We start from the raw sequence: 141,630 nt of genomic DNA on the forward strand, positions 1-141,630 counted from the left end.
GTTCAGAATGTGTGATTTTACTGGCCTCTGCCAAGGGCTCATTTTTTGGGGGTTATTTTTGTTTGTATAAAGGAATATGTTTTACAGTCAATATTATAGCTGAAGAGAAAATCTTTTGGAAGAGACAAATGATTTCAGTTGCTAGGGTTTATATCCTCTTCTTTTTCTAGCTTTCTATTTCTCAGCAACCTCTATGCTCTCTCTCTACAGGAAGCCACAACAGCTCTCACATCAACAACTGCCTTTCTTTTTCTCCTTCCCAAGGTGCTTTCAACTTTTCTCACTGTCTTCAGCATCTCATTGCCATCAGAGGTGAAAAAGGCCTTTAACTGCTTCCTCTGCTGCAGCAGCATGATTGAAGGACTCTCCATTCCAAGCGGCATTGCCAATCACACCTCTTGGGGAGACAATTGACATCGGCATTGTCATCTCCCAGCTGGCCCCAGATGGACAAGCACCTGAATTCACCTGTGATTGAGGAACATTCATTACTGCTTGACAGCCTAAGCCCATTAGCGGAGTTAGGGTCATTAAAGAAGCGAACTGCTGGCTTGTTCTTGCCATGACCATGTTTTATATGGTCCAACTAAAACAAATGTCCGAATAAACATTCCAAGCATAATAAAGAGGTTTCCATATCCGTTGCACTTTCATTGACAACACCCTTCAATAGAAGTGTTCAGCTAATGGAAACCCAAAATCGCTCAGCACAGAAAAAAAAAAAAAGAGGGGGGGGGGGGAGGGAAGGAAAGAAAAAAAGGGAAAAAATTGCCCCCTTTTTCAACATCCTCTTTGCTTTCGGATGAGAAAGGAAAAGGGGATGTTGAGAAGAATGCAAAGAGCAAACATCTTAAAATGCCAGCAAGAGCCTTTTGGAAGCTGATTAGAACCATTTGTGTGTGGTCAACAAAAAAATTGGAGCTTGCAGAAAATGGAAGGGAGACAACCTCTGCTCTGTTCTGAGCCACAGAACAGATGCCAGCATTTCTTCTGACTTTACAACTTTTTCTTGGCCTATCTGGGTGAAAGACTGATTAAAAATGGGGGCTGAGAATGCCTGTTGAAAAACCTCCCAGATTGTAACCCTAGCGCAAGGGCAAAGGCAGACTCACAGTAAATCATTTCTCGCTGTCTGGACCACTTATCGAATGCAGAGAGCAAAGACACCCAGCCACAGCCATAGGAAATCGCATGTCCAATGGTCTTCTCCTTTGCCTTTATTCTACGGGAAACAGAGGGCAGAAAACAGACTACCCAACATTAAAGCCAAAGGCCGAAATAGAGAGAGAGAAAGAAAGAACAAGATTTTCTGTAAGAAAGCCATAGACATGGATGGAAAGAGATTTATCTCCTCCAAAACCATTTTTTCCTTCAATGGTGTCCTAGGTAAAACAAAATAAACCAAGAGGATTGAATTTCACTGGGAGAATGACTGTGAGGTCTGCTGTGCAAGCCAGATTTTCCAACCATACATTTAAAAGCGGTTACTCAAGTTTGGGTAAAAAAACACTTACCCAATTTCCGAGCAGTCTGTGAATTGTGAGGTTCAGTCTGAGATACGGAGAAACAGAATGCTTGTTTACCACATACACAGAGATCTTTCCAAAGGACGATAGCATCGGGGCTTTTTCACTGCCCTCCTGACCCTTCTAGGGGGGTTGTGTCATGCTGTGTTTTATTTTTCACCATCAGGGGCCTTAGAGAACATAAAATTCCTTTCCCCATGAACGCTCCCAAGAAAAATGGGCAGCCAACATGAGCTGCCAAAGATCTGCTAGGTGCAACAGCCACGAGCGTCTTGAATTACCGGAGTGCCAGTTAATCAAAGGCGGCTCAAACTGGAAATATCATGCTCATGGTAAATTTAGCATCTATTATATCCACTAGGAAAACCAGCAGCAGCTGAAAACACTGGAAAGGGAAACTTAAACATGAGAAACCGAGGAATCCCATGCAAGAAGCGTGTTCGCTATCAAAACAATAGGGCTGAAATATGGAAAGGGTAAAACCAAGAGCTCAAGGAGCACTGATTTATCAGTTGAGATCCATCCAGAAGTGGTGAAGGAAGAGGCTTTTCTTTTGGTTGATTTTTATAGGAGGCAATTAATTTGCTACAATTTCCACCAAAAAAAAAAAAAAGAGAGAGAGAGAGAGTTATTTTCCAGAACTTGAGATAACAAAGCATCTGGAAATTAGTATCAATTCAAAATTGAGAACTTAAAATTCTTTTAAAAGGTTTTCCATTAGCATTTGTAGTACTTCAGGCACATTGCCACTGTAGTGAACCAAAATGCAGCAGTTTTTGTTTTTTTTCCCCCAGTTTTGTATGTTTGTTTTGTTTTGTTTTGTTTTGCAAAACACAACAGTATTGCAATAAATGGTGGTTTCAGTCTTTGAGGCCTTCTTAACCCCTATAAACTGGCTTCTGCTTTGATGTAGCATGCCAGTTTTCCTTGTAGCACCTGTGTCTCCATACGAACCAGACAACTGATTGCATTCATTTTTCTGGTCCAACATTTCTCTTCCTTGTTTCTATATTTAACCTGACTTTCAACAGCATCATCATAGATTTTGTTTTTGTACTGAACATTTATAACTTTTTTTGGCATATCATGTTCTCTTGGCACGCCCCAATGCTTCTAAATGGTGCTCGTATAAATCACTCCTTAGCCTTTTTCATCTGATGTGTTTTATGACTTGATCTGAAACAACACAGTTGCTCAAACTATCCAGAGGTGTTGTAATGGCACAAAGCAGAGGAAGAATCCAAAACCTGAGAAGAGGACAGAACTCTTCCGCTCTTCTTCTTAGCTTTGCAAATAATAGACATGGATTCTGTGGCAGTGAGAAACCAGCAAAACCAGAATGCTCTGTAACAAAGTGGGCCACATTTCAGCTTTTACAGAAGGATAAAAGTAAAGGTGTTATGTTCCAGACTCCTGAGCTTGCAAATACATCTGCTGTCAGAGAGGTTTTATCAAAATATGGAATGAATTACATCAGCTATTCACCTACCTTGTAAGATCCATCATCTGCCTAAACTTATCTGAAATTTTAATTGGCAGGGGGACTTGGTTTTTCCTTTCAAGTGAACTACTCTATTCTGCACTTCAGAAGTGATCATAAAATTTGAAGTTCACATGCTATGAGCAGGAATCCAACAATAGCAAGGTCTCAGCTTAGTGAAATCTACTCCTAATATCTTGCTGCTCATACCAGATGCTGAAGAATTGAAGTGCTGGATCTGCTCGTTAGTCCTTCTCATTTAACTATGGTTTCACAGGTTTATTCATATTTTCTCCTTTTTTTTTCAACCCCACTGCTGCCATTGGAAGACAAGAATGCACAACAATTTTATTTCCAACCAGATGCACGGACATAACCTTTTATTTATGTAAGGGCCCGCTCGCTCCTGGCAATGCATTAGGTGAGAAGAAAGAAAGGGGAGGACTGTCCATCACCCCCAGCATGCCCCACCTGTAGGACCACACAGCTGCTCCCATGGCACACCCACACAAACCACAGATACTGATTTATTTCCCGTAAGAGCCAGAGCTTGGCATCAGTATGTGTTACTGATAGAGCAGGTAGGGCAGATTTGCAAATAATTGCTCCTTGCTGATAGCTGTGTTAAAGGGGGGTGGGGGGTTGTGGCCGTCTTAATTGGTGTTGCTCCAAGGTTGGTGTTAGATATGCTCTCTAGGCTTTGCTGAGAACCAGCTCTCAGGAATCAGGTAGTATACCTTATCTTTTTTTCCTGCATTCCAATAGAAAATATCACCTGGTTTTTTTTCTGGTTTCTGAGAAAACAGCTTCACTTTTTACAAGGCTAATAGAAAAAAAAACTGAAATGTTGTGAATTTGATTTCTCAAGTTTTATTTTTACGGGGATCTACTTCTTGGTACTGCTAACTTTGAGCAGGCTGTTTTGGCATCCTAACAAATACCTCATTTAAAAAGATACCCACATATATATTTTTCTGTTTCAGAGAGGAACTAATTAATTTCTTTATCTTCATGGGAAGGAAAGAAACTAGACAGATATATTGCATTCCCTATCACATCTTCTGAGTCTTGCACACATGCTGTTGGAGGAAAACTGGTCCAGAGAACATGCTAGAAGTTAAAGGAGAAGCATTCTGAGATAAAATTGGACACTCTCTGTAAGGAGCAAACCCAAAGGTGCAGCAGGGATCATCTCAAGTTCTCGCTTTCCTTCTGTGCAAAGAAAGAACTCTGGTTCCATGCTTTCCTCTTTACTACTTAAAGTGGATTTTGCTATCTTGCTTCCCAATTCACCAAGAGTGCAAAGCGCTGTCTCTCAGAAAATAAAACTAGTGAAAACATCAACTTCCTTAGAAATACTGCTGATGGGTTCACCTTTTGTAGTGAACCCTGGAGCAACATCCTGTTCTCTTTTTTTTTTTATTTTTTTATTTTTTTTTATTTTTCACTGTTTGGCTACAAAATTTGGCTTGTATCAAATGGATACGTAGGAAGCTTACAGCAATATATGCAAGAATTTTTTATTTTTCCTTATCTGTCTTAATTCCACAATGTAAAAAGCCCTCTACACTTAAATCCTGAGTAGCCTTGATATTTAGAAGGCATGCATTAAGGTTGCAGCATTTATTCTGCTGGTTGGTTCAGAAACACCCTAATTTACTGCAATACACCACTAGACAGCAGAATGCACCCTATATGCCAACAACTTGTTCTCCTGAGGATAAATATCTTTGATGCTGTCCTCTCTTAAATAGAAAAAAATATTTTGTTAGGAAGTGTTAAGCCAGGGCTCTGCTTTTTACTCATTTGCTGAGAATGCAAGAAACCTTGCTACTGAGGGAGGAATCACTGATATAAACTGCAGAGCTATGCAAGTAGTTGAGTAATTATGGGTTGAGGTTTCCAAATGTGCCTCCTGCTGAGGGCTCTGCAGAATACTTCTCATTCTTCACATCAGACGTTTTGTAGGTGTTATTCTGGTAATGAGTGGAAAGGTGGGCAAAGATATGAAAGGGAAGGTAGAATCCTTTTTAGAAATGAAATATATTTGTGGCTAAAGAATGGTGCCTAAATTCATTAGGTAAAGAACCTAATGAATGGTAATTCATTTTTAGAAATGAAATATATTTGTGCCTATGGAAGGTAAATGCATTTCACATAAGCTCTCCTTTTTTACTGAATCCCATACCATACTGTAGGGATAGAGAACTTTGAAATGTTGTAATGGATGTTTTTTCAGTGAGGAGTTGTGTTGGTGCTCAGAACCTGACCCTACATCTCATCTGAAGTTCTGGAGGCTCGCTTGCTACCAGTCAAAACATCCACAGTAGTAATTGAGGACATTGGGGGGAAAAAAAAGTCTTCTCCCCAAGAGTGGTCAGCCATTGGAACTGCCCAAGCAGGTGTTGGAGTCATCATCCCTGGAGGTGTTATGAAAAGGACAGGTGTTGCATTGAGAGGTATGGTGTTGATGGTTGGACTTGATGATCATTAGTGGTTTTCACCATCTTAATGACTCTGTGATTAAGAAGTGTGGAGGTCTGCCCTCTGTGCCATGCCAGGGTACTGTTCTGTGACACCATTATCTTGTGAGCAATGGAGCCACATTTCCCCCCACCTTCACTGACTCCTCGGGTCTCAGTTTTCCATCTCTGCCAGCAACTGGTATCAGCATCATTTTCTTGCATTGGGGACTATTTGAGTTGACACCAGCGGTGTGATGCTTTGTCAATAAATTTGTCACTAGATGTGCGTGCCATGAGGCAAAACCCACCTCTGCTCTGTGAACACAGATGGAGCTCTTAAAACTGAGTCAGCTTCCACCTCACTGCAGTTTCTCTAGCAGTGACCATGCTTTCCTAGAAGGAGAAGTTCAGCAAATGAGGTCTGATTTTGGTGTTCTCTCAGCTTGTAATGGCAGTGAGGGGAGTGTGCCAGCACTTCTGTGTTTATAAGCCACCTGATGTAATGGTAATAAGATGCTAACATGAGAGTCCACGTCTGATTTGCCAGCTGCTGGCTGCTCCAGCCCTTCTTGGTTCAGGAGTTTTAACAAGATGTTTCTGGTCTGTAATCAATGTAAACTTCCTATGCAAAACCTTATGGAACATCCTGAGTCGGGGATAAAACACTCAGTGCCTCACTTTGATTGTAATTTTGCCTTGTGTTAGCTGAGGCTCTGGAGCTAGAAGCAGCTTCTAATCATTTTGTCATCTAACACTTTAGGAAAGGATGAAGCTGGTAGGTGGGATATCGAATGGAGTCTAGCCAATATGCTTGAATCATAATGCACTTCAGCCTTACCAACACTGGCAGCATCTCAGACTGTGTCTTATGGATGTGTAGCAGCTTTAGAAGTGTATTTTCTATCTGTTTCACTCCATCACGAGCACACTAGCAATGTGATAACTGCTATATTTAATGAAATAGCCTAACCTGTCCACTTTTTGCTTGCAGGATTTCAAAGGTGAGACACAAAGAAGGCATTCTGGAAAATAAAGATCACCATTTCAGTAGTGCTATGGAAAGGAAACTGGGGGTGTTGGGAATGCCAGGTTGATTTGAAACACAAATCTATGTTTTGCATCTGATTATTGTAGGCTTTGTTCTGAGGAGGGGTTATAATAACCAAAGGAGCTGGATGCCCATACTGGCCTCTCCTGGTACTCTGTGTTAGTTACAAATCCTATGAAACCTCCAAAAATGAGCAAGTTAATGTCATGCCTTGTGTTTCTGTTGTCTCATTGCCGTGGACAAAGTAATTTCCCGTCAGGCAGGTTCTGCTTTTGTTCTGTCTCTGACGGCTTGGAGCTGTAACTGCTTTCAAGGCTGGGGAAGAAATAGGGACATCCGAGGGTCCCGCACCACAATGCTGTCCCAGGATGCAGTATCATAACACAAACCAACTATTTTCTCCTGAATCTCGAGCAAAGCAACTTGCCTTTGAGATACTGTCCCCTCTCTTGAATTGAACACGAGCCCTCCAGCTGCAAATTCAATACCAAGCGCCTGCTTTCTATTGAAAGCTGCTTAATTGGCTGCTATTCTTGCTCCTCCAGCTGAATTTGCATTAAAGAAAGACCTGCGATCTTTGGCATTCCCCATGCGGAGCTCCGTATTTAGCGTATGGAGCTGGCAGTTCTCTTAACGCCCACATCTGTCTCTGCTTGCCACAGCTGATTTATGTTTAATATCTTGAAGGCATGTGGTGCCAGTCCCATGTTGAGCTCTGGATTGTGGTGGTCTGTCTGTATTTGTTGAAATTGGGCCCAAAGAAGCTGGCTTGGAGCAGAGACTGCAAGGAATGCGAGCCAGTGGCCGTCCAGACAGCTCTGTCAGCAAGCTCAGGAAACTGGCTGAAAAATACTGGGAAGAGGCCCAGGTTTTAAACAACCTGTGGAGCTCTCATGAGAACACTGTTTTAGAACAGAAAGTTGAGTGATACTCTTAATTACAGATTTTAAAAAATGAAGGTTAATGATGTCCTTGCCCTTGCAGAATGCAAGGCATGTTCCTCAAACCGTGGTCATCAAGCGAGCAGTTTCGTCCTCTTGCATGAATAGCACGTTTTCGTGTGCTGCTCTAATCCATTTTCTTCCCAGGCAGAGATAAAGATCAGGAGGCTCTTGGGATCCCACAGCCAGGGGTTGACCTGTAACTCTGCAGCAGCACTGGCCATATAAAGAAATCTTTGGTGTAAGGTTGATACTTGTGTGCCTCGGCAGGCGATGGGGAGTTTTGCTTATTAAAGCTGTAATCCCACAAAATAAAAATCTATCGGCACCAGGTTGGCTTCATCTCCAGAATTAATGAGCTCTGGGGTCTTATATCAGGGATGCAATACCTTGAACACAGATGTGATTTGACAAGGCACGTGCTTTAGGGCTTAACATTGGAGGGATGGGAAAATGCAAGAGCCTGGGTTCTTTGCTAGATGGTCCAATGGTCCCTTTTGGTCTTCAGTGTAATGAATTTAGGCTGTGATGGAGTCTGTCATACTGTGTCGTTAAGAGCATGGGAGAATGAACTATGGATTTTAATCACAGAAAGGCGCCTTGTATCCTGTCTGCCCTCTTAAAGCACTGCTTAGATGCTTTTTTGGGGGGGAAATTTGTGTTGGATTTTCTTTATTTATTGGTCCTGTGATTGGATCTGTGTGTCTGAAGCTTGGGAAATTGCACAGATTTAATATTGGGCTGCCGTTCATTTTACCTGAGTACTGAAGTCCCTCTATGTTGGGACAATGTTTCCAATGCCTTTTCAAGTCAGGAAGTGACTATCCAGGATCTTGACTTGAATGGAGCTTACAAATATCAGTTAAACCTGTATTCCTGAAAGACTGTTCAGAGTTCACTCGATTCTTAGTTCTTATCTCAATTAAAAAGCACACAGAGAGCAAATTTTAAGGCATTGAAATGGGCTGCTCGCAGAACAAGAACTTGGAAAAACCAAGAGCAAGCTTAAGAGTAAACCATTTTATTTAATTAGAAAATATTTCTTGTTAAGGAAAGAGGTTTCCTCCACTTGAAAACCGATCTTCCTATTATTCCACGCTATGTCAGTGCTCTACAAACTTCTTTGAATGTTAGTGAAGATGCTGGGAAGGAGAGAAAACAGAAAAACACATTAAAAAATAAACTTCTGATAGTGACTCAGGGTTAATCAGGGTAAAGCTTTCCTCGCCAATATTTGTTAGAGGCTGAAATTATGTGGCTCTTTAAAACTGACTATTGCTGTGTTTCACAAAGATTATCTGTTAAATACACGCTTCTTCTGGTCAGCAGCTTGGACGCAATGATTTATGCCAACTGGCTTAGAAACCGTGAACATTAATTTATGGCTCATTCCCAGTTCCCTGTTAATATGTCTGTTTGAAAATGTAGGGCTGGGAGGGAAGGAGGAGACTTCAGAATTTAAGTGAAATGGAAAGCCAGAGTTACTGACTCCTTAATGGCTATATTTAGTACCTTCTGATCCCTGATGGCTGTTATACAGGCAAATATTAAATGCTGGGCTTAATGGAGAGCGATGGAAGAAAATCTGCACAATTTAATAAGCTCTGGACAGAGCCTCCAAATACCGGTCCAGAAATAAGGATCTGTAAAGAATTTCTGTGGTCCATTTCCTCCTTTTAATTACTTTACTCCACTATTTCTGCAGGAAGTTTGTTCCAGAGCCCCTAGCTGCCAATGGTAGTGATTTGATCTCAAAAGACCACCGCATTCAGAAAACTAGATGCTCTCTGATTGTTTCTGTTCATTCTCTACCCATGAATACTTTCCTGGTCAGCAAGTGCCAGTATGCCAATGGTTTGGGTTGTTGTTTTTTCTATCAGGAATATCCTCCCTTCTCACCTCTATGTTTCCCTGGATGTAGTCTCAGGGCACAGTTGTCTTTGCTCCATCTCTTCTTTGCCGAGCTGAAGAGGATGAGATCCCTATTCCTTATTCTGTCATATTGCATTCATTTAGATTCAGATCAATGACCTGAAGGTGTGCTGAACCCTAGGAAAGGACCAGCATCTCTTCTGCAGTCAGGAGGTCTCCATGCTTAAACTTGTTTTTTGTCTGATTTTGTCAGAACATTGATATTACAGCTGTTGGAACAACACATGAAATTGATCTTTGTGATTGGTCTTTTGGGAACTACCTGAAACCTCCCATCATCCAACTATCTCAGATAGTGTGATCAGTTCCCATTTAGTGGATCTCTTACTGAGTTGATCAATTGGTGCCATCTCCTCAGCTAACCAAGGACTTCCTCTGCTTAGAGAATGGAAAAAGTATCAGGGAAAGATGCCATGTTAGAGCTGCTTCAGGTAAACTCACATTTTTTTCCTTTTCTGTTTAGCTTGATGTCTGTAATCACAGATTTTTTTTTCCTAAAGCTTTCCAGATTTCTGAGGACAGCCACAAGCATCTGTAATTACTCAGGTCATGCCAGTTGAATACATTTATTTCTGTGCTGACTACTGGATCATGCAAGCTTTTCCACTCTTCTGGGTGATATTTTTCCCTCTGTACACTGATTTCAGCATATTGAGTCCTCTGAGTTTTCTTCCCACCTCAGATGTGGTCGTTTCCAGTCGTTCCTATGAACCATGCAGCCTTTACCCCATATTCTATACGCTCTTCCTTACTGAAAGCACATGCCATATATTCATTTAATTTGGGGAGTTATTCTTGGTTTCTTTTAATCTCAGTGCCATGCTTACTGCGCAGCAAACCCGTGTCTTTCCTTGCTCTCCTTTGTTCTTCTGGTTAAAGAACTTTGTTTATTTAAATATGCTTTGCAAGGTCTAACTCAGCTTGACTTTTGGCAATTCTCATTTTACCCCTATGCTTGCTGACCTCTGAAATACAGCTTCCTTTGCAGATTTTTTTTTTTTTCCCTCACTCTCTATTCTTTTCCCTAACAAACACTCTGAAGTGATCCAGTCTGCTCAGGAACTTTCAAGTTTTTCTTCTACTATTTGCAATGCAAATTCCACATCAGTTTTCCGCTTCTGATGCACAGAATTTCCAAATGTTCTGCAAATACAAGTCAGCAGAATCTCTGTTGGAGCTGATTGCCCTAATCAGAGCCTTTTTATATTCAAAGATCGTGCTTGGAAATAAGTGTGCAAGCAGATCCAATAACTACAGACTTTGTGTTTTATTCCACCTCTATCTCAGAGTGGCTGAAGTTTTATTTGAAGTCTCTTCTGCCAGAAAATTCTCTCTCAGTGCCAAAAAAGGTGGAAATGTATTTCACTGTTGCTGTTATCTGGTGAAGGTATCTGTTGGCAGTGATATCTAGAGCCTCCATGTCTTGCCCTCACCAATAGTTTGTCCTTGTGTATCTGGCAGTTGTAGGTTCACATGTTGAAACAATTCCACGTGGCAATATGTTTTCAAACATCTCAAAATATTTCTTTTGGTATTATATTTCTAGTAACGCTCTGGATCTTTGTTCAACTCCTGAAATGTGAATGTTTTATCTGACAGTTGGAAGATAGCTCACTGATTTGAGCTTGGCACATGATAGATAACATGGCAGACCTTACTCAGCAGAACAAGGTATCATAAAATGAATAAAATAAAGACATCTCCAGCTTGAGAGATTAAAAATTCTAACAGTACCAGCATAGAACCTGGGAAGATTCTTCATATGATACAGTTGTTTACATGCACAAGTAATTTGTGCTTGAGTTGCCTGAAAATATTCGTCCAAATGGTTATTTAACTAAAACTAAGCCTTTAATTCAATGAGTTTCTTCAAGATCTGTCTGCTTTGGTTGCCTTCGTTTTTATTTAAAACCTTGCTAACTTTCAGCATTTATTTCCAATGAAAACTGAGAGATGTGGGTTTTCTGAGTAATTTTTCAATTTTTTGTGTTTACAGTAGTATTTTGATTTTGTGGCAGAAACTTGTGAATGCATGAGTAATTTTCAGGAAAACAAACTTTTTCCTTTTCTTTTCTTTTCTTTTTATTTTTTTTTTTGAACAAACATGTCCTTAGGATAACAATGTGCCAGTGCCCAAGTTCAGTACTGAAAAGAGCTCCGTTTTTCCTTCCTGGTGAAGCTAGCTCAGTGTTTCATAAGCCTTTGAGGAACACACAGCCCCCGTCCTACAGAAATACCAAACTGCAAATGAAGCAGAACTGCTGTATCTTCCATTGAGATGCATGGGAGCAAGTTGCACAATCATGACTTACTCTTGGGTTACTATTTGTTTTAGGCTTGCAAAATCTGAGCGAATATCCAAGTGAACATATTTATTCAGCATCTCTGCCACAGCATCGTGGGGTCCAAAAGAATGCATTTGGGAAGGGATTGGACGAATTAATGGTGGGTAAGTTCCCTGGTGGTTACTGAACATGGGAGTTTGGATGCAATGTTTGGCTTGGTTTGTTCCTAAACTGTTGGGAACTGGAAAGACAAACCAGGGAGATGATCATTTTGTTCTTGGCCTTGTTTTTAATCTTTTTTTTCCCTTAATGAGTAATTCTTTGCTGCTAATAGAGCCAGGATATTGGGATAAGGCCACTTTTTTTAAAATTCATATTTAAATAGATATTATTCAGATTTAAATAGTCACTTGATACTCAGAGTTTTTGAGACACCCCTTGCCCAGGCTGTATCCTTGTATGACAATCTCCCTTAGCACCTACTGCCCAGCTGCCTGAACTGTAACATGAATGCAGGATCAAATATCTGCACAATACGTTTCTATGATGTAGAGATCTCTATTTACCTTATGCTAAAACTAAAGGAATTCTCCCCATAGGTGTGCCACTAATAGTTATCCTGGGTTCCTTTCAAAGACAAAAAGTTTCATTTGAAGCTCATAGGCACCACGTCTCTGGTATGTGAATTTTTATTTTCTTAAATCCTGAGTGTGCCTTGTCTTCTATTATTATTCCAAACGGTCCTTGTTTAATTTGTAACTAAAAGGAACAGTATCCTGCTGCATCTTCAGAGTTATCTGTGTTTTCTCATGTCTTCTGAAGTTCTGGTCTTCAGATCAAGAAATGTTTGACTTCTTCAGTCAAACATAACTTTATCAGGAAAAAAATTCACCACAGCACACTAAAAGTCTTAATAATCCAATCTGACTTTTGACTGTCTCTTGCTGTATCTTCATTGGAATTAATTAACACTTATCATTACTCAAGTAGGGATCTGTTTAGACAGCGGCCCTTCCTGATTTTGATATTATCCAAACACTCTTGAAAGATATTGATGCAGGAATCAATTCTGCAGCTGTTATGCACCAATCTCTGCTCTCTTGCTGTTCTTCATTAATGTCTGCCTTTGGATGAGTTTTTCACTGTCCAACTGGGACAGTCCCTGGAGTCATTACTTCAGTTTCTACCTCATTTGGTTTGGTCTCAATATTATCACGTGGTAGAATTTGTTATGATTTTGAAAAGTCCTCTATTTGAAATGGTAATCACTGAAAGAAATTTTTACAGATGATTTGGATGACATTTTTGGAGCATAAAACAGTATTTTGAGACTTGAAAGCATTTCTCTACTGCAACTCTGTCTACTATGGAGACAAGATCCAACCCCAGTGCAGCTGAGCAACATCAGTGCAAAAATAATGGTAGGTATCCACTCACCTGGTGGTTTGACTCTTCAAACTGGATTAGATAAGAGAAGGAACAACAAAAAAAAAGGCTATTTTCATCCAGTCCATGAGATCTTGTATCTTACTGTACACAACCCACTTCTATACTCACTCCTAGAAAATATATGAACTTTTGCAGTGCTTTACAGAGATTAGGACAACTGCTTTCAGAATGTATAATGAGTACGTTGGTTTCTGGTTTACCAAATAAAAACAGAGAAGGAAAAACTCCTTTTATGTTTTTTAAATCTAGCCAGATAAAGCTGGATTGGCAGCCACAAAATGACATTACAATCAAATCTGATGTAAACAAAGATTTTCTTTTTATTTGCTAAATATCACTGATAATTGTATGTCCACCACCAGATAAAAATTAATATTAGATACGTAATATTTCTTGAGATGTGCTTTTGTACAGGCTTGTGGAGTATCTGTGAGCAGTTTTCAAGGCCCTTGAATCTGTTCTCCTGTTTTGTTCCATAGTAATCCATGTGGGTATTTTATTCCAGTGGACCCTCAATGTGTTTAGAAATATTGAAATTAGAGCTTTATAGCTCACTTCAGACAGACCACATATATACTTTTTCAGTGAAAAATACTGAAGCTTATTTGAACATGTAAATTCAAGGTTTGGCTTCTATAATAACTTGCCAATTGCTTTCCACAAATGTTTTCCTAGTACATTTCAATTCTTATAGTCCCTTATTAAGCAAAGTGCCTACAGATTTATTTAGATGCCGAAGTGTTTCGGTGAAAAAGAGGCGGAGGTAAGAACATCCATAAAGTTAAGTACATAAGTAAACACTTTGCTGAATAAGACCAAATATTACAAAGTGGGATTTTTTTTCCCTTAAATTCAAATGAATACTCAGGGAAATATTTTGCATTAATTTCTCGCACAGTATTTGGACAAGCAAGGAGGGAGGTAGCACAGACTGCTGTAGTCACAAGTAAATTCTGCAAAGGTTTCGTGCTCTGGATCCATGCTTTGCATGGATGTGTTGCATGGGTGATAGGAAGCCCATGTTCTGGCACTAGGGAGCAGCAGAAGGCCCAAGGAAGCAAAATTACGTGGCAAACAGTGGTAAAGGAAAATTAGCATGATCCAGAACATCACATTTGAATAATTCCATAGTCATGGTTTAATGTAAGAAAACTCTTTGAAAATCACATTTTGTGCATCTGATTTATAGTTGTTTAATTTAGATATCTTGCTTATCTAACTAATTGTGTAGCTAATTATCATCTTTCACTGTGGTATGGTTTCTTGTACAATTACACAGGAGATGTAAAGTTGTATCTTTGGAAGGAATCTGTTAGTCAGCAAATTTTATTCAGGATGCAACTCGATGGCCACAGGCCAATTTAGAATCATAGAATCGTTAAGGTTGGGAAAGACCACTAAGATCATCATATCCAACCAACAAGCCATCACCACCATGTCCACTAAACCATGCCTCTAAGTGCCACATCAAGATGTTTCTTGAACGCTTCCAGGGCTGATGACTCCACCACTCCCTGGGCAGCCTGTGCCAATGTCCAACTGTTCTTCTGGAGAAGTTGTTTTTCCAACCTGATATGCCATTGAGCTTTCTGCTGGTGCCTATGATCCTTAGTAAAATAACATTTAGGAATTAGGGTTGTTTCCTGTGCACACAGCAAGTCATTTTGGAAGAGTCTGTCATCTTGATTTGCAGCTTCTTGGTGGAAAGAGAACAGGAGGAAGGATTTCTTTCCAGAAAATGAAGTATTCCTCTAATCCTTTACAGTCTGTGCCTGAAGCTCGGCAGCTCTTGCTCCTACTGCTGGGCAATGGGCATTCATTGCTTTCCTTTATTAAACAGCAGACCTTGGTGGGCTGCTGGAAAAAAGCTTGGGAAGGGGGTGCTGGAGAGGGAGGTGAGCGCGTGAGAGAACCACATGTTAAAGCTGCCTGTGTATGAACAGCAAGCTTTCTGGCTTGACGTTTATTGAAAAAATAGATCTTATGCTGTATCCACCCAACACCTGTTGAGAAACACTGACCCCATTACAGAGGTTGGATTTACACTGGCTCTGTATAACACTCTATAAAGGAGGCCACTGGTGCAAAAGATTAAAGAATGCTGTTAAGTAAGTTGTTTTATTTCTTTTGAGACTGAAAGAAAGCTGCAAAGTGAGAGAAAGCTTTCCTCGGTTATTTACTCTTCATTACTGGGGATCTTGAAGGGCCTTGTATAAACTGCTCTAGTCGGGTCACGACAACACTTTATAAGGTGTAAATGTTGAGGTGGAGCCAGTGCTGTACTGTAGGGGAAGCAAATGGAACAATCCCTCCCGACCAAATGGAAAGTTAGTGCTAATAAAAGCTCATGGCTTTGGCATGGCTTCCCAGGCACAAGGGGCCCATGAACACGGGTTTGCACCAGCCCTGCTGTGCCTAAAGCAAGTGCCCCCGGCCGGCACACGGCTGAAAGCAGCAAACACTGCAGTTGGTGAAATTGCTCCACGTGAACTTCGTAAAGTCCGTGTTGGAGCTCAGAAACGTGTGCTTAAGGGCTGGGGGGGGGGGGGAAGGGGAATCTTTTCTTTTTTACTAGCTGCTGTATAATGAATAGCCCATTTCAAGGAATGTGCGAGTTCCTATTAGGGCCGAGTGAAAGTTGCAAAACACTTTCAGGCAATGTGTGTCCCAGTTTTTAAACAAATGGCTTTCTGTGCACTCGTTCCTTTCTGCTTCTGCCTTCCTGTCATCTGGAGGATTTGGTTCTACCTAGGCAGGAGCTGGTGGGGTCAGCCTGCATCCTTCCACCAGCTGTGGGCTAGGGTTGTGCTCCTCACCTCATTTCTTTCAGTGAAATAGTGCTCATGATGAAAACCTCTGGTGTTTGGGGGTTGAATGGACTGTCTGGGAGGTGAAGCAAGCATTGAAAAGGGTAGTGGACACAGAGCTGTGTCCAAGCAAGGCAGTGGGGGATTGAGCTTGACCCACCTGTAGGAAACCAGAGCTTGAAAGCGTTGCCCTGGGACATTCTTATCTGAGAGACCTATAGGGGCCTGACAGGTCTGATACAGAACTTGTGGAATATCATGTCCTTTGTGAGTAACTGTTGGAGTCAGAGACCTCTGCAGGCATCTCAAACAACATTAAGCACCTGCTCGTGGGTTGCTAACTGGAGCCCTTCTTCACCGGCTGTCTGAAGGCTGGGAGTGTGGAGGCTAAGAAAATGCTCAGCCAAGAAAGATAGAAGAGATGTGCCCACTATTCAGACCAGGAAATCACAAAACTGGGAAATATTTTGGAGGGGTGATGATCCCTGGTAGGAGACTGCTTCATTCAGTGCTCAGCACAAACCTCCATCTCTTCTGCATTGCCTTAGAATAAACCTCTTCCTCTGTTTTGGTACAAAACCTGCATTCTTTCTTTTATTTATCCCATGTGTCTGAAAAAAATAAAATAAAATAAAATGAACACAGTTCCAACAAGCTCTGAAATGGGCAAAGCAGCTCAGAGTCGCAGGAGGTTCCCTGCTGACTTTGGGACATCTGATATTCAAGCTGCAGCACGTTTCATCAAAAGGGCCGTTTCAGACAATGAGTTCCAGTCCCCTCAGGTGCTCCCATCACCATGTGCTCTCTGGCTGTGGCCAGAGGTGGACAGACTGGGCAGCAGATGTTAGGCTGTGAGAAAGTCTGCCTTTATTCAGCCGGCCTCTGAGGCAAGCTTCTTTCTCACCACACCCTTCCCATTGCTCTGCTTGGATGCAAACACAATTTGTGTAGGAAGAATTCCTTCATATCCTGGAAACATACACTCAATGAGACCTCCTTTAATTAAAACAAAATATATACTTTTTTCTTTTTCTACCTATTTTAATCCCTCAGGACTGGGACTTAGTCCCTTATTTCCCACATGGAGATATAATGTTGGCACGTGCACATTTGTGATGGTCAGAGCAGCTCTGTGAAGCTCCCAGAGTCAGGCTGCTTGTGTGTTAGAACCAAACCCTGCAGGTTCAATTAATAGGCTTTGGAAATGAACCAACAGATGATGATCCCCAGGCTTGTTTTAAATAGAAGAAGGTGGCTGTCAAGGAAGAATTTGACCTGCTAAGGTCTGGATGCAGCTGGGACACACAGAGAGGCTGAAAAGCTGTAAGTCTGGGACCTACACTGTGATGGCTGCAGAGACAAAATGTCCCATTGCTGGGGTCATAAGCAAACAGGGACTATCTGAGCGAGTGGATGCTTCAGATTTTGGTTTGCGTGGATGGTAAAATCTATTTGCTTTCCAAGTCACAAGCCTGGAATTTTGTTCTGATGTCTATAAGGAGAAAGATGAACAGAAAATATGTTTGCAAAGTGGGGGGAAAGGTGGGATTTATATATTTTTTAAAAATCCAACAGTTTTCTTCAAACACGTAAGGGCCCATTAAGTTAAAAAATCTTTCCATTACTAATTTCAGTTAATTACAGGCTTAAATAAATACAAATCTTGGTTACCACGATCAAAGGCTGGGCCTTCAAACTAAGGCAAATTCTCTTGAAGTCACAGATTTGGAAAAAGGCCTAAACACACAGCGTGGAGCTGGTGACGCTAAAGGGCTGGGAAGGTGAGCATCACGAGAGCTGACACAGGAGGCAGACCTGGCCCCACACCTTCACCTGGAACATGGGCACGCTCCTGTGTTGTTTCCACCATCCAGATCCAGAAGAAATCACGGAGTTACTTGCCGGCTTCTGTTCATTTGGGTGCTTATGTTCCCATCTGGACAGCTAATTCTCTTCATTTTGGCTCCTGCAAAGCCCGAGGTCAGAGTAAAATGCATGTGGCTGCTGCTGATGGACGACTAATTTGGGGTGAAAAGTCCTGCATCAGGAGTTTTCCACACAAGAACCTAAATTGTGCACTCTGGCTATAATTCTATTTGAAGAAAGCCATTCAAAAAACAGATTTCAGGGAGAATTGGTTGAGCAAAGGGAAACTAGAAAGCTGGCTGAATTTTTATTTGTTGTATCTGTAGCAAGCAGTAAAAGAGGAGGAGGGGGGAGGAGGAGAGGAGGGAGGAACAGGAATGCTCTGGGATGACTGGGAAATGCACAAGCCTTTATTTATCGACTTTGTTTACTTTAAAATGCATCCAACTGGAAGGCTAGGTGCAGACATAAAAACTAAAATAGAAAACATCCTGGGCCAGGCTCTTGGAGAATGCAAATTGGCATGGGAGCTCCCATGGCTTCCAGCAAAAATCTGCCACATTTACACCACCTGCATTCAGTTTCTCTCAATTTAAAATAAAAAATAAAAAAAAAAAAAAGCCAGCTCCACCTCTGCAGTCGGTTTTACAAGGAGATTGAGGAAGGGACAAACAGAAGAGGTCTCTGAGGTACCTGTGAGAACAACCATTTGGGTCACGGTGAGTCTGAACGAGAGCAGAAATGAAAGGAAAGCCAGCATGGGTCAAGGAGCGCAGGTGGGCTCCAGATATGAGCAGTGCTGTGAGGCACTGAGCTGTGCTCAGCTTGCTGCTGTTCCTGGGTGGTCCAAAGGTGTAGTCCCACCGAGGGCTCGTTGCTATAAACCAAGCCTTTGCCTCATGGACCTGCCATGGAGTTGAGGGAAGCGAGTTCAAGTGGGGTCACCAGGAAGAATACGATCATTGAGTGGTAACAATGCATAAAAATCAGCAACAGACCATGAAATTCAGCCTCAGTCTGCTTAAAATGCTGGAAATGTGGGAAAAGAAAGAAAGGATAAAAAAAAGAACAGTTTAACATCATGTACCCAAAATATGGTAGTGAATACTTTTTTGAATGCTATTTATATCTTATTAGTAGAGTTAATCCCATGTTTCCTTAATTAATGAATCCCATGCCTAAGCGTCAGGACATCTGGACCAGACAGCAATTTGGAGTTTGGAGGGGGAGCAAAAATGCTCCCAAATCCCTGGCAGCAAGATTGGAGTGACCTAAAATATGCAGCTCTGCAGTGGCAAATATGATTTCCCTTGTCACAAATGGACAGGATTCTCTGGAGAGATGGGAGGTGCAGAAAAGCTGCTTTCTGCTGGAGCCTGGATTGCAAATCGTGATTGGGTCACATCTGAGCATCTCCATCATTTATAAACATTTTGCTTTTCTCCTACCGAGGATTTTACAGTTGCTCTGGGTTCCTGCAGAGATTTTCACAGAGGACATGTTGTTCTTTTTGGATTAAGCCATCTTCCATGTATGTTACTGGCTGTGGAGTACTTTGATTTAGACACCCAAATAGCCCTTTCCCAAATGAAGCTCCTCTAGTTTATCAGTAGGGAAATCAAAGCTGAAGCATTTCAAACTGAACAGAAGATGCAAGAAATAGAATATTTATTTTGCAGAAAAAGCTCAGACAGAATTAAGCTCAGTGCACATTTGATCAATTTTGCCTGCTTAATGCACCTTTATGAGCTGAAGATAAGAGCCAGCCAGCCGCACTTGCAATAATACGGTCACAAAAAAATACCCCAGTGAACTCTCTCTGAGATAACATCTTCAATAATCTTTCCGGTGTAAAATAAACAGCCAGAAAGGAAAACAGGAATGGATCCAAATATTCATGTCTCTCTGGCAGTTGTGTTTCTGGGAGTGGAATGGTTCTGGATGGAGGATCCTACATATGGCTTAGTTAATGGGTCGTGATAGGAGTGAAAATCTTCCTAAAGAGGAATGTAAAAACGAGGGCTCAAAGAAGAGCCTTTCTTGTCATAATTTATGGGCTGAATGCTTGCTTAAGGAGTGCAAATAATCCTTCGCAGGCACGACTGCCACTGACATCTATGAGAGCAGGCACTGCAACAAGAACTGGGTTTGATCTGCCAAAAGATATGAGAGGAAGGTGGCTGCATGCGGTACTGCCTCTAAGGAAACTATTAGCTGAGAAAGCAAAGTCACATTTCTCTAATTGTATTAGTATTGGCCAAATCTGGGAGTTCTCACCTAGACTTTATTTGGCCAGAATTTTTCTTGAAGTCAGTTGGAATTTGCTCGAGGTAGGGTTTCTCTAACGGCTGAAAGTGTCTTCAGGACCAAAATCCACTGTCCATTCTGTCAGATGTTCTGATTAAGTGTCAAGAAGCCTCTGCCAGGGAATTTATGGACGTGTGTAGTACATGGGCTTGGGAAGATGCACAACCACTGTAGCTGACAGTGAACAGTATTTCCTCTTGTATCTGAGCACTATTAGATGAAGAAAAGAAGACAGAACCTTACTTGGAAATGTGAAACAGAAGCAAAAATGAGATGGAGGCATTTCTGGGTGTGAAGACACCATTAAAAACAACAATAAGGATTTAAATTTTGCTGTTTCATCTGCATTTCTTCTGTTTTCCATAAGACAACATGTTACATTATTCTGGTCCCCAATGGTATAACAACTTCCACATGGAGAAGGATGAAAATGAAAATTATGAAAATAAGCCATTGAGAAGTGATGACATTAATATATATTTTTTTAATGGGATTTCAGATTGTTAATCTGAGCACATGAGGTCTGTGCTGCACTTAGCACCTTCAATAATTCCCTGTAAGCCGGATCTGAGATAAGACTGTATTCATTTCTGGTGGAGCAAAATGGATGAAGCACAGTTTCAACTCCTTTGAGCCATGCTACTTATACAGCTTCTATGCTCGACATCAACAGCTGCTTGATATCTTATATTTAATATTTATACTGTTTTATATTTACACTATACTATTTTTCTTCTATTTTTCATTTTCCCACTGATTTTTGTTATAAGACCAAAAGTGCATGTGTATTTTGGTATAGAAAGCTAAAATGCTGTTTTATAGAGGCCTGTTCAAGTATACCGAATTTTTCCTTTCTTTGTCTATGGAAAACAATAAGAAATTAAGAAAATACCTTTACCCTTAAGCTTACACACATTAAGATTTGGTTGTTGGTTGTGTGAGAGTGTTGTATGGGAACTGTTGAGTCCCAGCCTGAACCACTGATTGAGCACCTGGGGACAGAACCCACTCAGCACAGGTGAAGGCAATTCATGTGTGGGACCAGGAGGGGTGGATCCTGGCTGCACCTCTCTTAGACCTCATTTAAGGGCTGACTGGCCCTGGGGGAGAGTCTTTTCCTGGAGATCCTTGTTTGGTGAAGCTTTCCTCTGTGAACTTGGAATCTTCTGGTACAGGTGAGCAATCTTCTTCTCTTCTTTTGTAGAACCTCTCTAGTGTGCCAGTCCTTTTGTCATTGCACCTTTGTTGTAATGCCTTTCCCACTGTATTGATCTGTCCAATTGCTACTAGTATGTAGAAACGTGTGTACAATGCATAAGTGTTTGAGAGTGGAGAATAGTCTTTAACAGACTAACAGAATTTCCCAGCAGTAGGAGAGATAGATCATTTATCTTAAGATTTTTATAGGGATCCTTTTTGGAGCTAAGGTGTGAAAATTGGCAGCTCCTTTGTGTTTTCTGACAGACTGTTGAGGATTGGGTAATTAGAAATCAGCTCTGATTCCAAGTCAAACAAGCTGAGGCCACAAAGTCTTCATAGGATGTTTGTCTGAAACATTTTGGTGAGCACTAATATGTTCAGAAAGAACAATATTGTTAATCCATGTTCACAAGTCCAATAGAGAGCTTGTTATAAAGCAAAACTGGTATAAAACTTGTTTTATGTGAGTGCTCAGTCTTCACGATCCTTCCAGCCAGGAAATCGAGACCAAATCTTATGGTCTGTTTGTTATTTATGTAAGTGCTCACACCGATTTAAGTGCAAGAGTTAGCTTTTTAGCTACCTTCTGATGGTTTATTCAGCTTCCCAGCTGGGGTGTTGAAGGTCAAAGGATTTCCCAGAGGTTGCAACATTCAGTGAGGCATCAGTCCCTATAGTAGCCCCCCCCCCCCCCCCCCCCCCCCACTCTCCCTCCCTTGTCACTCAGCTGGCTCCTCTGTTCTCTAACAAGCTCCACACTGGTGAGGCTGAGGACAGAATTTTGGCCCCATTTCCTCAGCCTTATTAATTTCAAAGCACTCTTCTGCTAAATACACTCTACAGGCTTCACGAGTCCATGTTCTGGCCTGAGAGATGTGGTAGACACTGAAATAAGTTTCCCTGAAGTCGCAGTGAAAGCTTCATAACTCAAATTGCTCAGAATTGGATCTGACAAAGCATAGATGAATATGTTGGTGTGAACAGAGTTCCTCTGGCAGAAGATGTCAGAGGAAAGGACTTAATGTGCAACGTGCTCTCACATTATGGGTACTCAACACGCAAACTGCTGGTGGTCTGTGAGACATCAGAACATGAGCTGCGAGATGATGGCAATGTCTTTGGTGTGTTTTTCTGTTGTTGTCTTTTTTTAAGAATGTTTGGAAAATATAAGGGGAGAAAAGTAAGCACAAAGCACTTAAGTTTTAGACTGATTCTTCTCAGCACCACACAAAGTGGTCCTTGGATTGTATGTTATTCAAAGGTCGGATTGACTGTGGATTGAGAGATACTGAAAAGCACTGTGGCAGTAGATAGAAATGAAAGCTGGGTTGAGAGAAGCCTTTTGCTTGTGTTCTGCACTAGGAGTAATATTTCAATGTTTGACTGGTGGTGCTAGTGTCATTTCTAATTTCAGCATTATACTGAGATGCTGAGTATAATACTAGATCAGCTTTGGGATCCAAGAGTTGTGCTTTGTTCCCACCAGATCTGCTTTGACTTCTTTGTCACTTACATAGCTTCTTGTGTCTATGCCACTGTAAAACCAGGAACATTTTAACGAGGTTCTCATTGTTCTTCTGTTTTGAAGGCTGTCCAAGATGTGTAAATTGTTGGCAAATGCCTGCTATTACCATACTGCTGGAAGGCTTCTTCCTATCACATTGTCTAAATAGCTGCTGCATCACAGTCCTTACATATTACATATTGGGTATTGGTTGTAAAGTTTGAAATTGAAGTCTGAGTTTGGTGCACAATGTTTACTATCGAAAATAGGATTACTGTGTAAAAGAGCATTGACAGCTCTGTACCATCACGAAGACAGAATAATAATTTCATGGATTGTAGGGTCTATCTGGATTCATAGTGGTGAGATAGAGGGGATTATTCTAAATTGTTTGGAGGATGAGATTTTTGGGAAAAAGCAAGAAGGGCAATTCCTTGTCTCTGAAATCAGTTGTTTTTATTCACTCCATGGGGAGACTTAACCCACAGAAAAAGAAATACCCGTTTTTTCCAATGTGAACAGTTCACAAGAGTAATGCCAAAAGAATGGGATCATTCCCCATCTTCTCACACCAGAGGTGTTGGATTCCTTAGGTTTTGTACATCTAATGATATTGAAGTGTTTGTGACTTCATGGCCACTGTGGAGTCAAGCTGAGGTGGCCTTGGAGGTGCTCTGTGTTCTTGAGATGTGTGGTCCATACCATGCAGGCTTAATAATGCTTTCCATGCTGCAAATGTTAGCCTTTAAGCCTGTTTTATTTATTCTGACTGTTTAAACCACTATCTGTTTTTGAACACGGCCATTTTTTATAGATTGAGGAGATCATTATTTGCACAGTTATCTGTTCTCTCGTTCATTTTCAACTGTTTTTGTTATATACATATGAAGTACTTTGGATCCAGCAGAGTTCATAGAGTACAAAGGCTTGTGCTGGAAAAAAATATTTGCATTTCGCTAGCATTCAGGAGAAAGGTCAATAAAATAAAGCAAGATGAGAAATCATGGGGTGAAATGCTGGCCCCACCATAGTTAATGGGAGTTCTGCCATTGTCTTTAGCGGGGGCCAGAATTTCAGTTGTTGCCTCAGATATGGAGAATGACTCCTTACAGTCCACGTTTCAAGCCTTAGGAGGCAAACGGAATAGAAATAAATCAATGTCCCATCAGAAATGCAGATTTCACCTTATCCTCTATGTTTCTGAATCCATAAAGCATAAATTCCGGATGGAATTTGAACTGTGTTTGACTTAGGTTTTTGTTATTCCTTTGGATTTCCAGAGGACTGACTGTTACAGAGGTTGCCAGGACAGGCTCTATAGGTGGAATAACCTGAACGACAGACATTCTTATAAGATGAAAGCGTTCCTCTTATAGATCCAGGACCGGACAGGCTGTCTGCTCCACACAGTAACAAAGACTGAAGCCATATTGGCATAGTGCCTGTTACAACACTAAATGCTTCCCTGTGGCTTTCTACTCCCAGGGAGAAAGAGCAAGGAAATCAGCAGGGAAACCAGTGGAAGTCATGGTTTGACAACATCAAAGAACAGCTTGGACCCTATCCTTATAGAGAGGAAAAAGGTTGCCAGGATCCCATGAGTTGGCTGACTAATAAGTGAAATTCTGCCAATGCTCCGATTCAGGATGGCTTGGGGTGACCCAGTGACTGCTGGCCATCGCTGGTGGAAGAAGTTAACAGGAAAAAAAGCAGGGAGATAAAGAAAAATAACCAAGCAAATACAGGAATTGGGAACTCATAGGAGCACAGAGGGAGTCGCCTCTTGAATCAGAAACGTCTGTGTTAGTAGTAAGGTCAACAGTGACTTCTGAGAAGCATTTGCAACATTTGTTACCGCTTCCGTCCTCTGACATAGACACATCAGCGTGTGGTGTTATTTGTCTTGTCCACACGGATCAGAATAATGGACAACGTGGCAGGGAAAGGCAGAAAATACATCATTTAAGAAGCAGGACGGCCAGATGTACATGAGTGCTGGGATTTCACATAAAGCGCATGGGTCAGCCCCTTCCAGTTATTATAAACAGCCTTGTGCTCTTTTATGAAGACCAGATCCTCAGTGAGGTCTGAGTGACTTAATTTGCTCATCTATGAAAGTGGTTAGAGCAAACCACGGTGCTGCAGGGCAAGGGACAGGCAACTGCCTTTGGGTAAGAAGGGCTGATGATTGATGGTGGGACTAGATGATCTTAGTGGTCCTTTCCAACCTTGATGACTCCGTGACTCTAAGAAGGAGCTTTGTGAACATACAGTGGGTGAAGGGCTGCTTAGGCTGTGCAAAAAATGCTTCCTAGTCCTCCTGAAGTGGAAAAGTCTACTAAATCAGCCTAAATGAATTGGATGAAAGCTACTGCAGCCTTAAGATTTGCTGACGAGAGATGTTAAGGTGAGCAGGGTGGCTTTTAGTTTGCTGTAAGTCCTTCTTCAGCGCACCAATATGCTCTGTCCCTGCACCTCCTGGATTTCAGCTCATACTGAAGAGCACTGCAGGACCTGGATTCCCCTGGAGAGGATACCAGTGCAGCACTAAAGCCAACATTTAAGTGAGAAGAATGATTCTACTGGAGAATCTCTGACCACAGACATGCATGCTGCTGGCTCATGGGTCTTGTTATCCCTAGATCATGGGATGACCAATGCAATAGGGCTGCAGATCTGTTCACAGCCTCTTTGTTTTAGAAAAATCACTTCTCTTATTTCCGTACTTCTGATTTCTTGCCTCTTTCTGGTTAAATTCTCAGCTCCTCAGAGAGGTTTGCAACAGAATCGCGATCTCTTCTGAGGCCTCTGAACACCGTGGTAATATAAATAATAAGAAAGCATTTATCAAAGCATACAAAGGAAACTCTTTGTGCTTTGATTTAAAGAATGTAAAATGAGTCTTGGAAAACATTCCTCCAAAGGAGTAGAGGATTAATTAACACTTGCCCAGCCCGCTGTGACCACAAGCAGTGCTAGGAACCCTGTGCACAACTGCATTACCTGCAGGAGCATGGGCAGGCACCAGATCCTGCAGAACATCTCCTTGCTTTAGCTTGGCTTGCTTTTCTACACCAAGAACACCCAATGGAAACCAAAGGGGCACACATGAAACTACACCTTCCCAATTTTTTTAAATAGGACATAGTTTAGCTTCCATGAGTATTAGCATACTTATTGCTAAGCTTTGATATATTGCTGCATATTTGATTACCAACGTCTTTCAAAGACTTCAACCCAGAAATTCCCTCCAGGATGGCATCTGAGTGACATGGGGACACCTCACAGCTGCAAAGAGCAATGTTCCCATGTGCCATCTGGTCAGAGCTCATCAGTCTTCTTTGCTGAAAGATTTCAGAGTTAAAGTTTATCGTCTCAGCTGGTTCAAATTGCAGAGCATGAGAAGGAGGGATGGTTTACCAGCTTTTAAGCCAGGATAATTTGTTTGCTTTTTTTTTTTTTAATTGCAAAAATGGTTTAAATCCATCAAGTCACTCTTCACAGTTACAGAGGTGCTATAAATCCTAATCTGTTTGGAACTTAATTTCTGATTAATTTTTTTGCCAAGCACCCTAGTAAAAATGGATTCATTTAAAGCTATATGGAGAAAATATATATAGACTTTTACAGCAGCCATTATTTTTTTTTTTAGCTACATTAATTTTTTTGTATGCATGTTTGAATCATTATAATAGCAATAAAAAGAACAGGCAATTACATTTCCTGTAAAGAGTCATTAGGAATGGAAATTTATAAAACCCTGCATTTAACGTTACTACATGAGTACATATATGTGCACATATACAAATGTACTTGGAAAAAATATGAATACAGTGGATAATTATGGCATATGGGAAGAGAAGGAGGCTATTCTGGTGTCTAAAAGAGCTGTCTTCTAGCTTTATTGGATTGGAGGTAGATGATCCTTGAGGTCTCTTTCAGCTCAAGCCTTTCTATTTATGAAATCCCAGCAGTGTTGAGGAGCATCTACTATGTGTAGATGTGGTACTTAGGAATGTGGTTTAGCAGGTGTTATAGGTGGTAGGTAATCCTAGAGATCTTTTCCAACCTTCATGATTCTATGATTTTTGTGATTATGGTTCCCAAAGAAGAAATTCATGCTATGCATGAAGCACAACCGTGCAGCAGACCCTCAGGCAGGGATCAATGTGGGATGTTCGGGTGAATGAAGAGTGTGTCACTGGAATGCAAGGAGGGAACACCCACATGCCCAGACCCTGAGAGCTGGACGTAGGGGTTAAAACAAGGAGAGATCAGTCACATGTGCAACCTGCCCTCATTTCTCAACTGATCTTTGTATAACACTATGAATGCCAGAGCTCAACAGTTATTGTCTGCAGTCCTGGCCACTGTCTCAAATCAGGGACAGCAAATAAACAGTGTTGGCCTTAAAAGACTCTGTTTGTAGAGAGCTGAGTGTTTCTACGTGGTAGTATTTGTGAATGCACTGTGATGAGGAGACAGTGATCGACACAAGGTTAGAAGGCAGAAAAACATCTCTTGGCAACCCAGGAGCAAACCCAGCCTGATACAGGGTTTTTTAGCATGGTGTGCTGATGATGGGAAAGCAGAATCAGTGTCATCTCTGCTCACCCCACTTCCACCTCTCCAGGGAAACTTGCTCAGGAAAAATGGGGTACGTATTACAAGAAGAGAAACTGTGGAGAGCAGTGGGCTCCTGTCACCTGAGAACAAACAGGAGACCTCCAGATTTCTCTGCATGTAGGTGGTCTGGGCTAGTTTAAATGAATGCATTGGAAATGCAAAGAAAAAGGCCAGGGGAGGAAAGCATCACTCTCTCACTCAGCCATTGCAGCACAAGAGGATTATTTATGAACTTCTACTTTAAAAGCATTGTCAGACCTTGAGGCCAGTTGTTGTGTTATAAAAGGAGAAGCTCAAAAGCTGAAAGTGTGGCTTTACTTAAATGCTCAAACTGAAGAAATCTCCCCCCCCCCCCCCCCCCCCCCCCCCCCCAAAAAAAAAAAGTCAAACTTCAAGGAAAATAATTTCAAGTAAGATACTCTTGCCAAATTCATTCAAAGGACTTTTTTGCCTCCTATCAGCCGCTCTTGTATCCAAGGACAACGTTATTTTCCCATTTTTGGAAAAGCTTTGGGTGGATGTTTGTTTATAAAAACTTATTAGAATTTGCTAAAATATTTTCAGCATAAGACCCATGGCGTCAACTCATCTTTCCTCGCTAAACCAATAAGCATGTACTAAGGCACAATGCGTTGGGCTTCCTGTTTACATCCGCAGATGGCAAATTAATGCTTGCTCACTCCTCCTCTTCATTAATCTCTCCTTTTCTCACATAATCCATAAATGAAGCCCAGATGGAAAGAATTAGCTCAAAATCTCTCCTGCCCCCCCACTAAAAAAAAAATGTGCTGGAAGAGGAGTTTTGGTAGCGCTGATTACACTGCAGAGTTGTTCTGTAATCCTGAGTCCTGAAGTATATTGCTGTCTCCCAGTCTCCATGTGGGATGTACTGCTGTGTTATAGATTGTGTTATAGGTCATGTATTATGGTTTGCATGGTCTGCTTACAAGACCAGGGATGTTAAATAGAAAGCCTTGAAAGTACGAGAAGCAAGCAGCTAGAAACTAATTGGAACTAATCTGAAACCAGCAAACTCAGAGAAGAGACTCCGAAACAACAGATGTGGAGTTGAACTTCTCAAAGTCCTACAGAAATTGAATCAATGTAGGCTGTAGGCACTTATGTTGTTTATGTGCTTCTAACAGCAGTCTTATTTATGAAAATACATTCTGTGTTTGGTGTTCAAGGCAAAAACTTGTCATGAGGTGCTTGTGATTCCTTCTGCTGACTGCTTCTTGGGAAGCTTTGGGTGACATGAGCATGTTCTGAGGCACATGGGCTGGGAAGAGCCATGTGCATTGCCCTTCCAGACTCGCTCAGAGAAGATCAATGCCACCAGTGATTTCTTCTATCTAGCCTTGGTATCAAATCTAACCTTGATACCAACTCTCTTGGCTGTTAGGATACTCTGTCAAATTAACAGAGTTCACTTTACTGAACTCCACTTCTTGCTCCACTCAACCCTCTTCAGCTCCAGAGATGTTCATGGATAGGAACATCACGTAGCATTCATTTCTAGCTTTAATGGTTGGTTGGACTAGATGATCTCAGCAGTCTTTTCCAACCTTAATGATTCTGTGATGGTGTTCTATTTTACGCAACTGCAATGATGTCATGGCCAATTCCTAATCATTCTGAGTCAGTGCTTACCTAAAGGCATTCCAAACACAAATTTATCAAAGGGAATTAAAGAAATCACTCAGCCACGCGTTCACCTCCTTCTAGTAAAAACAAAACCACAGATGAAGTATTTTAATCTGTAATTATTAAACCACTTTAAGGAGTGACATGATGCCAGCATGCGTGCTGCTGCCTGCCCTGAGCCGCCCATGAACCTGGGGAACATGGCAGCACTGAGCCTGAGTGCAGGAGCCGGAGTTCCACAAGGCAAAAATTGCTTTGGAGAGGGGACAGAGGGGACAGCTTTGAAACTGTGAGCCAGGGGATGAGCTGATGGGAATATGAGGCAAGAAGTTCACCTCCTTTGAGCCCTAGGCGACCATGCGCACCTTGAGGTAGGGCATCTTCCTGCACTGTTTATACATGAGTTAGTGGCTCTAGTGAGAAATGACATTTTCTTTAACAGCTGATGAATATGAAAAGCTGAAAGACTGGAATTGACATGAAAATTGCAACACTTGCAACAGCTGCTTAAAAAACAGGAGTGGTTTAGGGGCCCTTTGGATTTTATTTTATTTCACGAGCGTTGTAATAGTCAAAAATGTGATTGTGGTGTTTGTTTGAATGTGAGGGTTTTATTTCTAAGCTTTTTTTTTTTTTTCTTTTTAACTTGTGTGACACCCTCCTTGGTAAGAAATCTGCGTGGGCAATGAGGGAAACAGATCCAGACTGAACCCAAGAATCCAAGGGAGCAAACGAAAATGATCAAAAGTGCAGAAGTAAACTCAGTTTAATGGCAAACTGTGATCTTTGCCATAACCATAAAAAAAAAAAAAGGGGGGGAGGAAGGGGGGAGATGGAACCTCGAAAATAAAGAATTTTGGGGGGGAAAAAGTGCAAAGAAAATACTCAAATTGTGTTCACTAAGCATTGAGGATTTAAGGATCAAGGTGGGATCCGTTGGAAGGCTTTCTTTATTTTTCATTAGTTCTCATCTGCGAATGTTCTGAAGGAAAAAAAAAAAAAGGGGGGGGGGGGGAGGAGCGAAGAGAAAGAGGAAAAAGAGGGGAAAAAATGGAAGGAAAAAAAACAGCTATTCAACTTAAGGCTGAGTTGTTAATTGTTGAAGGAAACTGTTTCCTCCAAGACTGATAAATACCATAGGGTATTTCAAACAACTGAGTACTAAATCAAAGAGAAGTGCTGTTACATTATACAATGAAATCAAAGTGATTTGCAGAACCCTAAATGTTTCTTCGTTATCCTTAATCCTATACCATTAAAGTAATGAGGAACTCTGATAAGGTTTTCAGACAGTGACAAGGGAACATGAAAATTATGGGCATTTTTATTTAAAGCATTTCTCTCCGTGCTTTAGCTTTTAAATACAATGAAATATTGTAAATACTTCTATGAGGCTCTAATACAAGAGGCTGTAAATGAACTTTAAGCTGAAAGCTTTGTCAGAAGTCAAGACCAGGATACAGTCGTGCTGCTATCCTTCTATCCTGGATTAAAAAATATATAGTGGAATGTTTTGTGGTATAGAAGGCTTTTTACATGGCAAGAAATGAACAGTATTTTAAAAACTAGAAGTTATTTTTCAGCAGCACAAAATGTATTATTCAAGGAGGTGAGAATGATTTTTTCTAAGCAGTGTAGAGAAGACAAGTGTATATTAATATAAGTGTATAATATTGAGTTTCTTCCAAATACAAATGTCGAGTGCTTTCAGTACAATGCATAACAGGCACATTACACCAGATCTCTGCCATACATGACATGCACACTGCCACTTGTAATGAAGCATTAGAGCTGACAGACTCAGTGCATGTGCTTGGGTGGAGGATCGCACCTACTTTTGTACAGCATGGTTGTGTGGTGCGGAGCGTGCGTTATGCTTTGTGTTACAGCCACACTGACAGTGTCTATCTGATTTTTTTCATCAATATGACCACATGTATCTGCAAAAAGACATGGAAAGCTACTTCTCTCTGCATTTCAGCATAAGGAATTCCTTTTTTTCCCATTCAGTGCTGCCCTTACAGCTCTGTGTGAGTCCAAGCAGCGGCGATTGGGGGGGGGGGGGGTGCTTATTTCCAACCATGCTCTAAGATGAGATCGTGGACGAATCCCAGTCACTGTTACCCAAACCTGGATCATTTAATCAACTCTGTGCTCCCAAATGAGGAGAACACTGCTTTAATTCTTCTGAGCTGGATTAAAGGGAACGCATGCCAATGGCCCCATGTGGCAGTGACAGAGCGGCCATAACTCACTGCTACCAGTGAGCTCCGACTATTTATTTATCGAGTTCAGCCAACAGACTTCTAAGTGATTTAGATGTTCCCCAAGATAAAAACAGTGGAGTAGTCAGGGGCTTTGCAAATCTAGCGTTGCATCAGCAGCTGAAAGGGAACAAGAGGGAGGGCAGGGTGGGGGAAGCAGCTTGTGCGTAAATGAGCACGTTTTGGTTTTCTTGCTGACTGATATTAGCAAAGACAGTGAGTTGTGCTGTTCTTTAGGCACGTCCCTTGTTTGTTTTCAGTACAGAAAATGAGACAGTAGAGGGAGGATGGGACGGAGCAGCACATGAGATGCCAAATCAAAAGGCAAGTTAAAAATGGCAAGGATTAAAACAAGGGAGGCCTGAGGGAAAGGGAAAAGAATAATCAGTTCCTATAGGGAATAAAAGTGTCACCTTCTGAGGATGAGAGGAATTCCTTGTGTAGGGGATTTAGCAGTGAAGGACAGATTTTCCCCCCTCCCTTTTTTTTTTTTTTTTATTACTTAAAGGCAAAATATATGTTAAGCCTGACAAGCATTTTTGAACTTTGAACTCTCTGACCTTTGAAGCCTCCAAAATGAACCTGGGCTGACTCCAAAGGAATAGCAACAAATGGCAGAGTAGGTCCTTCTTCACCTCTCCTATATGATCCATACAAGAAAGGCCGTGGTTTGCCCCAATTTTCACCTTTCCTCCTTCTTCCCTCCTTCCCTCTGCTGCTGCTGCCTGGGGCACATGAGACAATCCTCTGTAGTTTATGGATATTTTCTGAGTTTAGAGATACGAATTAAAAAAATATATGTATCTCGCAGGAATGGGAACTTATCACCCTGTTGTGAGAGCAGTAAATGACAGACACTGCCCTTAAACCTGGAAGTCTGCATCAGATGCAGTGCAGAAAGAGTGAGGGGAAAGTACATGGAGCAAAACCTCTCGCCTTTTCTGTGCTGGAGTTGCTGGCGCACTTCTGTGTCGAGGAGAAAGGAGAACGATGTTTGCATCCCCTCCTGAGTTTTGCTGCTGCCTCTCTACCTGTTCTGTGCCCTCATAAAGTGTAAAATAGTGCCATCTACTGACACTGCATTTCACTGCTCTCTCCAGATGGCTCCGACAAGCGCAGGGCACTCAGCAGACCTCAAGAGCTGATTTTGTATCCTTTGGTTACTGCGTTAACTCTCTAACATGCTGCTTGGATGGCACTAAGGCAGCCATAGATCAACAGTTGAGATGAATGTTAGTTTCTGATGACACCAAAGTCATGGGGAAAAAATGAGCTTAGCCCCAAAGTTAAAAATCTACCATGTTATCACCTTGTTTGTAACTGCTATCACCCAAAACCCAACCACAAGAGCAACCCAATGTTGCACATGCTCACCCAACGCCAATGAGGGGGGAGTTGTTTTTGAATACATGCATAACTCAAGCTTTTAAAGTATATAAACTGTATGGAAGGTGTGCATTCATCTCAGGACAGCCTCAGTTTTGGATTAGCTTGCACAACCTAGAGTGTTACTCCCCAGAAGGCGTTTTCCCATTTCCCAGCAGGTTTACCCAAAAGCATCCTTTGCTGTAATTCCTATGTGGGTGAGGAGCACGCAGCCCTCCCAGGCTGGCTTCTGCAAGCTGCTCGGCTATCCAATCCCTCCTCCATCCTCCTAGCCATCATACTGCAGCACGCTTTGGCTCCTTGGCCAGAAGTCCTGACGTGACAAATGAATCTGTGTAACTTTCCATTTACCAGCCTGCTCAAAAAGGATATGCAAGCGAGTGATTACAGCCCGTTATCAGATACCAGCACTGGGATTTTTCCCTCTCCTGTTGTTTTTATGATGACGATGAGTTGTTGCAGTCTTTATTTTACAAGACAGTACTCATTGGCTGGGCCGTTGGAGCAGGGTCACTGATTACTGTGACATCCCTGCAGGTATAAAAGCCAGTGATTTATGGCAGGGGAAATTCATATTAACCATAAATATCTTAATAACTAGCTGTGAGGGGGAGAGAGCAGGCTGTGCATCCAGCTCAGACTAATTGCTGTTTAATGGGCAGCGTCTAAAACTCTCTGAAACAATGCTCCTGGCAGAGGGTGTTGCTGAGGTTATAGAAAGGGCTTTTAATCTGCAAGAGGAAACAAGGCACTGTGGTGCGGCTGCTGCCCTGGGCTCAGCCCTGCAAGCCTGTGTCCCATGGGAGTTGGTTATCTCATGGCACACAGATGCTGTCTCCTGTCCCTGGCCAATGACTGGACCCATAACACCCGACTCTGTGTGTCCTCCCAGTTGTTGTGTGCCAAAAAGGTGCCTCAAAGCTCCTACACGTCAGTCTGGAAACTCAGGCTCTGGCTAATTTTGTAATGTTGCAGTGCTTTTCATCCAGGAAGACTTACAAGTAGCTCGAGGCTGAGTTGGAAGAGAAAGGTGGATGTTGAGATGCTGTGGTTTGACATAATGGCTTCCTTCACAGTAAAGTGGGAGGTCTGGAGACAACTCTGGTCTTTATGACCACCCTGGGGCCCCTTGTCCAAAAAGAACTCCTGCTCACCAGCTCACCCCTTTGGTTTTGTGTTCTTATTGCAGGAAAGACAGCTCTTTGGAGCAGTGCCTTCCCCCAGATCTCTGCCTCCTTGCTCCTCTCTTAGCTCAGACTTCAAAGGAACCCACCCCCTGTGGCACTTTCACTGAAGGGGAGATAAATGAGTTTGAGGATTGTTCTCATTTTTCTGACTTAAATCCCATGGCTTTTGCTTCCCAGGATCTCTTTCAACCTATAGGGAGGTATCACGTCTAAGCCAAAGGACCTCCTCAGGGTTTACCCCCTTATTAAGGTATTAATGAAAATAGAAGGACTGTGATGTGACCCATGGTTCTGCCTAGATGTAGGATCATTTGCACTTTCTTTGAGATCAGCTGGCAGGAAACACTGCTCGTATATTAAATGTCTCCTGCCTTTCCATGCAGGATCATGGCTGGGGTTCTGCACAGAAGTGAGTGATGAGGAGCTGCAGAAATAGTTCAAAGGTCTGCCTGTTCCCCTGGTCAGCCATGCTATGTGATGGAGCATTGCTGAAAATGTTATTAATGTACTTGCTGTTTCAGCAATGCTCTTCAAAGTTCCCTGCTCTAAGAGTAGAGCTGCTTACCACCGATGTTAGAATCAGAATCATTTCAGTTGGAAGGTGTCTTTAAAGCTCCTCTAGTCCAACCCCACTGCAATGAACGGGGGTGCCTATAGCTCCATCGGGATGTCCCTGTTCATTCCCATTTCTCTCTTTTAATGAAAATGAGCTATGAAATAAATGTGATCAGTATATTTGGACTTTGAAGTTAGTCTAAAGTTCTAGAAATACTCCACAAAAAGCATTTCTTGGATCAGAACAAGATGTCACCAAAGAGCAGAGGGGTCGATAAAACACTTGTCAAAGGAGACAAATGCTCCATCGTGTTGTGTTTATTTCCCAGCCTGCAGTTAGGCTGTGTGAACTGCTCACAGCTCTCCTGAGGTCAGGCAGGCTCCCATAGAACCCATCCTTAAGCAAGCCATAAATGTGGGCTGCAGATGCTGGTTTATGGGACAATTGCACACACCCCATAGATCCTCTCTGGTAAGTAAAGAAAGCATGCAGATGTTGCTTCTCCTTCTCTGTGTCTTTTTTTTTTTGGCTGCTTGTCACTCTGTTTTCACTCATCACTTCCCGTTTAAGCATCAGTATCGACACACAAGTTGTGCTGGCTGCAGATAACTGTAATTGTTTAGGTGTTCCACTCCTCTTGTAGTCTACTCAGTATCACCCAGAAGAGTTTAACAAATCAGAGCCTGATAGGTAAATTGCATCCTTCATCACCATGATTTGCAAAATCAACCTCTTCCATAACCACCTGGAAAGAAAACCCAACCCCAATTTGCATAGCAAAGTGAACATTTCCTCCAGATATCAATGCCTCTGCAGCTCCAGCAAAAGTGATGGCAGATGCCGTCATCCCTTAGGATCTGTTTTCATGGACTAAAAATCAGCTTTCTCAGCTCTTCTGAAATCAGGCTGCAATGCAAAACCTCCCCAAGTTCTTCTCAAACTGAAGTCACTTGTTTGTGTTGACAGCCAATTACCTGCATGAGCAATCTTCCCTGTCAAGTCATTTATTGGAAAGGAGCACATCACTTCTCTGCCCCTATTTGAGCACTCAAAACAGAGACAGTTCCAATGCAGATGCACATTTGCATTTTGGAAGCAAAGCCAATGTGAAAGCACCAAGAGAATTAAAGTTGCCTGATGCACGTAGCTTCAACATGCTCCCACCCCATGGCATACAAAACTTTTTGACAGGAAACAGAAGGGTGGAGGACACATTGCTGCATCCTAGGTCCACCCTCCACCTCTTCATCACAGAGATGCATCCCCACAGGGACCCCAACATCCTCTTGTTCTGATCTGTGTTTGAACACTGAGATAACAAATGCGTGATCGCTCTGTAAAATGGAAGATGGAGGTGGAAGTAGAATTTGTAGAAAGAGGAAATGGGTTTTATAGGACTGACTGAGGACAGATGAGCTCCAGGCATGCAGACTCCGTCTAGAGATAGACTAAGCTTTGCCAGTGTTGAGCTTGCCCAGCTTACTCCAGATAAGCACTGACTTTTCTCATCTCCAATCTGGTTTTGCAGTGTGAGAGCTGATGTTTAACCCAGGCTATCAGGAAGTGGACCCATCATTTTTACCAACCAAGATGAAGGCTGAGGGGTGAAGGTACACCAAACTGCTGTCACTGGATGCTCTCTCAGATCCAGAGGTCTGGATGCTTCCCTTAAACACATTGCCAGCAAACCCCAGCCATCTTCACCAGCTTTTCCTCTACTCTGTGATATACCACAGCAACCCCACAAAGCATTGCCATGCCTACATAAGGTGAGTTAACCTCCTCTGGAAACCCATTCCACATTGCAAGTGAGCAGCTCCGCAGCCCACACCTTATTTTTGTTCTTGGTAATAAATCTGACTTGAAAAATTGCTCCGATAAATGAACAAGCAGATTCATGGCATGGAGGGTAATCCTCAAGGGGAATGGAAAGAATACAGTTTGGCAGTAAAACACTGGGTAGTTGGTACATAAATTTCTCACAAGCATGAAGACAACTGGCAGGCAATGTCAAAGGCATTAACACCTACCATTGAGTGTAATTATTTCAGTCTGTTACCAGTCTCAGGGTTAATATGCATTTCAAAAACTCTGCAAGAAATCAAAGTCTGGGAGGTCTGTGCAAGCCATTTCAGGAGGCTGTAAATTTTATTTTAAAAGGAAGAATTTAGGATTGCATAAACAGTGAACATTTTTCTACTGAAGAGTGTTTTACAGCATTGGCCTTAGCCAACAATCAGGTTGTCTTTTGCATTAAAAATCTTTAAATTCAAAATTACATGCATGCTTCAGGGGAAAATAGCTATAGAAAGACTAAAAGGCTAAGGGGAAAAGCCTCAACAAAACGTCTCCTCCCACATACATGCTTTTCCCATTAAACACAGTGTGTGGATTGTGATAAGACGCATTTGTAGATGATTTACTCATGCTGATTGCTCCTATTTCCCCCAAAATGTTATCCTCAGATACAGCCATCTCAGCTACCTATGACCACCAGGGACCTTAAGAGAAGCCAGCTCATGAAAATGTCTTCATCCAAACAACAGTAAGTATAATACTTCCACATCAGATGCAACAGGAAAAGCACAATTGATGGCTGCATGGAGGATTATCTGCACTGGATTTGCATCCTGCATGGAAAAGATATTTCGCTGTCTGTGTCTTATATGGGGTACATATTCTGGTGTTTAGATAGCAACTAGTTCAAAGCTGACACAGTTACTACAACATGGTCATATCCAAGGGACTTCTGTTACTCAAGAGGACTTGAGCATCAGCCTCTCGGAAGGCTGAGAAATGCCCCATGGGATTCCCATTCCCTGCAATATCTTTCTTCTCCTTGCACTGGTTTTATTGATATCTTGATTTTTTTAAATTACTTTAGGAATATTTTCTACCAGATTACAAGTAATCTTTTGAATGCAAGCATTCTGCCATTGTAATATGTTGCTTTTCAAGAGATGGTGCCATTTCATTTTAGCACCGCATGTTCAGTGGAAGATTTGGATGGACTGTTTACCAGGACTTTAAGCCACTTTGTCACAGTAAGGTAATGTGGCACTGTATACTGAAAGCCTTTCCAGCCATGGCATCAGGAGCAAGAAGAAATTAATCTCCTTGTACGTTATTCATCATTCATTGTCAGCAGATCCAGTGGGCAGCTTAGCCTTCAGGTATTGGTCACCTGTGAAATAGGTTCAATCTCTGAAGAGTGAAGCTGAGAAAGGTAATAAAGCCCTCTGAAAATTATCTTCCTCCACTGCCTGCAGCTCCCACCAGCATCTGTTTGTGCACAGGAGGACGTAATTCCTTGTTTTCCTGTGTATGAATTCACCTAGATTGAACACCATCAGCTAAATCCTCATCTGAAGGAAGCCAAATTCTGTGGGATAATGTTGATTTACACCAGCTATGGAGATAATCCTTTGAATCTGGACAGATCCTTGAGTAAAATAAAACTAACAGCAGCAACTCATTGGGGAAAAAAAAAAAATAAAACCCTATAAATAGATAGATTAAATGATGCCCAGAAGGAGAAAGAACTCCCCTACTCAATATCAAAGCTTGGAGCAATAACCAAAAAGCAATGGTATCGCTCAGGGGCAGATGAAAGAACATGTAAGTTCAGCATGATGTCATGGCTGTTTATGCAGTTAAATCGCTCTTTATCATACACCAGACACATAATGACTTTCTAAGTCTCCCACTGGACGGATGGTCCGTCTCTGTAATAAATGTTGACAAGTTTTATATAAAACTGTATATCATTTTCAATTCCCAGCGTAGCCATTTGAACCTGTGATTAATAACCTCACAAATCTTATCTGTTTGAAAATAAGAGGAGCTGGGTTTGTTTCCTTCAGATTAGGGTTCAGGGCTTAACAACAGGAAAATAGCCTGCTGAGATCACTCTGGTTTTCATGGCACATAAAAAGTAAAAATTAAGAAAATAGAATTTAAAAATACGTTAAACAGTCGTATCGCAAAGCAAATAAGATACTTCATGAGTCGTGATAACATTGATTCATGGAGTCTGTGACCAAACAATTGTTTAATATCAGGCAGAATAACTGTGAACGGAGAGATAGGCACTTGTACATTTAAATTAAAACACTAATTGGCTGATAAGATGCAGTGCAAAAAAATAATCTCCAGACTCAAATGTGTTGGTGGTTTGTCAAAGTGAAATCTTTGGGCAAAGATACAGGGCAAAATGGGGAAAGAATTTGGGATCTCAGATCCAAGTCTGGCTGGTTATGGTTGGTATCCAGAAATGGGACAAAAGAGAGGATGTTTGTGGATCGGAGTCTGTTGGATGCCACTGTATCAAAGACAACATTCAGGCAGTGGTAAAGCTGGTGGAAGATGGGTAATTGCTTTGGCTTACTCCAAGTGGGAGGACTTCCCATCCTCACCTAGCTCAACCAAGTGCAGCAGTAAATGTGTTTTGTTTCCTGCTTAAAACTCAGCATTTAAAGCATTCCTACCATGCCCTCCAAAAAGAACTGTCTCTGAACCTCAACAATTCTATCCTCTTCTCCAAACTGCCCCACTACCATTTCGCAGCAACAACCAAAGCCACCAGTCACCGGTGGCTGATGAAAAATGCTGATACTCCATTTTCCTGCAGAAAACCAACAGAAAAGGATGAAAAGGAATGCATCCAATCTGTGTTTTTCCCCTGCTGTGTATCAAAATACATTCATCTGAAATATGTCTTCTAGTTTGATTTTACATAGCAATATTTTCCTGAGAAATCAGGCACTCCGTGCCAAGATTTTAATTTATTTGGAAATGCAGCTTTCCGCCCAAAATTGTCAGCAGATTTTCTCTTAAAAGTGCTTAGAGTTATTGCAATATTAAAAAGAAAAATTACCTTGCCTTTGACTTCCACACAGTGAGCTGCTCACGGAGGCTGGAGATAAGCATTGAGAACTGAGTGCACTCCTTAATTACATCTCCTTGATATAAAACTTCTTGTCTGCCTTTGGTTTTATGGCACTTCCATGGAAAGTCAGGGCAAGGATGAAAAGAACCACTTTTCTTTTTTCTTCTCTTTCGGTGAAAACTTTGAGTGTTACCAACAGTTCACATACAGAGAGGGAAGCATGGAACCAAAAAAATGAGGTTGGTTGTGGAAAATTTGGAAAAGATTTGGAAAAGAAGCACAACTTATTCCTGCATTATCAGATGGACGTAGACATAAGGATTTGGGGACAAGAGTTGTCCCTTCCAGGGCCCAGATCTGATCGGGTTAACACATTTTGTGGGATAAAAATCACTGATTTATTTATTTTTTAGTGTTGTTTTTCAACCATTGAACACCTGTCAGCCTGACATATGCTCAATAGGCCTCAGGTTTCCATTAACCAGATGGAAATTTTCTGCTTTGTGACAATGGAAAGATAATTTCACTGAAAAATGAGGTCAATATTGACTGGTTTTTAGAATGAGAAAAGCACATTCCAACTAATTTCTGGTTAATAATGAATGTGTGGGAATGCAACCTAGTCCTACTGTTTTTTTCTGTCCTCCTATAGCATCCATACTGTCTAAAATCGTTAAAAAATATGAAGAAAAAGTACAGAGAAACTCTTAAGCCCAGTTTGGTCAAATGCAATAACGCGGCTACATAAACCTGAATGATTTCACTGCTCAGCAGCTTCAGAATATAAACGTAATTACACACAAACAGAAAAATTGCCAGAGATGGTAACATGAAAAAGTGTGGAAGTTGTCGTTTGCTTGGTCAGCAACACAGAACCAGGACCAGCCTTCATGCCACCATAGACCACCAATAACACAGAAGTGGGTGAAAGTCTGGGAAATTAATGCGTCCTCACACTAATGCAAACATGTAGCATGGAGGAAACAAGTGTGTTTGTCCACGAGAGGTCTCCAGAGCCCTGTATAATCACAGGGTATTCCCATGAATTCCTCTTCAGCATTGAAATCAGAGGGGTGTTTGAGATGAGTTCAGCTCTGTTCACCAATGCACCTTTGGAGGGGGAAGAGCAAGAGGCATTAGACATCCCCATGGCTATGGACATGTGGTGATGGGTTAACCATGAATCCTTCTCTGTTAACGTGTCCATAGTATAGCACTGAGGCAGGAATGGGCTGAAACCATCACATTCAGATCCCCTCAGTCTGATGCAGAGGGAGCAGCAAGTTTGAGGACCTCTGCCCACTGCTTTTCCAGGGGGCTCTGGATGCTCATCTCCCCACATCAGCTCATAAGAACCCCCAAGTGAGCCCCTACGGAGCCAGCCTGTTTGTCCTTCCTTAGGTGGGAGAAAGAGGATGGATAGGAGATGTGAAGAAGGCAGGCAAATGTCCCCAAAGGGGAGAACCAACACTCATCCATGCTCTCCCAGCAAAACACACATTAGCCCACAGTTCAAGAAAGCAGTAGAGAATACATACTGCTCAGTATTCCCAGGTTCTGGCAGTGATTTTAGGGGATCTGCATTGCTTGATTACACATTCTACAAGTTTTAGGGCAGTTTCCTTAGAGCCAACATTAGCATTAAGATTTGTCTTGACACTCTCTAGGATCAGAACAGCAGCACATCACAAAGCCCAACAAGAAGGAGCAAGACTCTGAAGGCTGTCATGGCATTCACAGATAACCAAGAGAAAAGATATTTTTGCTTGCGAAAGTGTCTTAGCTGGTAACAAATCACTGGTCATGGGTGAAGAAAGGGAGAGGAGTCAAGCCTTTTTTGAAATAGTTTTACCTGGAAACCACTAATATGCTAGAGGATATTTGCCAAAGATGCTGTCTTTGCAGATGAGTGGCTACTTTAGCAATTTCTCTGCTGAAATAGTGGGAACTCCCTAAAAGCTGTAGACCTTTCAAGTTTGTCAGCAATTTGAATAGTTTGAACAACTGTATTACTGGAACATTAATATTGGCTTCCCTACAAACATTTGTCCTTCATGCACCTTGCAGGGCAGTCACACAAAGTACATTAGGATTCAGAACACCCAGAAATCAAATTAAGCTTTGTTTGTATAACTGATAATCATGTCTGCTCTCATCAATTACTGACCAGGAAGCAGAAGAATTACTAAACATTAATACATGTAAATCTCCATCCAAGAAGACTTTTCTGAAAGCATTTACTCGTGATATTGCACTGAGTGACATGGGTTAGTGGGCATGGTGGGGATGGGTTGGGGTAGGATTGAATGATCTTAATGGTCTTTTCCAGGTTTAATGATTCTATGGGTACATTCTGAGAATTCATTCTCACAGCATCACAAGAAAAGATTGCTTGGGTTATTTTTTCCTGTTTGTTTAAACTGCAAGTTGCATGCTGTTTGCCACTTCCATCCTTCACTTCCAGAAGGATATTGTTTCTTCAGCCTCTTCTCAGCAAAGGGAAGGACAAAGTCCAGTCTGTAAAAATGATACCCCACCATACAAAACTCCATGCTGCAAAACTTCATTCTTTCCATCAATCTTTCAACCATCCTGAGAAGAAAGAGGAAATCAGAAGAAATGAATTAAACAGCTCATTTAAAAGGCAGCAGAAGATTGTATTTCTGCTTTCCACTTTTTTCTCAGCTAGTAACTGTGATTGGGATTCACAGAGTGGATAGCTGGAGGAGCAAAGAAGCTGTAATGGGCTGAATTAGCAGTGCTTATACCAAGCACAGATGCTCTCTTAAAAGCCATGTAAGCATAGATGGAGTATGGATAATGATAATCACTGTGAGTTGGAGCTACGGTGTGAAACATGAACTGCCTGCAAAGGGTGGAAAGGGGCTCAGCTTTCTCTCACCACAGGCCATAGCCCAAGACAAAGCACTTTGAAAGTTCCAGTGGACACTTATGCCCTTTTTAATTTTTGAGATTCATCTGGTATTGCCATGAGGACAGTAGAATTCAGCGCTGCAACTTTTAAACAGGAACGAAATAAACCTTTACCTCCTCCAACGTGTATTCCTCCAAATCCCCGTTGGCTGTCATAAGTAGGGCATAAATCTCCATAGCTAATACCTTTGCATATTCTTCCTTGAACTCTTTTCTCTTGCTTCCTTTACCAAAAATGGAAGCAAATGCCTGCAAGACAAACACTGTGCACTGAGAACAGGGGCTCGGCACACCCGCTCAGCACCAGCTTCCTCCCATCAGTGCAGCCTTCACAAAGGCAGAGGCCCCCAGAAGATCTGGGCTTTGAACAATGAATGCCTTAAGTGTGGTTTTCAACTTTTCTTTTCTTTTTTTTTTTTTCTGATTTGTGGACCATTAAAAATGATCCAGCAGGGATACAGGATACCCTTTAAAATATGGAGATTTCTGCATAGCATATGTGAACTCTTCTTTCTTTCTCCCCTTTCATGGAGCCCCAGGGAGCTGCTGAAAACGCCAGCCCTGGGAGATCAAACAAGACCAGGCTCTGTGAATCAGACGGGAAACAAATTCAAGAGACAAGACCCCAGCGGAAATACCCTCCAGAGTGGTTCAAAAAGACAAATTGGAAGTGCAAGTCCCAGCAGACAGCAAAACCATCCCGAGCTCATGAAAGGAGAAGGCAGCAACTGAGGTGATGCTTTTCTGTGGGACTGCATTGTTGACGGGAGCAGAGCTTCCCTCCAGTGTCTGTGCTGTGGCAACATGAAAGGCAGCGAGCACATATGGGTACTCTCCTGCTCCTGCACAAATTCGTCCATCCATGCACAAAAATTGTCAAAGATCTTTGCTCCTGAGTTGGTATGAGGTCTAGGATATAATATCCTAAATTTATATTGCTAACTCTTGTGTATTTATGAGAGCAAAAAGAGTTCAGCCCAGACTGGTCCTTGGGAAGGACACTCAGCACAATGAAGAGCCTGATGTTTCAATCTGAGGAAGTCTTTGACACTAATTAGCATCCACTTGCCCTGTCACAGCAGAAACCCTTGCTGTTCTGGTTATGTCATGGCTGGTTTCTATAAGGTTTGAAAGAAGAGATGATGAATGTGAATGCAGACCCAAGGTCTGTCTGTGTACATCACCACATGCCATCTTGTAGAGTTGGACCTCTTTTACACCCTTTGCCACTATATCCTGATAGTGACGATGAATAAATGTTTGAAATGATGTTACTGCCAAGTTGCAGTCCTTTAAAAAATACTTTAATAATTACTGGTGCTGCTTTGTACGTCACCTTTGTAGAGTAGCATATAGCATTTTCATTATCCTATGGGATATGTGATGAATATTTTCTCTCTGAGACAAATGAAACGACATGGAAACAGTGTGTAAGGAACATTTTATCCACAGTTCATTAAGATGAGAGATAATTGATCTAATCATCACTTGTTTTATTGCTGCCATATTCTTTCCAGAATAACAGAATTTCCAGGAACAAAGTGCTGCACTCAATATCCAGATAAGGCTAGCTGCAGCTTGAACTAATCCAACCACCACTACAAAACCCAAAGACAGCAGTGTTGTGAAAGAAAAACCTCGGTAATACCCTCACAGTGTATTCAAAATGTACATTCCAAACAGAGGACTCTTCATAGCCATTGGGCTCTCCACAGAGCAAGGGGACAACTTCCCACCCACGACATGCAACACAACCTCTGCAAAAATATTTGATCGTGACACACGTCCCACCCCGAAACGTGTGAAGGCTGCTGTAGGTCTGTGAGTGCCCACAGGGAAGCTGAGACAAATGGGAAGTAAACTCTGGGGTTAACTTGTAAAGAATGCCGCTATAGAATTGGCTAGACAGCTCCTTCTCTAGGGTTTTCCCATGGGTAAAACGCAGACCATAGCTCTTCCTTCCCATGAAAGGCACTTTGATCTCCCTTGATGAAATGCTTTATGTATTTTGGGAGTTAGCGTAATTGGTTGTGATGGCTCAAGGCTCTTCCTCATCCCCAAAACTCCTTTGTGTTGGTATTTGTTCTGAAAGCCTCACACAACACATGGCTGCTCTAAGTGCACGCCAGATCAAGAGGAGTGTATTTATGGCTTTGGGAAAGTCTCATTACAGATCATTTAAAATATTCCATCTTCATTATGAAACAGGCTTTGTGTGGCTGTTTTGTCTTCATGCGAGCCAAACCCCATGTAGTCACAAGGCTGCCTGACACATACAATTAGCCCACCTCTGCATGAATGCTGGAGTAATTTGTCATGCAAATGGATTTTGTCTGTAGTTATTAGGCATTTTTCCCCTAAGGAGCACACCATCAGGAAAGCCAAACGTTTCTCATCAGGACTGGGATGCACACATGTATCTCACATCTACCCTTGTGCCAGGCAACTCTGATTTCCTCACCTCTCCGTGAGTTAACACCATCTATTTACAGCTGTTGTTTTGGTGAGGAGAGCGTGGTAAACATGGCTGTATCTGAAAAGTCACTCTTTCTTTTAATCTAATAGAGGAAGGAAAACATTCCTGGCATTATGGTTTTATCAGCTTATAAACATGTGGTAGAAGCCTACATGCCTTAGAATAACAGCAGAAACAAGACTGGGAAAGGAAACATTAAGATCTGGATGCTTTGGTAAAGACAGCCAGCAGCACAGCACACCATGTAACTTCAGGGCTTTTCCTACTCCTCATCACTGCAGAACATAATTAAACATTCCTACAATTTCAGGGCCCCTAATTAGTTTTTATTTTAATTCCTTATCAACATATTATCCACTTGGAGGAATTTCTCATGCTTCATCCCAAAGGAAGGTTTAGGAAATTAATCACAGCATGTCAAGTGCTCATAACTGGGGCCATTTTGCAGAAGGAAAAATTACGTTTCCCAAGGAAAATGTTTCACAGAACTAGCAGCAAAGACCTAATGGCTAATTCTTTGAATGCAGCAGATCTTAAATGAAGAGAACTGTCTGTGCACTTCAAGTCATCCATGCTAAACAAACAAAACCAGCAACGACAAATCTGAAGTGTGTTAATATGCACCGAGTGCAGAAAATATGAATACATTATCTCCTTGCTTCAGCAACAGTAGAGTCCTATTTAGATGTGCCTTTCCTTTCAAGGTGCAAGCAGAAGGAGATCAAAGGCTTCCATCCTTTGTGCATAATTAAACGTTATAATTTTGTTAATTTACTAACATTTCTTAGGTTATGGCTTGGATGGCTGAGTTTACATCAGCCTTTAAAAAAGGCTAAAAAAAGACAGTGTGAAGACTTTGAGAAATAATAAAGAATTTGACTTTTAAGTTGAGTGGCACAGCCTTAAAATGAATTGAAATATCCAATGCCAATGTTTTCTCCTTGTGTGGGCGCTTTTTCACTAGTGCTTTGGCAGAGGTTGACAAAGATCCCTTTTCAGCCGTGTTTTGAGGAGCCAAACTCTACAGGGATACGGGCAGATATTGCATTTGAAATATGCATTTGAAAATTTCCAATTTGCATTTAAAAGCCAGTTTTATGGAGTGAGATCTCTACGTGCTACAGAAAGTTCCTCCATAGTCATGAAAACACAAAAGCTATAAACTTATGATGTATTTTACAAAATGAAAAGACAATCAGATGACAATAAAGGAAAACGGAAAGAAGAAAATGAAGCTTTCAGGCCAAAGGGCCTAAGGGTAAAACCGAGGTCAGCTCTCAAGCAGGAGGGAAAATGAGGACATAGAGTTAGGCAAGGCGATAGAGCATGGACATGCCAGATATGCCCTGGAATGCAGGAACTTAAGTCACTTGGTCACATGCAGAAGAAATCTTCACCTTGCTGGGGTCAGCACTGCTGTCCCACAGGCAATGCAAGAGGAGGCTCCAGATGAGCATGGCACTCCTACTGTCCACTCCATATCTTTCCTGGAAAACATTATAAATATGTGAGGGAAGCTGCTGGGACGTGTCAGATAAGCATCTCCACCCCTCACTGCAGTTTAAGGGAAAAAAAAAAGCCCTTCACTGCTCAGCATATTTGGAAAGTCTGGTACACAGAGCAGACACCTCCAGACGTCTCCATCGATGACGTTATTTATAAGTGGACCAAACAGCTTGTTAGGCTAATTGCTCCTGGAGGGATTTAACTCTATTGAGGAGGCTTGAACAGGGCTCAACTGTTCCAGAGCATTAGCTGCCACTCCTCTCTTTGATTTACATCTCTCGTAAAATTTTATGGCCAGATTAGAATGAACTTCACTTGCACTGTGTTTTTGGTAAGGTTTTTGTGCTGAATAAAAGCAAAAATCAATGCTGCAACTAATTACAACCTCAACCAGGAAAGGAAAACAGCTCCAAATGCTGGTGGAGACCCCAAAACCCCTTAGGAGGGATCCCTTCATGGGCCCTGCTTCAGACACCTGAGCTCTTAGTATAAGAATGTTAGGAGAGCAACAGCAGTATAAAATGACACAGTTTAGGGAAGAGCAATTTTGGATGGAATAAGACTAATGTGGCTCTTTATGGTAAACAAGAGGGAGTAAGAGGCAGTTGGGTTCCAGTAAATACGAGAAGGGAGTGGGTGGTTATCAGCCACTACGTCTGGTATGTCTTTGAGTCACTTGGCTTGTTTTCATGGAGGGAAAAGTCTACTTTTGAAATAATTGGTTGCTTTGCAGAGATAATGCAGCCATAGCAGGCTTTTTTTTTTTTTTTTTTTTTTTTTGATAGATTGTGGAACTCCCTGGGCTTTAGTTAATCAGTCACTTTGCTTCAATAACTATAAAGCTAAGCCATAAATCCAAACAGAAAAAGGGCTTTTTTTTCTTTCTTTCTTTTTTTTTCCCTTCTTTTTGTCATTGAAATACAGCGTCACAGCAAAGGACCTTTATACATAAGCATACATGAAAGACTGCAAAAAGGATGGGAAATAAATAAGCCTAGTAAAATATTTGCTGTGGTAGACATCAGTAGCCAAGGCCAGATTGATGGGAAATGCTTAGTTTGGAGGCTGACAGCCTCTAAATGACCTCGTTACCACTGCTTGAATCTTGAAATTTAACATGCACGTGAGCTCCACTGGGACGTGCAAGCATTCTGTGCAAGCATTTTGCCATATCAGGCACTGGCCCATTGACAGCAGCAGGAATTACAGGTGCTTGGTTCCTCCCAGATGTGTAAAGCAGGGATGCTGGAGAGCAACTCATCCTGCCCAAGCTCCAGCTGCCCCAGTTTGTGCCGGATGAGAGCAGATTGTATGCTACATTTCACTTCTGGCCAGGATTTTCCTCCATTTACTGCTTTTTTTTTGCTCAAAATTAATGCTTCTGGGCTGCAGAAGCATTTCCCAAGGTGGATTTTTCCACTGAGAAAGGAGCCGCAAGAGAAGGACCACTTCATATGGTCAAAGCGTGGGGCTTGGTAGATTTATTTTAAATTAAATAAGTTCTTCCATGTGTCCTGGACACAAGCTCACTATAAACTAATTTAAAATCCATGGAGAAAACCCCCAAGAGCCATTTTTTCAGTCCTTCAAGCTGAAATACCTTACCAGTAGTTCATCACCTGGCAAATAAACCTGCCAGCTCCAAACTTTATTAATCATTTTCTGTACCCTACTTGAACTTTTCTAAACTGAACTCAGGAGTACTCTAATTCTCCATCCACTGGAACCAAAAGAAACAAGTAAAACATGTGGAAAGGGAGGAATGAAGGCTGCATCAACCTCTTCTACCTCCTCACTGTAGGAACACAGAACTTCAGATATTATGTTCTGGGGGACATAGCTGCCATTTGCCCCTCAGCGTTCATAGCTATAGCTGTAGCTCTGTTACAGCAAGCTAGAAACAGCCAGACAGATTCCTTGCTCGATGGGAAGGATTTTTAGGTCTCGACTTGGGCAGGGAATATTTGTATAGAAAGGTCTTCAAATATCAATCTGGAGTAATAATTAACAGCTTTTCTCATTATCTACATTCTCCGGCTGAAGTGCATGCCTCAGAAGTCTTTGCTTGCTTACATACCTATATTTCTTCTTCTAAATTTTTATATTTAAATCTTAAGAAAAAGAAAAGTGAGAGGTGACAAAAACTCCACAGAAAGAAGTAGCAGATGTTCCTGAGATCATAGCAAAAACAATCCACATACTTAGTAGGAACAGATTGTGATGTACAACATTGATGTTTTTTCTAACCTTCCTAAAATTACCCATTTGACTGATTTCTTATGTGTAAAAAGAGGCATAGAGCCTTTGCTTCTGTCAAAGTACCACTGTCTCGAATAATTTAGAAGCTCCCTGTTTCAGTGCACTAAGACTTTCCGAGCACAGGCAGATTTAAGACACCTTTAAATTTGTGCATGACTCCCAAGAATGTGTTTCTTAATACCACTGTAACTAGAGATGTATTTATAAAAGAGCAGCCAGAATCCAAAGCTCTGAATCAATGGCAGTCCCAGAAGAGATGCAGTCACAGTGCTGCCTTGTGCACACAGCCAATGGCCGGGGGTGCAAGGAGGGGCTCCACAGCCAAATTTGTGGAGTCCAGTTCACAAACACCAGTTCCACCAGTATGGAACCACAGCCCTGAGAAACTGCTGACTGGGAGGGCCGAATAATTGACAACAGCCATATGTGCCTCAACTCCAATTAGGCAAATTTGAATAAGATATCATTGCCACAGCTTGACAATTTTATATTTAAGCACTGGATTTCTCTTCTGCAGATAACATCGCTGTAGTAATAAGTGCAAGAACTTCCTCAAAAAGGAGAACATCTTCTTTAAAGTCTCTTTCCTTATTGAAGTAAGCAGGAATTATGAATATGCATGGAACATGTGTATACATATATACGATTTTTATACATAATCTTCCACATGACTTTTTTCTGTTTTGACATATTGTAAGTATGCTTAATTTGCAGTACATAATGGCAAGATATAACTAGGCAGAGAATGGACTGTAGGTTACACGGACCAGCAACTATCAGTGAGTATCCTGCATTCTGTGATGAATATGGCATCTGAGTTCAAGTGAATGATGAGATATTCAGATTATCATTGAAACTGAACTACCAGACTCTGCATTCCCTACACACAATCAAAAGATGTGTTTGTGTCACATATTTAATTAGCCTATAAATAAATGCTATTACTAGAGGACAGCCCATTCAGATGTGTTTCTTCCTATTTCTTCCAGTTTGACTTCTCATACAGTTAAAGACTATCAAACAGTGTAGTTTCCTGTAGTAGCTTATGCCCATGCTTTAATGACTACACCAACCAGAGTTCAGACAGACAGAGCTTTTATTTGAAAAACAAAGCTGAAAGAGCAGAGGAATTGCTATGTGGGTCAGAGATCCATGCTGCCCTGTGCCCTGCTGTTCACACTGGAGAGCAAATGACAAGTCAGGAAAAATACCAAAAGCCTGAGCTTTTCAATCAGCCATGCAGAGATTTCTTCTCCATCACCTCCAGGCACCAAGGTTAGCAACACTGAAAATGTTCCTCATTTCTCTGCAAATCCCTTTATATCACTGACCTCCAGAACATCCTGTGACAACGTGTCTCAGAATTGTGTATTTTGCTGGAAATAACATTTCTGGAAAGCTGCTGCCTGCTAACACCATTAGGACAAGCCTGCAGGTGCTCACAGAAGAGAGCCATTGCTCACAAGGTGCAGGGAGGAAAGGTCTGGGCCTTCAGTGTTGGAACCAAGCTGCAAATTGGGAACCCTCTGGGCGGCTTCATCCCTGCAAGAAAAGCAAGGATGCTGAATGCTGAGAGGGAAGAACCAGATTGCCATCTTTTAATTTCTGACATGATTTTCACTTGGAAGTAGACACGAAAGAGGAGCCTATATGGATTTTGTCAGCGCTGCCATATGTAGACTGCCTAAAAATCTCCCAGGTGGCTCATGGATGGAGTGGAGCAGCTACCTGGCAGCAGCTACAAGCCACAGCTTACAAGTTCAAGCAGTGTGCCTCTTGGGGGTGTAGTGCCCTGTTTTATGTGCTTTAGAAGTGTCTGGTTATCAGATGAAGCTGAGCACTCAATTTTCTGAGTGTCATCTACAGCATCTCCTCTGACAGCCAAGAATCAGTGTTTATTTTAAAAAGCAATCTAAATGAAAACAAGCAAACTTGCCTTTTTTTTATGAGAGAAAAGATTCAAAAGGGAAAAGGCTGCAGTAAAAAATTGCTGTAATCATGTGGCAGGAGAAACAGCAATTCACCAAGAAACACAGATTTTGTTGATATAATCCTTTCCCCTATAAAAAGCATTGCTATATTGATTTTCTAAACATTTATCTGCTCTGTGCTGACAGATTTTTGTGTCAACGCATTTTGCCTTGTAAATGGTCAGCCTGCTCTTTGAGATAGAGGATTCATTCTATTTGGGATGTGCCTAAAGTTGCTCTTCATAAAACATCCAAGGACTCGTTAACCTATATGGAGACCTATATAAAAACCTATATAAAGCTATAAAGCAAGCAGTTGAACAAGTGTCTATGGTTTGTTTGCATGCACAAAGTGCTTGTGCAATCATTCTTTTTCAAATAACACGTAATTGTAAAATTAATAAACACATCAAGCATTAAACAAAGAACACTTCCTTGTGCCAAACAGAAAATCCATTATCTGCGGAGCTGTAGCTACGTGGGACAATATGGGAAAATAGGAATTCTTTACCTCTTCCTGCTTGCAAAAAAAAAGTTCTGTAATTATTTTACCTGTAATAAAATTCAGCCAAGCCCCAGCCTTGTGTTAACCCATCCAGTTGGAAATCTGCAATGCACTCATGGAAAACACCTCTTCCAGTCAGGCCGTTGTACACCACAGGGCAAGCTTGCTTGTCCAGCCTTGCAGAAACATCAAAGTGCTTGCCACCTTTCATAAATGCAAGAAAGGAAGAATGTTTCCAGACTCCAATTGTGTTTAATCTCAAAAATTCACAAGATCTACTATTTTTGCATATAGATTTTTTCTTATGCTTTTCCAAAGAGCGGTAGTTTTCCTCTTTGCTTTGTAAATTGAGAAGGAACTTTGATCAAGGCATATTTTCAAATATATGTGTCACTTACCAGCAGTAAAACTGACTCTGTACTCATCCTTGATTACACCATCATCAGCCATTTCAGCCAGCGAGGCATTGGACCACTCAATCCCAGCCTTCTTCCCATCAGGGAAAAAGACATAACCTACAGTGAGGCTGAAGAGGAAAGAAATGGAGCAGAACAAAAGTTCAGCTAAAGCTCAAATGAATCAACATGCTGACCTTCCAGGGGAGCTCAGCTTTGAGTATAGCCTCCATTCCTGGCCAGCAGCATAAAAATGGCTGTATTGTGGGATCTTGCAAATGTTGAACAGGGGAGGCCATGGAAGTAGGAAAGAAGATGAGGATTGCAAGAAGGAAAAGCAGGTCATTTGGTCACACTTGGTCACAGAGCTGGAGTCAGAAATGAGAGGATCGAAGCTCCCCACCATTCAGAAACATAACATTAGGCTCAACAGTAGTGAGCAAGTGCTCAATTTCTACGTCTAAGTCCTCTAGACAGTAAGAAAGACAGCTGCAGCAGCCCAAAAGTAATTGAAAGGAAAGGAAGTAATTGGAGGTAAAAGCTGTCCTTATAACTAATTGCAGCTGGAAAATTGGGCTGAGGGAGTGGAGAGCATGAAAAAGAGGGTGTGGATGGAAATCTGGCTAGGTGGGTTCAAAGCAAGAATGTGCACACAGCTGTCTTGCTGAGCAACTTCTGTCACTTTAGAGATGTGTGTTTTCATCAGGGCAAACTTCCTGGTTTACTTACTTCGTTGTGGTAGCAGGCATGTTTATAACTGTTAAATGTGCTGCAGTCCCATCCTGAAAGAAAGGAATAAAAGAAAAGCAGTCTGATTGACATGAATCGTATGCTGATTTGACCAAGAAGACCTAGAAGACATTGGATTCAAGTCAGGTTATGCAGCACACTATTACTTATTACTTCTAATTCTTCTCAGTCAATTTTCTCTGTAAGTGTAGCTGCAAATGAAAATCCAGGAATATAAACTGAGGGCAAATTAAGGACATTAAGGACAACTGAAAGTCCACAGAAAGCAGACATAAGAGAAGAAGGGAAACAATAACTGCAGAAACCTCAGCTTGCTGTGTTCAGAACTGCAGAGCCACCTCTCACAGTTGGCCCTTCTTTGATATCTCTTTTAACCTATATTATTCCACACTTTAAAGCAGTGTACAGGAAAAATGTTAAATAAGGAGGAACTAGATTCTCATGTTTTTATTCATTTCTATTCCATTCTTGAGTCTGAATCTCTTCATGCTCCACTTGGGCTGCTTGGAGGTAAATGAAAGCCCATGCTGCAGTTTTTTCAATGTACAGACATCGAGGTGTGAGGACTCCAAATTTCAATCAGTGATTAACTTTAATTGTTTCTTAATAAACAGTTAGATGGCTTTTAATTAGGAGGGGTAGAGCAGCAGTTATTTTGAGTCCTGAATAACTATGAAGAAAAGGGAGAGGTTACTGACCGATTATGCACATCACAGTGCAAAACCACAATCTTATTAAAAGGTACACAGGCATAAGTTAGATCCCAGCAGCAACTGGATCTGCACATATGTGGGAATTTCCAAGGTGTGTTTTTCTGCTGGCCTGCATGTGTCTGGGCAAGAATTTTTATTCTGCTTTCAGTCTCAACTCATGTAATGCTGAATTTAACAGACATCTTTATGCCTTTTCAGAAGCAATCTGCTCAGGTTGCATGCCAGCCTGGAATGCCAGGGTTCAGAATTTCCCCAGGCTGTGCTCTCAGCAGCCACTCCTCCAGCACAACCACCATAGCAAAGCAGGGAATTAGAGCTAAGCATGGACAGAAATATTTGCTGACTGCTGTCATGAAGGCTTAAGATGCCTTCAAATATCTCAGGCTCTGAATCAGCATTGCATCACCTCCTCCGAGCTCTTGGGTATCTGCAGCAGGAGAAAATCTGTCCAGTAAAGCTGTCTAATTTTATCTTAAAAAGCCAAAACAAACAGTTTCAAGTTATCAAAACAATTTTTAGTTAAGCCAGTGTAGAAAAAAATATATATTAATTTTCAAACACATGGCTCAGCTTTTTGAGATCTGCACCCAATGATGACATGTGCTAACGATGGCAACATTTAGCACTTCTGACAGCACACTGTGAATGCTCCCAACATGTTATGTCTGGATATTTAAGTGTAACTGATAAATTCAGAAACATCAGTAGTGCCATGGTTAAAGAGCATACTGGCATGCTCATATCTACCTCAAAACGTGCCAAAATCATGACATAACGGTAGATCTCAGACCAGTTCCGGACACCTGCAAAACAGAACAAAATCATCCAGTGTAAAGTACACCATGACTGGAAAACATGAAGGAACAGTATCTGACTTGACATTGACTTCAGATACAGTAGTCCTGCAGTAATTGATACATGATGAGTACGTGCTGGGCTCCAGAACAGCCATGGAGTATCATAGAATCATAGAATGGCCCAGGTTGAAAAGGGCCATAATGATCATCTAGTTTCAACCCCTCTGGTATGTGCAGGGTCAAGGCCATCATAATTGAAAGAGAAGCAGAGTAACATGTCGAGTCAAACTGAGGAAAGGTTCATCTTGACCAAAACCAGGAAAATGTCTCAAAAGATAAAATTAAATTAACAGTTCTAAGCGTGTCAGCTCAGGAGGCTGAATGGGCCTCATCCTCTCCATCACAAGTCTCTACAGTGAAATTACATCCCATGCCTCTCTTAAAGAGGCATGCTGTCACCTGGAGGAGCACCAGGCTTCAAGGAGGTGAGGAGATGGGATGAGTGGTTCAGAGTGACTTAACCCCTACTGGAGTCTACTGGAGGTGAACAAGGGGAAAATTTCTGCTGTTGTTACCGTAAGAGTGGCTCCGAACACCTTTGAGGGAAAGTTTGGTTTTCTCATGATTTTTTATTTCAATTTCTCCAACAGACTGGCCCCACTGTTCAAGTCGGAAATGTTGTTCCCTTTGTCTGGAAGAAAGAAAAGCTCGAATCAACATCGTCAAAATCAACATGACTTCTATTAGGAAAACCACAGTGCCAATCTGATGGATGCACATCCAAAAAATGAAGGTTTCAGAGCATCTAGATCACAGCTGTGTCAGATCCTACACATCAGCAAACACTTTCAGATTTCCCAGCTATTGCTAAATGCGTGTTAGAACACACAGGCATACCCTTGCAGCAGTCTGTAGAGTAATTATAACTAATCACAGAAGACATTATTCTTGCCTCTCACTTTTTGACCCTTTGGAAGAACTCCATGGTCCATGGTTCCTGGGCAAAAGCATGGGCAAATGTGCTGGGATGACTGTCATCACGGAAGCTGAACACTTCTGTAGAGTTCTCCCAACTAGGAAAAGAAGGGAAAAAGCAAAAGCTGTTATCAGCTTGCGGGTCGCATTAGGCCAAGTTGTGCACTTGCTACTCCAGGGATGATCTTTGCATGTTATGGTGTTTGAAAATTTCTGATCTTTTCCATTTTTAATATGCTATTACTTTCTAAGAAAACAAACAAAAGGAAACAGAGAGTGGGTACCATACCCTGCAGAATGGCTTAACAACGGTCAGCAGATTACCTAGGAAGGGAAGCTGGAAGGGCAGAGCCTCAAGTAAAAGGATGATGCTTTCTCTCATTCAGTCTATTCAGAGGTACAAATGTGGAATGATGCCAGAAATGCTGTGCTACTCCGACAGCAAATCATTTTTAATCAGGCAAACAGTCCATAAACCATTTGCACTGCTGGAAAGCAATGGCAGAATAAGAAAGCAGAGACAAGGATGACATGAATTAATTTGGACACATGACCCTGTGAAAACAATAGCTATGGGAATAAGAGAAATAAAGCCACGAATATATATTTTCAAATAGAGATTGTGGGTTTGGGGTGGTTATCCTGTATACTATTTCCTAGTTGTATGAGCAGAGCTTTTATCCAAATACATGCTAGAATCATTCTATAACTGTTGCTTGGGTCTAGTTCCAACCCCCTGCTATGTGCAGAGTCACCAACCAGCAGCCCAGGCTGCCCAGAGCCACATCCAGCCTGGCCTCGAATGCCTCCAGGGCTGGGGCATCCACAGCCTCCTTGGGCAACCTGTTCCAGTGCCTCACCACCCTCTGGGGGAAAAACTTCCTCCTAATATCCAACCTAAACCTCCCCTGTCTCAGTTTAAGACCATTCCTCCTTGTCCTATCACTATCTACCCTCATAAACAGCCATTCCCTCTCCAAGAAACAATGCCAGACAGAAGGACCAGTGTAGAACTAAATTCCTTTTAAAGCAGTTTCTCCAAAGACAAAAACACCAGACATAGAAGTCTTTGGTATGATGACTGCCTAAATAACAAATACTGAAATTCTCACTATGCAGTCAGTTTGCTTTCATTTCCTCAAGGATATACTGAAGAACCAAATCTTTAACCACAAACCCACAATACAAAGCAAAGCAAACTGAAATGCTCTTACTGAAAAGAGAATTTAACTGGTACAAGTTCTCCCTCTTCTTCACTCCACTGCTGTCGGTAGGGTCCTTTTCTATAAGAGAAAGCACCATAATTCTGTATAACTCCTAAACAGGTGACATTTTTTATGTATTTGAAAATGGAATCAACAGAAGACACTGCAGAAGAATGGTGTCATTGTGTGCTAAAGAAGGACAGTAATGCTCCATTGCAGTTAAGAAGCAGAGAATAGAACTGAATGTGGATCCTACCAGCTGTATTTTCATTGCATAGAAGGCAATGCATGCTATTGGTACCAAGTAGCTTTTGGTTCAAGCCTGTTAATTAGTTTTCCAGGTAGTGTTCAAGAAGCCTTGGCCTCACGTGTATGAGCCCACAGTGCTGTAATACCTGAGGAATCCATTGAAGCTTATTTTCCAGCGTGCTTGGAGCTCTAAGTATTCAATAGTGAGCCCTCCTCCACTCCAAATCTCTTCAGATTCATCACTCACCATCATGTTTGGGTGCTGTGGGTGCTAAAGAGACATTTCAGGAAAACATTTGTTTAACCCAATTCTGGAGGTGCAACACAGGTGAATTCCCACAGTGACAGCCCTCTGCAGGAGTAACATCTGATTGAATTGGCTTTTCAGCTCTGTTTGCTTTTTGGTAGCCACATACTGGAAAAGAAAAATTGCATCTAAAATATTGGAGTTTCAGACAGTTTGTTATTGCTTCAGATAATACAACTGAATTACTTGTGTGTAGGAAAACCACTGTAACAGCCCAGCTCATGCTTAGACCCAAGGCAATGTGAAGCTTTGGGGGGTAAAAGTTATTTTTAGGCTGACCATGATGAAACAAATGATTTTGTTTTAAACATGCTTTAGATTTTTAGTGCGTGCAAGTTCTCAAAGCTCGTCAGCTGCTCTTTGAAAAATATGTCTTATTTCCTAAGGTTGTCAGCTTCCTGAAGGAGCTCTTATCCCTGCTGCTATAAGAAAGGGTATAGGGTATATAGCTTGGCTGCAGTTGCAAATAATAAAGCCACAGCTACACAGTACTAGGAAACCTAATAATGCGCATCAATCTTCACTTCTGTGGTTTACTGTGAATAGGATGCCCCCTGGTCATGGCTACTTAGCAAAGCTAATTTGTGAATGTAAAAGTATTGGTAAGGTGCAAAGGGATTTAGGCCAGATCTTTTCTTTTTCTTCACCACAGAGTCAGCTACTGACAAAAAGAAAATCCACAAGTAAAATATTTGATTAATACTGTTTTCCTGTTAGGATGAATGAAGCAGATGTACATCTAACTCCTTAAAAGCCCTCCTTTCTCGTTGAAAGAGGCACTTCCACAACAGTTTTATAGCATTCACTCATTACAGAAAGGGGAAAAAACAACCATAGCTGTACAGCACTGCTTATTAACCACATGCAGCACATTATCACAAAGACTGAATGCTCAAATACTTCCAAGAAGATTTACCAAGATATTTTTTTAGACAACATGTTATATTTAATGCACTTACTGGGGGAAAAAAAAAAACAAACAGTGAATATCAGATACCTGCCCTGAAAATTACACACAAGAAGTAATCCACTGAATTCAGTGAAGTGAAATGCAATTTATCTACTGGAGCACCATTCTATTCCCCGTGCATGGATTGACTGCATTCAGTTCTGGAGCCTGATGGGGTTCATGAACAGCTTTCTTTCCTTAATGTCTGTTGCCACTTATCTTACTGAGACATTTGAGAAGACAACAGGTCTCAAGGTGTGTTTTTCTGCCAGTGATTGTTGTGTTCACTGGAAGTGAATTCTAATGGGGTGTTTCAAGAAGACAAGATCATGCAACACATGTAACTGCCTTGTAGCAGCACTGATGGTTTAGAATGTTAATCATAGAATCATAGAGCCACCAAGGTTGGAAAAGACCTCCAGGACCATCCAGCCCAACTGCCCACCTATCACCAACAGTTTCCATTTGTTTCTCAGCACAGCATCAGTGAAGACACATGCATGGTGGTGATGGGTTGACTGTTAGACTAGATGATCATTATGATCTTTTCCAATCTTAATGGTTCTGTGATTAATTTTCACTTGGGTTCCTAGCATAGCAATAGGATTTAAGCACTGAATGTCCACCACTTACTTCAAACTCTCCTATTCCATCCACCCTCAGGAAGAGCCACATCTCACAGATGCCATTGGGACGCTTGGCAAGACGAGCAATCACAAAGCTCTTGTTGGTCTCTGCAAAGCCCGTGAAGTAAACTGAATCGAGTGCCTAGGCAAAAGGAAACAGATCTCGGCTCAGGCTGGAGGGGGAGAAAGAGAGCCATGCTTGTTTTCCGTGTTTTTTTCTCAGGAACGGGACTTTACTTTCACTTTCTGTATCTAATACCACATTTTTCATTAGCTTAAAAGCATTGTTCCTTTCTCCTTTGCCCATTTACTTGTCAGGAAGAAGAGATGGAGCAGGTGATAAGCAAGTTTAACCAGGGACTGTAATTATTTTATGATACTCGTGCAAAGTGAGCTTCTTGCTCACTTTGCTCACTTGAAACCCAGCACTTTACTGCCACGATTACCAAGTAATGGCACTGTTAACGTCTCAAGTCTCAAGAACGTTTAGGCACAGAAATCCACAACTCCACTTCTACCTGCGAGGTACATGCCCATGTTGCCATCCCAGAGATGTGCATACAGGAGAAAAAGGGTGCAGGTCCAAGGTTGGGTAGTGAGTGAAGCCCAGCATTGGGATGCAGGGAAAGGAAGCTTCTGATGCAGGGGGATGCAAGGTGCTGGTGTGCAGGGGATGCAGAGGAGTGTGTGCCCTTGAGGGATGAGAGTCCCACACACAGAAGTCCTGGGGAGTGTGAATAGAGGTTATGCTAGATTAATGAGCAACCCAGAGGATGGAGGTCCTGGAGATGGCATGCACTGGGACACAGTGGGAATCCGAGGAGATGGGGGTCCTGGGGATGGCACTGCATTGGGATGCAGTGGGTCTCTCAGGAGATGGGGGTCCTGGGGTTGGAATGCATTTGGACAGAGTGCTGGGGAGATGGGGCTCCAGCCAAAAGAGTGCCATAGAGATGGGATGCCAAGGAGATGAGGATGCTAGGGAAAGGAGCGCCAGGGAGATAGGTGCCAGGCGAAGGAGTACCAGAGAAAAAGGTGCCAGGGAAACAGGACACCAGAGAGATAGACGAGGTGCCGGGGAAGCGAGTCGTTCTGGGGCACATCAGGCCACTCACGTGGGGGTCGGGACTGAGCAGACGCGGCCTCCGGGGTTCCGCTGCTCCTCCGCAGGCAGCCCGCTGCTTCCAGGCGCCGTAGAGAAGCAAAAGACCTCCCAAGGCCCAGCGCTTCAGCGGGACCCAGGCACCGGGAGCAGCCGCTCGCCGCGCCCCGAGCAGCGCCAGCAGCGCGGCCGCCAGCAGCGCCAGCAGCGCCAGCATCGCGCAGCGGAGCGGAGCGCAGCGCGGGGCGCGGAACGGAGCTGCAGCCGCTTCGTAGCTGGGCCGATCGTTCCGGCGGTCGCCAAACTCCGCCTCGAGGCTGCTTAAGGGCTCGTCCTGTCTGCCGGCGCTCTGAGGTCACGCATAGAAGTTGCATTTGTTTATTGATGTATTTGTGAAGTGGTTACTGTTAGTATTACCGTTACTAACGTTATCGAAAGTTGCATTTGCTCGGTTTATTTACTTGTTCATTTATTATTGCCGTTACTATCCTTGTCATTCTCCTTATTTTCCCAATAAACATGATCTCAGCTCCCATTTTGCACAGCTGGATGGAACCAAAGAGAAGTTCAGGCACACCGCTGGTGTGGTGCAGGGGATGTGGCTTCTGTGGTTTCCTCCTTCCCAAGGCAATCTGAGGCTCCAAGCCTTAAACCCGAGGCTGCTCCCAGCTCCTTGGTTGGGATCTCAGTTCCTATTTCGATTTTTGGCTCTGTTTCATTCAGCTTCCAGCTTAAGTGGGTCCTTTGCTTCATCCCACTGCCAGCTGCAGCCAAAGGGGAGAGAAATGACTCGGCTGCACTCTTCATCCAAGCCATGAAGCAGAATCTCAGCAGGCGTCCTTTCAGCCACCTTGGTAGGTGCCATTTCTGGAAGCCTCACTTTCTGATGCCTGTTGGCTCACCACACAATAGACCTTTTTATTCCTCTGACAGTTAGCAAGCGTTTTATCTCATTTCCCTACATTAGCTAAGATCCAGTCTGTCATGGTTAGGCTTAGGGTTGAGGTGTAGCTGATCTTGCTTTGAAGAAAGGCAGGGCTCTCAGATTCCATGCTTTTTACATTTAGTTTGGACTCCCTGTTAACTCTACAGACTTCTCAGTGCGTGTATATAGACTTCTATGGTACTGGTGTGTGCATTTACTCTGCCTCAATGATTATCTGTCTGTCTATCTTTCAAAAGTATTGTCTTAGATGTTCATTTTATCTTCTTAAAAATCTCCCTTATTTGTACAATTTCCCTTTTCTGAGGCTGGACTGTATTGCCTTATTGCTGTCAATGGACATCAAAAGTAGACATGAAGGAGCTAAAAAGTAGAAGGCAGCAATGAGTTTCAAAAATTTATTTCTGTAAATCATCGTTGCTTGAATTAATACTCAAGTGTTAAAGTTAACTACCTACGGTAGACAGAGAGCCAGAGAGACAAAAAGGTGACTTTCATATTTCAGATCATGCCATAGAATGGCTAAAAACAGCCACAAGATAGATTATGTCACAATGTTATCACCACACCTGCAGCAGAGCAGATAATGGCTCAGTACAGAGGTAGGTTGCATTGGAATGTGTTATGAAGAACAGCTTTTATTTTTAGCTCAAATTTAAAGTAAACATTGACACAAAGCAATACTGGGCAAGCAACAATCCACACAAGTGACAAATCTTTGGCACTTTACAAACATGCATAATTAAACCCTAAACAACACTTGTCTTGAGACTTGCCTACGGGAAATGACATATTCTGCTGAATTGTTTTTGCCTCATGCAATCTGTGAGCAGTTTTACTGTGCTTTGCCAAACCATTGGAGTCCTCATACAAATCATCTGAATGTCAGTATTTGCATTTCTGAGGGCAGGAACAACAGAGCATGCATATTTCATGTGTTCCTCTGATATCTGAAGTATCCCAAAACTCTCCCAGTTTAAACAGTGCATCAGTTAAGGTACTGCAGCCGTCTCTATGGAATCTGTAACAGAGATAAGCTCCATTCCTTCCTACAAGGACAGGAAACATGGAAACAATTTGCTTTGTGCAGCATTATTTTTCAACATTTCTTAGGTAATCTGTTGGAGGACTTGAATATATCTCTGACAAACAATTTATCTTGGCAGTATTGTTTGCTGGGGAAGTGGTTCCAAAACAGCAGGAATTGCAGAAGAACCGAAGTCCTGACATGTCTGGTAATGTTTTTAGCATGGCAAAAACAATGATTTGCCTATTAAAACAGATCTGTCCAAGCCCTGCTAAGCATGCTTAGCAAAAACGTGGGAAGTAAAATGTGCAGATGATTTGTTTGGTTTTGAGTTCAGGAGCAAATGAGAAACCTGCACAGTGCTAAAAATACAGAGAAGGAAACAAGGTGAATTTCAGACTGATTTGCTGCCTTGTCCTATCCGAGCTCTCTTGAACAGAAATCAAAGCTTACAAGAAAAAAAAAATGGTTCATGATCTCATGGTCTCTAATCCTCTCAGAGCTGCAAATGAATCTAGATTTTCAGAACTACATCCACCAACACCAGCAAGAATCACATGTGTAGTGAAAGACCTGAACTTTGAGAAGTCTCTGGTCTGGGAGAAAACGTCCTGTTTTCAGCCTGTATTTACATCACATGATATTATATGTAAGTATTATTTTTTTAGTTGCTAAACAACTGCTTTGTCTATATAATTTCTCCTCTGTTTTCACATATGGAGAGATCTATATTGCTTGCCAAGGTCAGCACGACTCCAACACATTTTAAGATGCCCTCCAGCTGCCCTCCAGAAACAAGCGATGCACCATCCAGTGGACAAGAGCAGTTACACTGCAGTGGCAAATTATGAAAGATCAGTTCCACTAATAAGGGTTGCAGCGTTTCCACTGCATTTAGAATGACATGGAGAGAAAACAAAATGTTAGAGAGATCACCTTCTATGATTTTCTATGCATGGATTTTTGTGTCTAGGCACTGGAATGGGCTCCCCAGGGCAGTGGTGGAGTCACCAACCCTGGAGGTGTTCAAAGAACGTTTGGATTTTGTGCTGAGGGATATGATTTACTGAGTACTATTGGTAATAGGTGGATGGTTGGACTGGATGATCTTGTAGGTCTTTTCTAACCTTGGTGCTTCTGTGATTCTGTGATTCTGTGTGCTGTCATTTGAATAGCAGAGTTGGGGATAGACAGTTCCACCCATTGTATGAAATCCATCTGTTGGGAAATAGAAGATTACATACAAAAGCAAGTCTTTCTGAAGTCTCCAATATTTTGGTGCAAAAGGAGAAGGAAGTGGAAGAAAAGAAGCATAGAAACATGCACAGGCACACAGACAGCTGTATTATATTGCGTGTATCAGCACTTGCTGCCCATGTCCCACTAGATGGTGTTCATGCTACAAGAAAAATAAGATGGAAAAGTGTGTTTGAGCTGTCATAATGCCACTCTTAGGCTTCTTTTCAATGTGCTTTAAATACTCCCTCATCTCACACAGTGATAGGTTAGCTGCTTTGTACCTCACTGTCAGAGGCAGATTACAAAGGGGTTTCAAGGGCTTCAAAGAGGCAGAGGATGTGCTCACAGAAACACTCCTGGCCCAGCTGCCTAGGGCTGGGGAGGCAGTGGCAGGTTAGCAGGCTGTGGCAGAGCTGTGCCCGGGTGTCTCAGGGCCATAGGAGCACAGCAGCTCAGGCTTCTCTCCCTGAGTTGCCTTGTGCATCTTCGCTCTGTAACCTTCAACACCGCAGAGATATCGTTTCAGAGATATCGTCTTCAGACACAAACAACTCTTTTTTCAGACATCGGGAAGGAAAATGTCTCGTTTCAACAACTGGACGAAGCGCATCTCCTCCTGCCCATCAGGCAGCCCACCGCTCCCCCATACGCTCCATCACCAACACATGCGCACTACCCGCCCATCCCACAGCCGGCGCCAAGGACGATCTGACTTGCGCTGTGCGCATGCGTGCTGCGCGCAACACGCACTCGCCTGTCTTCAGCGCATGCGCATTGATCCCAGCGGCGAGCCCTGCCTGCCGCCGCGTCTGCGCAGTGAGGGGCGCTCGACTTCCGCCTCCTGCGGCGCTACCCTGCCCACTTCCGGGAGCGCTGGGCTCCGCGGAGCGCACGGCGGAGGGGCACGGTGGCGCCCGCGGTGGCCCGGCGAGGGGGGGCTCGGCCCCGGCTCGGCCCAACGCGCCGCCGGCACGGCGCCAATCACGGCTCCGAGGGCAGCAGGGCCGCCGCCCTGAGGTAAATGCATCCCCGGTGCTCTCCTTCTCTCTCCTTCTCAGCCGTCGGGGAACCGGTTCACGTCGGGGTACCGAGCGGGGCTCGGGCGATGGACGAGGCGGGGTGAGACCGAGAGCTGTGAAAGTCCTGAGAGCTTTGGGAGAGGATCTGGTGTTGAGTTACGCTGCGAAGACGTAATTGGGTTGAATTCAATGAGCTCCTTGGGGCTAAAAGACTGATAGCAATTTCTGTCTCTTTAAAATCCACTCGCTTTTGCTCTAAATTAATACATTTTGTGCCGTGTTTTTCTCGCGAATTTCCTGATTATGCCTTTGATGAGGGCATAGAACTCTAGGGGAGCAAATGTTTTGCATGCTACAGTGGTCAAAAGGCCAAAGAATGGTTTGAACAGTTTGTTTTTATCCGATATGGAAAAAAAAAAAAAAAGGTTTTAACACTCTTAATCCATACTGATAATTGCCAGTGGAAATATTTCAGCTCTGATCTGTGACATTGCTTGGAACCTTGAAGGGAAAATCACATTTGGATAGGGATATAACTGGTGGAAAACTGTATTGCTAGCCTGAGATTGCAGCACAATCAGCAATGGTGATATGGAAACTGTCTTCAAATGAATGTAAGGTTATTGCATAATTTGACAAATGGAAAGGTTGCAACAAAAAAAATTGTGCTCTCAAGTAGAAAGTGACATCCGTTTGTCATTGACAAAAGAGCAAAGCTTCCAGCTTCCATGCAACAATGCTGGTAGTTGTTTAAGCTTTCTAGAATCTAATCTCAATTTGAGTCTGTGGCATGCTCCAAAGTAGGTAAGCTATAAAGGTTGGCCATTACTCATGTGAATTGTGCTTTTGTCCGTCCTTGGGTGAAGGACAGGGTTGTTCTTGAGTCCAGAAGTGTTTTGTCCTTGCTCTTGTAGGCCAATGAACTCATGGTAAATTGGTTGCTGTGTTTCTTTGCTGAGCACTTAAGTCTTGTGAAATGTATTCTCTTCCTCTTCCACATCTATAAAGGAAAAAAGCTGTTTTCAAAAAGAAAAGACACCTTGCTGATCATCTCAGGTGTTGCTCAGATTTTTGGTGCACGTGGGAAAGTGACAATATCGCAGCTCTAATCAGATTCATTGCTGATGAGCAAAGGGCTTTAATTCATCATATAGATGCATGTTCTGAAGGCTTCCAGGGTTTTTCTTGTATTTTGCATAACTTGTGTTGCCCGGAATTCACATTTCTGGGTTTTGGGGATGTTTGTAAAGAGTAATTATATGATTGGCTTCCCAGTAAAACATCCATATGTGTGCTTTTATTGCTTCTGTGTTTCCCTTTTATTTCTGAGAAGCACGTTGCCTTTTCAGAGCTGAAAACGGAAACCTCCACTGGTTTTTTTGTGTCCTTCTACTTGCTGTATAAGACAGGCATAAAGAGAAGTGGCTTTAAACTTCACTGTTAAATACATACTTAATGAGGATCATCTCTTGAATTTGCTGCCAGCTCTGCATGCGAACAGCATCACATTTGTTGTATGTTTCCACTGTAAATTGTCAGCTTGTGCCTGTAGTAGAGGATATGTCGTTTAGTACAAGAAAGGGCAGCAAAGCGTAAACGAGGCATTCATGAGACAAATATGGTATAAAGCATGTAAAAGAAGGATTTTGGAGAGATGGTCAGCTTTGTCTCTGAGGGGATGGGACAGAATTGGGTTGTAGTTGATGGTTGTTGGACTGATTCAGAGTTGTTGTGTAGTAGGACTGTTGCTTGGGCTGAGGAAAGTGTTTTCCATACAGTTACTGCTTGATGGAGTTACTAGAGCAGTTTTATTTGTTTGTTCTGAGGTTGTTTGCTAGTTCAGTTGCTGAGAGAAGTCGTAACAAGCCATAGTTTACTTATTAAATGGCTTTTTAGTTTGGATTGCATGCATCTGTAATGAAAAGCTAGTCACCTAGATTGGGCATGGGTATGTTTAGTGGTTATCTGGTGGATATCTATCAGCAACAAATGGTCCAAAATGCCTGTGATAATGGGCACAATGGTACGGTTGCCCATTTGGTGTGCTTTTAAATTCTGCAGTTTTTGAAGTTAATGTTTAAACTGCCATTCTGTGATTTTGATTTGCCACCAACGCTGTGTTTCCTATGCAGGATTTGAATCGATCCTATGTAAGCACTGCTTATGTAAGTGTGTGATACCTGATAGCATCCCTACAACTTCTGACTTACCAGCATTTAGTCAGCAAAGCTGAAGGAAAAGAGTTCTCTCCACTGCACTGTCACTGAAATAGGAGGAATCTAAAGAGCTAACCACTGTGCAGCTGTAAATTGACCCCAAAACATTTGAGTTCTGGCAGCTGATGGATTTTAGACCTGCATATCAATTCTTACCTGTATATCAGTGAAAGAAGTTGTTGGTGTTTTGTTTTGTTTTGTTTTCATTTCTAGGCCAATAAAGAACTTTCTTCTTCAAAAAAATAACAATGAGAAAGGACTGGAGTTGACTTCAGAGTGCCCTTTTTTCTTATTTCTTGTACAGCTGAGGGGCTTCCCAATGCAATAGTAGTATGATATCATTCATCTTTCTGAAGCCCGTGCTAACCTTATTCCAGTAAGCCTACAGATGGGAGATTTGCTGTTGCAGTGGTTCCTCTTTAGCCCCACTGGAACACTGCAAGCATTTCAGGCACAGTCATTTTACAAGACCATCTATCCACTGGTTTTGACTTTTTATCATAACTTCAGTTTTTCTTCATGTTTCCCCGTGCTTTCTAAGCAGTCTGCTTGTCACTTCTTAATACCCTTTTATTCCAATCAAGTGCCTGCTGTTTGTGCCTGCATTTAGTTAACAGTGAGATGTAGGTCAGATAAGACAAACTTAACCTGAGAATTTCAAATAACACCTAACAGTGGAACTGCATTGGACTAGATTTAATACAATCACCTGTGTTAAGGGATTATGTTTTGCATGAAATGTTGAATGATCCAATGTTATCTTCCAGTGCCAGATACATGAAAAAGGCCAAATTAAAAACCCTTGTTTGAAAATATTAGGTTTAAAGCGTTTTGCTTTGTCCTGGATGTTTGTACTTCAGCTGTTCCACAGAGACAGAGTGTAATGGGGGACAGACACAGTTGATAGGGACAAACAGTGCAGTGAATAAATCAGCCACCTACAGGAAAGCTGTGAGTGTCTTGGCGATGCATGCATGGCGCTTGATAAGGTGTCAGTGCTTTTCAACTGTTGATCCTTCTTTCCTTGAAGGGACCAAGACAGGGAGTAATGGGGCAGGCAGCTATAGAGGAGTAGCAAAGATGGCCAGGGAGGGAGGAGTCACATCAAAACGACTGTATCTTTTGTTCTTGCAAAAGCTGAACTGTGATGGCACTTCCACGTAGAGCAAGAACAGGAGATGCTGCAAGAAACACTGACATATCACACACAGCTGCAGTGAGAATTTGGGAACTGACCAAATGAATCATGTCCCTGTCTTGTCATTGAGTTCTCTGTTCATAATTTCAAATGATTCCTCTGACTTCAATATTTTACCTGCAGAGGCTTAACATGTCTTCTTCTATTGCTTGTCATCTTCAACTCAGGGAATGGGTGGGTGATGCTGCAAACTAACGTGATGTACTCAGCCTTTCTTTGCTTTGTGAGCTCCTACTTCCTCAAAATGCCACATCAGTGACAACTTAATGATCCTAGTTTTCACAACATTGTGAAACCTTGTTTAACAAGTGTATAAAAGGTTATTCATAAAGCAAAACAGAATTCAGTAGCTTTGCTCAGTTATACGTGCATTAAGAAGAATATTCATTACCTTTTAGGCTTCTATAGATGATACAATTTTGTTTAAATAAGGCACGAGTCTTCTCGTTTCCAGAGGAAGTCTGTCTTGGTATAACTTCCCTTGTTCCAAATGCCATGTGGTGATTCATAGAATGGCTTGGGTTGAAAAGGACCACAATGCTGATCCAGTTCCAACCCCCTGCTGTGTGCAGGTCACCAACCAGCAGCCCAGGCTGCCCGGAGCCACATCCAGCCTGGCCTTGAATGCCTGCAGGGATGGGGCATCCACAGCCTCCTTGGGCAACCTGTTCCAGTGCCTCACCACCCTCTGAGTGAAAAACTTCTTCCTAATATGCAACCTAAACCTCCCGGTCTGAATTTAAAACCATTCCCCCATGTGCTGTCACTGCCCACCCTTATAAACAGCCATTCCCCTTCCTCTTACATGCTCCCTTCACATACTGGAAGACATTTCCAGAATGGAAGCCTTTCAAGCTTTGAAGTACCTGATTTTCTAAATAAAATATGTTCCCATTTGTTATGAAAATGGTTATGAAACTTCTAGGCTGTTTAGAAGAAATGCTCTCGCTTCACACAGTCTGTCTTCAGCTTGTTACATCCCAATGAAAAGGAAGGAACGTGATTAAAGTTGGTGAAACATTTGTATTGTGAAACAAGACGTGATTAGAACAGCTCGTGTTAGCGTTTGAGTTCTTATACTGACTTCTGCATTGTAATAACATAATATATTTGAAATTTCAGAACTTTCTAAGTGCATGTTTCCATTGGCAGAATTGTGGAGCATTTTCTTTTATCTACAGATTCTGGAAAGAGTAGTTTCTTTATTTTAAATTGTCCCTGTTTGGATTAATGATTAGTTTGAAAACATTTGCTCCTAGCTTATGTTAGAATTACAGAACAAGATGGATGCAGTGTTAATTGAAACACTGTCTAGAGGTTTTTAGAGTGATCTTTATGATAACTTAAAAAGTCTAAAAGGCTTTTATCCCCTTTGGTCAGAAGTTTGCTTGCTGAAATTACATGCAGCACACTCCTATGGTGGTACATTGTTTCTATTTAACGTTTTCCTGATAAAGCAAAAGTGATTTACTAATCAGTTTTGTGGTGATGTCTTTTCAGATTTCATCAGATATGACTATGAATATCCTAGTGTAGCCCAAAGGAAGGACATGATGTCAGAATAACATACAGAACAATTGTGAGGTATGTGATTTTTTTTTTTTTTTTCTTTTTTAATTTCGATTTTTCCTGTTGTGTTAAAAATGTTTTGGGTGTTTTTTAAACAATTAAACAAATTGAAGATAGCAATCTCATGCCATTCTGTTTGCATGCTGGAGTAGTTGTTTGCAGAATTAAGCTAAAATCCACATATGTCAGGGAGTATGCAGTACTGACTTATTTCTATTCAGAATCTTGATGTCCTGATTTATGGTGATAACTTGTTGGTCTGAGCAGCTGAAAACTTGCCTTGATTGAAAAATAATTGCACATTTCTACTGGGAGATACTGCATCCTCTCTGGATGGAATTCCAAATTTGTGTTCTGTTTGAAGCTTCAGAACTGGAAGCTTGATTGTTTTGCTTCATTGACTCCTTTCAAATAATTGGAAACATCTATGCAGCAAAGAGATCTTGGAGGAGCATCTATTTTAAATGTTACTTTGGAATCTCTGCACTGTAATCTGCGTATACTGCTTTCATTTCTGGTCTTTGAGATGATTCCTGCCTTTTTCTAACCATTAAAGTTTAAGGGCCAGAAGGGTTTGTTAAGCAGAATGTGTTTATCATTCATGATTCCTGGTAGATGGGACTGTGAGATTTTTGAAGGTTCTTAAAACATAGAGCTTCATTTGAAAACTGTCTCCAGTGTGAGACTTTTCACTTGGTGTGGTTGCTTTCACCCTTTGAGGCTATATTCAGAGTCTTGGGATATAACCCAAAGTCTCATATAGACTACCTTTATAACAGAGAAAAACCTGAGACTTCTTCATAGCTGTCACCAATCAATATAATGCTTTCACAGCTCTCTTTGATATGGGCTTTAATAGCATGAATCAATATAATTTTTGGAACACAGTATACTTCAAGGTAAGAGCCCAATCTTAATGTTTAAGCTTTAATTTGTCTCTGGTTGTTGACAGCACTTCTGTGCTGCCATTGTGTGTTTTTGCTGCCTAGAGATGTTTGAAAAATAACTGTTTTCATGAAATCTGATACAGTTTTGAATCTTGTTTTTGTTTCACGTTGGAACAACAGCAAAGCCTTAAAAGCATTCTGATGAAATTAAATTAATAAATGTGTTCTTTGAAAATCTGGTTTGTGCAATCCGTTGCTGTGCTAATTTAACCGCTGCCATTTGTTTCCCTTAGGTCTGGTCTGATCTGAGATGCTTTTCTCAGTTATCCAATCTGATTTTTTTGTTGTTGTTGTTGCATTTTTGTTGTGTGGTCATGCTTTTGTGGGTGTTTTCTTGTTGGTTTTTTAAATTTTAAATACAATTGCACTTCTGTCCACAAATTTAGTTGCTTTCGAACTTGCTCTGCTTTTTGTTAACGGTGTTCTGGAGCACTGGTATTTCTGTTCTACTTTTCTCTGAAGTTATGAAGCAGTACAAAAGCTCTGAAGGCAAATGTCATAGTTAGTAATTTTCTGAGAGATATAAACTGTAATCTGATGAAGAGTTTGCCATTTGGAATGATTAGGGCTAAAAGAAAGAGGTTACATTTTTAACAGAAAGAGATGAGTAGTTTACAGGCATAGCAAGGTGGAATTAAGGTTGTTCTGAAATCCATTTATCAAGCATCAAATTAACGTGATAAAAATAAGTTACAGAATTAGAACACTAATGAAGTAGCTTACGAAATTATTGCTGAAACTTTGTAAATTAGTGTCTCATAGAAACATTTCATCCTTATGCAGTCATAGAACTGTTAAGTTTTGATCATGCAATCCCATTCATTGTTTTGAAGCTGAATGTGTTTTATTTTACAGAAATGGAAAAGGAGAGCACCCCCATTTCTGGTTTCCTGATGTGTAATAATGGTATCTTTGCTTCCTGCAGGGCAAGTCCAGAGAACCATGCAGTCATCGGGGCACAGATTCCGTGATGTTGAGCACCACCCACTTCTTGCTGAAAATGACAGCTATGATTCCTCTTCCTCAGAGGCCGACATGGCAGAGAGGGTTTGGTTCATCCGAGATGGCTGTGGTATGGTCTGTGCTATAATGACGTGGCTTCTGGTTGTCTATGCAGACTTCGTAGTGACTTTTGTCATGCTGCTGCCTTCCAAAGACTTTTGGTACTCTGTGATCAACGGTGTTCTCTTTAACTGCTTGGCAGTGCTAGCTTTGTCATCACATCTGAGAACCATGCTAACCGATCCAGTAAGTATGCAATTGCTCCTTGGTCTTGGAGTATTCTTTCATATCACTCATCAGCAGCAGAGAAATTTGGTATTTGTTCCCTCTTAGTAAGGAAAAAATAATGTTAGGCCCAAACTCCTCGAGTTGGAGGGACTATAACTATGCTTTGCCTGTTTTTATGTGAATGAAACCACAAATAAGCTTTGCCTTGAGCTGCAGGCAGTATAAGACACATTATAAGGCAGAGGTGGGCTCATGAGAAGTACAGTTCATTTGTTAAATATTAACCCGTTGTGAAGAAGCTGGTAAATCCTCAGTCTTTTTTTTCCCCCCCCTCCTTTTTTTTTCTCTAGATTTATTTTCATAGCTTTATGAAAGGTGTAGTTACATCTTATTGTACCAGTTGAAATATGTCTTCCATTTATGGCAAGTGGAGGAAGTTCAGAGGTAGGCATGCTGAAAAACCTCTACTCATCATTCATGCATTACCTCTTGTAGATATTTAGAGTCAGTGGAAGGAAAGTGTGAGTTTAACCTCCCTGCTGTTATGACAATAGCTGTGAGAGGTCCTAAAACTATTAACTTTTAGGACTTTTAGTTTAGGAATCCAAGAGTTTAAATTGTTCATTTTGTGGTTAGATCTGTTACTTCTAGGAAACACATCTGTTGGAAGAGGGATAAGGGGAGGGAAGACTATTTTCTCTAGGATTTTGAAACAATTTATGGAGTAGTTGATTAAAATGTTATGACCTCTGCAGACTGACAGCTAATAAAGTTTAAGGACAGGTTACTTCAAAATATGCACTGGTAAAACTGTGTCTCTTTCTAGACCTGTGTTGCTCTCACTGCAACAGAGATGAGTCACTCTCTTTTTTCTTATTCACTCCTCTCCTCCCCTCTCTTAGCATGGAAGACATGACTGTGTGATAGAAGATTGAAGGAAATAGGAATATATCACTTCTAAACTTATGTGAATTACAACATACTGTCAGAGCTGTATTTTTTTTTAATTGTAAGGAGTTAGCAACAGTCTGAGCGTGGAAAATATATAAGTAGAGTGGTTTTTGTCATCAGAATGTTAAGGGAATGATCTGAAGATGCTGTGGTTAGGTACAGATGAGTAGGTGAATTTGTGAGATGTTTTATAAGCCTAGAGTCACCTGGAACAAGATAAATTTGTGCATTCAGGAGTAACATCTGTCTTTGAGATAGTTCTCCATTTATACTGTGAAGTGCTATCATACATTAAATGTGAATGTTTAAGGTAATATATATTGCAAAAAAACCACTTCAGCAATACAGGATGGTCTTTAAGAAGTTTGTGCCTCTTCAAAGACCAGCTGGTTCAAGTTTAAAGCACCATTTAGCACTGCTTATCTGGGGCAGGACTTAAACTGTCTCTCAAACAGCATCAATGCAAGATTGTTGTCTGTTGCCTCTGATACTGTTACTGGAAGAAGCAATCCTGCCAGTTCCTCACAGTTCGTCATTGCCCTTTGTGTCAGAACAGCTGCAAATGGAGCGTTTTGATGAACAATTTAAAAAACTAATCAATTGAAACATGGTTTCTTTTCCTGGTGGTTTGTTTTGCTTCTGAATTGGTTCTTTCAGCTGTCTGCCATGGAGGTCTTTCACAGGAGCAACAGGCAGAAGGAAATGCTGGGTACAAAATGGAGAAGCTGATGGTGGTTATACTGGAGGTGTGCAAGCTAAAAGCTTGGATGTCAAGGGAAAAAACTTGTTTACATGGAATGGGTAGCAAAAGCTTGGAACTGGAGAGTTGAAATAAAAGCTTTCAAGTAGTTGCTGACTTTATGCTGACTTTAACAATAGAATGTCACGTTTATGTGAAAGCATATTTCTTTTTAGTGCCAAACTTGGAGTAACTCGTAAGCAAATACTGTACCTGTAGTGCCCACATCTGCGTGTATTGGTGTGTCTTCCTCATCATTCTATTTAAGCAACAACAGATTCTGGCAGGAGTATGCCAGTACTTGGCTATAGCTGTGTCTTGCTGAAATGAAATAGATCTTGAGGTCATGCATTGGTAGCTTGCTGATTTGAAGTGGCTCTGGCTTATGGCAGATTAACTTCAAGTAAATGAATTTATTTCAGCAATTATCCTGAGATTACTGGTATGGAGTCTAAAAAATGTATTATTAAACACTTTCATACCATTTAAGCAGCTTTTTCTGTTTCAATTGAAATGATTTCAGGGAGCTGTACCCAAAGGAAATGCCACTAAAGAGTACATGGATAATTTGCAACTAAAACCAGGAGAAGTGATCTACAAATGTCCGAAGTGCTGTAGTATCAAACCTGAACGTGCACACCATTGCAGGTATGCCCTGGTTTGGTTTATTTTTTAAAGCAGTTATTCATGGTATGTCTTCCTGATTTATATGTCAGTTTTTCCCCACAGATATTTTTGATATTCAAGAAAGTTTTCAGAGACTTATACATTGCAGGGTGTCTTATACTGTAGCGTGAGCGTGGATGGGGGGAAGGAAGCAAGAGATGCTGTTAAAATCTGTTTTCCTTTGCATCATTCTAATTATTGTGCCACATGTTAGTAATGGGGGACAAAGGCAAGAATCTCAAGGAATTTTTCAGGTAGAAACTAATGAAATAAGTGACTCCTTCAATCTTAAATCAAGAAAATACTGTTAGATTTTGTAGTGCTTCACTTGCGATTACATCTAAATTGGTTCCTTATTTTCTCAAAGTTCTATGAATAGTCAGTTAAATGTGTTTCTGTTTGTTGAAGACTCATTTTAATTACGATCAAAGTGATGTCAGTTTGAACTTATAGGGCTATACATGGGATAATAAATATGCACGTTGTTGATCAACTCTCAGTCTTCTGAATTTTCAGGCAGTATAAATGTGCATTTCTGATATTTATTGTGCAAGTTGAATAGATAGGCCTGCATAATTAGGGCTCACATAAATATGTAAATGTTTCTGGTGTCTCTTTCTAGGTGCAAAGAGTATATGTATTGAATTCTGTGGCATATTAAGTTTCTGAGCTGGTAGCCTTCAAAAGAACAGAAGTCTTGTCAGGACACTTCACATGTTCTGTAAATGTGTGGTTTCTAAATTAAGTGTCTCACTGTGTGTCGCATTTCTTTGTGAAAGTTACAGCTGAAAAGCTATTTCCATTATAAATACTCTGCTTTGGCACTGAAATCTTGCTCTCATCTCAGATGTGAGTGGGTTTTTGTATCTGGAATGCGAGGGGAAAAGTGTCATATATAAATAGCCTTGTATAGAATTATCTTTCAGTTGATTTCTCTTTGTTTCAGGTTAGTTGTGGCATGGATGCAGACACCAGGCATGGCTTCATGTGCAGTGAGTTTGATTCTGGCTGGCAGTATTAGCTCCAGCAGAGCGTTACATGAACACAGCTGTGCTGTTAGCTGGGCAGGCTTGGGGGTGGAAGCAATGCAGCTGCTTTCTTGTGCTAGAATATAAACTGTTATCCTATGGAGAGCCAGAACAGCTTTGTGCCATCTGTTCAGGTTGTGTTGTGTTCGTGGGATGCAGCAAAGGGATACCCAGAGGCTCTGCTGAGTGTAGGTTGGATCTTGTTAATTTGCTCGTGGCAGATTTAGGCTGGCTCCTACAGACTTTACAGGTGTATCTCCGTAAAGTGTTTCCCACATCTTCAATCCCTGTAGGATTTTCTAATTTGGAAAATGAAGACATTTTATGTTGAAATCTACATATGAACAAAGAAGCTGGAGAATTGAGGAGCCCAGAGCCCATGCAGTTGTGTAACTCTGCACAGGCACTGCTTGAATGGTAGATCAACAGCCATGGGGGTTACAGATGAAGCTGTAGAGCTGCTGGGTTACATCTGGGCGTCCTCCTTCAGACACAGCAATGTTGGCTGTTCCAGTAGCCTGGGATCCCAGATGAGGCAATGCTGATGGAATAATTAGTGTTCTACATGGGCAAGCTGGTCTAGTAGAAATTGTCCCTTCCAACCCATATCATTCTATCATTGTGTGACCTTGTGATTGTTTTTTTACTTTACTTTTCTATGCTTTGGTGAGATCCTTTGTGAGATGTTCTGCATTCTGAAAGGGAAAAGTTGAACCTGAAAGTGTTTTGTGAACCTGCTGTTAACGCTTTTCTCAGCAGTTGGAAACTAGTTTAACTGTCTGTCTTTGTGTTGGCCATATAGTGCTACTAGAAGTTTGTTAACTTGTCATAAGTAGAAAACAAAGAGTTGGGTGTTGTTTTCCTGCAGTTTTCTGAATGTTTAATATATGTTGTATGGACAGGTAAATGGGCTGGAAAACCCCTATTAGAATCTGCTTCTTTGCCATAGATTTAGCACTGCAAAAGTGTTCCAAATAGGAAACAAAGAAGTTGGTTTGATTATACTGCCAGCTTCTTATTGACTTACAAACCCTTCTGAGAATATTAAGAAGATGGTCTTGTCCCAAGTAGTCAAATTGGCAACTTGCTGGTAAAAGAGAGTTGAAAATGCAGATTGAAGTCAGTTCCTATTGAGAAACAGTTGCACTCAAAGCCACAGTGCAGATTTTGAGTAGTAAACTGTTAACAGAAGAGGCTCTTATGATGTAGTTATGAAAATTGTTGTGCAACGCTGCAGAAGTCCTTTTGAGGAAGAAAAATAATTTCATAGTACTGTTAGTGATGGGAAAACAAACAAGAAACCTCTGTTTACAACTTGGATATCTGGCCTCCATAAAACACTTGAAACCAAGATTTTACTGAGCAGTTAACACTTTCAGCATAAGGAGGAGGTTATGCTGAGTGAATGCTGTATTGTTTCTGCAGAGGCACAGCTGTTGTTATTTCCACCCTGTTCTGAGTGCCTGCTTTTCTGTGTGGAGAACTGATACTCAGAATCAAGTCACTGAGGTGGTTGCTTCAGCTTTTCTGTGAATTTCTGTTATCCAGGCCAATTTCTGTTAAGCTTCTTGTCTTCCTGAACATTATCCTTGGCACTCGAAACTGTAATTGCATCTGCAATTGCCTGAGTGCATTCAGCAGGCTGGAGAAGACTTTCCTTTGTCTGCAGCTTCTTAATGCCATGCTGCTCCTTTTGCTCTCATGCAGGCAACAGGGTTCATGCACAGTGAAACGACCCAGATTGCAGCGAATGGAGTGGTTTCCCCAAACTCTTGCTTGCATGTATGTCAGTGCTGGGACCAGGGAAGTAACAGCATACAAATGGCTGGGGTGGGAGGAAAGCTGTGCCACTGCCTTCAGCATCGCAGTTTGATGGCAGGAAGCATTTGTTGAATGGCGGTGTTAAATTAGAAATGAAGGCGGGGTTCCAAGCATCTGATGTCTTGGGGGAGCTGAGTAGGCTTGTGAGAAATACTGAATGAGCAAAAGTGATTCCTGCCCACTTCTCATCCTTTGAAGTGGTTGCCGTGATTTGAATCCGGATATAATTTTACTCAGTCCTTCACCTTAACAGTCTTAGAGAGGCAGAGTATTTTCTGTGTTCTGGGAGAAGACTTGCATGGTCATGGTGATGAGCATTAGCTTGGCTTTCCCTCACAGCTCAAGAATTAACAGGAGGCTGAGCATAAAGGCTCTTGCTCTGGAAGGAGAATCTTTTGCAGAGCCTTCTGAACATCTTGTCATGAATCACACCTGTTTTCTTCTGAGCTGTGTTTCCTTATGGTAGTGTTCTTGTGTGAGAATGGCACTGTTTGAACAGTGATTTTCATCAAAGGAGTTGTCATGGATAAGACAAGAAGCAGTGGAAATATAGGGGTGGGTCGTGGCAGCTCAGAGCAAAGGGAGCTTCAGAGGGACTGTGTGAGATTTGGGATCCGTTCCTGTTACCAGCATGGAAGTGTGTTCTGCTTCTTCCTCAATAACTTTGTAGTCATCCATATGCAGTGATTTAAAAATTACTTTGTGCATGGGAAAGCTGCTTTTTTTTCCAACCTTCTCCACTCTAATAGTAATCTGACTTTATTCTGTGGCTTGTTGCTGAAGCATTCATAGATACTATGCATATCTAAGCACATGTTTTGAATAATAGTACCTGAATTTGGGAGGCTTATTGAGCTCGATATTTGCTGAAATGAAAATGAGTAACATTTTAAGTGTTTTGCAGGAAAATGTGAAGCACTCTGAGTCTGTGCCTATCTTAAGCTATTGATCTAGGGAAGAAGTTCAACACGTTTTCAGCTGTTCTGTATTTGTCTGCAGATGGGCATTGGGATACAAGAGAATTGAGCCCTTTGGTGCTGTTGGCCAGATGTAAAATGAACTTTTGAAATATTTGACTTTCTCATTTTTCAGTTCATCACAAAAATTCATTTCAGTGCATCTCCTGGCCACCGAGAACATTTATTTCTCTTTTAAAGCACAAGCTCTGGTTTCTCAACTAAAGTCTTGTTTTCTTTCCCCTAGCATTTGCAAACGATGTATTCGAAAGATGGATCACCACTGCCCTTGGGTGAATAACTGTGTGGGGGAGAAGAATCAGAGATTTTTTGTTTTGTTTACGGTAAGGGAAAATCAGCAGCAGCTCGATTTTGGTACGAATCTACCTTCAGTGTTACTGTTTTGATTGTGTTTGTAGAGAGTAATGACTTAAGGGCAAAATTACTTTGTGATTATTTTTTTTTGTTGTTCCTTTTTTCCACCCATCCAAGTTATTCTCCAGGTATTTTCTGTCCATATTCATGTCAACCTGTTTCGTAAAGTGCTGTTATTTTAAGTCATCCCAATTTTGCTGTTTTACATAGCAATGATTTGATATTGAAATTGTGGTGTGAGTGATGGAGCTAATCTTTATAAACATTCATCGTTGCCCATGTTTTTAGATTCAAGCTTAGATTTTGTTTGTCCATCATTGCATTGAACTAAAATTGGAAATAGGAAAGTGTATTTGCTGTGGAGTGGTAAAGGCTGGCTGAAAACAGTGTCTGGTTTACTACCTGGCAGCAGTCAAAAGTAAGCACTCTCTCTCATTTCCAGATGTATATAGCCCTAATTTCAGCTCATGCGCTCATACTGTGTGGGTTTCAGTTTTTCTCCTGTGTCCGAGGGCAGTGGACTGGTAAGCAAACACTTAACTTTCACTAAGTTACTAAGGAAAAGTCATCACTTCCACTTACTTCAATCCCTTGCGTGACATGTTATGAGACTTTAGCCTTTTTCTGTGAGGTCTAAAAGATGTTCTCATGCCTGTTAAGTTTCTTACAATTGTGACATGTTTCGAGAATCCAACAGCTTTTATTGCTGTTTATTGAAGAGGAGATAACTTACTATGAACGTGCTCTGTAGATGTATTCTTTTTCATAATTAATGTGTTGTTTTCACAGAATGCAGTGACTTCTCTCCACCTGTAACTGTGATCCTGATGATCTTCTTGTGCCTTGAGGGTTTTCTGTTTCTCACTTTCACTGCAGTCATGTTTGGCACCCAAATCCACTCCATATGCAATGATGAAACGGTAAAGATTGCTATTTTTGTGTCCAGTAACAATTCTTGTAGAAAGATGTGGTTAGATATAATCTGATTTACATGAAGGAAAACTCTCATTTTGTACAAAACCTGAAATCTGAAATGAATCACAATTTTTAGTCTCACTCATAAAATTGAGAAACTACTTTGATTTATGCTTTCTAGCAGATGTTCTTGCATTGTTTCCTTTTCTGACATAAGTTTTATAGTTAGGTTTTCAATTATGCGTGTTGCACAACTTCTGACATCAGTTTGGACTTCTCAACCTTCAGAAACTCCTGAAATGTCAGGAGAAATGACTGCTTTCCTCAGCTGTTTTGTTTTAATTCTTCACATTGCTTCTCTACTTTGATATATTTTGTTCAAATATAACCATCGTTTGGGCATTTGATCCCCTTGGCCTGTGATTTGCAGTTTTCAGGCCTTGAGAGGATATTTGATGCCAGATAATTGACTCGAAACGTAAGGAATTTGAACATTGTGGCTATTTAGACTTTTCTCATCTGGGGCTGTTTGAAGAGTACTCCTGTATTAAAGGCCTTCGTGTGTTACAAAATGAAAAACAAATCAGTAAATATCTGGCTTTCATTAGTGGGAAATTAAGAAAACAAAATGCATTTGGGGAGAGTAGGCCTAGCTTCAGTAATTACAATACGAGCATCTTCTTGGGAGCCTCACTACTTGATGCCATTAAAAGAGTAAAGAACGTTTGGTGGAGGTGTATTGTGTGCAGATCTTATAACTTCAGCATCAGCTTTTCTGCCCATTTTGTCTTTCAGTTTGGAGGGCTGGGAGAAAAGGTAGAAATAATTTGTAAGTCTTTTTCTGTCTACCTGCAGGGTTGAATCAGCTTTTCACATTTTGTTTGTGCTAAATAAATATCAGTAAGGCACCAGTGAGCTCTCTATAAATTAAAAGAATGTGAAATCATCAGTTTGGGTAATGACTTGTAGACTTTGGACAGTGTGTCACTGCACATCTGTTTGCATACAGGAGATCGAAAGACTGAAGAGTGAAAAGCCAACGTGGGAGCGGAGGCTGCGATGGGAAGGAATGAAATCTGTTTTTGGGGGTCAGCCTTCACTCCTGTGGATTAATCCTTTTGCAGGATTTAGGATCAGACAAATCCTACTGAGATCGAAGAAAGGAGGACCTGAATTTTCTGTTTGAGTCTAGTTATGCTGGAACTTGCAAGAATACTATATAATATTTATTTGGGGCCAGAAAAGGCTGTCTACATATAATCTGTGACCAGGTGAAACTGATACCAGACATTTGCTTGTAGCAAGCAGAGTTTTATACGTTTATCGTCACAGACATCTCATTAACTTTCAGAGACACAAACTGGATCTGTAATGGTCTTAACAGCAAGATAACATAGAAAAAAAAGCACGTGGTCACACTAAAGAAGCCAAATGTTGTCATGCTACTGTAATTTATTTTTTGAGATTAATTATGCTTTTTTTTGTTAAACCCTTTTTATTTGATAAATGTTTGGGGAATTACCAGTGTGTTTTTATAAAAATTATATACTTAAGTGCAGTTGTCAATCATAAGGAGAAGCATTCTGGTGAAAGGTGATCTCAAATGAGACCCAGCCTTCTAAATCCAGTTTTCAGGGAATAGTGGTTTGTTCAGTTTTGATTTATATTTCAGCTTGTCCTAATAAATGGAGCTATACTTTTGTGTCCCACCTCAGACACACATTCTTCATATGCAAGTGATTCAAGGGACTTGTGCACACGACAGCATAACATGTCAGAGGCACTATTACACCCCTGCCAAATGTCTTCCCAGGCTCACAGCATGTCTTGTGTTTGGCAGTATTAATCTCGTGTGGCATTTAGGTAAGTTCTGAGTCTTCAGTAAATGACACTTAACAGCTGAGAGCAGAATTCTGCCCTCAGATATGCATCTTCAATCCTTGTGCATTGATTCTAGAGGAACTTATGTATGTAGGTGTTCTGAGGTTTGTATCTTGTCCTCTGAGCAGGGATAACTGGGGCCAGTGACTGTTAAAATGAAAAATACTGCAGATTGGCATCAATCTACTGAGAGCAGTCGTCTTTGTAAGGTCTTGTTCTGCTCCTTTTTTTCGTTGTTTGGATTATTCATGAGGGGAACACTGTTAATTCATGGTCCCATGAGCAAAATGGTCCCATGAGCAGAGAAATGGGAAGAATGAGGGAGGTTCCTTTAGTGCTGACACAGCTTCCCTCTTTCTCAAGTACAACATGTCTTCAAAGTAGAAAAATCTGCAATAAAAGGGATTAATTTCAATTTTACCATCTTCCATCCAAAATTGCTTTCAAGAGAAGAGAACAGTCTAGATCTAGAACTGCTTTATGTGGGCCTGACAAACAACAGTAGTGCTCAGAAACGTTTGTAAGCCTGCAAGTAATGAAATGCAAATTGCCAGTAATGAAATTTAACTGCAGGTGGATTCTTGAACAATTAAAACTCTTTTTTCCTTCTAGAAGTTACTGACGATACAAAGGATAAAACAGGAGCCTTGATGCAGAGCTTGAAATCGTGCCTAGAAAGTAATTTGCTCCCTGTTCTGGGACTTGCCTTAAAATTGTCCTGTTCTTGCTTTTGCTTTGCAAGTTGCACTGATGATCTGTCCCACTTCAAGCAGTTCAGTGTGCTGGAGAATCTTATGCCAGTAAGTTTACTTACCACAGGGGTTGTGCTTCCTTTCTTCAGTGACCTGCTTCTCCATTTCTAGCTGTCTGTGGCCTCTCATTTCGTCAGGTTTCATACTATTGTGTGAGTAAACTTACCAATGGGTCCCTTTCTTACCAACCACCCTGCAAAACAAACAGAACTGTGCAGTACTGTGCAGTACGTTCAGTTTGCTTGGGGGAGATGGTGTGTAAGTCTGGAGAGTGGGCACTGGGTGGACACAGCCATTGAAACTGCAGCCAGCTGAACAAAGCTGTATCTCACACAAGTGAAGGGGAAGGCAGAAGTTCCACGAGAATCTTTGCATATTCAGTTGCACATCTTAAATGCTGGGGAAAAAAAAATAATGTCTGGCTTTGTCATGAGGCTCTCAATGTGTATATTGTTTAATAAAATATCCTGATGAGAATCAGAAACTATCACTTCAAACGGATGAACTCTGTGACTTAGCAAGTGTGTGCGTGTGTGAAATCAGGTTTACTTGGCTTTTCAAACCCTTGTAATTTTTTAATGTAAAGAAAGAAATAAAGTAATTAATTGAAGTCTTAAAGTTGATTCACTTCTGCCCCATATGTATAACTTGTTTTTGCACATATATATTTAAATCTTTCCAGGGTAATGGTGTTGCATCCTTAGGTTTGTAATCTGTATGTATGTCAAGCAATGGCTGACACTATTCCAGATTAAATATGTTCTTTCCAAGAACATGGGTTTAATTTAGGGGTGGTATTTGATGTAGGGATGCTGGAAACACTTTTGCTGTGATTCTGTTCTGGCCCTAAATGCAGGCCTGTCATAAGACAAATTATTGTTTTCTAAAGGCTTTACCAGACTACCTATGCTCTGGAACCCGAATCTGTTACCTACTTGTGCCAGATCAATTTTATTCTATTAAGTAGTGTCTTAGATTGTCAAGAGGACGCTGTATTTTGCAGGCATGGATGATTCTTTTGCTTGTGTTACAGGTATGTAATCCCTAAGGCGTTTGCATTGCAGAAATCAACAGAGAATCTTGAAAACTTCAAATTAAACAAGAAAGGCAAGCTGTCATTTAAAGAACTGTGAACCATATGGAATTTATTTCCACTAGATTTATTTTCTTACCATTAATGAGTATAAACGTATATTTAATTTCTAGAAAAGCATGTCATTTACACGATGGAGGAACTGGGAGCGATGTTACACAAGAATGGACGCAGCAGGAATGCTTGCAGTGGAATTTGTTCTCCAGCTATAGCTGTGTCAAATCAGAGTCATCAGCACATAATGTTGGGTCAAATTTGTCATAGGCATTAGTAAAACAAAACACTAAGATGCTGGGTGGAATCAACCCAGTCTTCAGTGGTTTTCAGACCTCTGTTGTAGAATGGTAACTCTAAAATGTCTCCCCAAGCAGTGAGAAATAACCTGAGTACAAAGTAGTGCCCTTTGGTTGCAGGTTCGGCTGCTCTTCCTTTTTCAGTGAGATTGCAGTTCTGTGATGTGCTCCATCTGAGGATCTCAGAGTGCTTCACAAGCCTCACAAAGCCTTTGCTGGGCACTGTCATCGCAGCATTGTGACAGGCAGGGGCCGGTGCTCGTGGGCTGAGTTTAATGCACCATGCAAGAACAAAGAATTCCCCATTGCACCCTGCTTTTTAATCCGAGTCCGTCTTAATGCATCGAGAGCTGACTGGTGAAGGTCATTGGGCTTTACAGGAAGGAACATAAGCTCTATAGAAATCCAGGAGTCTGCTTTCTAGTAATGTTCAATTTATACGAATAAACACAGTGCCAGTGACTGTGCTTCAGGAACGTTTGAGGTTGTGTAGTCATCTGTTGGGATTGTTTTAAGTAGTGTCATGGTTAGAGGTGGTTTCTTGAGCTTGCTGCTCATTGTGGGTTTTGCCATAGTCAGATGCAGAGCTCCTTTCTGCTGTCTGAGTGGTATTAGATGGATATGCCAATAAAGCAGAGGCTGCAAATGACTCGTGGGTGGACTCCAGATACATTGTGAAGTATGGAAAATGACAAAATGTTGAGACCTTGCCATTCCTGATCACAACTAAGAACTGAGCAGTAGTAAAGGTTAGCTGGCCTGTGTGGAACAAGTCACATCTGGAAGGGTGATGAAGATGAAAGAGTTCGGAAGATATTCTTCCTAAAGCTTAATTTGCAGTGGGAGAATTAAGAGTGTAATTACATTTTTAATGGGGATAGACCTTTCCATACTGATAATTTGATGCAGGCTGTACTCACTGCCAATTAACAGGAGCTGCATCAGGCGTTTGTTTTTACGATGATAGCAACCAGGGGCTTCAAAAGGGTTATGACCACAGGGAGCTTAGTGATACCAAACGCAATCAGGACCTGCTCTGAAGAGCTCGCAGTCTTGGTCCTGTGAGATGAGCATTAACCCCAATCACGTGTGAGATGAGGGTGAGATCAGTGGGATGAGCTGTAGGATGACTCGTGCTGTGGCTCCTGCTGCAGCTTGGTGCCCTCTGCTTTACTCACTGACAGGGAAGAGCGTGACCCCCAGGTCCGGTGGCAGGCAGGGGATTGCTGTGCTTTGCCTCTGCAAAAAGAAAGGACCTGGTTCACATTCTGCGTGGTTCCCACATTGCTCCCAGCTTCTCCTTCTACCTCTCCCTATAAAATCTCCTGCTTGGGTATCAGTGTCTGAGGTAAGAGCTGTGCTACGGCGCTTGGCCCTGCACTAGAGCCTAGTTTATAGTCTTCGCTGCCTGTGCTTGTAGAAGGAGATGGAAGGGATGGTTCAGGAGATGCTGTGGGAGAGAAAAGAGACAGAATTAAAATGGACTTGGATGTCGTTCAGTGAAGCAGCATCCAAATAAAAGCAGCAGACCATCCTACGAACTAAAGAGCAGAAGCTGGGGGAGCAGTGGGCCATGTGGGAGAGATCCCAAGTCCAGGCACATCCTTTCTTCCTGGGTTGCAGTGAGGCCCAGAGGGACTGATAGGCATATATCAGCTCTTTCCACTATTCTGCTCTTGGAAAATGCTTGCCCCTAATTACTTTTTAATCCTTCCACTCTTAGAAGATAGCTCAACCTGCTGGCATCTGGACTTCATTTACAGAACATAATGTTTCTCCATCAGCATCTCTCTAATTTCCCTTCTGCAAGATGGCTTTAAAAAAGAAAGGAAAGAAAAAGGGGGGGGAAAAAGAAAGAAAAAGCTACATAACATAGTATAGATTTATATGGCTGAGAAAGAGCAAAATATGCTATAAGAAGTGTAAGATCATAACTTGCAGAAGGAAACTGAAAGACATGATTACAGTAGCTGTAAATAGCATGGTCCATTTGCTATGACAGTGCATAAATGCTTTAACGAAGAGCCATTGCCTGGCAGCAGTGTCCAGAGAGGTCAAAGGTGGACATGTGGTCATCTTGTATTTTGTACTATCTGGTTGACAGCAACCAAGATGCTTTATGTAGGGCACTTCTACCCACTGCTAACTCTATGTGAGTCTTTGTGGTGTTACCCAGCACTGTCTGTTCATAGACACACAGTCACCACTCTTCATTTCTTTTTTTCTTTTTCTTTTTTTCTTTTTTTTTTTTCAACTCTTGTGTTTGGTAGCATCTCAAAATCCATCTGGTATTAATTAATTAGTGGTATTAATTGAAAATCATGCCTTGTCTTTGGAAGATGTCTCCAGACTTCATAGTAAAGCAAGTCAACAAGGAGTGGCGTGGACTCAGATTCATTGTGATGCTTACATAGATCAATAAATCTAATTATGCCTTCTTAATCCTTTCCCCCTCCCAGTCCTCTCATTATGCTGACAGCAAAAAAAAAATGGGCACGTACGGTCTGGGACAGCGTGAATCACAGAGCTCATGTTGCCTGGGAGCACATGTCCTGGCAATGGGTCCAGGTTGAGACTGGGAGGTCCTGACTGGTACTGGACATCAATGGTGGTTCCTGCGGTGTAATCAGGAAAAGAAAGACATCATTCTTCACATCATTACTGAGAAAGCCAGATGGTCAGGCACAAAGCTCTTTTCTCAGGAAATATGGGAGACCTCTGTGGGTGGGGGTTAATGTCTTGGCTCCTCTTTGCTTCCTTCCTGCTCCCGCTCTCTGTTCTTTCAGCCTTTTTGCTCCCAAATGGTTGGGGTTTCAGCTAATAACCAACCACACGGTTCGTCTATGTGTGTGTTTCACAATTACTGCCCTTATCAGGGTTTCCTATATAATTTGGTATATTGCTAGCTAAAATATGTTGTCTCCCTGCAGCTTGCATCAAGTAGGCTGCCTAAGTCAAGCTCCTGGCTGCTGTGAAGCACACAGAGCATACCCACTCCTATAAACTGTCCCTGGGCTTACATTTTCAGAGATAGGCTAGAAGGGAACCATTTGGGAATTGGACTTGAGTTGAGAACGTCCCATGTTTAAGCTACAATTCAAGCTGATCCTTCACTTCCCTCCTCCCAGGACCATCTAGGCAGGAAGAAAATCTAGGCAGGAAGCCCCTTAAATGGCTTCATAATAAAACCCCTTTCTCAGCAGTGCTCCTACCTCCCAGCAGCATCTCCTGCAGCAAGCTGTCGATCCTTGCCACACCAAAGAGCTTGATGAACTGGACCTGCTCGATCATCTGCCAGGTGATGCTCTGCAGTGGGGGCAGCAGCAGGAGAATGTCACTGAAGCGGCCCCGGGAATCGTATTGGCGGTCATTGATGTAGTCCTCCAGATTGACCTGGACCTGGAAACGCATGTTCTTCACCTTCCCTGGCTCACTCAGGCCTTTGCAGTCTAGGGAGGGGTGGAAGAAATGAAGTTAATTGATGACCCTTGCAGCCAAGAAGTGTTACGCTGGCAACTATGCTCCAGGGAGGGAAAAGGCTGAGATAGAAATCACTCTGTGACAGTTATCTCTGTGTGCAGGTTATCTGGCAGATGTACAATGCACTGTCACTGCTTCATTTCTCAGATGGAATAGGCTATTTCAGTGCAAATAGAAAGAGCTTAACTCAGATAGATGCATCTGGGTGCATGAGCGAAGAGGAAGGATTTAGAAACTGATTTGTGTTTGTTCTGCAAACTGCTGAGACTTTCCCCCGTGCATTTTGAGTCTCAATTCTTCTCACTAAATCCATGCAGGTTTAGAGCTTATCTGTTTAAATGTATGAGCTCTAGCACTAGTTTCTTTCCTTGATTTCATGTCTTTGAGCCATGGTCCCTCTGTTTTCCATGGACTGCTGGTCTAGTTTTGCCTAATGAAGTAAATATTCAAGGTGTGTTGAAGTGCACAATTTATAGCTTTCCACTCCTGATTTTCCTCACACCCTAAATCAGAAATTTCTGGCTACTGGGCCATTTCCTTCAGTCTACAAAGAATGGCCAAGCACTACATTCTAGGGATCATCATGCCAAGAGATTCAATAGAATGGTTAGCAAGTTAGTGTATGTCAACATGCAACTCCAAGGATAAGCCTACTTGTTAGCATGAATGAATTTTACTTCCTTAGAACTTGGCACTCTTTTCTTTCAGATGAAATCATGGTGCCTCTTTGTTGCAATGATCTAAAGCTTGAGATACCAATCAGCGGAGGAGCTAATTTGTCTAACAGCATGATAACACCATCCCTATACAGGTTTGCAGCAGGCACTTTGGCAAGCCAAAGATCATGATGTTTGTAGAACTCCTGTATCTTGATTTCAAATCAGAGAGCACAGCAAAGAATGATTAATGGAAGATGGTACTCTAATTTTCCACGCTAACAGATGCCAAAGACAAAAGGGCGTTGCTCTCTGCTTGGAATCGTTCCTCCTCCTCTCCTCCAAGCTACAGGGCAATACACCTAAAGCTGAATGTTCTGCTGAGGGGACAGTGTGCATGCTGTAGGCATTTGGTTGGGAACCTGAGTGGGGTGTTTGTGGAATGACAATATAGGGATGATGCAAAGCAAGTTTTTCTTTGCTTTATGTTTCCCTGCTCTCTTCTCCACCCTGGGCTGCCCAGCTCTGCTCTCGCTGGTGCTGGCTGCCAGCAAGATCCATTAACAGACATCCTTGATGTTTCTGGCTACTCAGTGCCCTGAACAGTCCACAGCTCTCTGTGGTTTTTAATTCTCATCTCAGAACTCTGATGGGTGCTTCAAACTGCTGCTCAGTCAACTAATTCAGCTAATGCATAATTCAGTATGAGCATATATGTCCTTAATAGGCATCTCTTTCATTTCAGACTAATGGGCTTTCCTGAAGCCACCTACAGAAGCAGCAAAACTCCTCTGAATTCTGCCAAGACTTGCACATCTGGCTGGAGCTACTATGTGCTAAATAGCAAAGTGTTCAGGAATAGGGTGAAATGCAGAGCTGTTGCCAAGGGGTTTTCAGCCTGGCTATCAGAGTTGCTCTTAGGAATGCAAAAGCAGGAGGAAGAGCTGCGTTTCCCCACCCATTGCCCTATTTCCTGTATCCTCCTGTAACACAACATCTCCTCAAGCCCTGTGCTTGCTCCTGCAAGCAGGAAAGTCACGTACCTGGATCAAAGAAGATGATGGCTTTAAGGCATGCGTACTCGTTGTCATCGATCTGGATGTCCCTCAAGGGCTTCACCAGTTCATCTAAGATCCTGGTGGCCACACGAGCGATTTCTAGCTCTGGACAGTGCATTGGGATGATGAAGTCGTTCCCTGGGGACAAGGGAGAAATTCAATGTTGAATGCACTGCAGAAATGGTCTCACCCATCAGTTGCCCAGACCTGGGCTGCCAGATAGTCCTACTGCTATGCAGAGTTGTGAACAACACCCAGGTTCACAATGGAAAAGCAAGGTGTGGATTTGACTCTTTGGTCCTTAGTTTTGCATGTATCAATGGATTAATACCATACTCAAAGTTTGTCCCATCTTCTGCTCTGCTTTACAATTTTCAGCATCAGTACTCAAATTCCTCACTGTGCCCCAACAATCTGTTGCAAAACCATGACACAACTGTTTGAGATCCTGCTTAATAGAGAGGTTTTCCCAACAACAGTTTCAAATCATAAGGGCACAGGTGTAAAAAATGATCTCAGTGGTCTTTTCCAACCTTAATCACCCTACGAAAAGTCACAGTGTATTTGCCTCTCCCTTTCTACTCTTCTCCAGAGGCCTCCTTGAGCACTCAATCCTGAGCCAGATGTGCAGTGACCTATCCAGGTTCTATGTGTGCAGATAATAAAAGCAGGAGTGCTTTCAGTACTTTACCTAATAGTAGAAAGTCGGTGTAGGGTATGGATCGCTTGGCTACCCCAAGGAGAAGGTGTTCCCCTGCGTGGGCTCTGAGCAAGGCAACCTGCAGACAACACAGAAGAGAGAGGTCTTAATAGAACTTCAACTCAAAGAGCAAAAAGGGGGATGGCTTGAGTTCCTAGGAAACAAATGGCTTTTATAGTCATCTACCAGGTTTTAGTAAAGGGAAAAGCTCGCTGTCTGGGTCCCTGTGCACACTGGAGTGACCAGTTCTGTATTTTTGGGCTTTTAGGCTACTGAACTCATTGCCTTTATTATTCTTCCTTTATTATTCTTCATCTCCTGCCAGTATGTTGCTTTGCAGAGTAATATATTGATACCAGATTTCCCCACTGAAAAGTACAGCTGAAAATTAGCAGGGAAGGTAGCAGCACTACAGGGAAAGGCATTTGCCCATCACCTGGTCATCCAACGGCAGCTCGCAGAATGCAGGGATGTACTTGGCCCACTCCACCAGCACCAGCAGCTGCTGCTTCATGGACTCACACACATCATTGATGGTGGCCACTTTCTTCATTGCTATATCAGCGCTGTGCACGGGGCTCAGTGGCAAATACTGAAAGAGAAGCAGTGCATACCCAGATGAGTGCAATCCTACCCCTCCCCACTCTCTTAGCCGAGTCTTCTCTCCGCAGCGATGGCTGCACACTTGTTCCCCAGGCAAAGCACCACGAGGTGGTGCTCGGTCCCAGCACCACGTCCCATCCCTGCTTCTTTCACAGCCTGTTCCGTGTCCCCATTCTTACAGCACTGGGGCTCAGCTTCGCAGCAAACCAGCAAAACGCATGAAATGCGCTCCCCCCGAGGTGGGTGTCTGGGATGAATCTCATCCACTTTGATCTCTAAAGAGCTGCACGGTGGGCAGAGAGTTAAAATGTAATGATTTTTGCAAGGGAAATGGATGCATTGTTGCATGTAATCTGCAACATCTGGACCATATGCCTCAGTGGCGAGAGGCGATTTGCATAACAATTTAAAGGACACTCAGGGCGAAATTCGTTGTGAAACCAGAAAGCAATCAGCGTCTGTTTAAGACAGCAATTTTGTTAGCTTTATTTTTTTTCCTCCCTGGTAAAAACGAAGTAACAAATAAAAGATGTAATTGGCCATGATGGGAACATTGTGTTCTGGCCAGGACGCATTGTGCAGAGAGAGCTGCTGAACTTCTGCCTGAACTTTGGAGAGCTTTTAGGGTGCAGCAATAATTGGGGTGGGGGCAGAGGGGACCCGGGGCATCCTTCAGAATCGCAGCTCTGCATCTCACACCTCAAAGGCTGTGTCTTGTTTGGGGGTTGTCTTTGGGTCTCCTACCTGCTGTGCCATTGCCTCGGCCTGGGTGAGCACACTGATGGACAGCGAGCCGTTGTCTTCATAGCTGCTCCTACGGATGCTGATCCTGTCGCGCTCATTCTGCACCGCTGCAAAGAGAGCCGGGGAGCAGAAGTCTCCTCATTAAAGAAGCTCAGAAGGAAAGAAACTTCAATTCAACCCACTGCTCCTCGTTACAGCCATTGGCCCTGCCCACCCCATTGGTCCCTTCTCAGGTTCCTTTCAGGTTGGATATTAGGAAAGGTTTCTTCTCTTGCAAGAGCAGTGATGCACCTGCGCAGGCTGCCCAGGAAGGTGGTGGGATCATCATCCATGGAGATGTGAGCCATGAGGATGTGGCACTGAGAGATGTGCTTATGGCATGTTGGGGTGGGTTGGGGTTGGCTGGGGGATCTTGGAAGTCTTTTCCAGCCTTGATGATTCTGTGATTCTTTGCTCAGGACACATTTCTCCAGATTTCTCCAAACACGGGATGGAAAAGCTGCCTGGTTTATGGGCTTTTGTCAGCTTGGGTCAAACCTCTTATCTGTGTTCCTAACAGGCCCCCGATGAGAGGCCAACAAAGTGAAAGGGCAGAAAACAGGCAACAGCAGCAAAATCAATACTTCCCATGACGCATAGAAGCCTGCTGCTTGTTTTCCAGGATCTGGTACTCAGCTTTGCTGAGTTGAACAAGGTGGGCTGGGCACGGGGCTGCAAGGGCTGAGACACCAGAGCCATTTTTAGGTTTTACACCTCAGAGCCACTTTTGGTGGAGTCCATTTGGAAGAGGTATTCTGCACGCACGTGTAGCAGTGAAGCCTCTTCAGTCTGAGACAGTTAAAAGGTGATTTAAAGAAAGATGAGTGGTCACTTTAAATACATCCATAAGCTATAGTTAATCTTCAGAACAGATTAACCCTTCACTGCTTTTTTTCTATACACCAGGCAGCATCCAGCTTTGAACAGAAAGAAGCCAACCCAAAGCCAACCTTTTCCTGGCAGGTCTCTGCCCTACTTCTCACATCTGGCTCCATAGCAGATGCTCTCTTTGGAATGAATAGGCTCCTTTTACCCACTCCCAAGACAAGATAATTTTCCCATAGTAATCAATGAACACAATTACATGGGTCCCACAAACCTCTCCTGCTCCCCTATGACAGACTCCTTTAAGAGCCTCCAGCTTGTTTTTCACCAGTTTGCTTTTATGGCACATATTTCAGTGCTTTCCTCATACCCTGATAAGCTCAATCTCAAGTGTAAGTGGACGTCCTGGCTGACTTTCTCAAGGTGATTTGGGTGTTGTCACTGAAAGTACCCAAGATGCTGTGGAATTAGATACAAAAGGGAGTTAATGTTTTACCTGTACAAAAATAATTTATTGCTATGTGGTAATTATATTGCTATAATTATTGTGCTTGTAAAAGGCAAGGTGTAGGTCATGGTGGCAAGGCATGGCTGTGCAGAAGGTGCTCTGGCCTAGATGTGATCTTGGCTTTGCTGACAGTAAGAAAGGACTAAAACTCCACTATTTCCAGTACGTGTCCAGCAAGCCTCACTCCCCATCCTTTTTCTCTCATGCTGTCCTCAATTCATGCTCTGATTTCCAAAGCCAATGAATGGAAAGACCTGGATCAGGCTGATGGCTGAGGGACAGCCCACAGAATTATAGAATTATTCAGGTTGCAGAAGACCACCAAGATCCCCAACCCAACAACAACCCAATCCCACCAGTGCCACATTGCCATGGTTCTGGAACACCTCCAGGGATGGTGACTCTGCCACCTCCCTGTGTAATTTGTGCCAATGCCTGATCTCTCTTCCATAGAGTATTTTTTTCCTAATATCCAACCACGATGCACACGGCTCCGCTCCTCCACCCCAAACAGCTCAGCATCCCTGCAGGCAGACGGGTGCCAGGGATGAGAAGAACCCCTGCAACCCCACGCAAGGAGACGTCAGTGGGAAAACGTCCCTGTGATGCTGTTGCTCAGGGACAGCGCGTCTCTGACCTCGACTTCTCCCCAGGGAATTTGGAGGGAGGGCAGAACGATGCCCGCATCTCCCTCCAAGGAATTCACCACATGTCTCAGGCTGTGGGAAGCAGATGAGAAAACAAACATCTCCTCCATCTGACGTTTCCATACTCGGAGCAACCCCGGGTCCTTTTGCCATGAGCACACTGAGGATGCTGGCATGCGGAGCGCTCGCTGCGGCTCTTGGGCAAACAGCGGTGTGTTTGTGGGATTGCAACAATCCCATGTTTCCCAAACATTCTGTCCTTGCTGCCTTGCCACATCAGTACAGAGCACGTGACAAGGAACCTCTGGAGAATCCAGTAGATTTGGGCACAGGCATTGATTTGAAGCGAACAGCAGCAAACCAGTAGTTTTCCATAGGAATTGCAGATGATAAAGCTCTCCTTTGCCACCTGCCTACATAAGAGATGCCATTATTACTCTGCTAAAACAATCCGTATTTAATGCCAATCGGGTAGGAATTGTGCTAATTAATGAGCAGCATACAAGGAGACAGCAGGAGAAGGAGTTCTGAGTGCTCCATTGGAGCTCACAGAGTACCCATCTCTGCTGACAGATTCACTCCTTCTTGTTGCTGGATTAATTTCTATGCACAAATCATTTTTTTCCCCCATACTTTCTCTGATTTCGTAGGGGTGGTGTATTTTATTTGCACATAAAAGCCAATGGAACATGCACATTTAATCCTTTCACATGCTGAGGGATGGTTTATGGCCATCAAAATGCTTTACCTTTTCCATCTCTCTTTGCAATGCACTGCAGTCTGAGAACTCTACAAGTTGGTAGAAAAGACATGCAAACAAAAGGCATGAAATGCTAACAAAATCATTCTATAAACCTGTCTGATTTAACAATAAACAAATAACAGCTTCAGGTCCGCCCACTGTGCAGTGGTAGTAATCATTCTTTTTACTTCTGCATAAAACCAGAGGAGCTCATGTACATTCATAAATTTCTTTAAAGGGGACAAGAGGTTAAATATTAACCTCTTTCTTCACCAGCAAACTGCATCCTGACAGTGCGGTGCTGGACATTTCAAAAGGCACCAAGGTTATTAGTTCAGCTCCACAGGAGCTGGTGGCCAGGCTCATTGGAGAAATCACAGCCTGCTCATTTGTTCAAGGTTGAGCATGGTGACAAATAGCTGCTAAAAATAGTTTTGGGGAGTGTTTAATATCAGGTACACTCCTTGTTCATAGATGGTTTCCTGGTCAAAAATCTGTCTGGTGGTATTGTGTGAAACAGTAGAGATCAAACCTTGTTCTGTGCAAAGAGAGGGAAGTAGAGAGAAAGCCAGAAAAGGCACGGAAGGGATGGAGATGTCAGAGTGTACATCGACTGCCCTGAGGCACTGCACTGACCTTTACCACACACCAAGAGAAAGAGAGCAGATCTGCAACTATCCGAGATCTGGAGAGCATTCAAGCAAGTCTTTTCCTCACAGCTTGTCCTGACTTCAATGAGTGTCTGCTTATTAAAATGAGTTATTGATACGAAAAAATGTGATACGAGTAGGAGTGTTCCTAAACGAGCTAATTTCTAGGAAATCTGGAGACTTTTCTACAAGACTCATGTGTTGGCCCTTCTTTACTCTTGCTGTTGACAATGGGACCTGGATCCCTTCTCATGGCACAAGCATGGATATTTTGGGTGTTTCTTTGCCAAAATTTCTCACTAGAGATATAGGGCTCAAGTGTGAAACATCTTTTCAAAAAGCAGAATCAAATTCAGAGTGCTCAGACAGCCATGCACCTGCCCCTATAGGCAGGTCAAGCTTTTGCATCATACAGCTTCTCCTTTGGACAGAAATTCCCATTTTACCAGACTGGCTAGCATAGCCACTCTCATTCTCTTATCCAACAAAGTTGTTTCCAGCATGGAAAGGAGGAGAAAAAGATCCAAAAGTGTCACATCATGTCTTACAGCACAAGAAGATCAGAAAAGAAGAAAAATCACTCTGGATCCAAAGCTCCAGCTTATCCATTAGTTCTGCCAGGCTAAGGAGACGTAGAGGACAGCAAGTTTTCCAGTGCTGCACACCACACCATGGAGCAGCAGGTCAGCATGGTGCCAGCCACTGAAACAGGCGAAGTGACACAACCCCACCTCCACGCCCCAGGTGTATTGTCACACCCAGGCTGGGAAAAGGATCGTTTCCATCTTTTTTCTCTCTACGGTGAATAAATAAATAGTGCTGTTACCACACCCTGGAAAGTCTGATTGCTGTTACGTGAGCTGGTTGAAAAATGATGTGCCAGAGAACAAGTGTCAAAGCGCTGTGTGCCAGTGCTGGGACGACTTGACACACTGAGTGTGGATGTCGTGGATCTGGCACAAATTGGTGCATACCACTGAAACATTTGTATAAACACTTTTATCATCCTGCTCTACCCCAAGACACGGCTTCTCTTCTTCCCTTATGCTTCACAGTACTGTTTAATATTAATCCAGAACCAACCTAAAGCAAACAACGGCGTTCTTTTTGTACACACAATTGTGCAAGAAAATTTCTTTCTGAGCTCTGCACACGTGTTCTGGATACAGCTCTGGTCAGCTAGGCTAATTCCTACAGAGCAGTTGCTCAAGGTGCTTTAAAACCTTCTGTACCAAACACATGAGCAGTTTGTGAGCACACAACCTGACCACGCACTCATAAAATAAGTTTCAAGGAATGTGGCGATGTGGAACTTGGAATGCGTCATCATGCATCAAGCTGCAATCAATAATGAAGGAATGAGCCAAGGTTTTATAACTTTTGCCATAAAACCAATAAAAATCACGCTTCAGATGAAAGAATGGAGCTGATAACCAGATTTCAGCCTTTCCAAACTGTGGAGTTTGCTGCATTGGTGATTGGCTCAGTCCTCAACTAGAACTGAGAGCAGATTTGGTTGGCTAATATTACTATGATAACTACTTTTTTTCCCAGCTTTGTATTTACTCCATTTCTCCTAAACTAAACCAGCAGGCATTTTAGCTACAACCATGACCTATCCAAATTGCAAGACACCCTGTTCTCCAGATGGTCAGGGATTTGGAAAGAGATTCTTGTCATCGTTGGTGAAAAGTTATGAATTACCAGAAATGAGTGAAAAATTTCCCATTGGTTTCTGTGGAATTGTGATTTCACCCCTTAGGTAAAGGGCAAATTTGGTGGCAATCCCTCTCCCAGTATTGAATCACCTAAAGAGAGAAGCCTCCCGGGATGTGTGGATATTGGCACAAAGCTGCAGCTGAAATTCCCATCTGAAGAAATGGAAAATGGGGTTTTCAGCTGCAACAAGAACCCTCTCACTGGGGAACACAGCATCAGCTCAGACAAGAGCTGCTGCTTCCCTCCACCACCTCCCACAGATGGAGCAAGGCCAGAAACAGCAGCAGGCAGCCTTCTCACACCTACCTTCTTTCTTCATGCCGGCTCTGAAGCACTTCTTCAGCCTGCAGTACCTGCACTGGTTCCTCTTGTCTTTGTCTATCACACACTGTCGGCTGAACCTGGAAGGAGATGGGAAAGATGGAGCAACGTGGCTTGTGCCCTGCTCACCCTGAGCAGCCTCAACCCCAGGACTCACGAAGGAGCCAAAGGCCTTGGAGGGAATGGGTGGAATCAGTGCTGGTTTGGCCCCACTCCCCATCTTCCCACTGCCAGCTGGGAATGCAGCAATTTCAGACCATCTACTCCATGAGGACTGTGATGGTTTTGGCTGCTGAAGTGTGATGGTGACACAAGTTGGGCTGGTGGTTGGCGGAGTTGGGGTCTTCATCTCCAACTTTCAGATGGCTATCAGGTGTCTAGTTTGGACCAGTTTGTTGACACTGTCTTACTTTGCAGAGAATAAATGCTCCATGGCCCATAAACCCTTTTGTGCCCATAGTCTACTTTTGAGGTAAGTGGCCTTCACATTCCTCTTCATTTCAACAGGAGATGGAGAAACATCCAAGTGATGGCCCATGTAGGCTAGGCCACTATGGATGAAGGGATGGAAGAGGGATCTGTTGTGCAGGGAAGAGGCAATGTGGGTTGCTCTGGGGCCATCATTAGGTTGTAAAAGCTGAGGCACATTCCCAGGCTGGTAAAAAGCCAAAGGTACAAAAACCCAAAGGCTTTCCAAGGAATTCAAGTCTGCGATAAACAACAGAGCTTTGAGCTGGGCTAAATACAGCATGGCTCACCAAATAAGGATTCACAGACAGGCAAGCATTTACCATTTGCTTGGCTTACACGCTGCAACTCCCCAGGCTGCCAAATGTCACTGTGATTCATCGATTCCTGGGGAGGGGCAACAATTATGCTCCCAGGAAAGCAAGAGCCAAAATTTCAAAGAAATCAGTAGTAGCTATTCAATCCTCCTGACAGGATCCTGCAGTGCATGGGATGGGCACTGTGCAGGTGGAGTCTGATATCAGATTGGGTGTCTTCTGTGGCTGATGTGACCTGGAGTGATAAATATCCCAGGAGCATTTTGACAAAAAGAGCAACTTGCATTACAAAAATATGGAACTCCTTTAAAAGGAAGAAGAACTCTGGAACAAAAAGAAAACTTCCAGGTTTTAATCATAGATTAAAAGTTTGAGGGTGGGTTCGAGTTTTTTTCTCTTCCTCCTGTGCTAAAATAAACACCGTTTTTCCAAGGCCAACCAAGATAGCTGCTTTATAATTTATGGCATCCTCCTGGAAAAAAAATCTCTCCAATGTGTACCTGTGTGCCAAAGTGGCTGTGAATCATCACTGGTCCATGCTACATTCTCGGAATAATTGTAAAATTATCAGTGATATGTAAGCATGCATAATTCAATGTGTCTGAAAACAAAGATGGAGAAGCTGTGGTGACTCTGGAAGTGACGGGTTCTTGGATGCTTATTGCTTTCACGTTGTTACCAGGAAAAATAAGGCTTTGAGAAGATATTTCTGAAGCTTTGGTCCTTTTTCACCCTTTGCTTTCCCTTGCTGGTTTGTGATGAGGTTGTGGTGTCACTCCACATCCAGAGGCTGTGCTCTTACACAAGCCTCATGACCCTATTTCTCCCCTGAATGACACCACGACAGTATGAACTCACAAAACAGATTGCACAGTGTCATGAAAGGTGCCAGCGTCCAAGATGAGATAGGACATAGCTTACTCCTTAGCTCCCTATCTTCTGGCCACAAGTTAAACTGCATCATTATTGTCAGCATTCACACCACAGTAATGCAACACAAGGGATGGGGGGGCCTCACTGTACAACTTGATCACTGCCCCACTTACTTGCAGTATCAATGGCATTTAAATCTCATAGAGTGGGCAGGTACCTGCAGGAATAGACATGGTTCTTGCGGACGCTCCTCCTGAAGAAGCCTTTGCAGCCATCACAGCTGGATGCCCCGTAGTGTTTGCCCGTCGCCCGGTCCCCGCAGATGGAGCAAAGGGAGCCAATGCCGTTGTTGAGCAGGTTGGTGTTGGCTGATTCAGCTGTGATGGTCTCTGCGGGCATTGAACAGCGCCCGTTGGCCTCCTCTGTGATGGAATCCAGAATCAAGAGACAGCAGGTTGATTTTTGTCAGATAAATCATGTGCTGAGCCCGCCCCTTACCCGCATGTGCACACAACGTATGTTTTGCTGGTGAAACCTCCAGATGGAAGCCATGCTGTTCTCAGCCTCAGCTGGCACTAGCTCATTTGGCTTTGCTGCTGGATAGTGGTATTTTTCTTAGCCTCAGTGAGCAGGGAGACTTCAAGGCTTATAACCCAGTGCATTCATGACAACTGAACAATTACTGCTGCTTTTCTTGACAAATCATAGAATCATATGAGTTGGAAGAGATCTTTAACGGCCATCTGGTCCAACTTCCTTGCAATGAATAGGGACCCCTACAGCTCCATCAGGTGCCTGGAGCCCCATTCAGTCTCACCTTGGGTATCTCCAGGGATGGAATGCCCATCACATCTATGAAGCAAATTCTGCCAGTGCTTCAACACCTGTACTGCAGAAAACTTCTCCCCTGTATCCTACCTAAATCTCCCCCCTTTATTCTGAAACCATTTCCCCTTGTCTGGTCACAACAGACCCTGCTGAAGAATTTGTCTCCTTCTTTCTTATAGCTCCTTTAGATACTGAAAAGCCACTCTCAGGCCCTCCTGGAGCCTTCTTTCTCCAGGATGAAGAAAAGGCTCTGGGGAGACCAGATGCAGAGAAACCTTATCTGGATGTGAGATTCACGCTGTTGAGGGATGGAGAGCCATCTCCCCAGTTAGACAGCTGAAGAACATGATCCAAAGCCTGCACCACAAAAAGCATTGGAAGAAAAATGTTGTTAGCTCAAATAAATAGAAAGCAGAGAAAAGAAAGCAGAAGAAACAGGAAAGATGAACTACTTCATGCACACAATAGAAGTGAAAGAAAGGCACCTTGGGGTCACCTCTGCAGCTGGAAGAGAGAGACAGAAGCTCAAACAAGAGTCACTTTCGTTCCCCTCAGTGTGGTTTCTCCTCTGCTTTACCCACTGAAGAGGGCCATTACGTTCCACTGCTTACAGAGGAGCACAGGAGGATTGACCTTCTAAATCTGACACCTAAAATTATGTCATATGAATGCCCACTGTTTGCACCCACTCATTTGGGGCAGGAATAGCTCTGCCTGGGCTGTGTGTATACACTGCTGAAAGTTCCCCATTAAGCTTCTCCCCTGGCCTTAACCACCAGACTCACTGCCCTCTGAATCCCTCTGAATTCTCCTAATTCGAGGCAGAGCTTGGGTGAAAAGAAAAAAAAAGAGAGAGAGAGACATGAGAAGATGCAGATGACAGTGTTTACATCTTGCTGAGAGAAGGAATGTTTGTGGAGTCTGTCCTGACCTGAGCACTCACTGCAGGATGGTTTTGTGAATTTATCACTCCTCTGGGAGTGTGTTCTTTGCTCCAGAGGAGCTGATCTCGTCCTGCAGTGACCTAGGGAAGGCTCTGGGACAAGAGAGCTGGGCAGAAAGGAGAACAGCTCAGCAGATGGTGTATCGAACAATGAGAAAAATGAGAAAATTACTTGAGGGGGAGGAATTGGTACTTGATGTGGGCAGTCTAGAGAATGTTTTCTAATGCATAATGTGTAAAAATATCTCTGGGTCATCCTCACGCAACTTATATATAAATACACAGAAGGAGAATGTTATTTTTATATGTAAATACTCATCAAAAATTTATAGGGAAAATATTTACTATGCAATGAAAATCGTAATAAAAAGCCCCCCTGAAAAGCCAATAAGGCTTGATTTTATTTTTTTTTATGGGAATTTTGTTAGCTAAGGCTGAGATGAAGACATTTTTAGCTAAGACTTCACAAATGCAAAGGTCAGATTTCTGTTTGCATCCTCAGAAAGACTTTTTCATTTCTATTTCACCTTCTAACACACAGGTGAGCAAATGAGTAGGTTGGAGTGACCTGGGAGCAACACAAGAGTTAAAAATGACAATACTGAAATAATTCTTGGTTTTTAATGACAGGAACTGTGATTTACCTGTTGCCATAACCCATGTGCCATGCTGCAGCTCTGACATTCATCAGTAGGTAAGTGCAAACAGAGTCCATATGAGAAGTGCTTAGTGGTAATTCAAATTGATTTTTAGATGTTTTTACATTGATTCTATATTTAATATTGATTTGATAACTTTAAGTAAGCTGTACTGGAATACTCCTTCAAAGGTAGCTGTACTGCTAAACATTTGTGCTTCTGTTGCTTCATCTGTTCTTTTTTTGAAGGAATATATGAACAAAAACAAATACACCAAATGTGCTGGATCCCATTAAAAAAAATTGCACAACAAAAATAAAGATAAGAAAGCCAATTTTCTCCTCACTCCACCCGTGCTTTCTCTACTGACTTCAGAGGAATCAAGCCAAGGTCATACAATTTGGTTCCCAAATAGACTCTTCATTCTTCAGTTGGGTCAAGATTGCAAAATGATGCTGGAAAAGCATTTGTTCACCAGAAAAGGGTGTTGTTTTGTACCCTGCATGGGAGTAAGACATGTGAGGAACTGTGTTAGGTAAGAAATTGTTATTCTGGTCTTAAACCTGGTACATATTGGAGGCATAGCCACCAGCTGCAGGTGAGGGCCCATGGAGCCAAATTTTGCCCTCCTCTGCTACAGTTTTGTTGGGTGGCTGTATGTTCAGGCAGATATATAGCTAATAGTTCAGTCCCCCATGTCCTCTTCAGCTGAGCTGGATGAGAGTAGAAATTTTTAAAGATAAAAGAAAGCCACAAGCTGGCATGCATATGTCACTTGCAATGATTAATTTTAATTACAAAATCCCGTCTCCAGTTAATCATGAGTTCCTAATGAGAATTAGCTCAGAAAAACAGAAAAGACACAAACAATATTGCGTGCATCCAGTAACTTCTGTTGGGGCTTTCAAACCTACTCAGTATTTGGGGAATGTCTGGCTTTTTCCAGAACTAATCACTGCTAAGAAAGGCAGAGGAAAGCCAGGATCCATGCTATCATTGTTGCATGCCTGTGAAATTAGCTGAAAACTGTAGGTTCTTTCCTTGAGCCCTTACTGACACAGGACAAGGACCTGCTCAACACATCATGGAACACATTGTGCCTCTCCAGAGGTGTTGCTGCCTGGCATTCATCACTGAGATCCCCAGGGAGAGATGCTCAGAAATGGATCAGTTATAGATGTTCATGGCTGTGATACAATAGAACAACTCCTAATCCATGCCAGCACAGTACCTCTGAAATTTCTGCTGGCAAGGTGAAGATGAGGATATTCTCCAAGCAAAGACCATAACTCATCTTCCACTGATTGGGTCCTGAGCTGAGCTGAAGACCTGTGGTTGTGACCAAACTCCTCATTAGGATCATCCCTAAAGTTTCAGCTTCATGCCTTTTGTGAGCTACGGGTTGATGGTTGGACTAGATGATCTTAGGTCTTTCCAACCTTAATGACTCCATGATTCTATGTATGAGCAACATGCAGCACAGGAACTAACTGGATTGCTGAACTTGATTATCTAAGAGTCTTTCCCAACCTAAGTGATTCTATGCTTCTATCTAGCTATAAGGGTATCCCAGTGTATTTGTCAGCTTTAGGGCCAATTAAACTTGCAAACTTGAATGCATATAACTTTTTGTTATGTATTGCACTAATATGTGAGCCATTACCAAACTGGGGCTGCGGTGAAGATGATAATATTTACAATAATAAGAAATAACAGTGAGGATGCTGCTAGGGAATGGTATCTGGCTTCCATTCAGAGCTGAAGATCAGCATACCTGACCCCTCAGACCTTTTTTCTGCTTTTCCTTTCAGTTATGCTATTGGTTGCCAATCTCTTCAAGGCAATCTCTTTCTCTTCTGAATGCATATTTCACACCAAGCAGTGCTTCCTGGATTTCCCTTCCATGCACCAGAAATCCCAAGCCAGTCTTGGCCTGTGGTTCGGATGCTCATCATTTGCACTTTCTAATGGGCAAATGTTCTGAGATGGTTTTTTCATGCTTTCAGCCAGTTCAAGGTGCAGTGGGGTTGGGAACAGGGTTTTGCCAACATTTGCCAAATTCTCAAGGTTCAGTGCTGTGTTTGAGTGCTGAGAAAGGAAAACAAGCACTGCAGTGGGAGAAAATTTGACTAAAGAATTAGTGCAATATTTTAATACTGCTTCATATTTTAAGCAAGATGACAACTCTGACAAGAGCATAAGGAAGTGGGTATTAGCAGCACATAAAAAAACCAAGTGAGAAGATGGCTTGCAATGCCAGCCAATGTAAAGGAAACAAGTTTCTACCAAATGGGCAAGTTTCTGCAGTTACAACATGTATTTTTACAAAGGAAATGAAGGATTAACATTGATTTTCACTGACTTCCTTTTGCTTTTCTTTCTATTTAAAACAGGTAGTTTTTTAAACTTCCCCTCTACTCCTGTAATGGATTCTACTCTTATTTTGAACTGTTTGGCAAATTATGACCTACGTAGGGGTGGAAGATTCAAAATGTTTCTAGGCACATCTCAGAACTGTAACTTCTGAATCTTAGCCATCACATCATTCCACATCATCAATTAACCCCAGATTTTGATGAAATAGTTATATTCCAAAGAAGATAAGAGTTGTTTTTAAGAATGAATTGCCTCATTTGAAAACATTCTATTTTTCACTTTCACATCACTCAGCATGTAAGTAACAGCTCTGATACCATTAAAGTTCCTGTGGCACCCCATCCTGTTCAAGCTTATATAATACAGTAAAATTGCAGTTCAGTTTAGTAAAGGAAGTAAAGAATAATTTCACTCAATGAGGTAGATCTGGTTTTAAACAAATCCATTACATTTTTTAAACTATCTAAAAGAAAATTATTTCTTGATTCCAACAATTTTAAAATATTTTTGAATCTCTGTGAACTTTAGTTTTTGAGTTATCTACAGGAGATGACTTGTTTGGTTAGCAGTACATTTCCAGGCATGGACATCTGAGGTCTTTTTTCAAGTTATTTTCACAAACTGTAGAAGAGGACACTTACCCAAGACAAACAAGCTAATTTCAAAACAGCTAGTTCCTGAGAGAACCAGTTACTCATTAACAGCTAAACAAATAACCCAACACTGATCAAGATAAACTTCAGAAAGACTCAGCCTGTCAGTTCTACTGAATGAAAAAAAAAACATAAAGAGCCCCTAGCAGGTTTTGGTAATTAATTTGCGAAATTATATTGAATTTTGAGGAGATTTATACCACTCTAAAAAGTAAGAAGTATCTTGCTGTTCAGCAGAGTGATAAAGTGAAATATCTGCTTTAAATGTCATTTTTGGAGTAGAGTGGTGTCTCAAAACCTTCCCACAAAAATAAGAAATAAGATCTGTATCTAGCAAAAAAAATAACAAAATAATAATAATAATAATAAAAAGAACGATCCTTCTTGGGACAGAGAAAGAACTTTTCTTGAAGCTAATTTTAAATTCTGAATTCTTTGGGCCTTTTTACTTCATTTTTCTCCTGAGAAATTCCGTTTCCCACTATAATAATTCCAAACATTTTATGTTGTAGATAATAGCCCTTTAAAAATGTTGATTATTTTTTGATGAGGAGTCAACTAATGAGAAAATGTGAGACCATAAAAATCCCATCTCCATTTCACTAAGCTTCTTAACAAGTTAAATGAAATATGGCCAAAACTCTCCAAAGGCATCACCAACATTAGAATCTCAGTTACATGATGGGTTTTATGCTGTACAACTCAAATGTCCTCTGCTTTTCAGGCAGTGAACAATTAATGTCACAGAATAGTGCTTTCTTTAATCTAGAACACCTTTGACTTCACAAATCCCAAATATCACACAATATGCTTTAATTCTGTGACCAAAGTTAAAGTCTTCCTATATTGAACTTAATGAATCTCAGCCACATTCTTTATGCATCCTAAGAGCTAATAGACCATTTTGATACCAAGATACCAAAAATAAGTCAAGTGATCCTTTGGATATTGCTTCTCAATCTAAGTATCTACGAACAAGTATTGGATACATGGTATATTGTGTGAATAGCCATGTGGGTGGCATTTTTTTTCCCAACAGTTAAATAAGAATCCAAGCCATATTTAGGAGTGAAACATAACTTTTAAGGCAGAAATATCGATAATAACTTTTTGCATAAGTCATATAGGGAGCCAAATGTGTGGTATGCCATCAAGAGCTCCACCAGCATTTGCAGTATCTTGTAGGATCTTCAGGACATGATGCTTCGCAGACCAAGGAAATGAATAACTCCAAAAGGACCAGGAAGTGAAACCATCCCATTTCAGCCCAAATATTACTGCCGATCCAACTGAAGTTGGAAGGTCAGCTGCTTAAATACTGCCTCTTCACCCTTTGCCCCACACCTCCTACCTGCCTGCCCTACGCTTTCAGCTTTTTAACAAAGGCGGTAGAGGTTATTACAGAGGAAGCGAATAGGAATCTCACCAGTGTTGTTTGGAAGAACCCGAAGGTTTTCAAATTCTAGCATGGTATAAGAGGAATCCAAGGAGTCGACGTAATCTGGCATATCCATGTCCATGATGGACTGACACAGCTTCATTATTACTTGTCAACTGCAAGGGAAGCGGCAAAAACAGCCCTACTGTCAATCACGGCCAAGTTTTCCTCTGCAAAGAGAGACACCCCAGCCCTCTCCGTGACAAATCATTACCTAGCTCTGCCCACAGTCCCCTCCCAATGCCAGCAGAGAAGGGACGAAACCTTTCCTTCTTGCTTGCAGTCCCCTCCCTTCCCGGGGTGCATCTGCGCTCTCAGTCCTGATAATATGGTACAGATAAGGCCTAGACTCAAACAACCTGGATTGCATCTTTGGGTCAATACAGCCCAGTTTATGGCCATTCCTGCGCAAACATTTTGAGAAGGACTGCAGAGAGGCGTTCACATATGCACTGCTTTTCCCGTGCCACTGCAATGTCACCTTGCTTGGCTACCAGCCCTTGGGAAAAGATCAAGTGATGTCACTTGAAGCTGCTGAAGCCATGAGTCAGTGCCACCACTGGCTGACGACCGTTAAGATAGATCGGTGTTCAGAGCTTGAGGCATTGCCAAGAGAACATGGATCACATCCCGACGTACGACTGGAAGGGGAAAATGAGGAATCATTACAGCCAGATGCATGCTTTCACCCTGCCCCACGGACAGAGGAAAGGTAATTTCTCTCACCAGTCCTGTTTCTCCATCCTCCTGGCTCCAGGCAGCCCAATTTCTCAGAACTCCCACTGAGCTGCAGTTGCAATTTGCTGGGACAGAAGATTTCAAGTGATGGCAAATGACAGAAATGGAAAAGGCTGGAAAGAACCAGGCAGACTCCCTCACAGATGTGTGGTGCTTCATTTCATGTTGACTTATGTTTTCCTTTCCTGGGAAAGGCCCATGTTATGGAAGTATAATTCCAGCTTTTCCCCAGGGACTGTGCTGTTGGGTTTTTAACTTACCAAATTATGCGTAAAAGTCTTTTTCACTGTGACACGTAGCACAAAAGACTGGAAATAAAACACAGCCATGAATTTCCCCCAGAATTGTACCTTGAAGTAGTTGGTTTACTCCTGGTTTCATTCTCCAGATGCCTTCCTGGACCTTACAGTCCCATCTCCAGTGACGTTGTTGTGTGTCAGAGAGCCCTTCCTTTCCATGAGCTGTTCTGCAAGATACAGTTCAACATCCTGTTGAATCTAGAGGAAAGAAATCTTGAGAAACAGGGAAGTGCGTTGCCAGAAAAAAAGCGAATGCCAGATGGCCTGAACTCTCACTGAACCACAGATCAGGGCGGCCCTGTGTATCCTAGCAAACTCAAAATAGCAAGAAATATGCCAAAACTGAGTTTCTAAATGTATTCAGATTGATTTCATCTACACAATCTTTGTTTCATATGTGGGCAGTCAAGATTTGTCCACATCCTTGGGACTTACAGTAGACTTTGCAATGGGTTAACTCTAGATAGGCTTTTCCCCTATAAAGATTGGGTGCAGGAACACTTACCTTTCCTTTCTTATCATTTCTGGGGCATAAAATAATCTCATGTGCCATAGATACCTTTTTCCTTCTTTCCTTTTTTAAGTACATGTTGTAACCAGTGGTGCACAAATGACTCCTTGGTTAGATAAGACATTATGTTTTTATCCTTGGACTATGTCCCCAGGCTTTCAATAATGCCAGCATCAGCTAAGTTAGCATCTGATTAGTCTTTCTTACCTCTTACTCAATGTCATTCTTGATTATGCCTACTAATTTGGCACATCTTTTTGAACTGAGCTACGGGCACAATCCTGCCTGATTCTCAGCACTCTGCTACCATTGCAGCCAAAGGAGGAGACTCAGATTTCCACAGATCCAGTGGGCTTTGTATGGGTTACTTACCACTAAAATAGTCATATATGCATTTGCCATGCTTTTGGGCATCCAAGACATAGAGAGAGGAATGTTGGGGCTCCTACCCTGATATCAACAGTTTAGATATGCTTCAATGTCCTCAATTTCTCAGTACAAAGATACAGAGTTAAGGCTCTTTTCCAAAGAAAGCTTGGCAGTGAGGATGTGCTTGAGCACTCTTTGTTCTGGCAACAAGAAAAGGGCACTGGGAAAGAGAAAAGGTTATAGTGCAAAATTCACAGTTTGGGACCAGACTCTCAATGTCACAGCCATGCTGATAATTAGGGCTGACTTTGTTATGGAAGGTGGTGCTGGAGTGATTGAAGGCCACTTTTCTATCCATTACAAACAGATGTCAGCACCCTGTTCCAAACCACACCACCAGCCCTGAAGAATACTGAAACTTTGTTGAGGGGTGAGCAGTTTCTTCTTTTTCCTCTCCTCATTTTCTTGCTTCATTTTCTGAGTTACAGCTGCACTTCAACTGCTATCATTACGAGGCCAGGACTGAGTTTAATTGTATTATATACACTGCAGCAAGGACAGAGGGCAAGCCCTAGCAAACACATGGTCACTGTGAGACAAGACAATTATTCCTAGGCATAAAGTCAGATGCTTTTGGGAGAGCTTATTAGACAAGATGAACTACAGAAAAAATAAGAAATCCTTGACTAATGAGGTAAGAATACAAACTAACAAGAACACTCTGTCAGAAGCAGCATTTCTCTGGCAAGGCAAGCAGTGGGAGATGTTTGTAGGCTTTTGGCTCAAAAGTTTGAGAGTTTTCTGCCTTTGCTCTTAGAAACAAATTGAAAACCATTATCACTAATTTCTTCACTCAAAAAGTGGCAATAAATACATTCTCTCCTCCCCTTGCAAGAGTTTGTGAGTATGAATTCACCAATGCATGGGTGGTTCTCCTATACCAGAAGTGATGGTAGGTGTAAAGTTACATATCTGGAGACAGGGTGGCTGGGCACAAACAATCAATGAAAGACTGAAGCCAGTAAGGCCTTTTCTCTGACTAAATTATAATTACAACCAGCATGCTGCTGGGATTGTAAACAGCGTGAAATCATATCATTAGCATATGATTACAAGTTCACACGTGGCAAATTCATCCAGACCAGATGTCTGCTAGATCAGTTCCCTCCTTTCTTATGGTGTATGACAGCACATTCTACTTGCGATACAGTTAACACAAGATACAGAAGAATCTCTCTTGACTTGTATCCTCATATAAGTATTTCTTATTACGATTAACAGTTTCATGGCACTGACTTTTTTTACTGTATAGTGAGGGGCTGCTTTTCCAAAAATCACCTAGGTAACTTAACACCATGTGTTTAAAAATATGGACTGCAGATATCCTGGGACTGGATATCCTGGGACTGCAGATATCCTGTCAGTGTCACCTAAACCAAATGTTGCAGGGCTGAACTGACTGTAAAGGATGCTCACAAGGTTAAGGTTGACAGTTACTGAGATGGGGTTTGCTGTTTTCTTACTCTTTGAGCACATTTGGAGGAGGATGTGCAAAGGAGTCTCCCCAGGGTTTCCTTCCTTCACAGTGCAAACTTTCACTCCTCATTTGAGGATGCTGGTCTCTACACAGCCCAATGGACAGGTCACTCACTTCTCAAGACAGTCTCTGAAAGCTGTAGCCCCCAATTAATACCATTTTCTTTGAAGTTAATGGCAACCAGCCAACTAACTGACACATTCACCCAGAAAAAGTTTGCCAGAATCTTCAATAAGCTTTGGGCTTGGCTTGGTGGCCATTTTGCGTTAACGCTCGTTTCATCCCCTGCCAGAAACCCACGGACATGACAGAAACCTGTTGATGTCCAAACCCAATAAATCTGGGGTTGTTTAGAAACAGACCACATTTCTATAGCAGGGCCAATGGTCAGTCAGTGAGTCACATCCTGCGGCAGTGAACAAAGCCTGAGTTAGGACATATACTTTTCTCCAAAACGACTTGATAGCATCTACAGGCAGGATGGCATTAACCAACCAGCCCTATTCGAGTCCCCATGAGGACCTAGATGTGATAGACAATGCTGTGATGAACATAGGATAACATGACACAACATGTATAAGGATGCCTTCTCTGAAGGAGGAACAGTGACACGGAAGGCATCAATTTTTGGGTAAAATGGAAAGGTAGGCAAATTCTGATCACTATGTTGAAACAATTCCTTTAGGATCATTTTTTAAATCTTTTTTTTTTTTTTTTTTTTTTTTTTTTTTTTTTTTTTAAAGACCTGTCTGGATTTGGGTGCATTTATGGATTCTAGCCATTACAAACCATTAAGCATACAACACAAAGACCCTGCCGCCAGACAAGTCAATGGATTCATGGAATTCCCAGTTATTTCTATGATGTACTAACTGTTCAACACAGATGAAACCTGAGCTGGATTTGGGAAATAAATCTGAGATGTTTCATATTCTTCCAGCAAGCAAAGGTTAACCTGGTAGTTTGTTCTTTCCAATTTCATGTCACTTTCATTCTTGGCTATGGTGCATTTGGCCAAGGCCAGAACTTCAGAAGTGATAAGTGCTCATTTAGTTATCTAAATGAAACAATCTGACCTTCAGATCTGTTGAGAAACACCCACTGGGAATAAAGACTGGATTTGCAGATGTCTTCATGTAGCCAGAGACCATTCGTATCTTGGAAATACATCTCCTGTTTTGAACACCTGAGTAAAATCAGATGTCACAGTCAACACGAAGTCTGCTGGGCTGTAACTGCCTTTGCAACTCTGTCTTTTTCTGGTGAATACATCACAGCAAACACTTGATACCTACACGCAGCAGTTTGAATTTCTGTTCTGCAGTTTTTTCAGAAGATGAAGTCACAAAAGGTGAATTCTCTCCTGACAACAAGAGAACGCAGAATCATTAAAAGATCACAGAGACCACCTAGTCCAACCATCAAAACATCACCACCATGCTCACTAACCATGTCACTCAGTGCTACATCTATCTTTTCCTTAAAGAACTCCATGGATGGTGACCCCACCACCTCCCTAGGCAGCCAATACCTCACCACAGCCATAGAGCTCACATAGCCATCATGAACTAGGCTAGATTCCTTGGCTGTGGGTGATGTTGGCCTCCGACTAAAGCAAATACACAAGCATGAACCAGGGCTGGCAGCAGGAGAGAGGAGCCAGGAATAAGGAAGCAAAATTACCTAATCTGCTGCTGCTCAGAGTAGGCAGGGGACTCATCTGGAGCATGCTGCTGCTGCTGTGGGCAAGGTTTTGGCTTTACTTGCTGAAAACGGCATGCCATCAGTCAGGAGTAACCAACCCTGAAAAGTGTATTTGCTATGACTCCCATCTCCCCTGCGAACGACATTCCTGCTGCTTCGAGCTTTTTCGGTTGCAGTGTTGACACTTCTTCAGATCTGTCATTAGCTCAGCTGAAGGGAAAACAGAAAAGCTATTCAGGCCCCAGACCCAATGTGGGAGGTTAGGAGTGCAAATTCTCACTTCACACTGAAAGCACGATGAGTGCTTTATGTTACTGTTGCTCTTTCTATTTTAGGGGATGCCTTTATGAGACATTTGCTGTCATACAAAGTAATTTTTAATGTAATCCAACAAATTAATGTTATTAAAATTAAATTTTTCACATTTCCGAGAATTAGTCTTGAACTTCTTAGATTTTTTTCCTGCACCTTATAAATATCTACCTCTGTTTTTGAAGGTGTTTAGCTATTTTGCTGGTTTTCTTTCATATTTTAAGACTTCTGTGATGAAGCCTAGATCCAGCTCTACCACCATGAGGATTCGAATCTCCCCCCATACTCACTTTTGGTGGTTGTAGGTTGCTGATTCCATCTTCATACTGCATTTTCATTACATTGGACAAAGATCAATAGAATTTGGCTGAGCTCCAGGGAATAGTCAAGAGCAATGAGTTGACCTGTGGCTGCGTTCACCTGAATCATCATCTGTGTTCCAGTAAATACAGGAGCTGAAAGCAAATTGCCTACCTGAGAAATCATGCAGCATTTCTGCGGAGTGGTTTTGATTTCTGTTCATGGCTCCTAGATTTTCTAGCTTTGTCATCTTGCAGACAAATTCATAGTTCAGAACAAACGTGGAATTCCTCCAAATTACTCATTTCCATGATCTTTCGTAAGAAAACGTTCAGCAGCATCATTTTTCTTGTTTGTGATTCTTGTCTCCGTTCCCTCCACATTTTTTACTATCTCACCCATCTGACAGCAACATTACTGGGGGGGGGGGGAGGAGGGGGGAAATCTGGGAGTGTTAATGGATAACATCAAAGAGAAGGGCCAAAAATACAAACAAGAAAAATCATTATAAAATATAGTTTAGCCTAGAAAACTGGACAAGAGCAGACCATATTTTTAAAACAAAATGAGGAAATCCAATGGTCCCTAGGAATCAGTGTCTCTCTCACCTCTATGGCCATGCATCTGGAAGTAGTCATTATAAACCATCTCAGATGGACAGTCAAAGATAGAAGATTATAATTATCAACATACATTTAATTTAGCAGTGTCATTCAGTAGTGTATCCTGTGGTTTCTCCAAGAACCAAAGCTTTGGGAAATACTGCTGGCACTCCAGTGAATACTGAAAAGAAATCCTGGTGTCTATTAAGTGCATATTTGTAACTGTACAGTCTCTGGACTACTCCAGTACACCCACCCACTGTATTGAACCATCAGCCCTACAACCCATGAGGACTTTTTCTTATTTCGTAGAATTATAGTCACTTGAGTTGGAAGGGACATTTAAAGGTCATCTAGTCCAACTCATAGAATCTGTGGAGTAAATTTCTATTTGAGCTAATTTCTATTTAGAATCAAGGTTGGAAAAGACCTCTAAGATCACCTAGTCCAACCGTACACCTACTACCAATATTTCCCATCAAAATAACGTCCATAAGCACTCCATCTACAAGATTCTAAAAAAGACATATCTAGTAGGAATATCTTTTAAAAAATACCTTAGTGACTGTGAAGAAATCTGATATAATGTAGTGATCCAGCAACAGCCATAAATGAAGAAGCCGTTGTTCCTCAGAGCCAACGAGTGCCAGATGCATCTTGCTCAACTCTTGACATTTCAGGCTTACTGCATTTCTCTATAGGTGGTTATGTTCTGCCTTCCTCACCCAAAGAGAGAAGCTATTTTAAAAGCATTTGGGTCAAATTCAGACAGATTTTCTTACTAAAAGATCCTTCTACAAGGAAAAAAAGTGTTAAGTAAACATACTGACGTGTTGGAAAGATGCTTTTTATGACTTTAAGCTCGGGAAATTATTATAAGCATTAAGCTATATTTTCCCCATAATATAATATTTTTGAATAATTCATTCTCTTCTGGACTGCCTTACTCATAATTGCTGCTCTCTTAGACTGGTGGGCATAGTAAAAGGAAGTGTTTACTGAGTGACAAATACGTTCATATACAGGACTCCTGGTTTTGCAGATGTTTTCAGGAAGCTATAACCCCTGATAAATCTTTGCAGACCACTGAGATGAATAATATTTGTGGATGCATTTTTGAGGCTACCAGACTGGAGAGGTATTTGTGGCTGTGGTCTTTACCACTCACACAGAAAATTATGTTTTCCTTACATCCGTCATATAGGTTATATTTTGCCATATGTCTTTAATTAGGCCAATTTCATGTTATGAAGGGTATGCAAAAATCAAATGAATTATTTAGAAAATGGAATTAACCATTTAAATGCAGTGACAAAATACACTCATAGCAAAGTACTTAAAACAAATGCTCTGAATCCAAGTGCATACTAAATGTTGCATGGATTCAGAAATTGTTGAATCCAGCCTAAATCGAATCTAAAAGGACATGCTTATTACAAGGCAAATTGCACAGAAGCCTTCGTTTCATCATAATGACCTCATGAACACAAAGTGAGTTTCTCTATCTTCTGCCTCTGACAAAGTTCTTCCTAATTTGGAGATCTGAGCTCGTTCAGAAGCACACACTCACCTAAGAAAGTTGGTTGGCCATGATTTCACAGTGCAGTGGAAAGTGAGCTAAAGTGAGCATTCCTATCAGTTCAGATTGGATTTAGTGTGGCTATAGCCACAATCCAACAGGCTCTAGCCAGTTTTGGAAGACTGCAAAGGAGGAATCTCTTCTCCATTCTTCATGGCTGTACTGGGAAAGGGATTTCTTTTTGTTATGATGACTGTGACCGCAATGATTTAGGTCAAACCAAACACAGAATATCCCACAGCACCCTCCAGCCAGTTTGCTGACTCAAAAACAGCTATCTGCAAGCTTCCAGATGCTGAAGTTATTCTCAGACTGAGTAATTTCATGACCATTTTGCCTCCTCATAAGAGCAAGACTGGGAGGGGAACTTATGATTGCGTTTCACACCAAATTTCAATTTCTGAACACCAGTAATGATTCAGATTCTGTCAATCCTGCAGTCTGTGCTGCTAATCTGACAATAGCAAGACACGAAAAAAAAAAACATTTGTCTGCTTTCTCCTTTCCCACTGTTAGATTTGCTTGTGCATTTGTTCACTCTAACAAACAGTTCCTAGAAACCCAGTGCTTGCTTACCTTGACAGTCAGAGCAGTTACCCTTCAGCTGCTGGTAATTGTGTTTGTTGAACAGCAATCCCAGGGGGAAACGTTCATCAGACTCCCAGATTTGGTGCTACTGGATTCCCCAGTGTAAAGCAGAAATGCATTCCAAATTAAAAACAAACAAACAAACAACAACAAAACAGCAAGGGCATTCAAAATATTTTTTAAAGGGAAAAGAGAGCACATATATCATATTGCAGTACTGGGGTATTGCAATACCAGCAGAAGTACAGTAGAGTATATGTAAGTATACAGAGTATATAGATAGTATATATAAGCATATATATACAACAGAGTATATATAGAGAGAGTACATACACTTATGCACATTAAAAATATGTATGTACATATGCATATATACATCTACATATAATATACATGCTTTCATGCTCAGCCTACTGTAGGAAACCTGCTCTAAGCAATGGGGTTGGAGTCAACTCTCTGGAGTTCCCCTTCCAGTGCTTGGCAGCCCAGACCACAACAGGAGTTGGAAATAAATAATCTCTGAGGTCCCTTCCAAGCCAAGCCATTCTATGATTCTACTATTCCAACTCCTACAAAATCTATGATTCTACTACTCTATATGTGTATGTGTGCAAGTACACGTATGCAATGCAAAAGTCATCTCTTCCACCCCTGCTTTTCTTCCTAGCTTATGTCATGGCTCAGAACAGAAGGTAAAAGGAAGCCCTCCATCCACTCTTGCCCTGCTCTGAGTTAATCTTGCGGTTCCCCTGCAGATGCTTGTGAGCCAAACACAATAACAATCTGGCCACATCTATCCTTTTATTTACGGCCTAACATGCATTGATTCTGCCTCCTTATGTTACACTTTGAAAGAGAGAAGGAAAAAATAATGGAGGAAAAAGAAGTAATGGTAAATGGAAGCTTTTCACCAGCTCCAATAATAATTCCTTGCAGGAGCCTATGTGTAAGGGGAAGAAGAGGCAGGATTTGTGTTAATGGGATGACCTACACGGACACAGCTGAAATGCAATGCCAAATAATGCGCTCAGATTCCCAGTGCTACAACTATTTTTCCTCTACCATGTGGAAGAAGCTGACCTCTGTCCTTTATTTTTGAGGTATTTGCAGTGGTGGTGGGGAAGTATCCTAAATCCTGAAGGAGCTCTCAAACCCCAGTTTCATTCCTTGTTTCAGTTATGTTTAGAGCACAATACAGGTTTGTTATCCTCCGTCCCTTGCTGAAATAGGTCAGTGTGGCCTCCCTTGCTAAAAGCTACCTGGCAATTATGCTTTGCCCCAGGCCAAAATTCTGCATAAAAAACACAGATGGAATATTAGCACAGGGAAAAAGATTCTTATTTATATTCCAGCAGCACTAAGGGGCTAGATGCTTTTAGACCAGGTGCTGTTCAGAAATGTGGTAAGAAACAGTCTCTCCTTCGAGCAAATAAAGAAGAAAGAAAGTAGGAAGGAAAACTGAAAGTGAAGCAAGTTGTCCAGGATGAAAGAAAAGGGCAGATCTGCTCAGCTGCAGATAGTGTCTTTCCCACCGAATTACACCACTGCATTATGACATACTCCTGAATTCATATCTCACAGTGTGGGAGAAAGTATAATCATGCATGCAATCATTTTAACTTAAAGAGGCACCAGGGAGTTGATCCGCAGCACTGATTCGTTTATACAAAAGAAGACAGACCATGGCAAGTATGGAAAAAAATTTAGCACCGTGTCACCAGCCAAGAAGCTGTCCACAAGTTTAGACAGAGTAAAGCAACATCATCATGGACTGAAATCCATCTAGTTTGGCCAAAAGTTCATTGACGCATATAGAAGGTAAAGATAAAAGAACATATCACTTCTGTTTTCATGGTTTTATAAAATGTATCATCCTACCATCTCTGTCCTGTTCCATGTTGGGCACTAAGAAGAATTTCTTCTCAGAAAGGGTGGTCAGGCACAGGCTGCCCAGGGAGGTGGTGGGGTCACTGTCTCTGGAGATGTGGCACTGGAGGGTCCTGGTCAATGGGCACGGTGGGGGTGAGATGAGGTTGTACCTTGGAGGTCTTTTCCAGCCTTGATTACTCTATGATGCTGTGACTCTATCTTTCTCCAGGACACCTCCAGCATCTCTGCTTGCTTCCGGTTAGGACTTTGTAACTTAAGTTTGCACCTGTGAAAAACTATTCCAACAATAGGCAGTTTACACCACCTGGCTGCAATATGACCAAGTACATAGTGAGGTTGGCCCACTTTTCTGCTCAGGATAATAAGCAATGCTAATTAGATTCTTTTTTTTTTTTTTTCTAGGAGAGTTGATTGAATCACAGCCAAAAGGCATATTTCCCTAGGCAATAGTCTGTTTAAATGAACTCTTATTGCACTGGAAATACTAGCATTTTAATCTGTCTGAAAGAGAGATTGGGGAAACAGAGTTCTCATATTGCTTGAACGCTTGATACCAGACAACAATTTCATTGTACTTCAAAGAAAGAGTGTGATTCATGTTTTGTGATACTGAGGGAAGCTGGACACTTTTCTTTGCCTTTTGTGTTTCTACTGTCAATGACACATGAATGGATGTTTATAATTTCCATGACCAGCCTAACATTTTTTCTCTGTCCCCATATTGCTGTAGGAATAAGCAGCATCAAATCTTACCCTTGCTTAGACTAGGAGTATAAATAAGAAGCACTTCTGCTTCTGTAAACTGAGTTATGTCAGCTGTATACTGTCATAACTGATCACCGAGTTTAGTTAAAGACATTAAGAAACCAACCAACATTTGCTGTATGCACAACAGATGATGCACTAATATGCATTGCTAAACCAAATGACTGTACAAGTATAATTATCTTTTTAGGAAATTCAGTCCAATCCCTGATTGAAAAATAAATCCCAAACAAGAGCTACAACGATAAGGGGCTTTTCAGAGAAAGCAATGCTTTCTCAGCCAAGTTCACAAGGTGGATGAAATAAATGATGAAGTCTACATCTTTAATTACTATTTTACATTTGTGTACTACGGGTAATCAACTCCCTATGCATCTTGAGAACCTACAGATAACAGGTTCAGACTGCTGGCTAACTTACCACAGTGTAAAGTAACTGAAAACAGGGAAACCATTCTCTTTACTATGCATATGTGTATCTACACCAGCACTACAGAATCAGCTCATTTAAAGCAGGGTTATTGGGATTTATTATAATTTTGAACAGAACTCAGCCCAAAATGCATCAAGAACACAAAGAAATCATGCTTGCAATGATATACGATGCAAACTGCAGCATTTAAGTTTCTTTTGCTATTAGGTTTTACTTGCATCATCAGCCACAGATACCCTGAAGCACTGCAGAACATGGAAACCTCTCCTGGCTCACACAGAGGCTTCACAGTGCATTGCACATCAGATATCACTTTGCTCTGGCTAATTTAGCAAACCCACTCTGAGCAGCTCTAACGGGAAAATGTTGACCCGATGCTCAAACTTTCCTCTTACTCAAGATGGCAGCAGAGATACTATGAGTCACTCAACAGAGCTGGCTCCAAGATTTATTTTCTGCACTTCTACTCTCAAGTCACTGGAAACAGATCTATCTTGTGTTGGAGCAAGGGAGAATCTAATAGAAAATAAAACAAGAGAGTTTCAGGAGATGTTTCCGGATGTTACTTACTGTGTCCTGTTGCTCCTGGCCTTCTCCACTTCTTTCCACGGAGGAACACATGATGTTTGCATGGCCTCGTTAGAGAAATGACTTGTCTCCAGGTTGCAGTGTCAGAGACAAACCAGAGGAGTGTCCTGGAAAAGAAGAAATAGATGATGTGAAACAGATGTTTTCCTTTAATTGCTTATTGCAGATGCAGCCCAGTAACTAACCCACCTGCTATCTTCCCACAGGGATAATTCCTCCTCTCCACGATCCCAGCCAAATGAATTTATGTTTCCATGCCACATTACACCCATCTCCACTTTGCCCAATATTATGCACCAAGACCATGTCAGTTTGCAAACATTTAAAAAAAAAAAAAAAAAAAAAAAAAGGAAAAATAAAGGAAATGCCAAAAAAAATGCAAGTATTTTTGATGTACTTAATTACATACATAGATTCATGTGGAAAGCAGGGTTTTCCAGAGTACCTATGGATGTTAATTCAAATTATCAGTGAATTCAAGGCATGTCACAGCCTTAAATACAGCACAATGCATACCTAAAATCTCTGCTTCTTCAAAGAGCAGTTTTGTCATAAGAACTGACCAGAAAGATACAATGAAGATTTTGTTGCCTACACAGGCCACCCCTTGAAACAAGATCAGCTCACATCTCTGATGCTGCATGGTGTCACTGGCTGTTCTCATTGCCAAGGAAATTGGGTTTCAGTAGAGAAGCCAACAAGAAAGCAATCTGAGAGATGATCATTGACTGAATTTGATAGGAATGGAAAAAGAACGTGACCTGAGCTACAAACCTTGTTATGGTCCTCATTAATACAGTCTTCATCTTTTCTTCTTTTTAAGGGAGTTACTTATTTCTCTGCCTCAGGCAAGAGCAAAAGCCAGCTGGAGATGATTTAGTCCTACTTCACTAATGTTGACATCTCTGGATTTAATATTGGCTTTTTTGGAACCCTACTACGAATCTTTGGCTTGGCGAGGTGGCTCAGGTAGTTATCCTGAGCATAATATTTTGTTAACCAACCAGCTGCAGATCTATTTCAAATATGAAACAGGATTCTGGTCAGCCAGGACTAACAAAATCTCCTCAAGCTCTTTCACTGCATGATGCTCAACAGCCACCAACTCTGGGGAATGTCTTCAAAAGGTTTTCAGTGAGCAGCTTAACTAATGCCTGCTGTAGAAATACAAAGCAAAACCAAATCTTCAGAAAGAAAGGCCAGTGGCTGGAGAGATGGGTGGATGATGCTGGGTATAGCAGACAGGGAGCTGCAGAGAGCAGGATTGTGCATTGAGTCCTACCAAGGGAGGTCACCACTGACAAGGCTCACCACTGACAAGGCTCAGCAGAAAGGGCAACCAGACTCAGCCAGCCCAAATCCCACTGCTGTTCATATGCCCCATGCTTTCCAGTGTCTCTGGAGGCCCATGAATACCTGATTAAAAAGGACTAAAGCAATGGCCAAAGCAGAAACTGGAAAAGAGCCCAGAAACAGCAAGTCTTAAGAACAGACAATAAAAACCAAGGCGTGTCACGACAGTCTTTGTTCACATTGCCCTCCTTGGGGGCAATGGCCTGTGATGGACAGAAAGCTAAGCATCAAAATCCCTGCCAAACCAGAAAGATGGAGCTGAATTGAAAAAATATCCTGTGCAAGACTGCTCGGGCAATATTTTACCTGCCCTATCTATGGATATTAGCTTTGCATTGCATTCTGTTCTTCATGTGCAGGATTATTTGGAACAGAAAAATATCAGGAGATACAAGGTTTGCCTTCATCAGTGATACATAGACCTTCAGTAGTACAAGAGCACCAGGAAAAAGAAGGAGAATGGTGATTCAGCTCCTATGAAAATCAAGTCATTGTATGTTTACAATGATTTTAGCTTCACCTAATAGCATCTGGACTTCCCTCAGAGTAAATCTCAGAGATTTTCAACAGGAGAGCAATGACTGATTTGAAATATCTTTTGATTTCATTTTGAGTAGTTCACGCCCAATTTGGTGCCCAATGGACAGGCAGTTCCAGTGAGAGAAGCTGCTACACATAACAAATTGAGATAAATTTCAGTGGAGAATTTCCTAATCTCACCTGCAATATCCAGTGTCTGTTATTATGCCCATTTACAGACATGAACAGTTCCCATTACTTGCCAGTGGTGTGCAAAAGCCCAGGATATAACCAGTTTCAATGTCTGCTTTCACAAAGCAGTATTAGCTACAGTATTTGAGGTGAAAGAAGTAAGACCAAAACGAAAGCATATCTAAACAAATTAAATTAAAGAAACCTTTCAGAATAAACTTATCTTGTGCTCTGCAAACAACCTTATGTGTTTAATGAAAATTTGATGGAAATCTAAATTAGCCCAAATTTTATCGGAATAAATCATCTAAACAAAAATCACTTCTGAAAAGGACAGATATTATTACTAGCCATCTGGAATGCATTACTCCTTTCCAAGCAGCACTGTTGATATTGAAAGTGTTGTAACAATATCCTTTTCTAATGTGGTTCCACAGTGGCTCCATCCATAATAAAAGTAGTCAGGGCCAGAGAACCCACTTAGCATGACAAGGTCCCCAAACCTGGATTATTTGGATAAAACTCTAATTTGACATCCCAACTTCCATGGTTTTTATGTATTATATTTCTTATAATAATTTTAAAGGAGACCAAGGAATGGGCATCGTCTAATAGGGGGAAATGATTTTGCTGAACCATGCATCCTCTAAATTCTTGTAAATCCTAACCCCACACTAAGAAGAGATGGAAACTGAAAAGGAGGAAAATATCCTCTGTTTCCTGTCTTGCAAAGTCTAAAATCACCATACTTTTATACTTTCTAGACTATTTGGCCAGAACTGCAGTAAGGCTACATTCCAGATTCAGGTGTACACTATAGAAAAGAAAGAATGCACAACATTCTCATGCATTAATACTCAAGATACAATGTCTTTATGCCAGTATACTCAGAAAGGTTTAGTCATCTTGAAAAAGAACTATCAGCAGAAAAAGCTGGACACTCACAATTTTTTAGATCAAGTCCATCAAAGAGTGGCAGTCCAGTCTGTCAAATAATGGTATTTCTACATTAATGTTGGTGTCATTTTTCCTGAAATAACATTTCAATAAATTAAATGTTTCAATAAATTGAAATGTTGCTGTATTGCATATCCCAGCATTATTACCCCTTTAAACTTGGTGATCAGATACAGACAGCTTGATATCATAAGATTAATTTCCTTATGAAATTAGACCAAAAGTGATAGAAGTTCCCTGGATTTTGCTGCTAGGTGTCTACCCTATTATTAAACACTCCTTTATCCACATGCTGGTGCACTGTGTGATCCTGACTTACACATATAAACTCAGTTTTTCCAGCTGTGTATATTTGTGATGATAAACAAAAAATTCTTCTCCTTTGTAAAACCTTTTCAGAGCTTCGTTGGGGAAGAACAAGAAGTGATTGCAAAATAAATAAATAAATAATAAAAACATCATAACAGAGACTGTTGAATGCTGGAGATGACCAGTTCCAGCTGTTCTATCAGCCAAACACTTCCAAGCAATTTAGCCCACAGCAGCAAATGCCTATGAAAAGCTGCTCAGGATGAGAAGAGTCAGAGCTGCTTGAGAACATCTTTGAAGTCTTGGTCTTCACCATCAGTCTGCTCTTCCCTGCGGTCCCTTTACTCTGCATTAACCTAAATACCATCCCTTCTCAGAGAATTAAAGAGCCTTGGGTGCAACTTCACATTGTTCTTTGCCCACACTGAGAATTGAAGCCCGTGATTTGCAAGAAGCCACAATACCAGCAACAAAACATTGTCTATGTGGTTGTTGGCAATTGCTGGGACAAAACATGGCTTGAAGTCATAACAGGACCTGGGGTCCTCCCTCCATCCTCACTACCCTCTCTGAGATCCAGCTGTGAGCCTTTCTTCTTGCTTTCTTCATTCTCTGTGCTGCCTGATAGTAGAGTCCTGCCAGTCAACAATGAGAAACAAGAGAGCAGTGTCTTTGTCCTTTGGCTGTCCAAGGATAGGGCAGTAATTCATTTTGCCAACATGCCAAGGACTTGCCAACAATTTCAAAAGCAAGTTTGTTATAAATGATTCTTCATGGTGAATTTCCTTAACTCACCAAAGGAGGAAAGCAAAGAAAAATGACAAGGGGCCTCGTTCCTTTTCTTCAGAAACTGAGATTTATTGTAGGCGAACTGAGGATTCCAAAACATTACTCCTATAAGGGAAGGTAACTCAATCTCCAATAAAAATAAACAGCCACGTTTAAATAAACCTTCTGCAATTTGTTACTGCTGTTTTCCCCTCAGAAGCTGGGGGAACATTTCTTTTGTCTAATTGAGCTACTGCACAAGATGCTGCTAAGTGCCTGCTCTGAAGAGCCAGAAATTTCCTCTGCTTTGTGTGGCCTGTTAAGCCGTAGGAAGGATAAAAGGCAGAAAACAAAGGGAAAAATTAAAGTACGATGAGCTGCATTTGAAGTGCCTGGCAGATGCTGGTTTGCTGCTCATGGGACTGCCTTCAGCACCAGAGTAGAGGTTTGCCCATCCTTCTGCCCTGATTCATGTGTATATGTAGAGAAGGATGTATGTGCTAAGTCTTCTCCTGATACATCCTACAAGCCAGTGGTCAGTGGTTTAGGGACTTCCCACAACGTTTCCATGAGTAGTGAAGTCAATAAGTCACAATAACGTTGGAGCCACATACCCTGCCAACATCTGAGGACTTGAGAGCAGTGAATGGTGTCCCACCTGAAAACCTTGGGAGACAAAGCTCAAGCCAGTGAAACAAAAGTGGCAATACAAGAGTCTCATTTCACCAATACAGATTGTTTGACCCTGCTTTCAAAGCACACGTAATAGAGCTCATAGCAAGGCGCTGACATCAAGGGGACAAAGAGCTCAACACAATGAACAATAAATGGATTAAATAGAGTTTGAAAATAAAAGCAGACGTTCAAGAGAAAAAAAAAAGCAAGTCATGGGCGTCCAGCCCAGTGAAGTTAACAGAGAAATTACATCTACCTGTGTGACCCTTGTGTCAACACCGTGTTCTTTGCTCTGCATACTTTTGTTCTGAACCTTTTCTTCCTTAGCATGAGCTGTTAGGAAAACACACGGGAGAACTGTGAATCCCGATTACCCTGTTGAGATAAGTGATAATTAATGACACGGGGCAAATTGGGCAAATTAGTCGTTGAGTCACTTGGGATTGCTGTTCTCAGATGATGTGAATGCATCTCCTTGACTTGGCAGATTTTGCCTTGTTAAGCCCCTTGTGCTTTAGGAAGATTGTTCCTTCTCAGTTTATCAGCAAGAGAAAGGTAATTACAGCACTTAGAAGCCATTAGGATAAAGAAGGGAAAAGAAAAACAGCGATTTACCTATTTGGGGATTTCTGAGATGGCTAGAAGATTCACTGATAGTTAATGGTGAGCTGAGCTCCTCTGCTCAGCTGAGAACCAGGCTAAGGACCAGAGATGCCCAGGTGGGGGGATGAAGTGGCTCTGGAAGAACCGTGAGACAAGTCTGATTCACTCCCTGTGAGTGAATTCACTCCCTTCATGCATAACTTCAGGCAAATCAAACAGCATTAAATCCCCTGATGAGCCAAGTAGCCAGAACATCCTACAGTGTGAAGCAGAGTACTGCTGCCAAGGCTCCTTTTCCAGTCTGTAGAGACAAGAAGACACCTGTGGACTGGGCTCCTGAACAGCTGGCAGGGGAGGCAGAGGGTTGCTGGCCAAAGGAAAATGCCGACAGAAGTATGCTGACAGAAGAAGTATGCCTTCAAGCCACTGCCCTCGGGGGAAACTAGGTGCTCCAACTGCTGCCTCCCATTCTTCCCGTGACAATCTCCACGTCTGGATAAAAGATCTAATGCAGACTCTTCACAGTTCCTCACTGTACATTCGCTGAGCTATGTTGTGAGGGGACAAACTCTTGAGGCAGAAAAATATCTCCCATCCCTGTGCCAATAATTACGTCAATATCTTCCGCTGTGCGCTAGATCCTGGGTGACAGCCCTTTTCTCCACTTGGGCTGGTCAGTGTAGCCATGCCAATTGTCATTCTCTTTCCAAGACTGCAGGCAGTGGCTACAGATCCTTTGGGACCACCTCCTCTTGTAACCAGATTCCTCCAGAGAGGGGAGGCCAAACAGAGGAGAACCCAAATGCTTCATGGAAAAGAGCCCATAGCCCAAGGGTGGGATGAAGAGAGACAGACACCTGTATTTCTGCTTCCATTTGTCTTGAGGGTGGTGATAGTCAGTCGGTCCAGAGACACGGTGTGGCAAGGTTCCTGAAGGGGACATCACTGAGGAAATGAAGTTGCCAGTGGATTGTTAGGGGCTTTCCAAATCAGTAACAACCAAACAAAGGAACATTAAGGATCTGTACTTTGAACTGAGACATGCTGAGCTAAGCCACTACCAGGCAGCTACTTTCTTTCATGGCTTCAGTCCCGGGTGCCTAAATTTTCTGTTTACGGGATTCAGTTCATTGTCCCAAGCCCCGATGAGGCAGAGAGGTAGCACCTGAAACCCTCTGCAGTGCTCCTAAACCACACAAGCTGGATAAATAAGCCTGCAGGAAAGCTCAATTTCAAAATATTTTGCAGTGAAAGTAAAACAACTCAGCATAAAAGTACAACTTGTTCTTCGAAGTACATTCTAGTAAGTACAAGTTGTTGTGATCTTTTTCTATCTTTTGCCAGATTGATTATGAATGTATTTTTTTATTATTTTTTTATTATTTTTTTCACAAATTAATCTTCAGGGTGGGTAGAAAACTCCTTCCACGTTGTGCCCTCCTGCTTCTGTCTATGACAGCCTTTGATGGTTTCCAAGAGCTGTGAGAATTGTCTCATACTATCTAATGGAGCTCCAAAAAAACCACTTGAAAGAACTCAGAATCCATCATCACAAAGTGACGAAGGGAGTATTTTAAGAACCCATCTCAAGTATCATTCAGAGACAGATATTTCACTCAGCTGCAGGGCTTTTTTTCTTTTTTTCACAGAATAGGTAGTTTTCTTCCCAAAAAAATAGAACGCTAACGCTTTTGATCCCAGTTCTCCTTGGCAGTCTTTCAAGTTTCCATCATTTTGCAACCTAGCAAGGATTAAGAGACTTCCTGATGTCCTGCTCTTCTCTGAAAAGGAACACATGGCTGACGTAGTCCTTTTGCCTGTAATGTTCAGGCACATAACCAATGGGGAGGTCTTGTCTGCTTTCCATTTGTTGTTACCTCTTCTGCTGCCCGTGCTGCAATGGTCTGCTGAAATGCAGTGCCAATGCAAGAGGTTTGGACCAAGATAGATTTTAGCATGGCAGTTACCTTCCTCTTCCTGCATCAGTTCCCTGCTCTTGAAACCTTTCTGAAAACGTGAAAACATAGCATGGAGTTCCTTTTAATAGGGAGAGAAAAACAGAGGAAATAAATCATAGATCTATGTGGTAACAGAGCTTTGATTTTGCTGGGTTGGTTAAAACATGGAGCAGATCTCAATTATTGTGATGAATCAGCAGATTCACATCCTTAGCAGATCTGATTTAGAATTTGCCATTTATCCTGGGCCTCTCTGGACAGAAAAACTGAATGGAAACCCAATGATTAAAAAGAGTCTATGTTTGAAACACTAAATACAGACCAGCCATTCATAAGACTTCTGTAAATGATCATTTCATACGTAATCACCATAGTAGCCCCAGTGTATTTGTGACACTCATACATCCTGAACCTTGGCGTATTTTATGATTTTATCTGCAGATTTTCCTAGTATCTGAATAATCAGGGTGCTATCTATAAGGGTGGAAAGCCCATGTCCAGCACCACTTCAACTGAAGCCGTTTGCTCCTCCCGCTCCCAGGCCATGCATCTTTGTGCCATCATGATAAGAGCACCCACTGCTGTAAACTCAGAAATGTGAGTTCCAGTAAATGCTTCATACAAAGTGTCTGAGCCCTCAAGGCTCAATTGGGTTCTTCTTTGCTGCAAGAAAAGACAAACTCCCTCACCAACCTTACTGAGCCTGTTCATGTGCAATCTGCTTATAATGAATGAGAATATTGATGTCTCTCAGAAAACTACAGACTTGTCTGCCCTTCTCTGCCATTCAGGATGATTTTTCCCACTTGACTGTCATTAAATTTGGGACCATAGCTGCAGTTTCAGTGCAATTATTACTTGGCAACTGAATAAAGTACGGACCTAATCTTAAACCTAGACCACCGTGGAAGTTTTCACTGTATACTTTAGTCATACTTGCTCTCTAGAGGAAGCCTCTGAACTTGAAATGGAACAAAAGGGAGTCAGTGTGAAGAGAAATTGCAAGCTAGTGCATTCTATTTTGTACTTTTAGTTGCTGTATTATGGGCAGTAATCCAAGAAAAAAAATATTTAATAAAAGCCAAGCAATGTTATGTTTGTAGTGTCTCACTGCAATGGTTTTCAGATGGATAGATATAAAATAACCCCACATCAAAGACAAGTGACATGCTGGTTTTATCCCTTTCTGACGTGTCTGCCATCAGATATGGTCCAAGACAGGCAGAAATGGAGGAAGTGGTAGAAGGGCGGATAAGTCTACTAGCCAAAACCCACTCCCAGTTCACCAGGTTCATTTGCAAATTATTAGCATCTGCACCTTGCCACCCAGTGATATTTGTCAAGATACTCTTCAAGCAACATCCCTGAAAAGTTGCTACTTGGCATAGGTACCCTATTGTAAAACCTGTCATCAGATTGCTAGGCAACATCTGGGTTTCCCAACCAAACTAGAGCTGGGAGATGCTGTGGAGGGGACCTGCTGTGGCTACCAGTAAGAATTACTGTCATGCAGAAGCATGCAGAAGGAAATGGCACTTAGAGTCAACCAACATGGGACCAAGGGATGAACTTATTCATTCAGTGGTATACTGTAGGTCAGATTTATAGGGCAGATTCTCTCACTAAAATTCCCCACTTTTAAAGTCAGCTGTGATGCAGTAAACCAGGATTCCAGGCACACACACATTCACTGCATGCACTTTCAAAGATTTTAAATCCAAAAATAACACAGAATTGGGAAAAACCCAAGTGTGATTTTCGAGCACCTGTCCATCCTCAAGGTCAAATGTATGGCAGACCACCTGAAGATGAGAGAATTTCATAAGGAATTAACGTATATTGAATTTCCTTGATTTAGTTTGGCATAATAGCATGTTGCCAGCACAATGCATGGAGTACAGATGAGTGGGAACTCACGTGTCACCCACAGTTAACCATCTTTGGAAGAGACAGACCTTGACTTTGGACCTGGACAAATGCACTTGTAGAGAAGCAGCATTGATGTAAAGTCTTGTTTAAAGAACAGATTGACCTGGATGAACTGATTCAGCATAGAGTGGTGAATTCCAGCAAATATCAATGGAAGAACAAAATCTTCATCCCTCTTGTTTACAAGAAGCAAAAACTCAATTCTGCCTATTCTAGAACAACACACCTGGGAAACAAGTTACCAGTAAAGTTAAACAAGACACTCAATCACTGACTTCCATCTCTAAAAAAAACAAAAAAAAAAAACAAAAAAAAAAACCAACAACAACAACAATAAGGAGAAGGAATTTCTTGCTTTACATTTCCTAAATTCTGGATTGCTGTTAACAGGCCATCCTAGCTGAACCACAACCAAACAACGACCTTACCACACACAGTACCTCTGGCTGCAGCAGGAAGGAAGAAGTGAGGCTGCGATTTCTCTCCTGTCCCCAGGGAGGTGCCCACTTCTGACATGCTGTTGCCAGCCACAGGTTACACCATAATTCATGTTCTCTACCGCAGCCCTTTGAGGAGTGAAGGAAGAAGACATGTCTCAAAGCCTTCTGTATTTCAGGAATGAAAACATGAATGCAAGCTTATTCAGGAGTTCCTTCCAGGACTCTGAAAAAGAAGCAGGAGATTGGAAAGGAGAGAGCATTCCCAGTGGGTGAGATCCCTCCTGAAAGGTACAGTGTAACATATCAGTATTATCCTAGTAAAGTAGCTTGCACTGAATATTTATTTTTACTAATGAAATTCAAGTCTCATATCTGAGCTCTATAGAATAATAGAATCGTTAAGGTTGGAAAAGACCTCTGAAAATCATCTAGTCCAATCATCCACCTACCACCAATATTGCCCACTAAACCACGTATCTTGGTGCCACATCTCCACTGTTCCTGAACACCTCCAGGGATGATGATTCCACTACTTCTGTGGGCAGCCTGTGCCAGTGCCCCACCACTCTTTCTAAGGGCTGTTCTTCTCCAGTTGATGCTGAGGACAGCAATTTCATGCCTTGCCTGCTGTCCTCCATCTGGGGTGTCTACACTGTGAGCTGGGCTGGAGTTACTGGTGGAGGCATCTTCCAGGAACAGCCACTTAGAATATATTTTTCTTTGGGCTAAGGAGATTTTTGGAACAAAGACTGCTTCTTCTTACTGTACTGTGGATAAAGTGAGTCTGAGATCTCAGCAATCTTCTGGCTGTGCAATACAGTCCATCCTCTGTGTTATTTAATCTCCCCTATGGAATGGCAAAAGAAAGGGAATGGGAGAACCACAGTGGGTGTGCAGGAAAAACGAAATGACCTATAGCTCTTCTAATATGAGTGTTTATTACATTCCCAATACGATAAAGCTGAGATCAGTCCCTTTCATGCCAGCACTACTAAGCTGTTATTGTTTCCTGCATGTGGAGGTGGAAATGTCGTATTTTAGCCCTGATTTACTTTCTTCTTATTTTGTGGTTTCCATGTACTAAAACTGACTAAAAGGAGTAATGTGTCCTCTGTAATGGTCAGAAGCAGCTGCTTTCATGTGATCTCACAGCCCATTAGGCAATGCCAGGCCTAAAGGTGTTATTGGAGGAAGCATTTTTATTGCCAGTATTCCTTGTGTCTCTGGAGTTGAGGCACCAAAGCAGACTGCTACCACTGCTCAGAGAAACAGCAAAAACCTCAATGCAGCTACTTAGACCGAAACTGGCTGAGTTTCCTGCTAAGATGGATTTGCGCACATTTATGATTTGCATGAGATTTTATCACAGCATGCAAGTCTTGGTTTTCTGCCTCAATGCAGAGATTTCAAACCCAAACACATGTCTCCCTCTGTCTGCTTTCTTTTTCTGGAACAATTCTCTTCCAGTATTTTCCCTACCAAACCAACAACCAACTGGCTTTGGTTTTCATTACAGTAAGGGCTGATTAATCTGGCACTGATTGCTTCTCACTTTATAAGGGCACAAGGCCAGTGCTGACATACACTAATAATGAGAGTCACCAAGACGAGTGCAGAAACCAACTGCAAGAGATATAATGTCAAACCTCAGCACCTAAATTATTCTCCTGTAATACATGGAAGTAATTTGATGAATCTGAGCAACACCAGGTCAGGGAGAGCCAGCAAACAGCATCCCTGACCTTTGAGAAAAAGTAAACAGCTCTGACATTATAATGGCATAAGTAAGCTATTATCATTACATCATTAGTTTTAATAAGGAGACAATTTCTACCTGTCACTGTGACAGATGCCAAAGATAGACTCTGCTTTTTCTACTCTCAGTTACAAACACCTCTAAAACAGCAAGTTCCTGAGGGATGCAGTAAATACTCTACTTACCTATATGATTTGCCTAGCAAATAGTCAACATCTGTACATTTACATGAACAATTACGCATGACTCAATACCCAACCAGTCAAATACCAGCTAGCCTGCTATGTGCACACCATTCCTCGTGGCAGTTTTCCTCTGGGTCCAAAAGCACCTGGAAAAGAATGAATTGATCCAAATGACTTCATTCTTTGTTAAGTGAGTTTATGCAAAAGAAATATCACATAGATTTTGGATTTTCCCAAAGCTGTATTAATTCTCTGAATTACTGGGTTTAGAAATCAGATAAAACAAGATGAATCTGACAGTCTAATTTATTTAAGACATCAGTGAAGCTTACACTTGGGACTGGCAATCATAGCAACAGGAAAAGTCCCAGACACCATTCCTTGCAAACTCAGTGCTTACATAGGGAAACTCCAGGGTGATGGGACAATCCTTCTGGACAGAAAACCTCAGAACTAGTAAAATACCAGATTTTCAAAGTAATGTAATTTTAAACATCTGTTGAGACACTGAGTAGAGTGAAATCTTCCACAAGAAATAGATCAGGAGCTTCTTTTTACTTCCCACTTTTAAAACTCTGCAAGAGAAGCCGCTTTCCTATTATTCTTAACTTTTAAAATACTATGTCTTCTTGAAAAGCTTGAGAATTTATTCTACATTCTCGTCTTTCCCAAAATAATTGTTTAAAATATTGTAATTTTTTTGAAGGCAAGAATTTCATATACCTCATTCATTCCCTGTTTGTTCAGTTCCTGCGCTCTTCCTGTGATGATACTGCAGAGTACACCACGGGTCCTTTAGCATCTTCTAGGAACACAAGGAAATAAATAAGCCTTTTGGGTTGTGGGTTATTCTTTTAAGCAAAACCAGAACTGATTGCACTTTGCCCTCTATTTTTGCCGAAGAACCTCAGAAACTTGCTATGAACCAAGGCAAGGAGCTAACAGCAGAAATAAATAGAAGCCTGTTCATTACATTGTAAACATAAATCAAACAGAAACTCAGTGGCTGCCAAAGTGTCATCAGCAATGGGCAAATCTCATGATAGCAAGCAGCATCAGTCAGAAGACGAATAGCACAAGGGCCAGCATGGCTGTGCGTGGTATATCCTTGAGCTGAGGCATGCATATTTTGAAGAAGACCCAGACAGCCTTTACGAGAGGCTCCCGAAGGTCTTGGTGCCGTTTGTGCATCCCTCCATCTCTCCTCAAACTGCCAGCACATAGCTGAAGTCTAACCATTGAAACCACAAGGAATTTCTCTTGGTCCAGCCAGGAGAATTCAGATGTTCCCTTTTTATATATATTTTGGTCTGGAATTTCTCAAGAAAAAAAAAACAAAAACAAAACACCTCTGCAGTGACAGAATGTCTATGGGAAAAAAGTCACATCTGCCCCTGCCAGGACCAAGGGAGACCCGAGCAGCTGTCAGGGCTGTGTAGGTTTCTGCTTGTTCTCCACTCTCCTATGTGGAGATGCCATTCTTTAGGAGCCAGCAATCAGTGATATAAAACTTAAGATCAGTTGTATTAAAAGGACTTCATAGAACTGTAGAAACATTAAGTTTGGGGAAGACCTTTAAGACTGCCAAGACCAACACAACCCATCCTTCCATGCCTACTGACCACGACCCTCAGTGCCACGTCTCCATATTCCTTGGACACCTCGAGGAACGGTGACTCCTCCACCTCCTTGGGCAGACTGTGCCACAGCATCAGCACTCTTCTGAGAAGAAAGTTTTACTAATATCCAATCTGAACCTCATTTCCACTACTAGCTGATTTAGCATTTCTGAAGGGAGAGGAGAAGGTATGTCCAGGGTCCCTCTGGGGAACCAGGATAGACAGTATATCTGTGCTCTGAGGCACAGCCTCTCCCCAACTTCTGCAGTTTCCCTGAAATAACTCCTGCTAAGCAGTAATTCATGGTTCCTGACTAAGCTATAGCAAATCTTATGGTAATCTAGGAGATAAATCGTCTTTGGGTTTCCATAAATAGAAGTGATGGAAACAGAGCACTTATGCTGCCGTAGACACTGCCAGAAGGGTTTGCAGCTTCTCTGCTCTGTGAAATTATTTTTCTCTGTGCCTAAAAACATATTTACACTGGGAACAACAGGCTGTGTGGAAATGGCATCTTTTTATCCTGACAAATCACTGGAAACTTAAGCCGCAGTCCTTGATAGACTTCTAGACCACACTGAAAAATAGAACTGAGGAAAACATGAAGAAGCTTGAATTGACTTCAGTAATGGTGAAAAGCTCTGGCTTTGCTAGCACTTGCACTTTCAAAAGTAGCTCCAGTCATTCATGTGCATCCTTCCATAGCCCATCACTTTGGTCTCCTCTGCTTCACCCACGGACATCTGGTGTTGGCAGAACAGATCTGACCCACTTTTCTCTTGGTATTTTGTCTTCGTGAATAAAACTCCAGCACTCCCTGCTAGGTAGGCAAAAGCAAAGTAGCTGAAGCTAAGTAGTTGAAGCAAAGTTAGATCTTTTAGATACAAATCCCCCTTTAGTTGCATTTAGAAATGTGAGCTGACAGCAAGGAACCTTTGGTGTTGTCTCACCTAGATTCTTTTGCAGCAGCCACAGTGCTGCAAATGGTACAAGAGGTAACAAATTGAGTCCTTCCAATCCAAAATCCAAAATGGAGAGCTATAGGAATAAATAGCTATACTCTATTGATTCTAAGCACAAATTAGTGTATGAAATCAGTTTCTTCAGCCTGGATGTTCATCAAATCCTCCCTTAAAAAGCCATATTATTCATTGTTTCCAGAAAATTAGACTTTGCAACAGACACCACAGTGCACATCTTTCCTTCCGCAGTTACTCACATGGTCATTACTTTCAGTTTTCATCAGCTGATTTGAATAACATCAGATTAATTATATCCATCATTCATCACCCTGACCTTGGACAAAATTCCCACATACAGAGAAAAACTACAGAATCTGGTCTGGAACTGCTCCTTTATGGGGTCATACTGTTTCCCCAAGAGGAAAAGGATTCATCTTCCTCAGTGACGGGAAAAAATTGGCCAAGTGGCAGGAAACACATGGAGTTTTCTTTTGATGCCTCTCTCAAAACATTCCCACTCTTCCAAGGGCAGGGCTGTTGGTATTTTCCTTCCCGTCCTTCACCAGGACTCTTCCTCCTGACACTGCTAACATTTATTTGTCATGGCTGGGGAAAAGAGGCAAACCAAATCACATGTATATCCATTTCTAAGAAAGGCTTTTAAAACCCTCCAAGATGCTTTCGTCTAAGTGTTCAAATGTATTGTCTGAGCAGCTGCCAGACCACCAGCCATGAGGCTCTATCGAGTGCAACAATTCTTTGTTATTTTATATATTTCTCCAGTTGGAAATAATCAAATATTTCTCGCATTGTGTGGAAAATCAGTCTTGAAAAATGAGTGAGATTTTAAGGCAGAAACAGGACTTTCATCACACAATAATAGGTGTGATCATCTTTAGATCTGTTTCAGGTTTTTTTTTTGCCACTGTTCCTAGAATACCACTGAAAGGAGTTGTATTGAAATTTAGAATCACAGAATCATTAAAGTAGGAAAGGCCAGAAAGATCATCTAGTCCAACCATCAGCCCATGCCTCTGACTTGAGTAATGATTCTTCTGCAAGTACAGTGACTGAAAAAAGATTTTAAAATAGGAAGTAAATATTTTCACAAATTCACAGCATCTTGGATCACGTTAGCCCTAGGATTTTGATAAAAGTTCACAGAATTCATATTAACATGCCATCTCTGCATGGAAGCAGGCATGGCAGAGAGCATGAATTTATAAATACCAGCCCATTTCCATTGCTTGAAGTTTGCTTCCACTTGTACACATTTTGCAAATACCTTTTACAATTTCCTCCACATATCTCTTATTCTAGCACCTCTCCTCTCACAGACAGCAATCTATGGTAGCCTCACTGAAACTGACTGAAAAACAGACAAATCCCTTATAAAGATATCCTTTGAGTCTACCTGCTCAGTCACTGAGGAAATCTAAACCAGCACAGGATGCTACCAACTCAACACTACATTTGCATTTTCAGCTCACTTAGGTGCTCTGGAATGACTTATTGGATGAGGGTCAAACTATGAGAGTCTCAATAGGTTCAGGCACCTGTGTGGGTAGATGACCATTATTATATAGGAATGGAATGGAAGCATCCAACATGATGGATAGCTGCAGAACAGAGGCTTGAAGAAAGCCAGGTTCTTCTGTCTTGAAGCTATTATCTCCTTTAAAATGCAAAAAGCCACAGTTTCTCTTAATGTGAACTTCCACTGAGCAGAGAGTACCACCTGCTGCTTTCATTCTTGGCAATCTAAGGCATGTTAAGTCAATATTATCAAACAAAGGCTGCCAAAATGTAGCCCTGTTCTTCAACCTGAAGAATTTAAAGCTTAAACTAGATTAGGTAAAAAAAAAAAGAAAAAGAAATACAAGAAAATGGGCAAGACAGATAAGATATGCAACACTTCCTGGTGAAAACATGAGAAGTAAGATTACTAGAGATGTTATTTAGAGAGATTTGTAGGAAAAAGAGACCTTGCGAAGTATTAGGGAAATGAACTGAAAACACTTCTTGCTGCTGGGGAAAAGACTGGATCTTTGTTGAAAAACACAGAACTGAAAACAAAGAACCTTTTGTTTTCAAGCTGTGTCAAAAGCACTTTCAATAATTTTGACAACATTTAAGGGAAAGTTTTTGGCAAATCCCACACTCAGCCTTACACAGAGGGAGAAGAGGGCAGGATGCTGCAAAAGAGAATGGAGGCACAGGTACAAAGACATTGATGGGAGACAACTGTGATGGAGAACGGAGGGAAAACACCAGGAGAAGTTAGATATGAGGTCAGTGGTGTGTATGATAACATAATAATAACAACATGATAAATAATAACATGATAACAAAAAGCAGAATTGAATGGTCAATGTTTCATTCCTCGCGACATGGAGGCACAAAGTCATTTTTGGAGGAAGCTGACCCCATTTCTCTCTTTCCCTGACAACTCTTCACTAAAGCACCATAAATTAATAACCTATCTGAAATGTAGTAATACTCCCATGTTTGAGGCACAGCAATGAGAGGGTGGGCAGGCAGCATCTCGGCTGCTCTAAAAAACACTTTGAAAAGACCAAGAGTTAAGAGTTAATTAAAAAAAGAAATGACAACATAAGATAGTTTGTTTCTAGGGATAGGGGCTAGGAGCGAGATAAATCAGTGCTGCCAAAAGAAAATCTGTACACTTTCAGGTCATAAAAAGAAATATGCTGCACATGAGGAATTTGCTCTTAGCTCTGCTTCGTGAACTGGCAGGCAACAGCCTTAAAAACAGTCACTGTCGTTTTTATAGAACGAATTTTAACAAGACGTGCTGTCCTTGAACAGCAGCTATTCGCCATGTCCCTGGGCACCTGATCCTCATAGCCAAAGCAAAGCGTGTGAGACTGGAAAGCAAGCAAAGGAGCAGCCTCCATGCAAAGCGCCAGATGCAAACAGGAGCTGCTGAAATGGACTTTCATCTTGTCAAACATAACGTAAATCTCTGCTTCTGAAGCAGCTCCCTGAAAACCAGCTTCTCCTGGGCTCTGCAGCAAGGTGGATTAGTGAATAGATCTGTGGGAGCTAGGCTGCTGCTGGCATTTGATGCATTTGCCAACTCATCTGCAATGTCCCTCTGCTGCTGCCTCCAAGCATGCTCCTGGTTTGGTAAACACGGACAACTCCAGGGTGAACTAGCATAAACTTATCCACACCATTTTCTTAACGTCTGATGAACCTTCCAGGTGAGCCATCCCAGCAGGTCTCAGCAATATGCCTGTTTCTCCCTTTGCATGGAGAACAAAAGATGGATTATTCCACCACCAGGCAGCAACATATCCCCAGTAGATGGCCTGCTCAGAAGACCGAGGCATCATCATTTCCTTTCTATGGTTCAGCCACTCATTTCACCGTGCTGCAGATGCAGCTACCATCCTTGCAACACTACATGGGAAATGCTTATTCCTCTGTAGGGATTAGTACAGTGGATTTCCACACTATGAGTTCAAGGAAAGCCTTCAAAAAAGCCACATCCTGTGTGAGTCAGGTACAACAGTGCATGTAAAAGACACACTGGCTTTGTAGTTGCAGCAAGAAGTGATGTGATATCCTGGGCAGCTGTCTCCTGTGCCTGCATGTCCCGTGTTCATGAATAAGCCAAAGGGTGACCCGGCTCTAAAAGACTCAGTCAGTCCTCAGAAGATCTTAAGGGTTTTGGACATGAGTATAAACACGTTTATTCACAAGTAAATATAAATAACATGGTGTTTTTCTTACTCTGTCTGGCTTGGCACATGTCAGATATTTGGGTGGTAAGACATGATGCAACGATGGCGATGGGACCTTACTACAGGACCCAGCATCAGCCAGAATATTTGGGCAAAATCTGTACTCGTTTCCAAGCCACAGCATTTATTCAAAGCCTACTGTAAAGATATTTTTCTTTCCAACAGCTCATGATTTGTGCTAGGTTATTGTTGGCTACTCTGTCACTTGTAGATAGTTTCACATCTGTTAGCCAGCAAAGAGCAGCATTGTTCTCTCCTCTCTCTGTTTCTCTTTCTGGGATTGTTTTGGAAAGGACACTTGTAGGTTACATAGGCTTCACCTTGTACTTAAATCATTTCAAAATTCAGGTGGTCAATTCAATGCCCGGATAAAAGAAAGACCTGATTTCACTGTTGAAAGTCATGGAGATATCAGCTCTCATTTACTGCTTGCCATCTGCAGAGTCAGAACCCTTGGTTGTTTTCATCAAATTCTCAAAGATGACCAAGAAGAATTCAAAAATTATAAAGGCAAATGTACTTTGAACGCAATATGGCTTAATTTTAACCAGCAGAAATTTCAGAGAAGAAAATAGAACTTGTTGACATGAAGTATGTCAGAGTGTGAAGTATGAAGAGCTACGTGGAATAGCTCATCTAGTATTCTGTAAGAGCTATAAATCTGTCTGGAAATGAATCATAAAATACATCATAAAAATGAGCAATCAAAACTATAACATCAGCTTCAAATTTATGATAGGCAACTTATGGAGAGCATTACATATGTGAACTTCAAATCAAATGCTGTTCAGCTGTATATTTCTGCAAGCATTTGAAGAAAACTCCTTTCTTCTCTTTCCCTTTACTTGAGACAAGTCTAAACATTAAAAAACAAACAAACAAACAAGAAAAACCCACTTTCTATAAATTTGGTATTTATGGGAACAGTAGTGAAAAATAAGTAATCCGAAAGACAACACAAACCTGCCATAGAAATTGAGATATAGGAGAACACATCACTCATTTCTACCAAGTCCCTGGTAGAGAAGATAACTCATGAATTTTAAAGAGAATTCTTTCTCTCCTGCAAAGATTTGATTCACTCAACAAATACGTATCTCTGTTTTACCTGTTACCTTAAAGGATTTTTTCTGACCTCTGTAATTCCACTGTAATTATCTTGTTGGTGTTAGCTTCCCTTTTTGCTCTCCTAAAAGACAGCCATGTTGTTTCTGTGAACAAATTAATACTGGATGGTAAGAACGGGGAAGGGACACTGAGAAAGGGCATGGTTTACTGGGCATGGTGGTGATGGGTTGATGGCTGGACTAGATGATCTTAGAGGTCTTTTCCAACCTTAGTGATTCTATGATTCTCTATGGACCATCCACCTGAATTTTGCTATGCCTGGTGAATATGGGTGAGCACCATCAAAATGAAGTAATTACTCTCTAAAATCTAGTAGAAATCTTTCTATTGCTTTTAATATTGCACCAAGGAAGTTCTAGTCTGTATTCTTTCAAATTACATGAGATCAGAGCTTTATCTCATCCAAATTTCTCTGCACAATAAAGCAGACAACAAATTGCCCATCACTCATGTACAACTCAGTCTGCAATGATTAGTCAAGAAAAGGTTACAGCAAGCACTGCAGTAATGATTCACTCACCCATAGAAGGAACATTACCTATGACTGATTTCTAAAATAAACAAAAACTCTTTTTTTTTCTGCTAGTATCAGCTCTTCTTCCTGATACACTCACAGTAATTTTTTGAAAGATGTAAAAATGAACCTCTGCCCTTGCATCCAGCACATAGAGATATTCATGGCAGGTATACATAGGTGTGGAACAGTTCCATCTACACGTTAGTTGTATCTGGGATGCGCTTTGCTTTTCAGTGTTGTTTGGCTCAGAGGAAGACAATTGTGCAATCTTTCATACGCAGTTTTAATCTGATGTATTTCTGCCAGCAATAGTGGAAAAAAATTCGTAAAGTAGTTCCTTGGCTGGACACTAAACAGTCTTAAAAATCAATTTCAGGGTTTTGCTGTGGCTCAGCATTTGGTGTTAGAGACAGCTGATGTGTCCAAGGTCCCAAAGCACAGACACCGTGCTTCACTCTTACTGCCTGGGACTGTCTCACCATGTGTTTCTTTGCTTTGGGGTTACTTTCCTTTTGCCCCTTCTCCCAAAAGACTACAAGCAAAGTTTGATTTTGCTTGAGTATGAGTACTTCTTTATATTTTGACAGCTAATTTGTAGTTTATGGCCTGATGTTACCCCAGCAATCATTTTACGGTCCCTTTACCATTGTATGATAGCATCTTCCAAGCAAACACAAATTCTTTTTGCCATCAAATCATCATGCCAAAAACAGGTTTGCAAGCCGAAGTGCAATACAGAAGCCTCCAACAGACATCATAAAAACTCTGAGCAAGCTAATTCTGTGGCCAAAAGTAAATATCCATATTTGAGTAAGACAACCAAAAAGCTGCCAAAGCCTGACCTGTTATGAACATGTGACATAGGAAATGAATTCTGCTGAAGTAACTCCAGAATAAACTGGACAGTGCTGCCACGGGGCAGACCAAAAGACCAGAGAGTAGTCCAACAAATAGAGGAAAAAAGTCAGAATTTATAGCTAGGCAGTAAGTCCTCTGCAAATCCTGAGTAAGGGGAGGTTCAAATTGGATATTAGGGAAAACTTATCCAAAAGAGTGGTTGGTACCAGCACAGACTGTCCAGGGAGGTGGTGGTGCTACTGTTTCTGGAGGTGTTCAAGGAACATGAAGATGTGGCACTGCGGGCACATGACTAGTGGGCAATGTTGGTGGGAGGCGGATGGTTGGACTACATGATCTTAGAGGTCCTTTCCAACCTTAATAATTCTATGATTCTAAGCAGTAATGTGTGACTGTGTGACCCCAAGACTCACAGCTTGTGCCCAAGGTCTCTCCTGGACAAGGAGAAGGGGAACAAATGCCTTCATCCCTTCATCTTTGTTCAGGGCATCTCAGTCTGAGTACACATGCAAAGATTTCCTGCTCTTCATCTACACATAGGAGAAAACAAGGCTGTTTCCCAGTGCCTCTTCTGTTCACGGCAGTGGAAAAACCTGGGTGGAAATGATACAAATGGCTCCCAAATCCTTTGCTTGGTACAAAATGTTACTCCTAGCCAAACCTATCACGAAACTGTCACTGTCAGTCAGGGTAATAACAAGTTTTGCTCTTCTTTACAGCTCAAGAAATATTAGAAGAAAGTGAGAGTGAAACACAGGGGGGAAGTGGCAGGCAAAGCACAGGAGCACACAAAAATGCAGATTCAAGGGTGGGAAAAACCATCCACCAAATAGCTTATTATTTTAAGCAGTAGTATGTGGTCTATATATCTTCTTTCATAGACTTATGACATTATCCACTGTTATCCACATGTCACACTGTATCACTCACTTACCACAGATCTACGTGATGGATTTTCTCCCCGCTGGTGACACAGTGCTTTGGCATGTGGCAGGACAATAAATATTGATCTCTCTGAGCCACTCCTGACTCCAGCACACAATGTCCTTTTCTGCAGTCCAAGGCTTCAGCTGCCTCTTCTGCTCACTTTATCACTGATGTCTTGGCTGCATCTTCTGCTTTTTCTCTGCTTCTTTTTTTTTTTTTTTTTTTTTTTTTTGTACTTTCTGTACTTTTTGCCTTTTTTTTTTTTCCACAGATCTCTACTGAAGCATCAGCTGGAGAAGCAGCGAACACAGAGCTGAGATTTATATGATCTGAACGCTCAGACAGTTGTTTGGGATGGAAACTATTAGCTGCCAGAGCCTGACAGTTGATTTTAAGCAAACTTCTCTATCTATTTATACAACTGCTCTCACTGTAGTAGCACCTTTACATGTAAACCTTGTTGACATATTCACCAGAAGCACTGGAGGAGCTGCAGAGACCATTAGCTAAAGCAGTGAATTTGGGCTCATGCCTTTTGCTCTGCTGTCACCACTGCACATCGCTCCCAATGCCTCAGTTTCCCTCATAGGTCCCTGAACACACTCAGCACTAGGCTTTGCAAAACCTCCAGCTTGTTAGTGTAGACCCTGTTTCTGGAAACCCTGATTCCTGCTGCTTTGATTATTATTATTGTTTTTTCTTTTGCTTAAAAAAGAAAGGCATGAAAAAGGGGAAGATGATACTTCCCCAAGGGAGAGACACCATCCGGTAAGAATCTCAGTGCTGGCACAGCTGTTGTTAACCTTGAAGCTGGAAATGACCGTCTCAGAAAAGTCATAATAGAGACTAATGAATTCAGTATCCCAGAATGGGGTTGCATAGCCAGGTTACCTTTGTCTTCCCTTCCCAACCCAAAGTGCTGGAGGTCACTTCAAGCCTGAGTTGGACGGCATAGGAGGATGCTTGCAGGGGAAAAGCAGGAAGAAAAAAGTTTAAGTAAACAGAAGTTATTGCTTTGCTGGGATGTGGCCGCGGGCGCTGCTATTTCCTTGAAGCAGAATTGGGCATCCACCCACCATTTGAATGAGCTGGGACATGTGCCAGAAGATGGGGCCATGCTGGGGAACAAGTACTCCTTGTAATGGCATATCCCAAGGACCAGAGGAGCTGTTGCTTGGCTGTCCCCATTGTGTAGCATATACTGTTTCTTGCTGCAGGACACCAAAAGGCAGAAGGCATCCTTGTTCTGGATGGGAGATGCCATGGGAGTTCTCATTGCAGAGATTCGAAGGAAAGCTTCATGTTTGTGATTCCCTTTGCATGAAATAAAAGGCACCAAGATTGACTCTGGCCTGAGCCTGGCTCTTTGCCTGTGGAAAACATAACAGTATGCAATGTTCCTCATGCCAGTGGATAGCCCAATAACAATTTAATTACTGTTTATGGTAACTGAATCTCAATAGAGAATTCAATAGCACATTTTTAGGTTCTTAACTCACCATCAATACATTCTTTCCACATATTCTAGGTAGGATACTGCATTCAGGAATATATTGGCTCAGAAACACAATAATTATGTCTATGGGTAGTCATATTATCTCAGTCCTTGGCAAATTCAACCCAAGATTCTCCCAGAGAGTTTTGGTTGGTTTGAAGGGCTGATGGGACCAGAGGTACTTTGCAGCTCTGAGCTTTTTCAAAGAGCAATCACAACGTGGTAATGAATAGCTGAAGAGCAGCGGAAAAAATATTGTAGAAAGACCATGGAGAGCATGATGGCTTTACAAAATTAAGGCATTTATGTGGAGCCCTGATGGGGCTGGTGAAAAGGAGCTGTGAAGCAGAACCAAGAGCTCTGTCCCATTGTAGATGACAATCACAGCCTGCATAGGCATATACCCATGACTGATGGGCTGCTGTTGACATGCTGCCAACAGAGAACTCAACATTAACAACCCCTCTTCTAACCCTCATCCTTCTCACTGGACTCACCCCTTCTGGTTTTAACATTCTCAGCCCTCATTTTAATTAATAACAGCCAGCTACAGTGTAAACTGTCCACCTGTCTCCTCAAACTGAAGTAAAAACTCATTAAAAGCCTGAGACACGTGTAAGCTTTCAAGCAATGAAAGAAAAGCCTAGGAAATACCTTGATACCATTGTCCCAGGGAATACTGACTTTCATTTCTTTTCATTTCTTTAACATCTGGTATGAGTTGCTGTGGAATGATGCACCATTCAGCCTTGGAATCCTTCCACCCTGCAGATTCAGTAACAGAGTCAAGACACCTGTACCTAAAGCAAAACCATCCAAGTCTGATCGGATATGCTGCCTCAGAGACATTATTCTTTTCAGATGAGAGGTACTTTTTAGGCCATGACTATACTGGAAAGACAACATTGTAATCTGTGCAAAAGATATTAATTTCTGGCACAATAATCCAGAGTCAGGACATTTTCACGCTCCTAAAAATCCTCACCTTGAGTTTACAGTCGGTAGCATTAATCTTTATTCCCCCACCAAAAAACACAAACTAACTTTCTGTTGCCTTGCCAGCATCGTCTGGCCATAAAGACCCAGCCCAGTTACAATGATGAAGGAATGTGCTGCAATGCTATGTCTTGCCAAGCCTGAGGTAGGATTATTCTGGCTTCTCCATGCCTTTAAAACTGCTGTATTTTTCTGCCTACCTGCTTTCTTGATGAAGAAAGATCTGTGATGGGCAGGAGAGCACAAGACCCCTTCAGCCAAGCTGCCAAGAAGGAGGTATGGGGTGCATCCCAGTTGCTGGGCTGATGGCACTAATTTCTAGAAAAGGCAGGGTGGCATTGATGGACCAGCCTGCATTAGCACAGCTATAGCAGTATGCTTATTTTTGCAATCACTGCTCTTGGAGTGACCCCAGGCTGTCTGCTCAGTAGCTCCAGTTCAGGCTATTGGCCAAAAAGTGTCACTGCAGCATGAATAATGGAGACTTGCACAAAAAAGAGAAATATCCTCTGTGCTACTGGCTCCCAGAAAATAAACTCTGGTGTGGGGGTGACCATCTAGCAGATTATAATACAGGTTTCAGAAACAGACAATATCTCCAGTTTAACCCTACTGGGAGTTTTGAAGCTCGTGGTGCTGGCTGAAGGCAGTGGCTACTCTGTGTGCTGTGATGTCAAGAGTAAAGAAGTGGCTTAACAGAGCAGTGACAGCTCAGGTCACAGAGCATGCATGATGGAGGAGCTTTGGCCACAGCCCTAGACAGGTGGGATCATGAGCTGACACTGCCAGAGTGGTATATTTTACTGATGCAATATTATCACAGCATAAATAATGGTGGGAAGAGAAAACAGCTCCGTTTAGAACAGTCAGAAGTGCCACTCTAAATCTCAACTTGTCTCCAAATAAATTCTCTTGATGCCATTGCTCCACCACAGGCCTCGTCTAATGAGCAAGAGGCAGCCTGGAGGGCAAATAAATACCACTTGTGTCAAGATCACAAAGCACGGCTTTCCAACCTGGGAGTTGGACCACTCAGGTCAAGAGGCAAAAACCATCTCAGGTAGATCTGAACACCTCCAGGCATGAGCAAACAGCTCTGCAAGAGCCGAGTGCAGTAGACAAAGCTATTTATCATAGGCATGGGCCAGAAGCAAATGAAGTGACCTGTAAAACCAAATACTTTTGTGGCTGTTATTGAAAGTGCACAGGATATTCATGTTCCAGGATTCAACACAATGGCTGTGTCTAGCCGGATGTGCTTTTAAGCGAACTCAAGCTCTGTCTGGGCTCGGCATCAAGCTCCACAAATCTCTATCCAAGCCTCACACCTGATGGCACATTGAATCAGCCCAGACAATATTCCGGAGTTTACATTCCACTTCTTTGGTCCCTCAGTCCCTGCAGCATGCTGCCAGCCAGCCCGCCTTCCTGCAGGGAGATAAATGCACACGGAATGCTTCAAAAAGCAATGGAACCTCATGAGAAAACAGACTTTCTGCATTGATGTGGAACTTGGACTGTGGAATTATGAGGCCAGCAAGCACCTCCAAGCACCAGATACAAGAAATACAGCTATGTAGGTTCTGGTCAGACCAAATCGCTACAGAAAACAGTGCTGACTTCTAAACTCCAACAGGCCTCGTCTGGCCAAATTTTGAAAATCTCCAGAGATGGGGATTTTACAGCCTCTTTGGGACCGTATCTACTGAGCTGCCATCTCTTGTTGCTGTTTCTTACGGGCACAATCAGATCTTGCTGGTTTTGTTCCCATAGACTTTTCATTGGCCACTCTTCCTAGAGCAGCAGAATGAGACAAAAAACTTCAAGTGAAGCATTTAATATTGAACTCAAATCATTCAGATTTAAAAGAAAACTCAAAGAAACAAACAGAAAATGTTTGCTCTATTCATAGTGAGTATTTCAGGAGTTTCTCCTCCCAAGTTATTAAAGAGTCAGGATTGCTGCTGTCTTGATAGTAATATATAAAGTCTGCAATTCAGTTGAACCTCCACTACATTTGCCATAGACATTGGAATTTAAGATATAAGGAGGAAAATAAGATTTCCTGCAGCCCACTCACCTCAGAAATGAAGGAAAAGCAGAAGTCCTGATTCAGAAATTCATATAAACAAGCACTCAAGTGGAGCAACCTGCTGTTATTGACTTTGTTTTGAGCAGAGATCCCCTCCATCCTCAACCATTCTGTGTGATTTTAGTGTAACTTACATCTGAGGTTGTTTTGGATACAATTAAACATGCATTTAACTGCATTCCTAAAATTCAGTATTAGAGAGCAAGATGCTGATATCAATGAAAAGTGGATTAAAACTAGAAAAT

At 41.9% G+C, this 141,630-nt stretch overlaps 3 protein-coding genes and 3 long non-coding RNA genes across 10 annotated transcripts; 3 read left to right on the forward strand and 3 right to left on the reverse strand.

Moving 5' to 3' along the window:
- Window positions 1-21,187: 21,187 nt before the first annotated feature.
- On the forward strand, window positions 21,188-27,795 carry LOC128082530 (uncharacterized). Of its 2 annotated transcripts, none has more exons than XR_008207712.1 (2): window positions 21,188-21,281; window positions 24,296-27,795. It is a non-coding gene; the product is annotated as an uncharacterized LOC128082530 (long non-coding RNA). The 2 variants fall into 2 exon arrangements; XR_008207713.1 differs by having other exon boundaries at window positions 21,226-21,281; window positions 24,091-27,795.
- A 21,819-nt stretch (window positions 27,796-49,614) lies between these two features.
- Window positions 49,615-60,065, reverse strand: LOC128082092 (uncharacterized). The gene is made up of 12 exons (XM_052685924.1): window positions 60,042-60,065; window positions 59,093-59,428; window positions 57,985-58,119; window positions 56,242-56,366; window positions 55,856-55,924; window positions 54,626-54,739; window positions 54,242-54,357; window positions 53,617-53,672; window positions 52,136-52,188; window positions 51,410-51,537; window positions 51,059-51,215; window positions 49,615-50,078 (listed from the first exon to the last, which is right to left on the reverse strand). Exons 1-12 carry the CDS (start codon window positions 60,063-60,065, stop codon window positions 49,976-49,978), a joined length of 1,416 nt encoding a protein of 471 aa, XP_052541884.1. The 3' UTR covers window positions 49,615-49,975.
- Window positions 60,066-63,167: 3,102 nt separating this feature from the next.
- ZDHHC7 (zinc finger DHHC-type palmitoyltransferase 7) lies at window positions 63,168-81,169 on the forward strand. The gene is made up of 8 exons (XM_052685703.1): window positions 63,168-63,305; window positions 68,222-68,305; window positions 70,163-70,485; window positions 72,681-72,805; window positions 76,876-76,972; window positions 77,446-77,527; window positions 77,793-77,923; window positions 78,928-81,169. The coding sequence occupies exons 3-8, from the start codon at window positions 70,180-70,182 to the stop codon at window positions 79,102-79,104; spliced, it is 918 nt and encodes a 305-aa protein (XP_052541663.1). The 5' UTR covers window positions 63,168-63,305; window positions 68,222-68,305; window positions 70,163-70,179; the 3' UTR covers window positions 79,105-81,169.
- Window positions 81,170-81,669: 500 nt separating this feature from the next.
- LOC128081947 (hepatocyte nuclear factor 4-beta-like) lies at window positions 81,670-103,474 on the reverse strand. Of its 4 annotated transcripts, XM_052685699.1 has the most exons (12): window positions 103,378-103,474; window positions 103,152-103,279; window positions 96,505-96,709; window positions 94,615-94,709; window positions 91,946-91,993; window positions 89,179-89,285; window positions 88,268-88,423; window positions 87,823-87,910; window positions 87,117-87,269; window positions 85,150-85,386; window positions 84,439-84,552; window positions 81,670-83,387 (listed from the first exon to the last, which is right to left on the reverse strand). In XM_052685699.1, the coding sequence occupies exons 2-12, from the start codon at window positions 103,264-103,266 to the stop codon at window positions 83,251-83,253; spliced, it is 1,455 nt and encodes a 484-aa protein (XP_052541659.1). In that variant the 5' UTR covers window positions 103,267-103,279; window positions 103,378-103,474; the 3' UTR covers window positions 81,670-83,250. The 4 variants fall into 4 exon arrangements, with proteins under 4 accessions (XP_052541659.1, XP_052541661.1, XP_052541658.1 ...); XM_052685701.1 differs by lacking the exon at window positions 103,378-103,474 and having other exon boundaries at window positions 81,670-83,176; window positions 103,152-103,348; XM_052685698.1 differs by lacking the exon at window positions 103,378-103,474 and having other exon boundaries at window positions 103,152-103,348.
- Window positions 103,475-103,577: 103 nt separating this feature from the next.
- LOC128081949 (uncharacterized) lies at window positions 103,578-105,974 on the forward strand. Its single transcript, XR_008207478.1, has 2 exons — window positions 103,578-103,875; window positions 104,290-105,974. It is a non-coding gene; the product is annotated as an uncharacterized LOC128081949 (long non-coding RNA).
- Window positions 105,975-109,493: 3,519 nt separating this feature from the next.
- On the reverse strand, window positions 109,494-115,480 carry LOC128082004 (uncharacterized). Its single transcript, XR_008207497.1, has 4 exons — window positions 115,360-115,480; window positions 113,581-113,867; window positions 110,093-110,273; window positions 109,494-109,716 (listed from the first exon to the last, which is right to left on the reverse strand). It is a non-coding gene; the product is annotated as an uncharacterized LOC128082004 (long non-coding RNA).
- Between the last annotated feature and the right edge of the window lie 26,150 nt (window positions 115,481-141,630).

Source organism: Tympanuchus pallidicinctus, unplaced genomic scaffold (assembly GCF_026119805.1).
Source record: "Tympanuchus pallidicinctus isolate F22 unplaced genomic scaffold, pur_lepc_1.0 scaffold22, whole genome shotgun sequence".
Taxonomy (NCBI): domain Eukaryota; kingdom Metazoa; phylum Chordata; class Aves; order Galliformes; family Phasianidae; genus Tympanuchus; species Tympanuchus pallidicinctus.

Bases quoted from the DNA above. Each gene is read 5' to 3' on its own strand.
- LOC128082092 (XM_052685924.1), bottom strand. From the start codon at position 60,065: ATGACAGACTGGATCTTAGCTAAT. The intron at 56,367-57,984 runs GTAAGTGGTGGA...ATGTCTCTTTAG, and splicing joins ATGGAATAGGAGAGTTTGAA to CACCCACAGCACCCAAACAT. The intron at 54,740-55,855 runs GTAAGAGCATTT...TTCTTTTCCTAG, and splicing joins CCAGTTAAATTCTCTTTTCA to TTGGGAGAACTCTACAGAAG.
- ZDHHC7 (XM_052685703.1), top strand. From the start codon at position 70,180: ATGCAGTCATCGGGGCACAGATTCCGTGATGTTGAGCACCACCCACTT. The intron at 70,486-72,680 runs GTAAGTATGCAA...AAATGATTTCAG, and splicing joins GAACCATGCTAACCGATCCA to GGAGCTGTACCCAAAGGAAA. The intron at 77,924-78,927 runs GTAAAGATTGCT...GTTTGCATACAG, and splicing joins CCATATGCAATGATGAAACG to GAGATCGAAAGACTGAAGAG.
- LOC128081947 (XM_052685699.1), bottom strand. From the start codon at position 103,266: ATGAAGCTGTGTCAGTCCATCATGGACATGGATATGCCAGATTACGTC. The intron at 96,710-103,151 runs GTGAGATTCCTA...ATTCCATCACAG, and splicing joins GGTTCTTCCAAACAACACTG to AGGAGGCCAACGGGCGCTGT. The intron at 85,387-87,116 runs GTACGTGACTTT...ACCCCTCCCTAG, and splicing joins CATCATCTTCTTTGATCCAG to ACTGCAAAGGCCTGAGTGAG.